Here is a 140886-nt window from a genome sequence, read left to right as displayed (position 1 = left end):
GGATCAAAGAAGAGGTATCTCCAGGCCTCAGAGAGATTCAGACTTGGGAAAGGAGGGGTGAGAGCATGGGGCAGAGGGAAGGAGGCTGAACTCTGTCTCTGGATGTGAGCCCTTCCTTCCGTCCTGGGGCATTTTTTTCTGCCTCTTGTATCAAGAGGCTGTCATTGTCAATCAGTCAAGGAGCCTTGCCAAGCACTTCAACAGGCAGAGCCGTGGTGGTGATGTCACCCTGTCTGCCCCCAAATCTGTCTACTCCAAGAGCCGGAAAGGGCAGGGTTCACATCCTGCTAAGCAAATGGATGAAAACAGAGAAATCCTGAAAACCTTTTGGATAGTACAAATACTAATTGTGGGCATCTCATCCACCCACACAGGCTCACTGTCTTGGTTTCATTTAGACACAGAGGAAGGGTCTCCAGACTTGGAGAGTCCCTGGGACCCAGACAGGAGCTTCCCTGACATCTCACCTTAAGCAGGGCCCATCCTATGGTGCCAGGCACTGGGTGGAACTCCTGGGGTCGAAAGTTGGGGAATGAGCTGGAGTCAGACCCCAGGGAGGTCATTGAGGTCAGGTCAGGCAGATGGAGCCCCAGAGACACCCCACATCCTAATCTGCTTCTACCCCAGATCTCTGGCCCTCCTGGTGACCTCCAGGTAGGGAACAGTTTTCCATATTGGGAAAGGCCCAGTTCTGATTCCCAAACTCCCAGAGAGGCAAATTTGGGACCAAACAACTCTTCACAAGCCTGACTGTGCCCTTCTGTTGTGGTTCCCCCCACCCTGGGTGGCGAACTCTTTCTGCACAGGAAGAGAGAGTAAATACTGGAGGCCTTTCGGGCCACGGTCTCTACCGCGACCATTCAGCTCTGTGACTGGGGCCCAAACGCACCCACAGACAGGACATGAATGAGTGGGGTGACTGCAGGCCAACTTCATGTACAAGGACATTTTGGGGGGCCAGATTAGGTATATATATATATTTTTGTTGACGTTTGGTTTAAATCAAGAACAGAGCAGCCTCCCATTCACATTGGTTGACCCCAATCCATCTGGACCCGGAAGTTGTTGGCCCTGGGTCCCTGTCTCTGCTCTCCTTTCTGGGTGCCCCCTTCCTGTCCACTCTCTGTTCTGGGTGCTGCAGGGCCAGGTTATTCACTGGGTCTGGTTCACTTCTGCAGAGCAGGACGAGGCAGCAGAAGAGGAGGCTGAAGATGGGACTGGGGCTGAGGATGAGACCAAGGCTGAAGGTACGAGCCCGGGGCACTGTGTGTGTGAAAAAACCCTGACCCCAGAAGCCAGCAGGCTGGGCTGAGCCAGGACCTGCTTGTGAGGAAGGCTCTTGGGGGCAGTCTGAGCTTGGAACTGGACCTTCATTAACCCTCATGTTTTGTTTAGAAGATGGACTAGAAGAGGAAGCCAGAGAGGCTGAAGGTGAGGCTGTGGACATCGAGAGAGGTTTGGGGGACACACCAGGACTCCTCACAGTAGCTTGGGAGAGACTGTCCACAGCTTCCTTCCAGGGAGTTGGGGCAGGAGAAAGGAAGATAGAGTTTTGGACAAATAACTCTTAACCCCTGACCCTCCTCATCTCAGAGAAGCTGCTTTGGGGGTGCCCAGTAGGAGAGGGGAAGAGTATCCAGGCCCCTGATCTGGGCAGACAAGGGGACGCAGAAGTCACAGGCACTCAGGCAGCTCCTGGCACAGAGGCTGAATAGTAGTTGGGTGCAGTGTTTGTAAGATGAACTCCCAAGGCTCAGGTGGCCGTGTGGTGGGCCATCGACGTGGCCACTGTCACATCACAGCCTTTACCAGGCTGCCAGGTGGTTGCAGTCACACCTCCTCAGCAAAGACAGCGGCTGAGGCTTGGAATCCTGCCCACTAGTTTTCTGGCCCAGATCTCTGGCCCTCCTAGTGGCCTCCAGGAAGTCCAAGGGGCAACCAAGATGGCTGACTTGGGAGAGGATTCTGGGGCCAGAGCCCCCAGGGACCTTTCCACAGGCCCCTCCTCACAGTGAAGCAGAGAAGCAAACCTGCCTTGTGTGGAACTGCTGAACAAGAGAAGGCTTTTTAGTCCCGCGCCGAGTGTGTGTGCCCGACCCCGTTGTCCCCTGACACCCCCCACCCCCCAGCTGCTGTGGGACAGGAATTTGGGGGTTTACAACCCCAGCTGCCTTCAGGCTTTTGGTGCTCCTGGAATTGGGACTCCCTGTTCAGAGGGGGAAACGGAGGCCCCCAGGCCCCCAGCCCACAGGGGTGGAGTTGTGACCAGGCCTGGGCCTCCTGACCCTGGGGCTGTGTGTTTCTCTCTCCTCCAGATGGCCCAGTGGAGGAGTCCAAACCCAAGCCCAGGTGAGTGGGAGGCACCTGTGGTAAGGCCCTGGGAGGGAGGGCGGTGAGGACAAGATGGGAGTGCAGCGTGGCACAGTGGGCATGAGCTGGGGGTGTAATAGGCACAGACTACCACATATGGTTGTACAGGTTGTATATTGCACAAGGCTCTTTGCCTGAGGGAGTGAATGGGGCTGAATTCTACCCCACATTCCGCTACCTCATGCACCCTGACATGGATGGGGCTAGAGAAAGGGGATGGACTAATCAGGGCCTTGGGCAGACAGACACACCCACCTTTATCCCAGGATGACCAGAACACCTTCCTCCAGGGCTGAGGTGGGATCTGGGGAAAAAGGGAGGAGAATTTGGGAAACCAAGCAACATACCGTGCCAGCCCAGGTGTGGTGGCTTCAGAGAGCCCCAAACACAGGGCAGCTTGGCTGCATACGATACCACCCCTGGAGGCTCTGGATGGTGGTTGGAGGCAGGGAGCATTTCCCTCTTGGTGACGTTTGTCCTGCCAGCAGATGGTGCGGGTCCACTCATGGGCCTGGCCCCACTTCTGTGGGTTCATCGGAAACCAGCTCCCTCCCAAGCCAGGCCGAGCCCCATTCCCACATCCAGCCCCCTCCCCTTTGCTGGCCACTGTATGTACCCTGCATAATCTCATTTCAGCATCAGACAGACCTGAGGGCAGATGGAGAAACCAAGGACCAGAGACCCCACCCTGGCCTGGTGTCACATACTCCAAATGTGTGTTGGGATCAACACCAAATTGTGGGAATCCCTGGGCTCCTGGACAGAGTCTCAGGGTCAACCACAGGGATGTGGACTCAGCCCCATACGCCATCTTGTCTCAGCCTCTCAATCTTAAGGGAGAGGGACGCTGCTGCCTTCTCTCTGGGCATATTGTGAGGATAAGAACACAATGGCTTGTGTGAGAGGGCTCTGTGTATTCCCAGGTGCTGAGCAAGCGTGGGGACTACTAGGGTTGACATTAGTGTGACAGCACTGTGCGTTGGCTGGGGCCGTGGTGGAAGTCCCTGCAGGAAGGAGAAGGCCCTGCCTGCCCTTTGCAGTCCCTCAGGTTCTGAGCGGGGTTACTCCTCTGACTTCTTACTCCCCTCCCAACAGGCTGTTCATGCCCAACTTGGTGCCACCCAAGATCCCTGATGGAGAGAGAGTGGATTTTGATGTGAGTGGTGGCTGTGGGTAGAGTAGGTCTGGGCTGGGAGTGGTCACGAGAGCTCCAAGGAGATTGGAGACCCTGTGGCTTTGTGGGCTGGGGGGCAGATGGGTAGAATGGTGTTTAGCAGAGGCCAGGCTGGGTGCCAACCCTTGAGTGCTGGCTTGGATTCAGAGCCTTTTGCCCTGGGCAGGGGTTATCTGGTCCACCCGTCCACTGGACTAAGGGGTTGTCTGGTTCACCCGTCCACTGGACTAAGGTGGCAGCCTCTAAGCCCCAGGGCTCCACCCACAGGACATCCACCGGAAGCGCATGGAGAAGGACCTGAATGAGCTGCAGACGCTGATCGAGGCTCACTTTGAGAACAGGAAGAAGGAGGAGGAGGAACTGGTTTCTCTCAAAGACAGGATCGTAGGTGTCCAGCCTCCAGCCCACCTCCCTCAGCATCCCTGTCCCTCCCCGCATGAGGCCGGCCTCCTCCAGCAGCCTGCCTGGGCTCCAGGTCCTGCAGAGTGTGGCCCTTCCTCAGGATCCCTGCTGCAGTGAGCTGCTCTTGCATCCCTGCATGGTGGCTCCTTGGGTTCCCTTCTCTCCCTGCCAGCCTGGGTGCTCCTTATTGGCAGAAGCTGGACCTTGGCAGTACCTAGCCCAGGCCCTGGCTGTGCAATGACTACTCAAACGCCCGAGGTCTCTCCGTCCCTGCCTTTTCCCCACCAAGCCCAGCCACCCAGCTAATGCAGGGACCATGGGAGTGACCTGCAGGCTGCTAGCTCAGTGCACTGGGGACAGAGTTATTCTGATTCCTTTCTTCCTCTCCGCCTAACTTGCCCGTCTGTAGCTCCTCTCAGCAACCCGTGACTTGGCTGTCTATCTTTGAACCCAGAGGCCAGGGCTGGGGAAGCAGCAGCATAACCCTTGTGGGAGACCGCAAAAGCCACATAGTGGAGACGGTCTCCGACATGCAATGCTGGGTGTGGGTCCCCTGTCATGTCCTCTGTGGCCATCCTGACACAGTCAGCACACTCTTCTGTGGGGCCCACCTGGTAAGGGGTGGACTCCGTCTGCATCTGTGGAGCTGGCTGAGAGCACTTGGAGCCAGGGCATCCCTGGTGGGTCCCTGTCCCTTGGTGACATCACCTCTCAGATGCACACTGGGGCCTCTGCCTCTCTCCTTAGGAGAAGCGCCGAGCTGAGCGGGCTGAGCAGCAGCGCATCCGTAATGAGCGGGAGAAGGAACGGCAGACCCGCCTGGCTGTGAGTGTCCCTGACAGCTCCCAGCTCTCTATTCATAGATGCCATTCAAGTCAGCAGGGGCCATGGTCTTGGCTCTGACATCACACCAGTGAACGAGACGGACATGCTGGGGCCTCCCGATCTTGATGTTTTAAGACTCCCTAGGCCTTATCCCTTCCCTAGTGCAGGCTAAGAACCAAGGGCCCCGTTGTCCTCTCTTGTGCAGCTGCTGAGGTCCCTTCCAGAGCCCTAGGCCAGCCCAGGGCCTCCTTCATGCTTGCCCAGGACTGGGGCACCCTCTGCAGCTCCTTGCCCAGTGGGGAGAGAGCTCATTCCACCCATGCAGACCCCTGGCTTCAGCCCAGAGCCAGGCTTTCCCCCTCTCACCCTTAATTTGCCCTCTTCCTCCTCTCTGAAAACCAGGAGGAGAGGGCCCGGCGAGAGGAGGAGGAGAACAGGAGGAAGGCCGAGGACGAGGCCCGGAAGAAGAAGGCTTTGTCTAACATGATGCATTTTGGAGGCTACATCCAGAAGGTAGGCGGGGGGCAGCTGGGGTAGCCAGGAGGTCCCGGAGTACCCTTGAGAAGTGAGGAGTCAGCTGTAGTTGGCAGCTTTATATTGAATTCCAGGAACAATTTCCCCTTTGCAGAGTAGGAGTCTGAGGGCTCCTCAGGCCCAGCCCGGGGGACTCTCAGCCCAACTGTGGCTTTGCTATGAGGGGCCTGCTGTGGGTACAGGCTAACACACCTCTAGCTCCCTGGGGGCCCAGGTACCTCCAAGATGGTTGGGTGCAGCTTGAAGAGCCCTGGGCTTGGAGTCAGAGCCTGGTTGACCCAGCTGTGCCGCACACACCTGTGTGGACCCAGTCTGTTTCCTCATATGGGACTGATATTGCCTGCCCTGCTCTTTTGAGAAGGTCCCATGAGTTAACATGGAAAGTGTCTGTTATACTTTCCATGAGGCAGTTTGTTCCTAGGAACTCACTTTGTTCCTCTGCCCCACTGGAGGAGGAGGTATTGATTTTCTTTATGCAACTGGAAAGATCAGAACTTTTTCTTAGATTTCCAAAGTCCCCAACTCTGCCACCATGCCTCTGCCCTATGGTGACCCTATCAGCCAAGAGCTATCAAAGTAGCCCCTGCCCAAAGCCCTAGCTTCCTCCCTGTCCACCAGAAGGCCTGTGCTGAGCGTCTGAATCACTTTTTCCTCCCTGTCTCTCTGCCTGTCTTCTGCCTCTCTCTCTATGTCTCTGTCACGGTCTCGATCTTTCTCTCTGGGTCTTTCTCTCATGGTTTCCTGGCTTAGCAAGCCCAGGTGGGTACCAAAACCTCACATTCTCTTTTTCCCCTTAGTTGTAAGGAGATCCCTGGGAGGGGAGGTGCCTTGCTGGGGAGGGGAGTGCAGAGTTCTGGCTGGGTGGGGAGGAGGAAGCCCAGAGAGGTGGAGGACACCATCTAGGCATGGGAGGAAGGGGTGGAGATGATCCTCACTGCCCTTGCTTCAGTTTCTCAGGGGAATTCAGGCAGAGGATGGTGTGGGGTGTTGCAGGAGCATCCTACTCCCAGGGGCAGTTTGGGAGGGTAAGGGGACAGGGAGGGGTGGTCTCTAGCTATGTCCCCCTGCTTACCACACCCCATTCAGACCGAGCGGAAGACTGGGAAGAGGCAGACTGAACGTGAGAAAAAGAAAAAGATTCTGGCCGAGAGGAGGAAGGTGCTGGCCATCGACCACCTGAATGAAGATCAACTGAGGTGGGGCCAGGCCCATGATACCTTGGGCACTGAGGTCTCAGTAAGGGGTTGGAGGTTGGGTGGAGGGCACTTCTCACTGGGAACCACCAGAGGGCGCCCCACCCTCACATTTCCTAAACTGGGTTTGCTGGGAATTCAGGCTGGGGCAGGTCAGACCCAACCCACCTGAGCTTTGTGGATAGGTAGAGAGAACTGAGCAGGCCCTTTAACTGTCTGCACTTGGCACTTAAACTTGCTCACCTGCTCACTGGAGGCAGGAGGGGGATTGAGCTAAATGATCTCTGTGCCAGGAGGGCTTCTCCTGCTTCCTCCCAGTTCTCAGAACTCTGCTCTGGAAGCCCCTGGTGTTGTTTCCTACACACTCTGCAGTGCCATTGGGGCCCCAGGGGCTGGGTCAGGACCAGGGTGAAGGGCAGTGAGGGCTGTTCTTATTGACCCTTGCTCCATTCCCACTGTGGCGCATGCAGGGAGAAAGCCAAGGAACTGTGGCAGAGCATCTATAACCTGGAGGCAGAGAAGTTCGACCTGCAGGAGAAGTTCAAGCAGCAGAAATATGAAGTGAGCCCCACGCTACACACCCCCTCCCACGCCATGCTTCTCCTGGTTTGACTGGGTCCACACCACTGCTGTCCCTCAGGACCTCTTCCATGTCCCCAGTCACTCCATTCAGCTCATGCACCTCGACCCCACATCCTGTCTCCAACGGCGTCCGTGCCCTCTCGCCTTCCCCTAGGCTGCACTGAGCTCCCACCTCCCTCATCCCAGGCCTCCTGGGACCTGAGCTGAATTGTTCTTTGTCTTCTCCACTTTTCTTACAGATCAATGTCCTTCGAAACAGGATCAATGACAACCAGAAAGTGTAAGTGTCTGAGGTCCTTCTTTCAGTCCCTATCTCCTGCCCGCTCTGTCCCCCTCTTCCAGCCATCCTGCTCCTTGGAGAGCTCTGGACTCCCACCCCTTCCTCCTCTTCTTCAGCTTGTAGACTTCCCTTTGTGGCTCCTCCAACAATTCTCCCTTCTCTCCCTCTTGGCGGTTCCTTGACAGTAGGGGATGGTGTGTAGGACCAGAGGTCTCACTCCAGCTTGCGGCTGCTGCCCTGTTCTGCCCCTGGAGGTAGCTCCAGGCTGCTCCTCTTAACCCTCAGCATCTCTCAATTTTATCCCTTCCCCCTGGAGACCTGCTACTGTGCCTCCATGTAATGGTCCTGCTTTCCCCTGCAGCTCCAAGACCCGCGGGAAGGCCAAGGTCACTGGGCGCTGGAAGTAGAGCCCACGTCTTCTTCACCAAAGCTCTCCTTGCCTGTATTCCTGCCTCGCACACCTCAGCTCCTGGGATCCTCCTGGGACCCTCCTGGGAACCCCAGGAGGGTCCTGTCTGGAGACCAGGAGATGGCCTAGCTGGAAGCCAGCACTCCTGCCTGCTCCCTGCCCACACCATGCCAGGAATAAAAAGCCATCGCACACTGCACACACAGAATGGCATTTCTGTCACCTCCCCTGAGATGAGATCCTAGTCTCAGGAAGTCAGGGTGGCCATCAGAGCCCTGGTATCTGGCTAAGCTCGGAGGCGCGTCTGGTCCCTTCCATCTGCCTCCAGATGGGAGAGGCCATGGCAGGGAATGCTCACGTCTTCTCAGAGCCCAGAAGGGAATCACCAACAGTGGAAGGGGCTTGTGACTTTAGCCACTGTGAGTCATGGGGAGCAGCACCTTGGGGAGGGCACTGTCGTGTGTGTGGGGTGCCCACTGTTTGACTCACTCCCTGAGAACAATGCAGTCCTCTTTGGATAGCTGCTGTTTCTTTCTCCTCCTGGCCAGGGCACTCAGAGCCAAGCGTCTATGGGGCAGAGAGCCCTTGAGGGAGGAAAGGAGGCTGGTTTCCTGGGAAGCTGTTGAGGCTGGAGCTTCTGAGAGGCCTGGCCCAGTCTGGGTGACTTGGTTTTCCCCTTCCGATGACCTGTATATCCTCTACGGCTTAAAGCCACTTCTTGGGGACCACAGTGTCCCTGAGCTAAAGCACATAGCATGGCAGTATGGATTTCAGTTAACAGGATATGCAAACCCCACAGGATGGGAGAGAAGCTGTTTCAAAGGCCTCCAGGCTGCATCCTTGAAAGGGGCTTGTCCTCCTGCACTGCCAAACCTTCGCTCCGGCCACTCTGTCTCCTGGAATGCCTCTGCCCATTACCTATTTGCCATCCATCCACAGGAGCCCAGGGGCCCTGTCTCTTAGAAGGCGTCCACAGCTCTCAGGCATAGGAAACCCACCTCTTCTCACTCTGAGCACGTGGGCCTTGCTGCGACCACTAGCTCAGTGCCACCCAGGACTGCGTCACCCCTTATACCCTTGGGATATAGTATAGGCCTGTTGATGCTGTGTGCCAAGCACTGTGACAGACACCAGTGATCGACACCACAAGAACACGGTCCTGGGGTGAGTGGGAGGGGCTCCGCCTTAGCTCTGTTCCTTGTTCGTTCGGTCCATCCTGTGGACAGCCACCTCCTGAGCTGACTGCTGGGCCTGGCCCTGGACAGGCGTGCTGGGATCTGAGCTGGCATGGCCCACAGGACACAGCAAGTCGCAGGCTCCAGCTTAGCATGGCAGCAAGGAGGGCATAGGGGCTGGGGAGCATAGATGGGGTCCCCCTGGCCTTGGCAGGCAGAGGGCTTTCTGGAGGAAAGTATGTCTACCCTGAGTCTCAGAGGGAGAGGGGGAGAATGTCATGGGGGACGAGGTCTGTGTGTGGGTTTTGAGGGCCTCGTATAATGTCCTAGAAGCAGGAGTTAGCATGGTGTGTTTGAAGATCCACAGCTATTAGCAGAAGCCAAGCATTTTCCAATGGGGGAGACAAGGAGACCTCATGTAAGTGTCCCCCAAACAGGCAGGAGGCAAGAGCCTGGGACTCAGGCCTAAGAAGAAGATCCTGGGCACAACCCCAGTTCTACTCACCCTAGTCTACAGGGTAGGACAGATGTGACAGCACCCCATCCCCTGGAGACAGTGGCATCAGTTCCAAAACAAGAATGACAGAATTTTCCAACCACATCAAGTACCTGTGGGGTTCCACCTCCTATGCCTCAGGGGTCACCCTCAGAGCAATAAGGGGATGGCAGCAGCCTTGGTCCTGCCTCTGGCTCCTCCCTTCCCATCGGATCCTTAGGATCACTCTTCTGTGCCCATTGAGGTGGGTGCTCCCCAAAACTACATCCTGAGGCAGAGCCAGGAGGCAGCCTTTGCTCTCCTCTGCATCTCCCCTGAGGTCAGTCCCATGTTATATCTTTTCTCTTTAAAGTCACCTGGGGTCCAGGAAAGACCTTTAACCCCTCCCCCTCAATATTCCCCATTTATTGGCGATGAAAGTATTCAAGGGCTGTTTTGGCTATATTAGGTTTTCTGGGGTTTCAATCATCCATAGTCATCAGAAGAAGGGGGGACACAGTAGTACAGTAAGATATTTAGGGGGGGGAGAGGTTTTCATATAACTCTTATTGTAGTTCATTGTTACAATATTTTTATTTTATTTGCCTAGTTTATAAATCAAACTTCATCACAGGTGAATATGTGTAGGAAAAATAGCTACATGTAGTTAATTCATTATGTCCACTGCTTCTTTGATTGCCATGGTGTTGAATCAAACACTGAAGATACAGGATGGCCCTGAGCTGGTCTGGGCCTCCTGACCGCTCAGGAGTGGGAAGGGGCTGTAGTGGGGCCACTGTCCTGTGACTAGCCACTGCGACTAGCCACTCTCAGGGGCTCCGGGGCTGGGAAGCCAGGCTCACCAGTGCTCAGTCAGGTTGGGCCCTCCTTGCAGAGCGATTTACAGAGAGTCTCAGGGGACCTCTCTTTCCATCTGGGAGCCAGGGCCATGCCAACTCCCTGACCAGACCCCTGGGAGTTGGTTGCGGGGAGCTGGGGGATGAGAGCCACTGCCATGGGCTGTCTCTCCTGGTACTTGGCCAGGACTGTGCCACTGCCCAGATGAAGGTGGTGGAGCTTGCTTCTGTGCAGCCTCCACCCCTAACTCTGCAGCCTGGTTTCTGGAAAAGGTGGGGCCGGTCCTGTACTTTCGTGGGTCCGCCCAGGTAGTGGGGAGGGCTGGGCTCAGGGCGGACCCCAGGGCCAGGCTCTCTGAATGGCCTCAGTTAGGGGTGGGGTAGGTTGGTGGTACAGTGGGGACCAGGCTGAACTCTAGGTCCCCACAGCATAGCATGGGCACTTACCTGTCTGGGTACAGATCCCCTCTGAAGGTTTAGCCTGCGCTGTTATTGCGTAGAGAGGAAGACCCAGTATAAGTTGGGGAAAATACAGAGGATCCAGGTCAACTAACTTCTTTTCTGCACAACATGTGTCTCGTGGGTTCTCACTTTGCCCCTGCACCAGGCACTTAGAACTGTTGTCTCTGAACAAGCACCTGTGGCCCACAGGTCACTCCCACATGGCAGACGAGGAAACCAAGGTTCAGACAGTTTAAGCAATGTGCCATCCAGTTAGCAACTGGCAAAGAGGGGTTTGAACCTAGGTCTCTGGGACTCCTGACTTGTGGACCTTGTAGATTGAGAAGAACCCAATCTCTACAAGCTCCAGTGCCTGGGTCAGTGTTGGAGCCTCTGTGAGCAGGGTGGGGGTGGCCCAGAGTGTGAGTGCTGGGGATCAGCTCCCCTGCCCACCCAGGGCTAGAGAGGAGATGTGTTGTGTCCAACACCAGGAGGCCAGCCTGGAGGCGGCGTTGATGGGCCTTTGCCCAGGACGCAAGAGTGATCAGGCAGCCTCCTCTTTCTTGGGGGAGGCCATTCCAGCCACAGGGAGCTAGCTATTGTTTCTGCAGGGCTCTCTGCTGCCTCTGTGATACCTTTCCTGCCCCTGGAATATCCTTCCTTCCCTCTCTGCCTGTCCAGCTTCTCCCCACCCCTCTGGTCCTTGCTGAAGCCCCTGTTTCTGCTGTTATCTTGAGAACCCCTACACTGAAGGCCTGTTCTCTCTGAGCTGTGACTCCCAGATGCCAGATCTGAGTGTCCAGCCCAGCCCTCCATCCATGGCGCTGTTACAAGAGCTCTGGCCTCACGCACCTGCCCACCCCAGGCTCTCAGCCCCCACCCCAACAGCTGCAGGAATTTAAGTTGCTCTCAAACTGAAGACTCAGGAGGAAAAGATTTCCACATTTGTGCAAAGCACCCAGGCCCTGGGGCAGGAGAGAGGTCACCCCATCCCACACCACTCCACCCCTCTCCACCCTACCCTGTGGCTCTGCCATGTGCACTGGCCATCGTCATAGAACCACACCTTCAGTGAACCTCAATCCCAAAGCAGTTTCCCCAGAAAAGTCAGGCCCGGGCAGTGCAAATCCAAAAAAGATGGGCAGGGCTGGGATGGCTCTTGAGGAAAGTGGTAGGCAGGGCGGGGCGGGGCGGGGCGGGCAGGAGGACGGTTCCCAGGCTGAGATCTGCTGAGATTGCGCTGGGCTTGCAGAGCAGAGCGGCAGGTCAGGGAGACCTGTTTAGGATGAGCTGTGTCACCTCATCCTCTCCCCACCCACACTTACCCTGCAGGTTCCCAGGAGACGCCAGTCACTGGGATACAGGTCGATGAGGATGAAGGGAGAAGGTAATGGACAAAAAGTTTCCCCTCTGAACCTGTCCCAGAGACCCCTCGGATCCCCCATCTTTCACCTACTCAGGTGCAGGGCAGGTAACGAGCAGTGAATTCTGTCGTGACACATTGGGACACTATAGGCTATGGGTAATGCTATTAAATGACATTAGCTTCCATATATTAAGCACCAATTGTGTGCCAAGCACTGTGCAATGTAATTTCTAATTATAGTAACATGTGAAGTTAGGTTCTACATCAACAACCCCATCTTTTATACAAGGAAACTGAGGTTCAGAAAAATAAGGCAACTCATCCTAGGTCAGAGGATGACCTAGGATCTGGATACCTTTTATCATGATTTTAAAATTATTTGCATGGTATATTTTATCAGATGAAGTCATATTTTTTAATAGAAAGCAAAAAGCATATATTAAAGAAATTGTATTTTAGCCAATAAACATTTAAGTAATTTCTGACTATGCAAGTATGTATGTGCCAATCCCTATCATAGGACAGCTCATATGAAATAATGTTAAAATCTATCTACTGCAAAATTTTGATCACTTCCTGGGAAGTCATGGATTATGACTTCCTTGCTCAGAGAAAATGACTTGTGAAATAGCATAGCCCTCATCGCGTTCATTTGTGACTTTTGATTTCCTCATCTTTCCCCCCACCTGGACTGGGAACTTCTTGGGCCCTGGGGTCCTGGCTTGCAATTCATCTATAGATCCTAGTCCCCCGCCAAGCTTGTTGACTGACTTGAGTGGGAAAATCATCCCTAAATTAGGTATCTTTGTAGGATTTGATCCTTTAAATATTCCCAGTGGGAACGAACATATGGAAAAAATAGTCAGATTAGAGTTTTATTATTGTCTTTTGCAGTTGTTAATGTACTAACAAATCCAAACAATGGTCTCTTTAGAAAAAACAATAATTTTAATCTTGAAAGGGTCATGTTTACCTGACATCATATCAAACAAGGATTGAATTTGCTTGATTGCCCATGTTTCTTTTAAAGGGCCTATAGAATCATTGATTTAGTCATTCTGTAAAGTTTTGAGCACATGCCAGGTGCTCGCTGGTTATCAGAGTCACTGCTGGAGATAGGCCTGGTCTGCTCCCTACCTTCATAGAGCAGGGGAGGGTGATGTTAACTAGAAGTCAAACCAATGAACAGACACACAGACGCACACACACCATATAGCACATGGAATCCTAGATATGTAAATATATAGATATATTCATGTGCCTATTTCACAGTGTGAAAGGAAATGCAGAGGAAAAGAACGGCATGCCAAGGGAGGGTCCCTGGGGCGAACATGGTTTAGTCTGAGGGCTGAATTTGGGGAGCTTCCTGTAGAAACCTTCTCTGAGTTGAATCCTCAGGATCTCTAGGCCTCAGCCCGAGGAAGAGTGAGAAGAAGATGCCGACAGGAGGGAATGGCAGATGCAGAGAGCTTGGCATGGTCAGGGGATGGAAAGGAGGCCAGGGCAGCCAAGGTGAGAGAGTTGGGAGGTGCAGAGGGTGGGGTCATGCCAGGCCTCAGGGGCTGTGGGTAAGGAGTTGGATTCTACCTCCAGAGTGGTGGGAAGTCATTGAGTTTTATTCAAGAGGAGGATACTCTGATTTACGATTATTTTTATTGGTGCATATTAATTATCCAGAACAGTGGGTTTCATTCTGGTATCTTGGTACATGTATAGAACGTGATTTGAGCATTTCCACTGATTAATATTTTTAAAGATCACTTGGTTGGAGAAGGGTCAGAGGGGAAACAGGAAGTTTGGACTGGATGCTGATACTGTAGGGCAAGGCGGAGACGGGGACTAGTGTGGAGAGAAAGGGGCCAGGGAGAGACCTGAGGCAAGTCCAGCAGAGTTAGGGGCACAGGGAGTGTCTTTAGTGTGTATTTGAGCCCCTCCCTTGCCCAGATCTGACCCACTGCCGCTCCCTCCAGTAGTACCCTTAGATCCTGGCTGATGGGGCTCTGTCCTTGGGCCCTGCACTTTCAAAGGCCTCAATCTCACTCTCCTCTGGCTGTACCTCCTGATGGAACAAGGAGCCTGTCTGCAAGTCCAAGGGCTGTGCCATCGCATCTCAGCCCATTCTATATCAGAACAGTCAGAAACAGCACAGTGAGAAAGGGAGTTTGCACTAGAATATAAGTTTTGCAACCTGGAAAACAAACTAACGGATTAACTAAATTGGAAATCAGTGGACTTGACAATCCACATGCTGGCACCAGAATCTTGTATATCATGGAGGAAAACGAAGATTTCACACTAATGCTGCACCTGAGGTTCTTGGGACCCAGATTCCCTGCCAGATGGCTCTCATGTTGTAAGCCAGGGCCTGTGCAGGCAGACCACGCCACCTGTGTGTGCAGGCCTAGCCCCAAGGGGGATGAATTGTGACTGCATGTGGGTTGTGGGGATGGGTCTGGGATGGGGCTCCCGGTCCCTTGCAGCACCAGAGGGAGTTAGGGGTGCGAGGAAATGGGGAGGGATGGCTACCAGTTAGGGGAGTGTGGATCTTCCTGGGGCTCTGTAGCCAAAGCTCCTCTGCCATCCTCCTGACTTGCTGAGGCCATGCTGGGCTGCAGGGTGCTGTGGGGGATCTGGCTGAGATTTCTCCCTACCCCTGGAGGGGACAGAATAGTGCGGTGTTAACTGTGGACTCCAGAAGGCTCAAATATATGCTCCCTCCCAGGGCAAGAGAAGGAAGTTTTTGTGGGCTTTGACTGTGGACCTCTGAGTGTGACATGGGGGTTCATCATAGGAGTGGGATGGAGCTGGGGTCTGGAGAGTTGGTGGGAGACTACTAGTGCCAGAAGCTTCTGTTTGGGACCCTTCTCAAAAGTCCCCCCAGGAAGCTTCATGGGGCCCTCTCTGTCCCCTCTGAATCTGTGACAGTGAGCCAGAGGAGCCAGGAGGACTATAAGACAGCCATGGACTGAGTAAGGACTCAGTCCTTCCTGCCTCCATCAGGAAAGGGGACACCTGGGAAATGGGTGCCTGGAAGGCAGGGCCCAGCCTCCTCCCTGTTGGCCCCAATTGAAAGTGCGCTGGGCATGAGAGGGAGGGAGGCAGGGGTGCTGAATTGAGTAGAGATCGGGGCTTGAAGTAGTTAAGGGTGGTCTTAAACACTAAAACATGGCACCTGTAACAATCAAGTAACTTCTCAGCTTTGGGACCTTTAATTGCTCCCACTGTCCAGCAGGGAGGGGCCCCCAGAGCTATTGGTAGACATTACTGAGAAACAATGGAAACTTTACGGACAGATCTCATCTCACCCTCCACAGGGAGGCCGTCCCCGGGCACAGAAGCTGGCAGGGTAGCCTGTCCCTTCCCCTCCTTCCTTCCCTCTCCAGAGCTTTTTCCATCACTCATGTTGCTTTTGATCTCTTCACATGACTGCGAGCTCCCACAGACCAGGCATTTGCCTGTTCCACTCATTGGGCACATGGTGGCACTCTGCGATCAGTTGCTGAATGGATGGATGAATGGATGACTTTATCCCTAGGGAGTTGAGGCTTCTTGTTGAACAGATTATACATATACAATGTTCTAGAAAGAAGAGAGCCAATTTTCCTGCTTAGAAAGGGGTCCCAGGACAGGGACAGTTGGATATGAGATAATCATTAGAGTCCAGCTAGGGGAGAGAGGGGCCTGGGCTGCTGCACCCTGGGGGAATGATTGGGACAGACTATTTGCAAAGGTGGTTTTCCTGAGGAAGAGATTGGACTTCCTGGCAGCGCCTGATGGGGGCGCTCTTGTCCTGGCCCATTCTGCATCCTGCTAGGACACAGGGAATGGAAGGAAGTCACGTGTATCCAGAGTCTGCTCCTTCTGGAGAGTGTGGAAGGGCACAAACTCTGAGGCCAGCCTCCCTGAGTTCAATTCCAGCTCTATCATGTACTTGCAAAGTGAGCTCAGCAGGTTACTGTGTCTGTGTTTTTTCATCTATGAAAAGGGGATTATTAATAATGACCTTATTAGTTGTCAAGAGGATTAAGTGAGTTTATGTAATACCAGTGCTCGGGGCAGTGCCTGGCACGAGGATGCCTGTGAGCATCATTCGCTTTTGTCTTTGGGATTCTGTAGGTTGGAAAGTACCCCCTGCCCTGCCTGCCGTAGATCTCCCTGCACCGTGCTGCTCACCTCCCCTTCCCACCTCTTTTGCAAGCCTTGTGAGGCATAGGCTGGCCCTGGCTGGCTCCTTCCTTCCCACCCTTTCCTTCTCGGAGCAGGCCTGGGACCCACCCAGCCAGACCCATCTTCCCATGACTTGCAGGTCCCTGCCCCATGTGCCTCACCTGCCTGCTCCGTGCAGCCAAACAGCAACAGGAGGCCAGGGTGTGGGGCACTGATGTCACCCCACCTCCAGCCCTCATCTGCGCCTCCTGCCCCTTCCTAGCTTTCAAATCCAGGGCCCAAGTAGGTGCACCTGTTTCCCCGTCCCTCCAAAGCCATCTCTTTCACACTCTCTGCCACCTTCAGATGATTCTGTAGCCTCCGCTGTGCTTTCTTCTCTCTTTTTCCTCCAAATAACCCCTCTCTGACATGACTTACCCTTCCCAGAGGCCTTCCCAGGTTGGCTGGGAGCAGCAGTCTTGCTACTCAAAGTCCACAAACTGGCAGCAAGAACACCACTTGGGAGCCTGTGGAAATGACATGCACATTACCACTTGAGGACATTGAGCAGGTTCCCCCTGTTGTTCCAATGACCTTCCAATTGAAAAGACAGACTCTGGGAACCAGCATCAGCTGGTACCAGAATAACTGGAGGCAGAGGAGAAAGCATTTCAAATTCCATCATAACGAAATGGGCCTCGCTCCCATCTAGCAACCTGAATCCTGTGTTCGCACCAGCCTGCCTCCCGCCTGTCCAGCCAGCTGAGCGCTGGACAAGGCAGAATCCCCCTGCAGGGCCCTACTGATTAGTTATACTTGGTCAGCAGGAAAAGATCTCTCCTGGTCATAGCCATTTGTCTTGCCATTTATCATGTTCCAGAAGGTACTTTGCCTGGGATTCCTCTTCAAAAGTAAGCTTAAACAATCTAAGTGTTGCAGCACGGACTGGGTCTCTGAAGCACTGGTGTCTATGGAAATGTTCTGCTGTGAAATAAGTGTAGGAAGGATTTTCCACCATCTCTGTTTCTCTTTTTCTTTCCCCTTCTCTGCTGTGATATACAATAGCACATCAAATCTTCCTAGTAAAGAAAATTTAATGTTTGGCCTTTTTTTTGGACCAGAGTTTCCAAAAACTTAGACCTCCATTGCCACTTAGCCCTTATGAATATCTTGTGGAAATGATTTGGGATATGCTAATATGATTCCCTTACACATACCCCAACTGCTAAGACTTTTTGGCAGTACTGAGGATTGAACAAGTCCTGGGAATTGCATTTGAGCCACATCCCTAGCCCTTTTTATTTTGAGACACTAAATTGCTGAGGCTGGCCTTGAACTTGAGTTTCTCCTGCCTCAGTTTCCAGAGTCACTGGAATTACATATGTGTCTCACCACACCTGGCTCCAATTGCTAAGACTTTTACATGGGACCATTTGGTCACTGAAAGACCCCTTACCTCCATTTTCCAAGTAAGGAGCTGAGTCTGATAAAGCCAGGCAGGGGCTGGGCTGGTACAGGAAAGTGCTACTGCATCCAGGGCCTACGAGGTTGATGTCCTCAACAACCTCCATCTCTCCTGTGTGCCTGGTGGCTCAGCTATTATTGTGAGTCTCAAATGCTTTCAAATGCTCCAGCCTTATCCTGGAGCTGGAGTCCCTGCTGGAAGGGAAAAGACTGTTCCTGTGGGCCTGATGGCCCTGGCAAAAGAAGGTGTCATCCCCACCTGAGGGATGGAGGGAGGACTTGTCTAACTCTAGTACTTGAGCTGATGTATGCAGGAAAACTCTGCTTTCCTTGTCCATCTGCGGAGAGTGTGGTGACGAGATTTCTAGCCAAGGGCTTTTGCTGACATTGTGGTTAGATGGAAGATGGAACTGGCAGGGCCAGTTCTGATGGCCTGACTCACTAGCTTCTTCAGCTCTTGCCTCCCGCTGGTGCAGTGTGGTTGAGGAGGCCGAGCAGGGGAGGGTGTGGGAATCAGTGCAGGAATGCCAAACTGTGGGTTCCCAGCCCTGGCCAGGGAGCTAGGCAGGCTGGGGCCAAGGTTTGGGGTTTGTAGAGATCCCAGGGACTCTGATGGACATGGGAAGAGAAGACTGAGAGTCCTGCTGCCCTGAGGTCATAAGGTGTCAGCATGGTGGGGCAGCACTAGAAGATACAAAGAACGGAAACAAAACAGGGGAGGAGGTTTTCTAAGGCCATCTACTGACTGTGGAAGAACTAGGACCTCCTGACGGTTACATTGAGACATCACATTTTGTAGCATCTGGGCTGCTTTCCCACTAGGAACAGCTATATTCAGAATGACTTGAGAGTAAGCTCACCCAAGCTGGATCCATCTGCTCTGGGGAATCCTGTTTCCACATACTAACGTATACCACACCCATTTTTCTCTCCTTATTAAACCAGCTCCCAGAGGAGGCTGCCAACACAGGCTGAAAGAGCTTGATTGATTGTCTGGGGCCCTGTGCATCAAAAGAAACCTTCTCATGAATTTCCAAGGAAAACAAGCCCAGAGACCTTGGTGTTTTCCAGATCTGGAGGGCAGAATAGACTAGAAACGAGAGTTTCCAGCAACTCTGTTCCTGGTGCACCTCAGTCCAAATTTAATGTTTCTTTCCCTATTCAGAGCTCCAGTTCCTTAGAAGGACAGTGACAACCTGAGATATGTTCAAAGAAGAGTGACTTAAGACTGAGAAGGACACAAATCCATGCCCTAAAGAAATGGTTGAAGAAACCAAGAGATGGCTGAGTGGCACAAGATGGCTATGTTCAGATATTTGAAATGATTATCATGGGAAAGGGAAATTGAAGCTACTCTCCACAGCCCCAGTAGCTATATGAGGCCTGAGAGTGGAAGTCGTTTGAGCCCAGAAGCTGGAGACATGCTGACAATTAGGGCACTTTGAATTTTCTTCCCCTGGAGAGCTCAGAGGTGCTGCTTGGCCAATCTGGAAGGCTGTTATGACTTCCAAGGCCAGATATGGGGGGGGGGGGCTGGAAGAGTTCTAAGGTTAATTTCATGTGAGATTCTATCAATCTATATCAAGAGTCATCATTGACTCAAGGTATGATGAACACTTGCTCTGTGCTAGACACTGTTGGTGTTGAGAAGAGCCACAAATATTTTCGAAGAGAAATTAGAATTTTGCTTAAAGATATGAAGGAAAATATACTTGTAATGAATGAGTAAGAAACATTGTCAAAGAAGTAGAAATTATTAAATAGAACCAGGTAGAAATTCTAAAGCTGAAAATATAATATGTAAAATAAAAATTCACTTGGTGGGCTCAACAGTACATTTAAAATGACACAAGAATTAGTGAACCTGAGCACAGAGCCATAGAGATAAACCCACAAGAAGAGCAGAGAACAAAAATAAACAGACACTCAGTGATCTGAAGAATAATATCCAAAGGTCTAGCATTGTAATTGTAATTGTAATTGAAGTCCCAGAATGGGAAAAAAAAGAAAGGGAGACACAAAAAATAATTGAAGACATAATGGCCAAAATTTTCCCAGCATGGAAATTTAAATATAGAGATCCAAGAAACTCAGCAAGCCCTAGCAAAAAAAATCACACTTGGGCACATTACTACTGAACTGTTATAAACCAATAATGAAAGTAACATTTTAAAAAACAGAGAAAAGTAATAACTCTATATACATAGAAACAATAATACAAATGACAGCTAAATTCTTACCAAAAATGATAGAGGGCAGAAGACAATGGAATAGCATCTTTGAAGGAATTGAAAAAAAAAGACCCCATTAATCAGAATTTTATATCTAGGTAAATTGTCCTTGAAGTAAAAGATAGATGTTTAAAGATAATGTAGGGCTGGGTGTGGATTTCAGGGGTAGAGCGTTTGCCTGGCATGTGCAATGTCCTGTGTTCAATCCCCAGTACTGAAGAAAAAGTTATCCATTTAAAGAGTTAAAAAATAAATGCAAACAAAGAATTCATTGCTATTCGACCAGCACAAGAAGAAATGATAAAATAAATTCTTCAGACTGAAGGGGAACAATACTCAATGGAAATTTGAATCTTCAGAAAGAAATGCAAAACACGAGAAATGGTTGATATTAAAGGCTATTTTTCTCTTAATTTCTTTCAAGTGCATGTGACATTTTAAAGCAAAATTACAATATTTAATTATTTTTTAAACAAATTTAAATTCTAATTTGTTATATTTTAATTCTAATTTGTTATCGACAGCAGAATGCATTACAATTCATATAGACATATAGAGCACAATTTTTCATATCTCTGGTTGTACACAAAGCAGAGTCACACTGTTCATGTCTTCATACGTGTTCTTAGGACAACAGTTAATTTTTAACACATGTCAGTATAATACATAGGACAACTCCAGTAGAAATGAGGGGGCCGGAAAATGGACCTGGCTGGTTTCAAGAGCATTTTTCACTCTTATTTTAGTGAAATACAAGAAGACAACCAATTTCCAATTTCTGTTTAGCCCCACTCATTAGAAATAGGTCTTATTCACATTCTTCAACTAGAATTATAATAATACTGTATTATAACCAGTATTATAATAATACTGCCTATTGCTGTAAAGTATAAAATATTGAAGTGTTTCTCCCTGTTATCTGCCAAAGAAATTGATCTGACAATTCAGATCCATGCTGTCGTCTCCAAGAATCTTCCATTTTATTTAAAATGGCACAAGATCAACTGTTAGGTAGGCTATGAAAATTTTGAAGATGTATATTGTAATCTGTAGAGCAATCAGAAAAAAAATTTAAAAAGATATTTTGGTGAATATAAATGGAACTTTAAAATTATTTAACCCCAAATAAGGAGGTAAGGAAAGAAAAACAGAGGAACGAAAGTAGATTTGAAAATAGGAAAACAAATAGTAAAATGGAAAATTTAAATTTAACCATATCAATAATTACACCAAATATAAACTAATTAAACACTCCATTTAAAATGCAGAGATTAAATGGCTCAGTGGTAGAATGCTTGCCTAGTACGTGCAACGCGCTAGGTTCGATCCTCAGTGCCACATAAAAATAAACAAATAAAATAAAGGTATTATGTCCAACTACAAATATGTGTGTATATATATAAAATAAAATGCAGAGATTATCATAATGGGTAAAATGAGTGAGTCTTATTTATTTGCTATGTAGAAAAGATGCATACTTAACATACAGACACAATTTGAAAGTAAAAAATGGAAAATATATATAAGATAAAAATTGTAACCATAAGAAAACCGGAGATTAATACCAGACACAATAGATTTCAAAACAGAGTTTCATGAGAAACGGAGAAGGACATTTTATGATGACATTCATTGGGAAATCATAGCAACAAATACATGTGTAACTTGACAATTGTAGAATACACACGTTTTTCAACTCTACATGATTCATTCACAGAGAAAATATGCTGGGCCATGAAAAAAAAAATCTCATAATCTCCATAAACGTAAAAGGACTGAAATGATACAGAATATTTTCTTTGAGGATAATGGAATAAAATTAGAGATTAATAAAAGGAAAGTATCTAGAAACTTCCAACTGTGTGAAATTAAAGAACACTTCTACATAACCAATGAAATTAAAAAAAATAAGGAATCACAAGGGAATTCAGAAAACAGTTTCATCTAAAAAGATGATGAAAGAACAATTTGTCTAGACTTATGTGATACAGCTGAAGTAGTGATTAGAGAGAAAGCTACTTATTTGAAAGGTCTAAAATCAATTGTCTAAATTTTTACTTTAAGAATCTAGGGCCAAAAAGGAAAAAATAACCCAAAGCAAGTAGAAGAAAGAAAACCATGAAAAGCAGAAACCAATGAAATAGGAAACCCGCCCCCCCCCCACACACACACTACAAATGAAATTAAAGCTCAAAGTTGGTTTTTTGAAAAGATAAACCCCCAGCTGGACTATTCGAGAAAAGAAAGACCAGGGCTGGGCTGGGGAAGAGAAATGACCAACATCTGAAATGAAAAAGGACATACATCATAGATCCTGTAGATATAGATATTTTTAATGAGGCCAAATTACTCTATCATGGAAAAAAAAAAAAAAAACAGTGGTCACCTCTTAGAGGAGAGGTACCACAGGCAGGAAACGTGCATGAAGGCACTTTCTGTGGTGGTGACAACATTCTGTGTTCTGAGAGCGCTCTGGGTTCAAGGTGCACGCATTTGTCAAAATGTACTTAATGGTCTGCTTAAGATTCGTGCATACTACTGTATCTAAGTTTTACCTGAAAGAGGGGAGGAAAAGGAGGAGGAGGAGGAAGAGGAGAAGGAGGAGGAGTTAAGAGAGCCATAAATCCAGTGGCCAGGGCTTGTCAGCGTCATTTCCATCTGCTCCCCCTGTGCTTGGCTTGGGGTGCCACACTCCCCCAGCTTCCCTCCGCCCCCCGGCAGTTCCTTCTCATTTCTCTTGCTGGGTCTTCCCGGTTTTTGAACTCTTCTCTTTCCTGTCCGAATGCCCTCCCTTAGTCATCTCACCCAGCCTCGTGGTTTAGGAGTGCTCAGATTTTTGCTCAAAGATGTCTGATCCCAACTATTCTAAACCCTCTTTAGAAAGGAGGGCTACTTGGCGCCAATTTATCCCCTGCTGCATCCTGGTCACCAATGCTAGGGCTATCAGAAGAGTCCTGCTCCTCCTACCAATCCTCCCCAAGCCTCTGCTTTGTGTCCCATGGTGTCCGGTGCTGTCCCAGATCCTGGCAGCCACATGGCTGTGTGTATAGGTTCTATCTTTGTGTGTGTGTGTGTGTGTGTGTGTGTGTGTGTGTGTAGGTGCGAGTGCCCCCTAACTTGAGAGTCTCATTTTTGTGAAACCTTGGCAATGGGTTAAAATGGTGTTCCAGATAAGAAAATGTCCCTCTTGTTCTATTTGCCACTCTTCTTCCTTCCTCTGCTCCTGTGCTGGGCACTGCTTGGATTCTTGCCCTCAAGGAACTCATGGTCCAGAATGGAAAGAGGGCAACAGGCTGTGCCACCCCCCAGGGCCATGGGAGAGAGGTTAGGGCTCCGGCCCACACTGTTGGGAGCACCAGGTGAGGAGGGGGGCCCTGGCAAAAAGGAGCCAAGGGAAGAGACCAGAGCTCCAGACATGGCCCTGCTACTAGTACTACTGGTGACCCTTGAGTGTGTCACTTTCCCTCTCTGGGCCTTAGTTTCTTTACCTGCAAAAGGAGGGAGTTGGACTAGACCAGAGATTTCCCACAAGCTCCTTGAGTCCAGGTTCTAAGGGTTGGGAAGAAGGGGGCTGGTAAGGGGGTAAGCTCCTGCCCAAAGCCCCTCCCATCTGGCTGCTTCTCTTACCTGTGCAACGTCTCAGCTTTCCATGTTAGATCCTTTCACCCAAAGGATTCTGGGGCAGAGCTGTGTGACCAATACCTGCCAAGGAGAGCTCTGAGGACCCTCCTGACTCTGCCTGTGACCCCTCCCATGGGCAGCTCCAGGGAGAGGATCCCAGAATTTGGACGGTCCCCTCCCACCCACCTGCCCTCCTGCCCTGGCCCCTGCAGCCAACCTCTATATCCTGCCAGTTGTCCAGCCAACAGAAAGCTCTGGTCTGTTGGGGCCAAGAATAAAGGCTGTGCTCCCAGGATGTCTCAAAGCCAAGAAGACATGAGACCCGGAAGGAGCAGGTCTGAGCTGGTGTGAAACAGGGAGAGGATGGGCAAGGAGCAGCCCCTTTCCAAGTCAGGAGTGGCCGTGGAAGGAGTCATCTGGAGGACAGCTGTTCTCAGCTCTGCGGAGTTGGAGTCAGTGGCAGTGTCAGAAGCTGTTTTTGCTTTGAAAGTTTTTTTTGGAGGAAGACAAGAACCTTTCTCCCCAGATGTATCTTGAATTAAAAGGGAAAGTTTGGAGTAAATGATTGGGGCACAGGTGCTTGTCCTGGTCTTAAATTTAGGTTACAGAAGGGCACTATGGTCTGAGGATGGCGTCATTAGAGGGCATATTAGGAGTCAGCCAAAGTGTTGTTGGCAACTGCCATCTAAATGACAGCCAGAGTGAAGCAGTAAGAGCACAAGCCATGTCCTCAGAACTGGCTTCAATTCCAAGTCCATCACTTACTAGCTGTGTGAGCTTGAATGGGTTCCTGGGCTCCTCGGAACCACAGATTGCCTTCTCTGCAAAATGGGAATGATTGTACCTACTTTGTGGCATCATGTGAAAATCGAAGGTAACTAATGAATGTGGGTGTCCAGCATTGCTAATGCTTTTGGACTAGATGGTCACCTTCTCCAGGTTTATACCACAGCCCAGCAGTCCTCCAGAAAAACATAGACCCCAGAATGTAGGAGTGTGAATCTCAGCATCCATGAGCTCAGTGTGGCCTTCAGTTGGCTGGTTTCCTTTCTGAGAGAGACAGAGAGAGCAGAACTGTCACGGCCTTGTGTGGAAAGGTGGTATTGACCGCCCAGAGATTCAGAAAGCTTCATACTTGGCACTTGTTTATTTACTAACTCATCGGTCATGAAACTTCCTAATGGTTGACTGAAGGGGTTGGAACATTGGAAGTAGGAAGTCCTTCAGAGTGCCCATGTCTCTGCTGATCCTCCATCCATGGGGCTTCTCCCCTTTGATACGCTCCTCAGAGCAGGCCAAGTGTCTCTGGTGACAGATGCACCCTCTGAGCCAGCAGCAGGTGTCTGCAGGATGATGGGTAGGGTGGGTGTGTTAGTCAGCTCTTCATCACTGTGACCAAAATACATGACACTTCAAGGAGGAGTTTATTTTGGGCTCATAGTTTCATAGTTTTCAGTCCATGGCTGGCTGATTCCATTGTTCTGGGCTTCTGAGGTGCGGCAGAAAATCATGCGAAAAAACATGGCAGAGAAAAGCCGCTCAGCTCATGGAAGCTGGGAGAGAGTAGAAGGATTCAGGGGGACAAGATATGATCTCCAAGAATGCCCCCCCGCCCCCCGCCCCGTGAACCACCTCCTCTAGCCATGCCCCACCTGCCTATAGTTCCCATTCAGTTAGCCCATTCAAACTAGGGTGGACTGATTAGATCACAGCTCTGAGTATTCCTGCATTAACACAGGGGCTTGTGGGGGGCACCTCATATACAAACCATGATAGTGGGGGACACCAGCTCGGGTCTTTGAGGCATTTTTTCTTTTTACTCTGAGGCCTCATTAACCCCGTATTCTAACCAACCAAACCAGCCAGGCCCAGACTCGCTGGTGCGTACAGTAGTATCTGGCATCTGAGATTCTGTGAATTGGAGTTTTCATTTATCAGCATGTCTGCACAGCAACCTCACGAAATGCAATCTTCAGATGCCCCAAGGTACGGCAAGCCTCTGATTCACTAGAGATTTGATTATGCATGGTATCGCCGCCACAGCAAGCCTTTCTATCAGGTTCTAATGCTTCTAGAGAGTACTTGGGCTGGGACACAAGAGGTCTGTGCCCCAGGCTTGATGCTGCTATTAACTCACTATGTGACTCTGGGCAAATCATTTTGTCTCTTTGGGTCTTAGTTTTCTCGTCTATAAATTGGAATTTAATTCTCTGTGCTCCTGCCTGTCTTACGAGAATGAAATACCCACCCAGACAGAAAATGAGCACCCTAAGGCTTTGAAAGCAAAAGGGGTTATTCTGTGGCCCCTCAAAGGAAAAGACAACTGCTGCTATTAACCACTTCTGTTCACTATTTTCTCCAACAGGGTTGGGCTACAGAATGAACTGCATTCCAGAAAATGAAGCTCTCTCTCCCATGGGGTCAGTTGGGCTCCAGCCCATGTTAGTTGCAAAGGAAACAGGAAGAAATGACATCCAGGCTCAGGGTGGATAGACTTGTGGGCATACTGGACACGGAGATTGGGGAGCCTCAGTCTCCTGTGGTCTGTGAAGCCTTTTCTTTGCAACTGTGCCTCTCAGTTTGCTTTGCCCATGTGCTCCTTGACCCGAGGCCCTCTGTGCTCATTAGCCAGTGCCCCAAAGAGCTGGAAAGGCTTACCACCTTCTTGGACAGGGATGGCTGAATTAAGACCTCCGTAGCTCTTTGATAATCCTACACATTAAATACACCCACATCCCACATAAAATCCAATTTCCTTAACATTAGCTATAACTTCCTGATCATCACATCACCTGTGAGAATTTTGGGGCTGTGAGACACTGAATCCACAAATTGTTTTCAGTTGTTTGTTAAGTACTAGATTGTAACCATGGATTGCCACATGGCAGCGAACGTGACATGCAGTAGAAGATGCATCTTAGGAAGCTAAAGAAGCCAGACACAAAGAAGGACTTACTACTGGCTCCCTTATGTGAAATTTGAGAACAGGCAAAACTGACATATGGTGTCAGAAGCCAGGAGAGTGGCTATGTTACCCCTGGGGAGGGGACAAAAACAGGAAGGGGCATGGGTGCTGGTGATGCCCTGCTTCTGGGCCTGGTGCTGTGTAGTTTGAGGAGGGTCCTAGAGCTACAGACATTTTAGTCTGTGTACTTTCAAGTCTGTGTGCTGTATTTCAATGAAAATGTGACTATGTGTTGATGTTTAATTGGTAATTTCATCTCATATTTTGCAGCCAATACATGTTTCTCAGATATTGAAACATTTCCAGAGGCCCCAGCCTCGTGCATCTAACACTCTGGACCATAGATGGACACTGTCCTCTCCTGGGCTGTGGTGCAGCTGCTCCTTCTTCCTGGCTATTGCCAAACTGTATGGTGTTCCAGGAAGCCAGGGACAGCCTCTATTGCAGCTCAGTCCCTAGCCTCCTGGAACATCCTCCCAAGCCAAGAAAAGCTTCCCTAAACCTCCCTACCTTCTCCACCCAGGTGGCCCTGGCTCTCCCAGATGGCCCACAGCATGGGATTAGAGTTGTGTGCTAGCTTGCCTGGTAGCACATATGAACACCTTGGGGCTGGGGTCCTCCATATCATTTGTGTCTATGACCCTCCAGCACCTGATACAGAGCCCTAGAAGAGCAGGTGCCCAGGAAACATGAGCTTCTTGGACTTGACTCTTAAAGTTGTCTTTCCTACAGGATCCCACCTAGTTGGGGTTGCGCTTGTGATGGTTTCCCATTTATAAGCTGGGTGACATTGGGCTGATTTGTCCCATCCTAAGTCTCAGTTTAGTTATTTGTAAAAATCAGGATAACAAACCTAGCATCACGGAGTCATGGTGAGGCTCACATGGGCTAAGGGACAGCAGGTGTCTATGAGGGCGTCATCCCTCTGCCCTCAGGTGGCATTCTCAATCCTTGCCGAGTATGGGATCGGTCAGAGGAGATTTTGGAAGGAAGTGAGTAGCCCTGTCATTTCTCAACAGCACCCCCAAATAATCCACAGCTTAAAAAAATCCAAAGAAACACTAGTAATTTATTGATTTCCTATATTTCAAAACAAAACAACCAAAAATAAAGCAAATACATGGCATATCATACAAGGGAACTGGGCCCGGCCAGCACAAAGTTCTTATACAAACATAAAGCAAGGGGAGGGTGGTCTAGAAGGAGGCGCCAGATGCCCTATAGTAATTAGGGGCTTCCCTCCCCTGCCCATCAGGGAGCCCCAGCTAGTCTCTCAGCCAGGGGCTGAGGGGGGACAACAAAGGTCACCTCTGCCTCTTGGGGCCTTGGCATAGTGTGGGGTCTGGGCAACTAGTCTGGCCCACACTAAAGATGGGGTTGGTGGCCAATGACTGCATTCGTCTTAAGCGCAGGAGATTCTGGAGTTAAGATGGGCATGGGTCTGTGTCCTTTCTCATTTTGTCCCAAATTAGAACTTCTTGTTTTGGGTGGTAGCCAGAGGCCAGTGTGGATTTAACATCCTAAGATAGGCCTCTGATATGACATATAAGGCCCAGCAAACCCCTTTATCTAGGAAATATATCCTCAAGTCCCTCTTCATGTTGCTCTTCCCAAATGATAGGCATGGATCAGAGGCCCATATGACAAGGCCCCCACTGGCCAGGGCACAAGAAGCAACCAAAATCAGGCCTGAACTAATTGTCCTTGTTGGGCCACTGAGGTTCAAGCAGCTGCCTTCTTCCCAGAGCAGAATACTGGGCCCATCTGGCTCTTCACCTGGGAGGGGTTGAGGTGGGCTGCAGGAAGTGAGGACCGTGCTAAGGGGCTGGCATCACCCTGGGCGTGTAGGAGATTCACTCTAGTGGTTTATTACCCTCTTGTCCTGACCTCACAGTCCTCTCCGACGGGGGGATCCCTAAAGCCAAGTACCTGGTGCAGTGTCCCCCGACCCCTCCCAGCAGAACACAAGCGAGGTGAAGATAAAGGTGTGGGCTGCTTGTTCACTAATGTATCCTAAGTGCTTAGAACACTGCCTGGCACAGAGGGGTGCTCCAGAAACATTTTTTTTTAAAGAAATGGATTCCTCTGGGTGCTAATGATGGGCAGAGGAGACTTCCTGAAACCCACACCCAGGACAGTCTGGTGGGACCAGGCTCACTCGTGGCTCCCTGGGAGGCACAGGGGAGCCCAAATGGGGGAGGGTGTGATAGACTCACAACAGCAGAGCGCATCTGGTTAGGTGTCCTGGGACACCTCCACACGTCTGGCCTCCCCCAACCTCAGTGGCTGCATCTCTTAATTAGCCATCCTGAGTCCAGAAAGGAGTCTTAGTCCTGATGAGGACAATGAAGAGAAGGGGCACCTGTGTTCCTCTAGAGAAGGGCACAGCCCAGGCTGTTAATGTCTCCCAAACACCTACCACGCCAGCCCGGCTAAAAAGAGAAAGCCTGGGTGTGCTCACTCTGCTTCATTTGGTGGTCTGTACTAAGGGCTACTGCCATAGACAGGACTTCTCATGAGGTCTCCGGGGGCCCTTTTGCTACTGCTCATCGAAATGCACAGTCTGGGGTGTAGGGGGTGCCTGGTGCCCCTGGCAGGCTTCTTATCACATCCCCCATGGGTTTCACAAAGATAGACAGGAGACAGGACGGCCGGGGTTCAGGGGGAGGAAGGCAGGGCCCCTGACAGGGGTGTAGACTTGCTGATAGGATTCCCCTTTTGTGGTCTATATAAACGCCCTCCCTTTGGTCTTCTGGGAACCCAAACACTCCCTCACCTGACTTGGCAGGCTTGGTGGGAGGCAGTTTCCTGGTCAGTTTCCAACTCCTTCCTCCCCTGTTCCCCTGACTAGGCAGATGTCCAGCCCCAGCCTATTCCTTTCTCCGCTGGGAAAATGAGACCAAATAGCCATCCTCTGAACAGCTCTTTGGCTTCGAGCACCATGTTTTGCCTTCTTTATCCTATAGCACAGGCTCCCTGGAAGCTGGGGCTTTGCAGGTCAAGGCTGCTCTGCAGCAGCACAGCCCAAGAGAACAGCAAGTCCCATCTCTCTGGCTGCTACTCCCAAGGCGACCTCTCACAGCTAAGCAAGCAAGATTGTCTTGGTGCCTTCCAGAGCCCCACACTCGGCCCAACCCCATGCCTTGTGGCATTGTGAGAATGGAGCATTGTCAGATGCACCAGATTTTCCCATGAGATACACCAAGCCCTGACACCCCAGCCAACCTCCCTGACTGCAAAGCAGTCTTTTAAGGAGGTTAACTCCAGCCCGGCTCCTCTTCCTCCCACCCTGCCCTTGGAGATGGCCACAGAAAGGCTGTAGGGTACCTCTGTGGCCTGACTCTGGTGAGGGCCCCTGCCCTGGCATAATATATTTCTAGAACTACGGGCAGCTAACCTAAAAGCACATGTCATCCTTGCCTAGGAGGGAGAGACATGGAGACATCTTTGCCCTATCTTATGAGTTGCAACGATACAGCTTTTGCAGTCGGTAGTTATGCTGTTAGGCACTCACACACGCACATGCACACGCACACGCACATGCACACTTACATTATACACACATATATATATACCATTTCTCAGAGAAGGAAGTATTGACATCAGATGTAAGCCCATTTAACTCAAGAAAGTCCCCCCCAACCTCCCCACCCCCCACTGCCTGCCAATTCCCCAAGGAAAAAAAAAAGAATCTAAAAATATCTCCATCATCCACAGTTTTCAGGTTTGTTCTCAGTTGCTCTCGAACTTTTCCAAATACTGCACAGGATGGACAGAATAACCCATCCAGCAAGGCCTGAGGTCTTCTCATATAGGTCGTATCTTTCTGGAAAAAGAGAAAGCCTCAAGTTAGCATGTAGCAAAGTGTTTCCATGTGAGTAAGTCTGGCTCATCCTGCCACCGTCTTCTTGCTCACATCGGGCCTAACGCGGGCTCTGGCCTGAGATTGGATACCTTCATCTACAGCTCTGTTGGTTCAGAAGCAGATCAGCTTTATCCTGTCACCTTTACCATCCCCTGCACCCTCAGTTCATTGCTAAGCAGTCATATCACACTCATGAATATTCTCCTACCCTGCCGGGTGTGGTGGCACACACATGTGATCTCAGTTACTCATGAGGCTGAGGCAGGAGGATCGAAAGTTTGAGGTCAGCTTGGGCAACATAGCAAGACCCTTAGAATTAAAAAAAAAAATTTAAAAGGACTGGGGGATGTAGCTCAGTGGTAGAGCATGTCTGGGTTTAATCCCTAGTACCCCAGTACACACACACACACACACACACACACACACACATACACACACACGTCTGCTATCTCTAATCTTCTCCCCTTTCCTGTTCTCAAGTTGCTGAAGCTTATCTATGAGAGGTATCTGTAGTCTTATTTAATATTCCTGTGGACCACCAGGACCCTCCTTGGGCTTTGGGGTTGGGGTGGATTTGCTAGCAGAGGGCCGGGACTGAGAAATGCAGTCCAGGAGGCTCTGTCTTTGTCCCTGGCTATGGTACAGATGGCTCTGTACCGGAGCTGCCACTGGTGAGCCTGTCTAGGTTTGCTGATGCCTGTTTTGAGCATCCTGTGGTGTTTGGATTCCCTGAAGAAGAAGCACTTTGGATACTCATTTTAAAAGGCATTTCCTTGGACTCCACTCCAAGAGTCAGAATTTCTGGCACTGGGAGCAACTGTGTACATTTCAGCAAGCTTCCCAGGTGATTCAGATGAATGCTAAAGCTCGCACACCTTTGATATAGTATTAGATCTGAGTTTCTGGTCCCTAGAAACATCAGCTGGAATAAGCTTGCCCACACTAGGTATGTGAAGAGACTGGAAGGTAGATTATAAGAAGGACAACAAAGTGAGATTTGGATGATCAAACCAAGCACGACATATTGTGTAACTCCACTATCCATATCAGAACCCACTGTAGTCCACGTAACTGGCACTGACTGGGTTTTACAGTGGGCAACCTATATAGGTGTACCCAGAAGTCCTGCCCAGACCCTCTGGCCCTTCTGATTCTATCAGGACATTTTACATCTCTACTCTGTGGTGGGACGGCCCAGGCCCTCAGTCAGGAGTCTACATAGCTGTGCTTATAGTCCTTGTATTGATCTGAGCCAGGATGCTTGTGTGTCTCTGGCATGCATAGGCCTAGTCCTTCTCTGAGATTGGCCAAGGTTTCAGGGTGGCCCTGGAGGGATCTGGGCAGGGGGTGGGCTGGTTCTTACCTGCAAGCTGCACTTGCTTGGACAGTCTCTTCTTAGAATCGGGAGGTGAAGTTCCTGAAGCTATTGGGCCCGGCTAGGGCTCCCAGCATGTTCCTATCGAAGCCTTGCTGCAGGAGAGGAACACGAGCTGTTTGATTTATCCTAGGACAAAATAGCGTGGGGGTCCCCGCAGGGCCAGCCTCAGCCTTCCCGTAGCATCCTTGGGCTCATGCAGCCTCTGGACGTGGTATGCTGTGACCACGGTGCACATGTGTCACGGCTAAACAGACTAATTCAATGTGCAATCAGACCCAATACCATGCCTATCCAGGAGTTAGTGCAATGTGTTTTGGTTTCTACCAGCGCATTGGAGTTCCCTACTTGAATTTGCAGAAACCTGAGTCAGGGCCTGAACACAGTCCTCTACACAACCCCCCAAATCAGATTAAGACATTGCCAATGGTTCTTCTCTCTGACTGCCCCGGCCTGTCTTATTTTAAATTCTGGCAAGAGCTCTGGGGCAGGGAGGCCAGGCCCAGAGTTTCTCAAACTCAGGGGCAGGGGCTGGTGCTGGAGTGAGAGGCCACTGTGCTATGAGGTTCTGTTTACTTATCTGTTCTCTCGCTGGCAGCTCACCAGCCTCTGAGCTCCTGCTGGGTGGAGACAGGGTCTCATTCCTTTTATTTCTTCTAGCATAGAGCAAGTGCTTAATATATGTGTCAGAGTGAATGAGGATAGCAGTCATCCTCCAGGGGTGGGGACAGGGGTGACTTGAGAAGAGGGCCCTGGTTCAGCCCTGAGCTCTGAGGGCCAGGTCAGCTTATGGCTGATCTATGAGAACAGGAAGGGAGATGACACAGGGGATCCCAAACAGCAAAGTCCCAGGCCTACTGAGTTTGGGTGTGGATGACATGATCTTGTTTTTCCCCCTGCAGATTTGCTTGCTTGCTCCTGTTGAGCTTGGCTGAATTTGGTGGAAAGAACGCAGGAGTGAAGAGTTCTGGATCCCAGCCTCGCTCCTGCCCTGACTCGCTGAATCAAGACAAACTCTTTAGAATTCTGATTCCGAAGTCAGCAAAAAAGACAAAAGCCACGTGACCTGCCTCACCTGTGCTGTGACAACCTAATTAATGATGGATCTGAAGGTGCTTTGGGAACAGAAACCTTGACCTAGATGCTGCCAAGGCTACTGTCAAGTACAACTGGAGAAAAAGGTGGAGACTGAATGGGGACACTGGTTCCCAAAGGATAGCACAGAGGGGAATTCACACAGAGAACCTGAGAAGTGGATTCCTTATGTGTCTTTAGGCCAGGAGCGGGCTCTGTATTTTTGGATGAGTTGAACCCTTTGGATCATCTTCAAACAGCTCAAGGAAGTATCACCCTGTCCTCCTTACCTGTCTCCCCATACTCACCCCTGTGTCTATCGGGTAGCCGCCACTCAGCCATGCCCACCCTCATGGTGGTATTGCTCGAAAAGAGGGTTGATTGGCAAATGGAGAACAAAGGCCATTGTCCACCTTCATATTTCCCACCCATCTTGGACCATGGAGGCTTCCTAGGCCTCCTACTGTCTCCGTGCTCTGATAAAGGAGAACTGTCCCTTTCTATTTCCCAGGTTGGTCTCCTGTCCTCCTTGTCCCCCATCCCCTCCATTCTCCCCTTCTTTGCCCACTCCCTCTCCTCTAATGACAGACACACTGGGGCCCCCTCTGTCTTTCACAGTACTCTTTCAATCTCCCCTCTGTCTTCTTTCTTCTTGGACCAAAGTACAGTGAGGGGCGCCTCCTATCTGTGCCCCTTCTCTCCTGTCCCCATCACTGCCTCACCACGGCCACAAGCCCCGAGATGCTCCCCTTGCTTTGCCAGCAGTACTCTTTGAGGTCCCCAGGGACTTCTGAATTAGCAGCTAGCCCCAGGGCCTTTCCCAGTTCTCTCCTCCCTGTCCCCTCCACAGCACTGGGCACTACTCTTCTGGCCCTTTCCGGAAACTTGTGCAGATCATCCTGCTTCCCTGGCCTTCTTCCTTCTTGGCCCCCAAGTGAGGGTCTTCATGGCTCTCTGCCCCTGTCCCGTAAGACTTTTCCACAGGCAAGGGCCCCAGGAGGGGCTTGCCTGTTCTAATGGTGTCACTAATCTGTACTGCAGCTCCAGCCTCTGCCAGGGTCCCACTCCACCTCCCGCAAGCCATCCAGATCCAACTTCCTACTCCCACCCCAAGAGCCTCCTCCAGCTCTTGCCAGCTGATCTGTGTCTGTTGACGCAGCTGCAGTGTCTCCAAGCCTCAAGTGCCATCAGCACGGTGCTGCTGCTTCTGCCTTCTCTCCTTTATTCCCACCTCCCCACGGCCTACACCTCAGCCCAAAGAATGGCTGTGCAGGAATGGGCTAGAGGGTCATTGTGAGATGTCTCAGAACACAGCCTGATGGGGGACTCGGGGCCTGCTGACGCTGGGGAGTTTTGAGGACAGAGAGGGGCAGGTCACACTGGACAAGCAGAGCAGCCTCCAGGGTCCTTTTGACCTCACTCATTGGTATGGAATTAGTTTTTCCAGGGCTGCTTCCATCATGAGACCCTCTACGCAAAACCTCGAGTGGTTCCCCAGTGCCAAGTCCAAACTCTGCCTGAAATTGAAGGGCCTTTGTAATCAAGCCCAAACCTACCTCGCCAGCAGAGCACCCGTCATGCCCCCAAGTGACTCATGTGCATTTCACTTTTCTCCTAAACAATCCCACCCCACAGAGGAGACTGTGCACATCTCCTCTGCTCTCCACCCGCTTGCCTCCCCTGGTTGATCCTGGGTCCAGAGGTTTGGACAGAGCATTGATCAGGTTCATTGCGGGGCAGGATCTCTTGCTCTGACTCTGGGGCAAGCCTCACCTGGGTGAGTGGGCAGGCCAATCCACCTCCCGCTTCTTGATCCACTGGGACTTTGGTACAGGGTAAATGTGGGAAGAGCCTCATCAGAAGGGGCTACTGGTGTGGGTGCTTACCTGTCTGAGGACACCCTGCAGCTCCTTGCTGGACCACATGTCAGAGAGGAGGAGCCGGGCAGCCTCTGAAGCCTTGGGTGAGGCACTGGGAAGGTGGGAAGTGCATGTGTGAGATGAGATTCCAGGAGACACAAGAACACCCTCCACCCTCAACCCTCCCTTCCAGGTCTTTTTTTTTGGGGGTGGGGGCTGGGGATTGAACCCAGGGCCTTGTACATTTAAGGCAAGCACTCTACCAACTGAGCTATATCCCCAGACCCCTTCCAGGTCTCAGAAACAGATGCGGGGAGGTCCCAGGGTGCACAAGACTGTTGGGCCTTGGTCACTACACAGTGGGTACAACCCCAGACCCCTGCCCACCTAGAGGCACCCCCAAGGCCACAAGCTGGTAGCGGACTCCTGTCCTTTAGACTTTTGTTCTGGGAAGATAGCCCATGGAGCAGAATAAAGTCCCCACAGAGTTGGGTCTAGTGCTCCATGCTTCCTGCCAACCCTCTAAGGATCCATTGTCCCCACATGTCACCCAGTCAAGAAGCATCTGCCTCTGTCCCCTCTCCTGAGGTCTGGAAGCTGGACCTGTACCCCATAAAGCTCAGCTTCGGGACCTTCTTTCCCTGGAGCTCCCCACCCCCGCCTCCCCCATCCTAGGTGCTTTCCTGCTCCATGTTTGTTTCTACTGTTCAGAGCCAGGGGGGGACTGTGATGTGGGGCCAGGTGGGCATGGGCACCCATATCCACCCCGCCCACCTGCTGCGGCACAGGTTGATGATGTTGTTGAGCATGCTGCTGGAGAAGTACTGCTTGGCCATCTGTGGCTGTGAGGTCATCAGGTTCCTCACGGTGTAGCAGGCTGAGGTCAAGATGTCTTCGGAATTGCTGGTGTTGCCAGTATGGCTGGTGAGGAGCCTGGTCACCTCTGGGAACACTTGGTTCCCTGGGAGAGGAAGGGATGGGGTATGGGGTCAGGACTGCTAAGAAGAAGAGGGGCTGAAGGGTTCTCTCTGGTCCACAGTCCTGGGCTGCCCTTAGCCAAGTTCTGAGCAAGGTGACCCCTCGGGCCTTGGAGCCAACTCCAATCCAGATGGGAATCTCTGTAGACCTGCACCCCTCTCTGCCTCCTCCCAGCTCCACCCCTCTCCTGGGCCAGCTTCCCCTCTGAATGCTTGCTCTGGGGAATGGCTCAAGGGTGACCTTCCAGTGGGCTCCTGTGTGTCCTCTCTGGAGGGGAAGGTGTGGGTGCTCTTACCCATCACTCTGTGCAGCATGGGATGGCGGGACATGTTGCTCAGGAGGGAGGCCCCGGAGCGAACCACATCTGAGTTGCCAGATTGCAGGAGGCGGGCGATTTGTGGCAAGCCCTTTTCCTTCAGCCCAATCAACTGGCTCATGCCACTGGACATCTACAAGAGAGGGTCCCAGGGAGGGGCTGATTTGTGGCTTCCCTTGCACACAGTGGGGAGGGGGGCAGCCTGTCCAAACAGATCCAGAACCTTTCTCCTTCACAGTGAAAGCAAGGGCAGAGACTCACAAATTGCTTCCATATGGGTGACTACAGACCTGTCCTCCCTTTCTGTCTCTGCTCCCTGCTCTCAGGGAGAAAAGCATACAGCCAGGTGGCTGGGAAGAAGAAGTCTCATTTCCCTCACTCGGGGGGATCCAGAGTCAATTTCTAACTAACAACAGTGTCACCCACCCCACCATCTCAGCTCTGCCTTCCTAAAGAATCTGCTCACACAGAATTGCATGTTCAAGAGCATTTGTCACTTAAAAAATGGCTGTCATCTTCTTCCAACTTCCCTACCTCTGCAGGATTCAATCCATATTTGCTGAGGGCTTGCCGGATGGGGTTCCCTGGAGGGAGGTCAGCTCACCGAAGCCTCAAAGCAACAAATGCATCCAGATGTGGGGGTCCTCAGAAGCCCCAGCTCCTCCCCTCATGGTCAGGGAAACTTCCTTTACCTTCAGTTGGCTGTCCACTTCCCTCTCACCCTAAGTAAAACTGAGGAACAGCTGTCCCCCGTCTCCTTCTAAGCTCTTCTGGATTGCAAACAGGCCTCCTCTAATCCCACTCCATCTCGTCCCTCAAAATCTATCTGATTTCAAACCTATACTATATGATTCTGTCACGTATTCCTCTGGATCTGTCTGTCCATGTCCCAAACTCCCTCTTTTTCTACCTCTATTAATTCACCAAATGGAGATTCCTCCTATTAGACACATGTTGCAACTCTGTCCCTGACACCAAGCAGAGCCCAGGAGGCCAGGAACTGCAAGGAAAAGGGGACCATGTGGGTACCAATAGAATCCAACAGGCTGGGCCTGCCCACTGAGACCCATCCCAGAGTTCCCAGAAAGCGAGGCATCTTGGCCCTTGTCATTCCCCATGTCCAGCCCAGGGCTTGGCACACACTAGACTCATGTCTGCAGCATGAAGCTCACGGCCGTTTGTGTTTGATAGACTTGGCCAGGAACACACCGGTGGGAAAGAGCAGAGCACCCCTGGAGAGCGGGTTGGAGGATTGGGGAGGAGCGGAAGGGAGGGGGCTCTCCTCACCAGCCCCTTGCTGGCCGTCAGGTTCTGCAGAGCACCCGCGCAGGCCTCCAGGGTGGCATCTTTCTTGCTTTTGCCCATGAGGTTCAGGTAGGTGCGAATGGCATCCGAGTGGTAGAGCCAGCTGCTGCCCTTGGGGTTGGTTTCTTCTTCAGGAAGGGGACAGTCATAGTTGTTGTTCTGAGGACAAAGAGTGGGTCAGCGTGGAGCCTGGTGAGGGGACACAACCTGAGACTCCTGCCTGTCCCCCAACCTTGTGGAGCCTGGCGGGAGGCTGCGGCATGCCTGCTGAGGCAGGGAGCCTGGACACCACCCCCTCACCGCTTTCCTCTGTGCATCCGAGCTTGCCAGGGAATTGGGGAACTGGCCAGGGACGGTCCCCTGGGGGTGGAGAGCATTCCTGATGTCCGGGAAGTGCTCTGGGCAGCCGGGCTCAGACCTTCCTGCTGTGTGAGGCTGCTCTGGGGTCTCACAGCAGGATGCTTCCTCCCTCCCAGAGTCCTAATGTGGGCCTGACCTACCCTGGGCCCACAAGGCTAGTTCAAGACCTGGCTTCTGCAGCCATGCCCAGTGGAGGAGGCCTGACCACCCCTCCACAGCACCCTTTTTTCAGGAGGCTCAGGAGGTGGTGGAAACCAGCACCAGAGAGGGGTCAGAGTTCTTGGCTGTCCCCGATCCTCAGGGGCTAAGGAGAAGTCAGGGGAGACAGAGGCCTGCCGGGGGGAGCTTTTGCCCTCAGGGGTGATCTGGGCTCCTACAGATGCCCTTTGCACGCAAGACTGAGCTCCCAGAGCACAGCACAGTCCCAAGGCCATGGCTTTGGCAGGGACCTGTTCCCTAGGGATGCTTTCAGGGCCCCAGAGGGCCGAGAGGAAAGGTGGGATGGGGCAGCGGACCTGGTGGAGTGCTTGGTGGGTGGGCCCTGACTTGATCCTCACCATCATCTTGTCGCTCTTGTTGCTGAAGCAGCCGGTGGAGGACTTCTCCGTGTAGGCATTGCGGGTGTTGTACTCCAGCTGGCGGTAGCGGGTGGGCACCTCGGCATCCAGGCGGTAGGAGAGGTTGTGCAGGATGCACATGCAGTTCTCCACGGACTGGGGAGCAAGCAGAAGCAGGTGCCTGAGCCATTGCTCAGCCCCCCGTGGGCTCCTGGGCTACCTGACTAATCAGACAGTGGCATCAAGGGATAGGAGCACCATGGCCCACCATAGCCTCAGTCTGGAAAGGGCTCCCTGGGACATGCCTGGGACTTGGACTTGAATCCTACTTCTCTCATTTCCTGGCTGTTTAAACTTGAGTGACTTACCTCACCTTATGGGTCTCAGTATCCTCAACTGTGAAATGGGACTAAAATGACTTCACTGGGCTATTGAGAAGATAGTTGGCCCTTCAATATCCTTGGGCTTGGCCTCCATGGATTCAACCAATCATGGCTGAAATTATGTAAAAAAAAATATTGCATCTCCACTGAACATGAACAGATTTATTTCTCATCATTATTCCCTAAACAATACTGTATGACAACTGTTTATGTAGCATTTACATTATATTAGGTGTTCTAAGTAATCTATAGATTATTTAAAGGATATGGGAAGAAAACCAGGCACATGCCTGTAAATCCAGTCACATGGGAGGCTGAGGTAGGAGGATTGCAAGTTTGAGGCCAGCCTGGGAAACTTAGAACCTGTCTCAATTTTTTTTTTTTAAAAAGGGGGATAGGGCTGGGGGTGTAGTTCAGTGGTGGAGTTTCTGTGGGTTTAATTCCCAATATATCTATCTATCTATATATATTATATGCAAATACTACACCATTTTATAAAAGGGATTTGAGCATCTGTGAATTTTTTATCTTTGGGGGTCCTAGGAAGATCCCCTAGGGTGTTACTGTCCATGGAGAATATCTACCATGGGGTCTTACACACCGTAGGACACAACAGACCAGAGTGTTTTATTGCTATGGACAAAGTGTTGATGGGCACACTGGGTGTTGAGGAATATGGCTGCCCTTCTGGAACAATCTCCTTCTCGAGCAGCCCCAATTCCTTTAGGTTCCAAAGCCCCACTACTTTCTCCTGCTCCCTTCCCATGAGCACACCTCAGCCTCTGTACCACAGGTGCTAGAGCACACCAATAGTAAGGCCTGGGATCTGGGACTTCACAGTAGCAGCTGGCCCCCATCTTTGTCATTTGCCTTTGGTGTACCTCTGGGCTAGGACTCAGTGGCCACAGACTTGACCCCTTAATGAGGCTTGGGTCCTGTTGGAACCTGAGGGAATCTGGCTTCTGGGGTTTGGGGGTCATGTGGGTCTAAGGGATCTTGCATGCACAGAAGAAAAGCACCTTGTCTGCAGGAACCAGGCCAGGCAACCAAGTGACAAGGCTCTCTCCTGAGACCTTGTTGTCCCCTCCAGTGGAGGGAGCAGGAGATAAAATCCCTCCTCCTGGGACCGCTGTGATGCCCAGCCCGTCCCCTGTGGATGTGGGGAACACTGCAGCCTACTGTCTCCCTGACTCCTGAACCACTGTCCTTCCTCAGTGGCAATGAACCAGACTTTGGTTTATCTTCCCTCATGATGTATCCTTTCTGTTTGTGCTGTTATGTCCCAAAGTCCAGACAGGGTAGGAAGATGGCCTGCTGATGGCCTTTTTGAAGGCAGTGGAAGGGCAGCAGGGGCAGGAGTCTCATTTCAGGAAAAATTTTGAGACCCTGGGAGCATGAGTGTGTGTTCCCAGGGCTGCCAATGGGGCTCAGCATCACTTGTGACAGTGTGGCCCCCAGAGCCTGCCCTTGTGTGTTGTGCCCTTGCTCCAGATGTCCTCTCTGCTGCCCCAGACCCCAAGCTACTGTTCTGTCAGTGAGCCAGGCCTCAGAGGCACCCAGAAAGTGCAACCCTGACTCCTTAGATCTGGGAGACAGAAAAGTCATGACCAGGAGGCCAAGAGCTGGCCTCACTGATTCCAGCTGTGGTCCCGGGTTTTACGCTCTGGACAGAGAACGGGGGCTGGGTCTAGAGGTCAAGGTGTCACCAGGGCTGCACTCTCACCTTGTCATCACAGCGGCTAGCTGCCACACAATTCTGGACGTAGGCCATGAGGGAGTCAATGAGCCCCGAGTAGTTTCGCATGGTCTGGCGGCCTGCGTCCGCAGAGCTCAGGTTCCTGAAGAAGAGAACGGGGAGGGCGGGAGGATGTGGGCAAGGTGGGTAAGAGGACAGGGAGGGAGGTGAGGACAGTGTGGAAGAGACCCACAGTGGGGGACAGAGGGACAGGCACACAGGATAGGGTGGAGGTTGGGGGTTGGAGGTAGGAGGAGGAAGGAAGGACAAAAAAAAAGAGAAAAAGAGTGAAGGGGTAAAGAAAACCTGCTTGGATCTCTGTGAGGAGTTGGATGGGGACTGGAGCTCAGGAGGGCTGGCTGGGGACACTGTCCATCAAGCCGCACTCCACCCCCAGCTGTAGCTCATTCCCAAGCACTTTGGGCCCTTCTGCCTGGTGTGTGTGTGTGTGTGTGTGTGTGTGTGTCTGTCTGTCTGTCTGTCTGTCTGCTGTTGCTCCCAGTAGCCCTGCAGCCCTCTAGTCCTTAATTACATTGGCTTTTCATCTCCCTAGTCCCTCTGCTCCTGGAGGCTTGGAGAAGCACAAGCCAGCTGCACCCTCCACTCTGGGGGTTTCTCAGCAACTGGGGAAGACACACCCCACTAGACCAAGGTGGGACCCTCCAGGGAATGTTGCTCCTCTGTTCCACACTCTGCAGCAGCCCCCACCCCTGGCTTGCAAACCTCTGCTCTGAGAACAACCACCCCAGCCTCCTTCTCTAGCAGCCCCCAGGGACTATGCCACACCCTGGTATGGAACTCCGGAAAGGTTGGGCAAAGCAGTGCCGTCCTCGTGCCAATGAACATGGCAAGTGGTTTTAGCATCACAGCTGGGAAAGTGACTCATAAGCAGCCAATCAGTAGACTTTTGTCTAAAAGAACACTCTTCAAGATCGCACAAGAACTGCATTTTTCCAAGGCGGAGGAGGATGAAATGGTGGAATCAGTTTAAATACTCTGATCCAGGTGTTTCTACCCTTAGAGTTCTAACTAAGGTCCTCTGTGTCTCCTCGGAGGAGATAGTAGGACCCTGGGCCTGATCCACAGTCAGGGAAGGTAGCAATGCCGGGTCCTGTGTCTTGGAGCCAGGCCTTGAGAGGCAGTGCTGGGCCAGATACTAGGTTCTCTGAATGCTGGCCAAGATGGCGCTGCCTCCAGAACGGTCAGAGGCCAGGGCAAAAAGACCCAAGGACCTTCTTCTCTTACCTCAAGCAGCCCGTGGCATTGAAGAAGACCTCGGGATCCACCATGTCTCGGGACATGTTGCTGTTGCCATCACACCAGCCCGAGAAAGGGATGATGACCCGGTCGGCCAGAACAGGCAGAGCATCGGCCACCAGCTCCTCCTTCAGCTCATCAGTGGAAGACAGGTTCCAGAGCAGCCCTGGGGGTCAGAGATGGTCGACTCAACACCTGTGGGCTCCGAAAAACTTGGAAACCATGGTGTCACTCCAGCCTGGGCTCTTCTAGCAAATGGGCCCTTCCAGTAGGCTTGGTCTATCCAACCAGTTGTCCGACTCTTTCATGAGCCGATTCTCAGGGTCCTTGCTAGTCTGAAAGTACTTTGAGGGACAGGAACATCCAAGTTCTCTTTCTAGGTCAAAATTATGCCCATGGAAGGTGACCATAATATAGTTGATTGATTGGCAGTTTTTCATGTAAATTTTAGCACTCAGAATCTTCTTTTTTTTTAATATTTATTTCTTTGTTTTAGGTGGACACAATATCTTTATTTTCTTTTATGTGGTGCTATTTTCTATGTCTGAAAGTCATTCCAGAAAAACTTATCAGTTATTATTCTACATGGTCTTATCTTCCCAGTCCAAGTTAAGTTCTTCACGGTGACCTCTCTTACACCCCACCTTGAGTCTAGGGATCAAGCCTTCCTCCCCTTGCCCTCCAGCTGTGGACCATGACCTCCTGTGGAGGTGCACACCATTTGGGGTCACCACTGGATACTACTAATATGGCGCGGGCCTGTGCCACTTTTCCCAGACAAATCTGCAAATGTGCCTTGGCCTGGCCTGGAAGGACTGGCCTTCACCCCAGCCGAAGGCCACAGCCCACAGTCTTGCATGGTCCCCTACCAGTCAGTTGTTTCTGGATCTCAGTGCTCCCGGTCTTCCTCAGGAGGTTGACGGCTTCACGGATTCCATTCTGCCTCCGGGTCTCCAGCTTGTTGGTGGTGCTCCGGAACACCAGGTTGCGCAGGGCCCCCGCAGCAGCCTGCTGGACATTCTGGTTGGGGCTGCGGAGAAGGTCCACCAGCTTGCAGATGCCTCCCAACTGATAGACCTGCCGGAAGAGGTGCCATGTTGTCCGGTCAAGGGAGGGAGGCTGAGCCACTCACTCTCTGCTTAAAGCAGATTCCACCCCCCCCCCAAAAAAAAAGTCTACTTTCACTTCAGAAATATACAAATCAACCAAAATAAATTGGCGGCAAAAGGTAATGGCAACAGACCCAGACTCAGGTCCCAGCTCCCCGACATCCTGACTGGAAGACCTTCAGCAAGTTGCTCCTCTTTCCTGGGCCCTGTTTTTCCCCTCTAGAGGATGGTGGTGAGGGTTAGATGAGATAAAATGTCTATATGCCCCCCTCAAAATCGTAGGCAGAACACAGATATAGGAGATCCTCCCATGGACCCAAGGAAACACTTTCTTCTATGGCAGAAATTTTGATGAAAGTAACCCTGGTCTCTAGGAAACTCAATATCCTTGGGCTAAACTGCAGAGTATATGTGTCTCCCATAAACTGCAGAGTATATGTGTCCCCTTTTCAATGAGAGAGAGAGAGAGAGAGAGAGAGAGAGAGAGAGAGAGAGAGAGAAGGAAACACTTTGGGGGTAGGGAGCAGTCATGTTCTTCAGTGAAATTTGAGAAAGGGGATTTCTGTTAAACCCATGGCTGTCAGTAAAGGGTCTCCTCTGTGACCAATGTACTTGCCTAGTGTCCACTCAACAGAGAGCATTGCTCTGCAGGTTAAGATGCCAGCTCTGACCTTGGGCAATGCCAGGCATACTCCTTATTCCTGGAAGCTGGGCAAGGTGAGAAGAAGCCAACTGTACATACCCCCCCCGCCCCTGTCTCTGAATGCAGGGTCAAGGTGATACACCTAGGCTCAGCTCCCACCTACCAGGGTGGAAAGCCTGCAGCCCATTACCTGTTGCTTGGCAGATTCATCCTGGAAGCAGGTGTGCTGGATGTAGTAGGCCCCGATGGCCTGGTACTTCTCATCCTGGGAGCTCAGGTACTGCACGGCCTTGGGGATGGTCAGCCCACTGCACTCGATGTCCTCACTGCAGATCCTGCGAGGAACATACAGTGGGGGTGTGTTACGGGGTGAGCTGGGAGCCCTGATGAACGGGCCCAGAATTCTCCCTTGCACAACAAGCAGCCACAACCTCATCTGCCTTCCAGAGGGCCAGGGCGAGGCCCTCAGGCCCTCTTGGAGAATACTTGCTATGGAACAGCTCCCCCAGACAAGGGGCAGGCTCACCCACTGTATTTCCCCCTGTGGGAACACTGGCTCTGGTGAGGCCCTGGTCTTGGGTTAAGGTCCAAGCAGGACAATTGACTCTCCCATGAGCAAAACTCCTATTTCCTGAGGGTAATCTCTCCACCTATCATGCCTTCTGTCATGTTTGCACCTGGTATTGGGAAAATGGAAGAGAATGGCTGTGAGTTTATTCATCCCTTCTTCCATCCATCCATCCATCCATCCATCCATCCATCCATCCCCAAGTGTAACTGGCTCTTCTTACACAAAAAGAAACTCACACCTCCTTCCCATCCTTATGGCCACAGTTTCCTCCTGATCAGGATCATCCTCAGGGGATGGTCACCAGAGACCCCCCTAGTTGGATCCCTTTTCCAAACTCCTCCAACCAGCACATTACAGCCCTTAACAAGAGAAGTAGTCCTAAAACCCTGTCCCCTGTATTGTTTCCTAGTTCAGAGACCATCAGAAGCTTCTCCACACTGCAGGTTCAAGTTCAAACTGCTTAGGCGGACATCCCAGGGCATGCATTAGTTTGAGCCATAGGAGATGGCTGATAGTCCACCTTCTTTGAACTGCAAACCAGAAATTGTATGTTTTAACCTCCTCATCTGGAGGATGATGTGATCTTTTGCACACCATGGCAGACCTGCTACACTCCCCCTTCTGCAAAGCCTTCCAAAGAAGGATCCCTTTCTCCTAAGAACCCCTCTTGCTCCTAGGGCCAGAGTCACAGGCAGCCTTTCCTGTGTCCTGCTTCCCAAGAGACAGGTTTGCTGAGGACAGGGGCAAACCTTCTGTGATACCCAGCTCTACCCCGTGGGTATCCTTCATCATTTATAGAAGGAATCCTCTAGTCCTCATACTAGATTCTGGTGTTGCCTAAGTGCTCAATAAACAGGCATGGTTTTAACTAGGGCAACCCAGCTTGATTTCTGGAAAAATCACCCAAAGGGCAGAGCTCTCTGATGCTGGGTTAGTAGCACCCCTGACCTGTATTGAAAGAATGTCACCCAGCATCCCTCAGTCAAACATCTAAATAGCTTGTCACTCAACCCCTCCATATCCTATCTAGGCCCTCCATTCTGGGCCTCTAATTGGGGACACATGTTGCTCTGATCAGAGTCTTCAAGAGAGAGAGATTTCTTATTCATTTTCCAAATTATCATAAATATATGTTATGTTCCTCAAGTGGAATTCTACTTTAGAATGGGGTTCTGCTTATTTTCAGCACAGTGTGGAGAGAACATAGGATATAGAAATAGCTGTGTGGTCTTGAGGGCGCTGCTTAACATCTCTGTGTCTTGTTTCCTCCTTTCCTTACTGTGGAATGCTAGCTCCTTCCTGGAAGGGGTTGTGATGGTTAAAGATAAAGAACACAACACTCCTGGGGATGTGAGAAGAGGTGGACTGTGTAGTTCCAGAACCGCTCTAGGCTATCCTGTCAGGGCCACGTCCCTTGCACTTGCCACAGAGCTGAGCATGTGATATTTGCTCAGCAAATATTTGCCAAATAAATGAACAACAATCACTAGGTGATAAAGAATATTTTTAAGGTTCATTGAGCTCTGATGCCTGAAAGACAAGGTCAATGTCACTCACCTGTGCCTGTGGCACATATTTTTTCAGGAATGGGGATGGAACCCGGAGCCTCGCTCAGGCTAGTCAAGCACTCTGAGGCACATCCCTGGTCCAGCCTGTGGCTCTTCATGGGCCACCCCATTGGTTTCCCTTCATTCCCCCTGGGCAGTGGCCTTTCTTGTGGACGGGAGCTGTGCTCTGTCCCTGAGCCCTAGATCATGTCCCTCGGGTATCTGTCTGTCCTAACTGTCCTTTGGACTTACTTGTTTTATAACATAACCCACAACCTGTCTATTCCCATCATTCACACAGGGCCTATTTCTTTGCTTCCAGAACATAGACGGAGATTGATGGGTCTAAGTCCAGAGGCTCAGACTCTAGCGTGACTCCCAGGCACCTGTGGGGCTGATTAAGACATGCATTGCTTAGGCCCCTCTGGTGTTTCTGAGTCAGTGGGACTGGGGGGCGCTGGAATGAGCATTTCTATTGCATTCCTGGGTGACACTGACATTGAGGGTTGGAGGAGTTCACTGGGAGAAGCACGGGCCTCCTTGATCATCTCTAGTTAGCTAACCCTCTGCTCATAACCTCCCTGTGACCTTTAAATCTATATACTCAATATCTGGCTTCGGTCTCCCTTTCATGCTGAACTCCCTGGGTCATGGCCCCTCTGGCCAGGGACTCTTCAAGGCGCTGACACCAAAGCCAGGACAGAGGCTGTGCCTCTCCCCACTTCCTGGGAGCCCCGCGCAGAGGGAGCTGAGCTAGCAGCTTACCCCTTACTTGGCCCTGCCCGGCCCCCACCCCAGCCTAGCAGCACTCACTTGGAGCTGGCCCGTGAGTGGCCAAAGGACAGGTCCTTGTTGCAGGAGATAGGTGGCACATAGACTGGGTCCTGCTTGGACGTGCAAGAGGGTGGGCGCCCGGGGCACTTCTTGATGGCCTTTTGACCGCTGCAGGTGCTGTAAAAGCTGTAGCGGTTCTGGGTGGTCTTGTGGCCCTTGCTGCCCAGCGTGCCCTTGCGCAGGGTGCCCCTGGGATCACAGTAGAGGTCGGGCTCGCTGCGGCTCGCCTTGATTTTCTGCATGAAGCAGATGTCACTGCCTGCACCGGTGGTGTTACAGCTTCCACGGGGGTAGTGCCGGTTCCAGTTCTCCATCTGACTGTAGGAGCTGAAGCGCCTGTTGTCCTGCTCCCGCTTGAGGGTCCCATTGTAGATCTGGTCAGGGAAAGGGGGAAAAGCTCAGTCAAGCTTCTTGACAGGGCATCCTGGATCCTGCTGGCCACAGGACACGGCCTCCCCTCAATATTCAGAAAGTCCCAGAGTGGGGGCCGGGTTATGGCTCAGTGGTAGAGCGCTCACCTAGCACGTGTGAGGTCCTGGGTTCGATCCTCAGCACCACATAAATAAAATAAAGATATTGTGTCTGACTACAACTAAAAAATAAATATTAAAAAAAGAAAGTTCCAGAATGTTTGGAGAGAAAGGACCTGTAGCCATAATCTACTATATATATATATATATTTGTTGTTGTTCTTGTGGTGCTGGGGATCGAACCTGGGGTTCATGCAAGACAAATACTCTACCAACTGAGCTATAGCCCCAGCCCCTGCTATATTTTTGAACAGTGAATTTTGACCCATTATGGATTTATGTCACTAAGGAGATTGTGCTCAGCATTATTGAAAATACAGAATTGAGCAATATATATGGGAATAGAAAATACCAGAGTGCAATGTGCATAATACTGACACAGATTGTTTGTGAACAGTGAGTGGCTGCTGGATTGTAATGTGAAATGTACTTCTTACTGTGGGATGCAGTCCAGAAAGTCTAGCAGCCACCTATCTGGCCACACAGTTCAGGTGGGAAATTGCAGACCCAGAGAGAAGAAGGTCTTCCAACAGTCACTCAATAAGTCAAGGACAAAACCAAGACTTGACCTTGAATCTCAAGCCCTGGCCTCATCCCCTTGGGCCATTCCCAGACCCCAGAAGCTTCTGACACTGCCATTCTCTTTGGTTACTTGTACCTGCTCCCTGGGCCCTTTGTTATAAGGAACTGCTTGCTAGGGGCCACTTGCAACCAGGAGCTGGGCCCCAGGGACTGCAGGGTAGGTTACAGGCTGGGCCTCTGGGCTTTGCTGTCAGGCTACCAGGAGGGAGAAACTTGGCAGAGGCTCAATCCAAAAGGACAACAGACCAGGGACAATGAGGCGCCCAGGCTCTGTGTGAGTCCCTCTGAAGGTTAGCCTCCACAGGAGGTGCCTGCAGAGACTTGGTGGGAATTAACTCTGGGACAAAACTGTCCAAGGAGAACTTTCCCAGGAGCTCACAAGCTGGTGGGTCTGGCCTGCTGGGACTTGCTCTCAGACTAGAGGATCAACACTGAGCCTGATAAAATGTCTCTGTACAGGTGCTGACTTGGGACTCACCTTAGCTGGGATGAGCCAGGGCCAAGTTCAGCCCAGATGCTCCCTGCCCCACCCCAAGAGAAGGGCAGAGAGAGAAAGAGAGGGGTGGGGGAGAATGAAAGGGAGACAGCATGGGGCGGGGGAGAGAAAATGAGAGGGAAGGAGAGAGAATGAGTGAGTGTGTGTGTGTGTGTGTGTGTGTGTGTGTATGGAAGGTCCTTTGGGAACTGGGCAATTCTCCGGAATGCAGGATCTGGCCACACAGAACTAGAGAGGAGCTGTCCTTCAGCTTGGTCCTCATTCAGCTCTGCAGGGGAGCGTAGAGAACAGGGAGTTCTCATGGTTTGAGCTCCCAGGAGGACTGGGAGTCAAGCCACCCATTGGAAATGGCATTCAACATGAAGAAGCCACAGGCTGTTAACCTTGGCAGAGGCAAGCTCATCCCCTTCACCCACACACCCAGCTGTGCGCTCAGGCAGGTGCACTTTTCTTCCCCAAACTGGGTCAAACCAACCTATCCACAAAGGGAACTGGCATGTGGGGGTTGGAAAGGCAGAAGCAGATAGTAACCAGGCATCGGCCAGGGGAGTGGGCAGCATCCTGAGCACAGGACATGGAATGGGCACCTTGCAGATCACATGCAAAACATGCAATGAGGTTACACTTTGCGTCTTCTCAGGGGAAGGAGGGGGGCAGATGGCATCTTGGAAGGAAAGCTGAGTGCTCCTAAGTGGCAGGCTGAGCCCTAAGAGGAAACGCTACAAGGAGCTCCCTTGTTCTCAGCAAATGACACACCTGGACGTCATCACAGACACGATGAGGAGTCCAGACACTCTCCTGGCCCAAACCCAGCAAAGATGCCATCACGCTGATTAAGCCTGACAGAGGCCTTGGGCTCTTGTGTCCCTGTGCTGGGAAAAGGAGCAGCAGGCAGCCCTGGCAAGTCTCAGCGAGGGTGGGCTGCCCGAAGGAACTGGTGCCGGCTGTACCTGCAGGGGAGCAGGCAGGGTGCCCAAGGAAGGGATGCCCAGCCTGGGGACTGATTTCCCAGCCCCCCTCCATGGGCCACACCCCAGTGGTATCACCCATTCCTAGAAACCGCCCCCACCCCCAGCTTTTGGAGCCATGGTGTTGGTGGGCTCTGTTAGATGGTGACTAAGGATGACTATAAATGGCTTCCTCCCATCACGGTGGTCCTTGGCTATCACTTTGACAAGCAGGAGACAAACCTAGCCAGAGCCTTCCATGGGAAGGCCTAGGTCCCCTCCACTGCTCACATGAGGCGGGCCTCCTCTATCCCTCCCTGCATAGACGCCTGTGATCAACTTTGGCCTGTAGCCTCTAAGTACTCCTCAAACCCAATGGGCTGGGACTTACACAGCGGAAGACCCAGTGATCAAGAACACAATGCGGGGGCCAGACTGCCCTGGCTATACCATTTGCCTGAGGAGTGTAGCCTTGGGTCAGTGACGTAAGCCCAATGTGCCTTTATTTCTCCATCTGTATTACTGGGATTATAATTGTACCCAACATACAGGGTCACTGGGAGAAGTCAACAGACTAATGTTTGTAATGCATTTAAGACAGTACGTGACACAATTGTTTTTTCAATGGAGACAACTGTATCCCTCTGACTCAGGACAGGCTGGCTGCCTTTAGGATCTGGCTGAGGGTTTTACATCATCCACACCAAACCTGAAAAAGCTACCAGGTTGACACAGAAGGGATGAACCCAGGAAGCCAGCGGAGCCCAGGAAGGAAATGCATCCCAGATTCAGAGCGCCATACTGTTCTTACTCCAGGGCCCATAACAGGTCAAAATATGTTCAGAAAATGGGGAAACCTGGTCCCCCCAGATGGCACACCTACAGTGAAGCCAGGCTGTGTGTTGGAAAGGTGCTGACGAGGGTGCTATGGGTGCTGTGGGCATCCGGGCAGAACAACTCTTCATTGTTCAGGATGCCCCAGGCATCAAAGGCTGTTTGGTGGCCCTGGCCTGCAGGCCCTAAATGCTAACAATACCTTGCAGTCATTGTGACTAGAAAAATGTCCCTCCCACATTTCCAAACACTATCTTCCATGTCCCGAGTGAACAGCTGCAGCCAGGGGAAATGTGCGGGCAGCAGCGGGCAGACTGTGCCCACAGCAGGTGGGAGACTTTTGTTGCTAATGCCAGTCTCCAGCCACACCCCCACGATAGATAGTGATCTGCTGGCAGCCTCCTCTTCTTTGAATACAAAGGACAGTCTCTGTCTCTGTCTCTCTCTCTTTCTCTCTCTCTCTCTCTCTCTCTCTCTCACACACACACACACACACACACACACACCATGTTTGGGTTATCTCATGCTTCCTTGGGAAACTCCAGCCTCAGGTGGGATAGCCCATGGATCAGAACATTCTAGACTAGCTACTCACCTTCCTGGGAGAAGAGCTGACCATTCAACCAGACAAAAGAGTGAGTTGGACAGCCAGGTTGAAGTCAAGGTTGCCCCCAGAGAGACTTGTTTCTCCACTTGGGCGATCACAGGGCTCTTGAGGGTCCACCCTGGAATTCATAGCCCAAGGCTGTTTCGGTGGGAGTCCCCTCCAGTTCTCCAGACTCCAGGGCTCTGATATCACTCCACCTTCCTCAGTCCCTGCTCTGCTCAAGGCTCTGCCAATGACCTGGGTCCTGTGACTCGACTGCCTTTCTTCCTTCCTCCTCTTCCTTCTTGGAGAAGTGTGGTGTTTAACTCTCTTCCTGTTCCTCCTTAAGTTGGGAAGCTCTCTGAGGCCCACCCCTCACTTTGCAAGCAAGTCCAAGAGGGTGACTGGACCTAAGCAAAGCAATCCCAGCCCAAGACCCAGGGCTTCAAAGACCAGAATATAGGTAGCTTTCCCTGGAGTGAGAACTGTGCAGTCTGAAGAGTCTTCCAAACCAGAAGAGCTCCTGTGCGCCCAAGGTCATAGGACAGGATAGTTAACTAGCCATTCAGGAAAAGGTGGTATCTTTCTGTCCTGATACCTGAGAATCCTTCCCTCCTCCCTTTGCCACCCCTAGTTCCCAGACTGTGGTGGTGGCTCTCCTCAGGTGACTCCTGGGGACCTCCAGTGCTCTGATATCACTCCACCTTCCTCAGGCAAAGCTTCCATTAGCCTGGGCCTTGCTGGAGAGCCTAAGGTGTCTCTGCTGCTTCCAAGGCAAGCTATCATCCTGGGCCCAGCCCGCATGTCCAGCCATCTCTTCTCATCCCCACACATTCCCTTTGCTGTTCTGCGGCAGTAGCCGTGCCTGGGTCCCCTGCTTCGTCTCTATCCTGCATGGCTTCCCTTCCCCACCTGCTGTCAAACCTTACTTACTCCCAGGCTTCTTCTCAAACCTGTCATCTCCACAAAGCCTGCTTTGACTCCGCCCACCCGACTCCCAGATATCAGGAGTGCTCAGAGTTGAAAATCTAACCCCCGCCCCCGGCACACGTGTCTGTGGCCTTGGATTCTCTCTAGTTGCTAACGTAGGTTTCTGTCATTCCTCCAAACTCTCTGGGGGCAAAGATGCCCTTTGTTGTGCCTAGAACAGGGGTGAACTCATAGCAAATGTGCATAAAAAAGGATCCCATGACGGGCCAGGAGAATTCATATTGGGGATGGGGATTCTGGTTGCTGATGGGCACTGGGGTTCCCATAGCCTCCAGGGTACAGAGGAGCCTCCACAAGCAAAGTGAGCTGCTAGGGAGGCAGGAGGGGTCCACCCGGGGCGAGCCCGCCTGGGGTGCAGCACAGTCTGTGATTAGCCCACGATGGACCAGGATTCTTCCCTTTACCCCCTGACTTGGATGACTGGTGCCTTCTGGCTGAGCCCAGAGGGTTCTATTCTAGCCCTGGCTGACCAAATAGAAGCTGCCTGGCTCTCTGGGAGTTGGTATGTGCTGAGCAGGCCAAGATGAAAAGAGTGTCTGTGTCCCTAGCTATTAGCCCATTTTGAAACCAAGCTTCTGCCAGCAAGGTGGGGCTGGCCAAACCGGCTCTCCCACGGGACACACCCTGCTCTGCCCTGGGAGTCACACACCCGCCGAGGGCCCAACAGGGCCATCTTCAGAAAGGCGATCTCCCCAGGCCCTCTTCATGAAAGTGAGCACACACACGACTTCCTAGGGCCTTCCTGCCTCTTGGGCCTGGGGAGGGCTCTCTTGAGGAAGGACTTTGATTAAAATCCCTCTGAGGACAGGTTTCATGTGTCATTTTTCTAGCCCCTGCCACTGCCACTCATTGCCCACTGAGGGGCTGTCCTGCAGGAGGCACACAGCAGCCGTCTTTCATCTTATTGGGGCTTCAGTCAGGCTTCGGGGACTGGACAGAGCTAGCCTAGTCCTTGGCAGCAAGGTGCACATCACACAGGGCTGGGCGGCTCTCCTCTAAGCTTCTCTAGGGACTGGCTGAGTTCAAGTCCTCTCCCAGCATGGTGCCCTGGAGAAGCACAGGAACCAGGGAGTGGAGACTTTTCCCAGAGGGGCAGGGTGGCTGATTACACAGCAGTCTGAGTCAGCATGAGAGCCACCAGGGCTTGAATCACCAAAGATGGGACTTTAGCAGGAGAGTGTCACTCCCTGACTCCTCTGGGCATGAATCCTTCTCGAAAAGCAGGGGTTCCACCCTGGGCTGAGCCTTTTTTTTTTTTTTTAACCTTCTTTACTTGGCACACAGCTTTGGAGAGGGCAGCCACACTGTTCAGAAACACTAAGATCTGGACAGAGAGCAATCCCGTTTGGCCTTGGAGGAGGCCATGGTGAGTGGACCTCACTGTGGAATCCTCCAAGGCAGAGAGGAGCTGTGCCCACTATTCCATCACCAGGACCCTGAGACCAACACCAGAAGCCACCCGATGGGCATCTGCCTACTGAAGGGCAGTGGCTGATGGGCAATCATGTGTGTCTACCCAGAAGAGGCATGAAAGCAACGTGACACAGCCCGATGCTGGGGTGGGCAAGTTTTGTTACCTGAACTTTTAAAACGTAAAAAACACAAGTGTTGAAGCCCATCTTGAGAGTGTAGACTTTACTAGAAATCTGGTTACTAATGGTCAGCGTCACTTATAATCTCCAAAGGGTACAAACCGTGAGTGTGCATCCATCAGCAAATGCTAACAAACATTTGTGGATAACAGAGGACATGCTTCCTAAAGTTTTGAGATAACTGAAGTTCAGACAGAAGAGACCTATAAAGCTTCAAGCTGCAGCCTGGGGGTGTTCATTGAGATCAGGAATCTGGGGTAAAGGAGGTCTTTTGGCCTCTCGGGCTCCAGGGGGTTCAGAACCGCAGCAGTTCCTGGCATCCAGTGGGAGGTGCCCAGCTGAAAGCTGATGCTCAGAAACATCTGCTGTCCAAACCAATAACTGCGCCAACCACAGCACCCACCTCTGTCTCTAAACCCAGCGCCTTGCCTGGTCTCTAAGCAGATCCTCTGAAGTGCCCCTCTACTGCTTCCCTCTACATGGGAGCAATAGGTTTTCTCAGCGCCTGACACTCCTAAGACGGATGTGGCAATAAGAATCTCAGGTTTCCTACACAGGTATCTGTTTCCTTCTGGAAGGGGACTCCCAGGCAGGTGTCTGTCACTTCAGATGCAGCTGACAAATCCCTGGTCATTGGCCATCTCGTCCATGAACTCAGACAAGTTGGAGACCCAGCTGTCCAGCCTTCTAGGAACCCCGTGTTCTGAGGTCTTGGCTTCTGGCTTTTGAGCCTAGAGGCCAGCTCAACTGTCCAGTGATGGGTCATCCCAGGGAGGGAAAGGCAAGGGGGCATTCTAGTGTGAAAGAACTCCTGAAGTCTTGGATAATGGGCCATCTCCCCTGGAGAGTACATTTGAAGGTCAGGAAGAGCCCCTGGGCCAGCTCCCCAACCCCATTCTGGCAAGCACATCAAGGGGAGGCCAGCTGTGCATGGAGCCTGCAGGTGTTTCCCAGCCTCAAAAAGAGGACGGCCAAAAGCTATGTGGTGGAAACATCCTGAAGGGCAGATTCTTACCTGGCCCCAAAGAGCTACCTGGAGACCTAGTGGTGTAAAGAATCCACCTGATTAGATAGTCAAGAATCTCACACGTGAAGGGAGGGACACTTGACCAGACTCTTTGGTGCTTGGGTAAAAGATCTTCCCTGTTACCCAATGGTGAGCAGGTGTGCGCGTGCCTACATACACCTGCACGCACACTCACATACTGCTGTGCACACTGCCCACCTACTCACACGCGACACACACTTTTCCAGGACAGGTAGGGAGGATTTTGGAAGTACCTTGAGCATTTCCTAGAACACCCTAGCTGGGGTGGTGCTTTACAGTTTGCAGAGGCATTCCTCCTGAACCATCTTGTTGGAGCCTCGCAGCACCACCCACTCTCCCATCTGACCAATGAGGTGTCAAGGCAAAGAGCTGTGAACCTATTAAGCTTGGAGAACTTGAGGCTTGTCCAAAGCTAGGTGGCTAAGATGCAGCAGACCCTGACCCAGAACTCAGGTCTCTGACCTCAATCCTAGGCCCTGACATGAGAACCTGGGGACTGGAACAAGGTGAAAAGTTTTCTCTTTAGGAACTTTACCAGTGTCTCTGGCCAGTGGCTGTCCCAACTTCTAGAAGACCCACTCTTCAGGCATGCCAGGCCTCAGAGATGCCTGCTCCTCCTCTGCTGGCTGATATTGAAGTCCTTGGACATGTTCAAGAACAGGGTAGGGCTGGGCGTGGCTCAGTGGTAGAGTACTTGCCTAGCATGCATGAGCCCTGGGTTCCATCCTCAGTGAAGGAGGAGGAGGAGAAGGAGGGGTAGGAGGAGGAGGAGGAGGGGTATGAGGAGGAGGGGTAGGAGGAGGGGTAGGAGGAGGGGGAAAAGGAGGAGGGGTATGAAGAGGGGTATGAGGAGGGGTATGAGGAGGGGGAGGAGCAGGGGAAGGAGGAGGGGGAGGAGGAGGGAACAAAAGACTTACTCAGCTGTGTGACACAATTCTCCTAGTAGCCCAACCATAAAGACCTTTTGGCCAAAGGGGTACATGTGGCAAGGAGATCCTGTGATCTTAATAACTAGTTTGTCCTGACTAAAGCCACAAGAGCAATGGTGGGGTCAGTGGCTGGTTCGTGTCCCTCCAACCACACCCTACTACAGATGCACCACTGCACGGACCCCGGCTGGGCTGCACCGGCCCTGAGCAACCCCGCTCTGCCCCCAGCACTCCCGAGAGGAGCTTAGGGCCATAAGCAAATGTGGAAGAAACTAGGAGCTTTCCCAAGGACCCTCTCCAGGTGGGCTCCAAAGGACAGTCATCCCACAGAGCTCAGTGCTCAGCAAGCCCTGATGGTATGGAGACCGACAGAGGTCAGTCAGAAACATCATCTGGACCTGCTCCATTGAAAAAAGTATTTAGCCTAGTGGGCAGGTGGCCTGGGTGAGAGGTCTCAGTGGGTGCTTTCCTCCTTGGGCCTCTGCCTGATCTGCAGGACCACTGTGGGAAAACCACCTTGAACCATTAGCTAATGCCCCCAAGTCTCCCCCACGCGCTGTCATGCACCATTGGTGGCTGCCTGGTGACTTTAGGGGATTTAAGAACATGGCAATAACTAACACTGAAGCTCTTTGCCTTTCCATTTTGAAAACCACAAAGAGAAAGCGTGGTTGGGAGCCAGTATGTTTCCTTAGTACTTGCCAACCTCCCTTTCTGAGCAAAACAAACCAAAATTTTCTCTCAGGCAAACCTACCTTGCTAGAATTAAATAATGTTCTGTTTCTTCCTATTAATTATTATTATTTGTTGTTAAGTTCATGGTTAGCCTTCCTTTATGGCAAAGGATTCTAGTTTTCTCTTTTAAAATTTTTTTTTCCTTTGAGTTAATGATCTAGTTTCCTTTCAAAATAAATGCAATGAAATTTAAAAATAATTCCTTGAAAAACAGGTAAATAACAGTTGGTATGATGGTTTGAGGGAAATTGTGACATCGGAGTTCAAATACCCTCTGTTCAAGGAAACACGATGGCTCACAGTGGCAAAGGAAGTGTGGGTAGGAGTTGGGTTAAAGAGCTGAGGAACTGGGTTCTAGTCTAGCTGTGCAGCCTTGGGCAATCAGCTTACCTCTCTGAGCCTCCATCTCCCCAACTACAGACTGCCCTACTGTAAAGCTACTGGCATCAGCAATCTATAACCAACCCTTGCTGAAGTCACAGCCTCTAGTTGGCCTATCTTAGCCCTGTCTTTGTGTCCTTCCAGGCCCCGCCCTGGTGTGTAGGGTGGGGGTGGGAGGGGAGGAGCCCCTGCTGCATCTCTCCCCACACCCCGCCTCCTGATATGATTTTGTTTTTCAGCTGAGTTTGCGCTCCTGGGGCAGGCAGGCCTCGCAGAGACTTGCCAGGGCCCTGGGGGAGAAAGCGGAGCCTCACCCTAGCAAAGGGTGGGGATGGCCCTCCCACCCACTTGGGAAATGCTGCTGCATTTGTCTCACTGGGGCCCAGTCACAAAAGAAAAATTCCCAAAGCAGCAAAGAACCATCAGAAGATTCCCCCAACACCTCCCCACCATGCCCCCACTTTGTTTCAATGACCCTTCTTGCTGTCCCCTGCTTTTTTGGCATTGAACTTTCCCAGCAAGGCAGAGACCCCACTCCCCTTTCTCCCCAACCCCTGTCTTCCTGGCTCCCTCTCCCCTCAGGCGTCACACCGACCTCAAGTCCACAGGGACTCAGTTCTGCCAAATCTACCTGTGAGCACAAGGCGAGCCCCTGCTCTGTTCCAAAGCTTAATTTCCTGGCAAATCACACTGGGAAAAGGACAGCTGGTTCCCTACTGATCTCACACAGACAGAAGGATCAGGTGGGGACATGAGGGTATGAGTACTCTGTGTAGATTCAGAATGCTCCACTAGCTCAAGGGATCATCCCAAGGACATGAGAGCTAACTGGGAGAATGCAGTGGGACCCAGGTTGCGTCACAGCCCGTACCTTTTACAACCCAGACCACAGGGCCCCTGTCCCCAAATCTCCAAGATTCCTGGCACTGCACTTGGGGGAGAGAGGTTGAGGACACCTGGGCCGACCCCTTCATTTACAGAGGAAAGAGGCCTGCAGCCTGTGCCGCAGGAGTTAGCTGTTAATCATATCCTCTCATGTGCTGTTCATCTGTTCGGTGTTATTAACTATATTATAAGGACTCTAAAGACTTGTTAGTTGTGTCATTTTTTGCCCTCTGTAAAAGGGACCCCCAAACAAGACTCCACTAATTTCTTGTGGAGTGAAATAAAGAAACTTACAATTATCCTTGATTCTTCAAATCTTCCCTCTAAAGTTTCAGAGCCTACACTTGAAATAAGTGACAGTGGTGGGGTAAGGGTGGCAATGGGATTGGGGGGAAGAGAGCACTGGTCAAGTTTTCCAGAAACTTTCTTTTGCAGGAGACAACACTATCCCATATTCTCTGTAGCCAGAGAATTAATCTGTCTCCCAGAACCTGGTCAGAACGGAAGCGACTGAGCCCCAGGTGTTTCAATCTAAGTATGAGTTTGTCCTGCCTGGCCGGAAGGTCAGAGCTCTACCCAAGTGGACAAGTTTCTGTCACCTCAGTGGAGAGTGCCATTCCTTCCTGCGATCCTTCTGAGAATGCCTGTGACGGTGTCCTGGGCTGTCTATGCCGGATACTTCCCACAAGCCATGCCGCTATCATACTGAATCCATTGGCAGTGACATCTCTCCCTGAACAATCTGCCAAATTGCCTGGCCTTCCTCCCCCTCCCCCACAAGGGACAACACACCCAGGACAGGGATCCTGGGTTCTGGCTCCTCCTCAGGGCAAGAACAGGGGGGAGAGCAGCCCACTTGCTCAGCTCTGGGGCACATCCTGCATTCTGGGGCCTTTGGGATTGGCCACCGGAGACCAGGGAGGCTGGAAACACCTCTAGAGGTGGCTCTTTGTTAGCAGCTACCCTCCTCTGGATGATGCCCATTCTTGTGAACAGTCAGAAAGGTACCCCGGGCCCAGGAGCGCTCCTCCTCCACCCTCCATCCCTTGGTCGGCTAGCTCCCTTCTCCTTTACTTTCACTTCCAGTTCAAAGTTCAGTTGTCTCAGGAGCCTGTCCCAGTTTCCTCCATCTGGAGGAGCCCCTCCAGGGAGAGCACCATTTGCACATGATCACCAGAACACATACTCCTCTTTGTAGGCCCCCAGTGCTGAGGCCGAGTGGGGGCATCCCCCTTCTCTCCCTTAAGGAAGGACAGAGTATGATGTCAGAGCTGCATGTGACGATACACCTGAGGCCCAGGAGGAAGAGGGTCCCATCAGACACCCAGGGGTAGTGATGGGGTATGGGCCCCTGGACCAGGTTTTCCTTCTCTCTACTCAACAGGCTTCCCTGGCTTACCCAGTCTTCAGTCAGGAGAAGAGGCCTCAAGTCACACTTGCTTTTCCCATGGAGGGCAAAGCAGGCACAGAAAGGACGCTCCCCAGTTTGTCCCCAATCCTAAGAATGTCAGAAACTTCTCAGGGTTTATAAAGCCTGTGGCCTATAAAGGACAGCCCATGTCCACGGGACCCTCCAGACGTAGATCTTTGCTACACAGCTTAAATCTAGGGAGTTGTCCCCATAGCAGTGATTTGTCTGTGAAAACATACCACACGCTCGGCCACCGCCTTCCACAGGGAGGGGCGCCCCGGGAGCCTCCCTGTCAACTCTCTCACTTACCTCCATTCTCTCTCTGAGGCACATTCTGTCCCTTGGCAAGTAGGATCATTGCCTTTTCTTGTTGGGTGAGAGCCTAGGGCCCTTGTGAGACCCTCCTATCTCCTAGGGCTGGGTGGGAGTGAGTCACGAGCTGGCAACAGGGACACTGAGTTGGCAAACACATCAATCACTCCCTCGTGGAGCAGGATCCATGCCTGCATGGGAGCAGGAGGCTGTGGTCTAGCCTCTCTTCCTCTCACCTGGACTTTTCAAGAAAAGACAGAGGCCCAGCAAGTACTGTCAAAGGAGGCCAGCTCACACACCTGGAAAGTGGTGCTCAGAGTTAGGAAGGGGCGGGGTAAGGGAGCAGAGGAGAGGGTTGAGTCTCAGTTTTAATTCAGGGTAGTTACTCAGCAGAGCTATTTGCTGTGCCTCAGTTTCCCTCTCTGTAAAGCTAAAGTAAATGCAGTCCTACTCTCTCTCCCCTTGTAAGGGCTAATTAACTGGTGCCTGGAGATGCTCACATGAAAGCAGAGAGGAACTGCAAAGCCTTCATCCATCTGGAGGCCTGAAGCAGAAAGCTGGGCTGGAGGAGTTGACACTGCTTCTGACCCTGGAGAGACCACGGGCTTGGCTTTGAGGCCCTGCAGCTACTGAGTCAGCTCTCAAGCCACACTAAACCCTTAATGAGTCTTTAGCTCAGATCTACTCCAACTGTCTTGCTCCATTGTTGAGAAAACCAAAGCCTAGAGGGGCGAAGGCTCAGTTTGTCTGAGACTGGAATCCAGGTCTCCCACTGACGATCCGATGTCATGTCTATGACTCTCTTACTTCCCTTTGAGATAGGAACTTTCAGCCATTTCACAGGTGGGCAGGCTGAGGCTCAGCCAGATTAGGAACTTGACTAGAGTCACACAGCTTGTTAAGGGGAAGAACCAGGACTAGAATCTAAAATTCTTGGCCAAAGTCCAGAGCTCATTGAGCACAGACTCCTCCGTTAGCTTTGGATTGGTAAGAATACTCTCGTTCTGTTGCTTCTAGGACAAGGGTCCTGCCATGTTTCCTTCTGGAAGTCCCTCTGCAGTACTTGACCCATGACTCTGAATGTGGACAATCAATCAACATGGCTAACTCTGACCAAGGGTAGGCCACCAACCTGGAGAGCACTGTGTTTGATTTTTTATACCCTACTGAAGCCTCACAGAACCATAGTTCCCTCATCTGTAATAAGACTCAAGAAGGTTGCTTTGAGTCTAGGGTGGATAAGATCAGATCTCCTCATGGTAAGAGTCTCTAGCATGTTGTATAAGACCCTGTCATAATGGAACCATCAAATAGGAACATCAATTAGGCAAAGGTCTGGGGAAAAAGATCTAGTACAAACAATTCTCTCTTGATAATATTCCTGGAGTTTCTCACTCTTAAGCACATCGGGCTGGATTGAACCGAGCATGACTGAGTGATTTAATATGGCGGTCACCATGGTATGCCATGTTCTAGACCTCCTGGCTTCTTTCCTCTAAGGTTTAGATCATAGGAAGGATGGTTCAGTCCAATCCACAACCAAAGAATATTTTACTTGATAGGACTCCCAGAAGAACTGAATGCTCAAGATGAGCCTCTTAGTTTGAAAAAAGAAAAACCCTTTAGTACGAGAGTTGGTAGAAAGGGGGATTGCTATCTTAATCTCACATGCATGCCCTGGGAATCAAGATAATCCAATTGACTCAGCCTCATTAGGGACCAATCCATGTGATAGAAACCTATTTTTCAGTTTTGGAATAGAAGGCTGTGCCTTCCACTGGAGATTCTCATTCTTAAGCATGCCAGGCTGGATTGAACTGAGTATGGTTGAGTGATTTAACATGGTGCTCGCCATAATATGTTGCACCGTGGCTATAGCTCTCTATTCCCCTCATCCCGATCTTAGCTGACTCAGAGGAAGGTATTCAAATGACCCATTATAAGGACAACTAAGATGGACCAAAGCCTCCATTTTCTCAACAGAAACGGATGTGACCTAAAGTAATTATGCTTGGGTCCCTAGCATAGGACAAAAGTACTTAAAGCAGCCTTGCTTTTATCCTCTAGGGTTACCAGACTCAGCTCTCTCTAGCAGCACAAGATGTAGAATTATATTTGAATTTTGAATAAACAACAAATAACTTTTCAGTATAATTATATCCCAAATATTGTACTTTGGTATACTTTACCTGGAAATCTTACTTTGGCTTATAGCCAAGGGAACCCAGCTTGAATCTAGGAGGGAAAAATCATGACCATGCCCTGCTGCTCGTGTTGGACCTAGGGTGTCCTCCAAGGACAGTAGAGTGGTTGGAAAGCAGGGAGGGGAGGAATGAAGGAATTTGAATTCTGGGTCTCTTGCAAGTCCCTAGAACGTGGGTGTAGTGTTAAAGTGTGGAGATTGTGAAAACCCATAAAATGGTCATCACAGAGATTGCAAATGTTTGGGGTAACATAACCAAACTCCATCAGGTTGGGAGTTAGAGGTCAGGGATCCTGGCTGTACCATTAGGCAGATGTGTGACCTTTGGGAGTAGTTTGTCCTCTCTGGGTCTGAGTTTCCTCACTGCAAAATGTAAACCCTGTAGGGACTCTAATATCCGTGAGTCCTGTTCTGAGAACCAGAGCCTTGGAGCTGATTCTGTCCATCTGAGAAACCAGGCAGTGGGGCTACCAATGGCCCCATCTTTTGCCCCAACTGGCCAGCTCCCTCCAATCCCTGAGGACTGCAGGATTCTGGGGCTCCAACACTGTTCTCCAGCAGATCCTGGTCTCTGAAGGAGGAGGCTGGAGTGGCCAGAAGTCAAGGATGGTCTGTGCCGATTAATTTCTCTGGACTAGTCTTTTCCTTAATCCTCTTCATGCTTTTTGTATGTCAGACTTTGTTTTAAGCCTTACAAGACTCTCTATAGTCAATTGCTAAATCTATGGTATAGGTGATTGATCATAGTTTATAAACAGTATGATTTTTTTTTAATTAAAAGGCTATTGCTGACAGAATATAAAGCAAAACTCTAAGGTAATACTTCATATATTTAAATAAAATATCTGCTCACTGGTGACAAAAATTTGTTATTTGAGGATGGTTTCCATATTTGGAACTGGAGCCAAATTTGAGGAATGAAGTCCTTAAAGTGGGTAATATTTTCTGGTCAAACACAGGTCATGACAATAAAGAAATGAAACTGGTTCTTGTATGGCTCTTCAAATATGTACACTACAGACAGCTCTATTTTAAAATGTTTAAGCCAGGAATGGTGTTTTGAGCTTGTAAAACCCAACTACTTGGGGTGTGGGGATGGGAGAGGCTGAGGCAGGAGAATTGCTTGAGTCCAGGAACCAGGAGGCCAGCCTGGGAAACACTGTGAGATCCCATCTCAAAAAAAGAAAAAGAAAAGAATAAAAAGTAAAACTGTTTGGAGGTTCTAGAAACATCTTGAGATTTTGAGCAGGGACAGTATTAGTGGAATATTCGAGTTCAGCAACGAATACCTGCATTCTCTTTGTTGACCTCTGTGCTTATCCCAACGTGAGGAGAAGTTCAGTGGGGACAAAGCCAGAGTCTTTTCAATTGTCTCTGCAGTGCGCTTCAGTTCCTGCCATGCCTCAGCCATTGCTCAATAGCATTTGGCTGACTGAGTGAATATAAAGTGTCTGCAGGAAATGGTCCCTCTTCAGCTCTCAGAAGACATGCTGACGACGCTGTGCAGGGGAACCACACCCTCCTCCCCACGCTCCCTGCCTTCACCTGCCATATTGGTTTCACTAGAGGGTGGGAAATAAAATATTCCATGCCAGGTGTACCTTCCATGGGAAAATCCCACAGGCATGGGATTATCTCACGCCACAGATCTCTATGACCATTTTTCCCCACTCTTCTTCTCCCTAAATCTGGACCCCCCCCCATTTGGTTTTGCCCAGTGCTCAACTGATTATATGTCTGGCTCCAATATCAATTATTCCACTTCCTCTGCTTGGCCCCCTCCCTCTGCCAAATCCTCGTGTGTGCTCAGCTCTTCCCTGTTCCCATAGCCTCTCCTGAACTGAGAGGAGACGGGACGTGCCTCAGCAGCTACCCTGTCATGAGTCATGTCTGCCATCCTGCCAGCAAACGAGTGAGGAGGGTGGGGCCTGAGGGTGCTGGGAAGGAAAGAGATTTTCACTGGTTGTCAGAAAATGGGCACAGGGAGGGGTGGGAGCATTAAAGTCAGCAAGACAGCTGAGGATTGAGTTAATTAACCAGAAGCAAAGCACTCAACATAAGCCACATGAGGATGGATTTCAGAAACACCTCCTCCCAAAGAGTTCTTCTACAGATTTCCATGGTTACACTGTCCATTGGATAACACAGTTATTGTAGTATGATATCAACCTGCAAGGAAAGCAGACACTTCTACTTTAGGGATGAGAAAACTAATGCCCAGAGTGGTCCCAAGAGTGAGAGAACCAGGGTAGAATGTGACGCTTCTAAGCTCTGACCTGGTGACATCCTGTATGTAAGGACACATAACATCTTTAGTGTCAGCATGATTACTCACTTGGATTGCGGGTCCAGCAACCTGTCTTCTTTGGGTTTCACCTAATCCCTTTACCTATATTACTAAGACAATTTCTCAGGGTCTTTCTGGCCATCACCCTTTGTGTCAAAGCCCTTTCACATCTGTGCTTGATCTGCCAGCTTCCTGGGTTCAGTCATCCCTATTGTATTCATGTTGTCTTAAGAGTGTTGGCTGACATCAAGAATCATGGATAGCACTTGTGTGTGTTTTTGTTTAACTTTGGACAAAGACTTGTAGGCAAGCGAAAAAAGTAAATCCTCTTTTGCAACCCAGAGCTCATTGTTCAGTATGAGTTTTGATACATGTAAGCAGGAATACTGTACCTAAGAGAGAGCTTAAAGTGATGGGATATTGATAAATGAAAAGGTTGGTTCTAAGTCTAAGAAGTTAATAAAAAGCACAGGTCATAAGAATCTCAGCTTTGTTGATTAAATGTTCCAATTTTCATATTGTGATACAGGAGGAAGGATTTTAAAAAGAAATCATGGAAAAACTGCAGCAAATTTAATTCTCTTATTTTTTAGTGCCCAACAAATACGTGAAAAATACACAGTCACTAAATATTAGTCCCAAAAGAACTGAATCAACAGGGCTGGGGTTGTGGCTCAGTGGTAGAGTGTTCACCTAGCACCTGCGGGGCCTTGGGTTCGATCCTCAGCACCACATAAAAAACAAATAAAATAAAGGTATTGTGTCCAACTACAACTAAAAAATTAAAAAAAGAATTGAATCAAACCAATGACAAAAGAACACCACATTCATAAACCACCCACCTCCTTCCTAGCCCCTGACCCAGGATCTTTGACAATCAGGAGTGGCATCTTCGAGCAACAGGATTGGAAGAAAATGCTACTGATCCAGAGCCCCAAGAAGACAGAGCCCCGGAAGTGACTTTCACCGCTATCTCCACAATGTGTCACAAAATAATCCCCAAGAACAAGGCACACTAAAATTCAGATCAGTGAAAATAAATGAAACTCATAGAATTTGGGGACTGGGAGAATTTCAGAGTGCCTGGTACCCCTGATTTTAGAGTAAAAGAAAACTGTATTGGTTTGTACAATTATATCAAAAGCGCCTACTATAGTGCTTGGCACAGAGTTCCCCTCAGTAAATATATATTCAGTAAATGGTCAGATGGGTAAAGTGGGTTGAAATCATATAGGAAGAGAGAGACTGAATCAGAATTAAAGGATCTAGAATAATCTCTAGCCATATGAATTTTTAAAGAATTGTTGTAATCTGTTTTCTTTTTAATGCACACTAGTTCATTTAATCCTGACAATACTCCCAAGTAGAATTTGTAATGTCTGCTTTACCTGAACTCGAGGCCAGAGGATGAAGTAACTTACTCAAAGTCACAAGCTTAGTGAGTGACAGCTCAAATGTGAGCCCAAGTTTGTCTGACTTAAAACTCAAGCAAGGATTCACTCCAGCACCTACCCCTTTTTGCAGGAGTCGCTGCAGTGGACATGCTCTCTTGACCTCAGAGAACCTTCTAGAGTCCCTCCTTGGCCATCAGAACATACTAAAGAAGGAACACTTTTCAGGATTTTCCTAGAAACAGCTAAACAGGTCTATAAATTAGCCTTAAGAATTCAAACTTCTCTCAAATACATGATTGAATCAAACATATAGGAAAATTGATTTTTAAATGCTCTCTTCTTTATGTTTTGTCTAAAATGTTCATTCAGATATAACCTACCAGCCAAAGGTGAGACTACATGCTGAGCCAGCTACCAAAGAACTGCAGAACTGATAACCCCTGACCCACTAGCCAAGACCTATATCACTATTTCTTAGCAAGCAGTGCAGGCCTTCTCCACCTGGAACCCCAAATAATCCCCCCAAACATTCCAGGTCCTTTTGAATGGAAGCAGTCCCTTACCGGATAGCCCCATGAGCCATTTCCTGCCTGGAACTTGGAGTAGTAGCTGCTCCGGCTGGTGGTCCCATAGTTGTTATAGTTGTCAGTCAAGCCATCGTACATGGAACCTGGAGAGCAAAAGAAGGGGGTTACCACAGGGATGGCAATAATGTTCCCCCATCCTCCTAGGGCATCCCCAGCATCCAGGTCTCCCACTCCCATGGAGGAGATTGATCTGAATTCCTGAAGGAGGAGGGTGGGCAATCTCCATCTCCCTCCACAGCCAGGGCCAAGGGAAAGGCCACCATAGACTGTTGCAGGGACAATGCAACAGAGAGTTTCAGTTGACCTATTTTGGAGAGTCTAATAGCTTCCCTGTGGCTTGAGGCTGGTTGACACATACAAGTCAGGAGGTGGCCCAGAGGGTCTTGAAGCACTGCCATTCCAGTCCAGGGAATCATGACTCTGTATTCCGCAAAGATCAACTTCTCACTTGGGGAAGGCAGGCAGGATCTCGACATTACAGGTCCAGAGCCCCAAGGTCAAAGCCACAGAGCGGCGAAGGCTGATGAGAGTCTGGATTCAAACCTAAGCCCAGCCCCAACAGATGACCAGGTTACCTTCCGCCTCTTCCTTCATTTCCGAGGCTCTCCAACTGAAGAGGGAGAAGCGATCAACCTCAAAGGACCGGTGAGGATTAATTAATGTTTTCACAGTGTTTGGAGACCCACAAATGACAGGCTCCAAGGGAAGACAGAGTGTCATTAGGGTTATTAGGGGTAAAGTGGCTTTGAATCACAGAAAGCAGAACTAGATTTTGGGTTCCTGGTGGGACCCCCCCCCTTCCCCCTTTCACCAGATTGGCATGGGGGCTCTGAGGGACATCCCCAACTCTGCAGGACTCTCTTGCTAACTCCATTTCCCTTGCTAACTCTGCCTTCCCTCCTGGGTTACAACCATTGACTCTCATGGGTCTCAAGACTCACCTCCTCTGGGAAGCTCATTCTGATTAGCCTCTGAACACATACTGTCCTGACTTCTGTATCCATCACTGCCCGTTCCCTCAGATACCCTGGGAGTTCCATGAGGGTCAAGCCATGGACCCAAGGCCCAGACTTCTAGAGCAGGTTTTGCTGTACACTCTTGTTAAATGTGGCCTCTGGGAATGAAGGTAAGAGGGATCCAACAAGAGCCTCCTGGCAGGAATGTGCACAATTTTTTTTTCCTAAAGCCATTGTCACACTCCCTATTTGAAACCCTGTCTAGGGGGAAGAGGGCTTGGTTGGTGGTGTCCCCTGGCCTATCAGCCCCTCCTCTTCTGCCATACCCACTGAGACTTCAAGAGTTTTCCCAGCAACTGGATGGTCTGAGCTGAGGTCAATGGGAATATCAGAGGCGCAGCATTGGAAAGAGGCCAGCATCTCTTCTTGGGGATACCTCCTCTGTCCAGTGCCATATGCCCATACATAGGTCACAAAAGAGGGCACTTCCCTTAACTCCCATTCCCTATCATAGAAGACCGATGAACATTAAGGCTATTGGGCTGTGGCAGTCACAACTTGCCCTGGACTAGAGACAAGACTTATGGAAATCAATCCCGTCTGGCACTTAGGCAAGTGACATGCTTTCTCTGGATCTTAGCTTCCTCTTCTGTAAAAAGAGGGTGTTGGCTTCTCTGCACCCCAAAGGCCCCATAGAGCTCCAGTATTGCATGGTTGTATTATTATAGTGACACAAGGTCAATGGCATTCAGAAGGGCTGGACTTCTCCTGAGACAAAGCTCAGCTTTCAAGGAAGAAGAACAAACATCTAAAGCTAACCATCGCCTCCTTTGCCACCTGCCTCAAGGTTCTTCCAGAGAACCCTATGCCTGAAATCCTTGACGGCTCAGGTCCAGGCCCCACTACTGAGGACCTTCCCATTTGAGCAAGCCCTGGGACTCTGCCATGGCCCACTGGGCCCTGACTTACTCCAAACCGCTGATAATGCAGCCAGCTAGCTTCTCACCCTCTCTGCAGCTGCTTCTCTGGGAAGACTGGAGGAGTCTTGTGGGATCAGTCACCCAGAACTAGTTAGTTCACAGAGAAGAGGGTGCAGCCAGGCACACACAGTCAGGGCTCTAGGGAGGACCTGATAGCCAGGTCCCTGCCTCCCCTCTGTCCAGCCCACTATTACCCCTGCTAAGGCTTGGCAGGCCAGAGTCTGCCTGGTTCTCACCTTATGAGAGGCATTTCTCTCCAAAGGGCAGGCGTGGGTCAGCCAGCTGCTTCCAGATGGAAAATCTGGGGTGGTGACAGATGGGTTCTATGGAGCCCCAGGGGGGACTCCGACTTGGAGAGGCATCCCCCAAAGGTTCCCACTGGGGCCTCCGCCCTTGATCAGCTCGACGGGACTTTCCCTCCAGGTCTTCAGATGAAGCGCCTCCTCCTCCCACACACACCTGCCCTGCTGCCCTCTCACATGTTCTTCTCTGTACAAAGGTGGGGGGCTCAGATGCTATGGAGGGAGGGGGTGGACACATGTATGTAGAAGCAGGGGTGGGATGCTCTATAGTGCCCCAAACCAGTGACCATGTCCCAGCCATAACTCTGTTCTGGTGACAAGAAGTGTGGGCTGTAACTTTTACTTGGTTGGGCCAAGGCCTCTGGGACCTTCCAGAAAGTTGCTAAAGTTATCTTTCAAGACTTGTCTGCAACCGGGGACTGCTTGGCTCCCTGTGAGAGCAAGGCTACCATCACACCAGCCAGTCCTACCTCTCTGGCATAAGGCAGCTGCACTTACAGCAATGGCGTCAAGGGATGGGGGAGTCCAGAGATGCCACACACCTGGAGTCACACCAGCAGTGTACTAGATAACTGAGTGGTCAGGTGGCAGGTGAGCTCTGTCTATAAGAGACCTACTCATGCAGAAAAGCTGTTTCCCCTGCTCCTGACCCCTGGGTTATGGCTGGTAAGCAATGTCCTCTAAAAGCCAAGTTTAACAGCAAGAACATGGGACTTCTCAATGAGGTCAATGTTGTTAATCCCTTCTCCACCCAGTTTCCCCACTTCTACAGACTCACTCTGGGAAGCCTTTCCTGACTAATGATACCTCCATCTCTGTCTCCTGCCTATACCAGTCTCTACCACCAGGTACTTTGGGCACTTTCCAAAGCAAGAATCATATTTCTACTTTCCTGAGGATCTGGGGTACAGGGCACTGCTCCAGCAGGGACTGGATCTAACTGGTGCAAGCTGGAAGTTTCTGTTGACCAATTCTTCTCCCCTGCCCAGTCCTGTGGTGAAGGTCTCCGATACCTGGTGCCTAGATGCTCAGCGTCTCCATTTAATGCCAAATGGGATCAGGGTCTCTGAATTCTACTCAACCAGGGCTTCCTCCACCCAGGAGGTTTCCAATGGGTGGCATAAAATGGGACAAGACAGGAGCTGTGTGCAGTTTCAGGCAACCAAAGCCACTCCCTAGAGTAGGATTCTTGGTTCTAGGAGAGGTAAAGAGAGATGGTCCTTGCTCCCAGGTCACTCCACAGAATCACCACCATCCTCTCAGCCAATCACATGCCTTCCTACTCTTCTCTCCAAACAGGTGCATTGACCATGAGCAAAAAGATGGTGGCTTCACAGTGAAGCTGGCAGCCAGCCCAACTTCCATGTCATCCCCAGAAGGCATTTGCCCACCCATAGAACCCCAAGGTCAACATACAAATACCTCTGAGCATCTATTGCTTTCCTTAACATACAAGCAATTGGGGTTGGTCTGTCCAGAGAACTTGTCTTGTTTTATGCCAATATGAAGTTTCAATGTGCAAAACTGAGTCAGAAAATCTACCACTTGGAAGATCAATTTCTGCATGCAACTTCCCCTGGGTGCCTTGGACAAGGTCCGGCTGATTATCTCTTATGCCCATAGAGGTAACCCAAACTTTCTCACCTACAAAAACCTTTGAAAATGGAGGCAGCTCCCTGTTAGGATACATGGAATTGTCTCACCCATGGGGACAGGCAAACCATTGCAGGGTGACTCATCCTCTTCTACCTCCAGGCTTTCAAATAGGTCACACCCACTGCACCTGAAACATTCTTTCTCTCCTTCTTAGCCAATAACTCTCCTTGTATTCAAAACCTTGAACAAAATTCAGCTAAGAAAGGTGACCCCACCCAGCCCCGAGCACTCCAAGCCCTCTAGTATAACCACTGCTTACTCTGTGGGTCCCTTGGGGTGTTGTGCTGTATACCCTCTGTGTGTGTGTGTGTGTACTCATGTGTGTGTCCTATGTAGCCTTCCTCCAGAAAGCAGGGTCTGGGTGTCCCCCATTCAAACTAGGATCTTCTACATCAACTAGATCCACCTTTCTCCATCCCAGGACCAGGGCTCTCAGAACACTGGCCTGCCTGACCAACAGGCAGTCCCCAGGGGAAGAAGGCACCTAGAAGCCCCTCTGCTCTTCCCTTCTCCCAAATCTATCCCCTTTGCTGGGCAAGGGACATGTCACAGGTCAGCTTCTCCAGAGGTTTATCTCTGCTGCTTCTGTCTCCTATGTAAGGCTGAGGTCTCTTTTGGCTCCTTCTGCATTGGAATCAAGCCCAGTTATCCCTCAGCATGAAGAGCTTGAGAAAGAAGCCCATCATCTTTCAGCATTGAAAACGGCTTTAGTTCATTTTCTAAAATCTCCTCCACCCATTCTGTCCAGGGCGAGGCCCATAGCAAGGGGACTTTAAATGAGGAAACAAGAATTGTCAGGAAGACACTTCTGAGACAACATCCCTCAGAGATGTTCAGGAGTGGGTAGGACAATCAGGCCACATGTCTCAACAGGAAGAGTGGCTGGCCATCTCCTGGCCCTCTACCTGGCTCCTGGGAGCACTGAGGACTGCTCTTCCCACTCTGGAGCTTCCAGGAGCCTGAGGAGGCGAGGAGTTCAGTACAACCTCACCAGGCACTCTGGTGTGGTTCTCGGCCTTTACCTGGGCACATGCACAGAATAGAAATGCTGAAACAAATTGGGTGCTCTCTCCTCTCCCTCACCAGCACATGTGACTCCCCAGGATTCTGCTGGGACGTGTCAAGCCCAGCTCTGTCGGAATCCGGGGCTCTTTCTGATAATCCAAGCATGGCCACCACCAAACCCAAGGACTAGGTGGAGCGTGGGAGCATCCTGTGGGGACGGGCCTGCCACAGGGGGCAGGGCAGTAGGTTAGAGTGGGCAAGGAATGGGATGTGGCTTCCTAGTGGAGGTCCAGAGCAAAAACCCATCACCAGCAACTACTACATTAGATGTGGGCGCGCACACGCATGCGTGAGAGAGAGAGAGAGAGAGAGAGAGAGAGAGAAAGGTGTTATGTTAGGGTACAGGGGCAATCCCTTGTGGTGGGCCCAAGTGTGACTGAAGGATGGGGACTACAACACTGGTTCCTGACATTTGCCACATAACAGAATCACCTGGGAGTTTAAAGTGCTGCCTCCCACTCTGTCTTCCATATTGACTAAGTCAGAACTTTTGAGAGCCAGACCCAGGCATTTGCATTTTTAAATTCCCAGTTAATTCCAATGTGTAGCCAAGTTTGAGAATAGTGGATTAGAACTTTATTTCTGGATATTAGGATGTTTGCAAGAGAAACCCAAAGAGCACTGTGCCTTCAGGAAAGGAACTTTTCTGCAGGCAGCTTGGGCAAAGGGTTTGCAGAGGTAGGAAGTTTTGAAATCTCCTTCCAAAGAGATTTGCCATCACAAAGCTCTTCTGACATGATCTAAGCCACCCTCTGACAGTTGCAGAGACCCAGAGAGAGGCAGTGATTTGTCTAGCACCATACACCAGCCAGCAGCAGGGGCCAGGCTGGGCTCCTGGTACAACACACACTGCAAGGTGTGTGTACATGTGCAAGCATGTGTGTGTACTCATGTATATATGTTCTTAGCAAGGGTATGTGAACATGTGGGGGAGTGTGTTCAATATATATATATATATATATATATATATATATATATATATATAAAATATGTGCATGTGTGCTGTGATGTGTGTGGGAATACATGTGTATATGGCTATAGGTGTGTCTACATGTGTGGGTGTGTGTATTCGTACATGCTGAGTGTGTGTGCATACATGTGTGTATACAGTGATGTGTATGCATGCATGTGTGTTGTGTGCTTGTCTATACGTTTGTGTACATAACATACGTAATGTGCTATGTTATGTGTGGCATATGCCTATAAAGAACTTTGAATAGATATCTAATAATATTTGTCCATTTCATTTTGTTCAAACGTCATACACCTTTCCAGAAGTCCCACCTCGTCACAGAAGTACTTCTCAGATTTTTAAACCTCAAACAATGGGCATATTGATATACATAATTTGGTACGGGGGAAGGAATTTGGTTTTTTAAAAATTTTCTGCCAATGAGCCGAGCACAGGACGGGATCCATGGAAACAAACAACAATTGCCTCCAAACACTGGGGAATACTCGGCATTTTTGCATGTGTTGTAACAGGCCACCAGAAATTCTGACTAAAACCCCAACTTCAAGCCAAGGTACATGGTAAAGAAAAAAGAATTAGTTCATTTGAAGTTTAATTAGCATGTTTTGCCACTGAAACAAGCTAAAGCATAAATAGCCTTTATCATCTCTCATCTCAGCTTGGGTCCTGAGAAAACAACCCCAAAGTGACGCCCAGCCATGGCCTATGGTTAGGTGAGGGCAACTTTCAAGAAAGCAGAATGAGCAGAGCCTTCCTTGGGCAGAGGTTCATGCTGAGACACAACCCAACACAAACACAAAAAGCCACCAGAGGCGGAGGTTCCCAGGGCACTCCTTTACCACGCTGTCTATGGAGCTGGCCCAAGGCTGCCCCCTAGGAGCCTGGATGGATGCAAGAGGCATGGAGGGCAAGCTGGGCAGCTCCCCAATACACTTGCTCCAAGCAGATCTCTGAGCAAAGGGCAATAAAGACTCTACATTGCAGGTAGGAAATGGTACTTCTGAGAAGGGGAACTAAGGCCCAGGGCTGAAATGAACAATCCCGTATGTCAAAGAGGCAGCACAGAGCAGGCCAATAGCACTGGTGGTGCTGATTTCTCTGGAGGAAGTGGTATGGAAGGGAAGGTCCTGTGGAATTTGGTTGTGATGTGCATTCCTGGTGGTAGGGATATTTGGCTTTGGATCAAATAAAATTAGGGTGAAGCTTTAGGAAGACAGCCTAAAGAGAGCCTTGTAGACAAGCACACAATCTGGAAATAAAAGTACCTGATACCCTGACTCACACAGGGACACCCTGAAAGCACAGGAGAGTAACACTTGGGGGCCAGTTCTAGATGGGTAGGCAGGTCATAGCAACCTCCTTCTGCAGGGTCTTCTCACAGAGACCCCCTTATTCCTCCCAGGGACACTCTGTGACCAGGGTGAGATGTCTGCCTAGTTGGCGAGGTTTCAGGGAAGGTGTGGGTGGAGATGGGCATTTGTCACCAGACTCTTTCCACAGAGGTAGGTCCTTCTCCCAGGTCTCAGGGCACACACTCCTCTAAACACACTGACAAGACAGAAAAGAACTCTCGTGACAGGAGTCTGAGGAAAGGCTGGTTCTGTCACTAGGCCCACAGGTAGCCAGTTCCTGATTATCCCTCACCAGGGACAAGAAGCAGCGGCTGCGTTGTCAATTAACCTGTGGGGCGGGGCTGGTCTTCACTAAAGTGGACGTTCCTAACTAGGGCGACCCTGGATAGGATTCAGGGGGCCAGAGAAGATCAAAGACCCCAGAAAAACTGACTCTTTGCTTTTGTAGAAGACCGAAGGAGAATTTGAGCCTATCCAGGTGCCAATGTCCTTCCACAGCGGCGAGCTCGTCCCGGCAGGGAAAGCAGGCTCACAGCACAGAGACCAACACAAGCAAGATGAGCATTTGGGTTACCACGGAGCAAATGAGAAACGCTTGGGCGTTTCTGATGGAGAGGACAGAGAAATCTGATGAAAACAAAGCCAGACAAACCGGAAACACCAGCTCCAAGTGGCCCAACAGCCTTTTCCAGCTAGGATGACGATGGAGAAACTGGCCCCTGATGGGAACCTCCCCAGAGGCTGAGGGTAGAGGAGACCCATCCACAGGGTCAGTCCTTGGAGAGTTCCTGGATAGGTATGCATTAGCCATCGTGGTCATCAACTCGTTGGGTACTCAGAATTGAGACCCCATTAGATGGACATTGCCCACAAAGACTAAAGACCAAGGCTTTCCATGATGACAGCTGCACAGCTAATGTCACCACAGGTGGGGTGACAGGGCTGTTTGGGGTACCAGGAGCCAGGTTGAGATTTTTTTTGGAGCTTTGAGCCAGGAGCTGAGGCTGAATGGAATGGGGTGGAGATGGGACAGGAGGGACAGGCAAGTCTCTTGCAGAGAAGAATAGGTAGGCTTGAGCTGCACCCTGGGCTGTGGCCAGAAATGGCAGCATTTCCTCATTCTAAAACCTACTTTCAAAAGAGGCTAGTAAGGAGTTAGCAGGGCACTAAATAAAAGGGAAGTGGGGCAAGTGAGTGGAAATCTGGCAGAAGGACCAGGAATGAAACAAGAGCAAAGAGTACAGAAAAGACCTTGACCTACTACAGCCGTGTTTCTTGTCCTTATCTCTACCCTGGGGCCACTCAGAATGGGGAAACAAGAGGCCAGAAGCCAGAGGTAGGGCATTCGAGCTGGTGTGTGTGCCCAATGGGAGAATGGGCAGGTCTATATCTTTTGCCTCCTTCTGCCTCTCTTGCTTTCCTGGGGCTGGACTTAATAAATAAGTCCGGACTGCCCTGGGCTTATCTGCACACTCCTGTGTGCAGTCTTTACTAGCATTTTAATAAAGTTAGCTAAATAAATTTTAAAAAGCAATAAACAAATTAAGAATTCTAACATGTGGACTTCTTACTGGGAATTATTCGTATTAAAGTATTTGATCTCAAAATCTTCTACCATCAACCCCTCAGTTAGGTATTGCTCCTTTCTTCTTCAGATTCAGGGGTCCTATCCTTTTCTCCTTGCTTCCCCTAGTGGGGGACCTTGTCACTCACAGAGGCTGGGAACCAAACTTGGAGAATTATCAATGCTGGTTCTACTGAGGTCTTTCTGGGGCTAGGAGGATTCCCAATCCTGCCCCTCTCATTCCCTACTCTTCCCATAAGACACTTGTTTCTACATAAGCTGGGTGGGGTAGGGCAAATTCAGTGCGAAAGGGGGTTTCTGCCTTAACGATTGCAGAAAACAGGAGTATCCAAGCCCTGACCCATGGCATGGGTCTGTAATCCCAGTGGCTGTGGAAGCTGAGACAGGAAGATCACAAGTTCAAAGCTAGCCTCAGCAACTTAGCAAGACTCTGTCTCAAAATTTAAAAAAAATTTAAAAAAAATTTTAAAAAATACAGGCTGTAACCGAGGCTCCACAGTTAAGCCCTGCTGGATTCTATCCCTGATTCGAAGAAAAGGGTTGCGGGGGTGGGGGGGGGGAAGAAAGAAGAAAAAGAGAAGAGAAAAGAAAAGACCACTTTCCTAGCTTACTTCAACCAGATTTGCCTCTTCCTGGGGTGAACTCCCATTAGAATGCCAGGGAGTTCCAAAGACTTGTCCTGATTCCCATGTACTTCCCGGTACTGAAGCAACTCTTCTAAGCCTTAACTGGGGTCTCAGTGATTCTCTCAGCCCACCACGCCGACCACGCACCAGCCCCACCAAGATCAGGATCCCACTGAATCTGAACGCTGGGCGCTGACCACAGACTGAAGGCGCAGAGGGTCGCAAAGCCGAGACGGATGGATGTGGGGAAGTGACCACAACCCTCCGGTGAGCGCTGGGGCGGTGAACCGCACTGGGGGTGGGGGGTGGGGGGGCAATACAGAATAGTGGGCTGGTCCCCGGAGCAAAACCAGAAAGAGAAGACCATCCAGATCCAGGGACATGGACAACAGCTCCCTGGAGATTCTCGGGCTCCCGGAGTGCTGGAGGGATGTTCCCTGCTATTCACCCCAGGGAGCTACCCAAACTTGCCCACTAGCTCTTAGACCCGGCTAGCCAGTGGCCGGCCGTGGCTCCACCCTGCCAGGAGCTTTGCTCCCACTTGGCGGAGACCCTGCCTGGAGCTGGCAGCCTCTCGGTTCCCGCCGCCTGTTCGAGGCGCCAGGGAGGTGTGCACGGGTCGTGCGGGCACCAGGCCTTTACCTCGGTTGGAGTGGCTCAGGGTGGACGACTGGGAAGACTTGGATTTCTGCCGCTTGACGGTCATCATCACCTGCTCCTGCACGCGCTGCCTGCCTGAGGTGCCCGTCTTCATCTTCTGGTCCGACGGCAAAGCCAGCGTGGAGTTGTCCTGGTCCTGGAAGCATTCGTATGCCAGGGCTGTCTTGAGCGGGGAGTGGTTCATGGTGGCAGAAGGTGCGCGGGCCGGGACCTGGAGAGCAGAGGCGAGGGCGAGGTGCGGTGCAGCGGGCTGGCGGGAGCGTGCTCTTGTCGCTCTCAGCGACTCCCTATGGCCATAGAGTGAGTGGTCCGCGTGAAGGCTCCCGGCAGCTGCTCCTGGCGCCTCCACCCTGGCTCGTCCGTCTCCAGGCACTGGCAGGGCCCGCCCTCGGTCAGACAGGATATACCACCCCTGCCCTGCACCACCCACTCCACTGGGCTGAGCGCCGCCGCCAGGGCTCAGACGCCCAGCTGCAGGGCACTGCTGCTGCTGCGGAGCGAGCGCTCTTGGGGGCAGGGCTGCTCTCCTGTGTGGGATGCTCTTAAGTTCCTGCTGGCTCCTCCTTTCTCTCCCCTAGGAGGTGAGGCTCTAGGGAGACGCCCCTCTGTTCTACTCCTGCTGGCTCATGAAGAAAGTATGTGCTCAGCCCAGGAGTGGAAGGAGACCTCTCTCTAGGAAAAAGGAGTCTTTCTGCCCAGGCCCCCTACCCTGAGAGTCAGGTGCCAATCTCCCTTTGCACTGAAGTCATGGCAGAGACCAACCCCGTCCTTGGGGGCTCCTAGGCTTATGGCAGAGGAAGCACAGTTCCTGCCCAAGGGGATTGCTCAGTCTTATGGGGACCCCTCATTCTGCTCTAAGGCAGAATGTTTGAAGGGAAGTGAGGGCAGGAAAGCCACACCAAGGACCAGAGGTCAAATACAACACTGCAAAGTAGCACATCTGTCGCTTGTGGATACACTCCTATACAACACCATGTGAAGAGTGGATTCTCTGAAACTCCATAATAGCCCCTAAAACAATATCATATTTTAGGCACTGGATAAAAAAATATTTGAATGGATGAATGCTAGCTAGTTTAAGGTGAATGAATCCTAACTTGAATCTTACCCAGATCCTTACTGAAAGAACTGAAGCCATCTCATCTCTAAAACTATCCTACTATGGACTTGGTATTTTAGGACTGCAGTGTGCTTTCTCCTATACACACTCATACCCCCGGGGACACACACAGATACTTCATTTATGTAGCATCCTCTCCAGGCATGGAGGGGGCCACACCAGTGAATTTGGTGTGTAACAGCAGCTGAGTGTTTTTCAAAGTACTTTGATGGGAATCTTTCTAAAAGGCATCGCATGCGATCTTGCCTTCTAAAGAAAGCCACGTTGAGCACCTTGAACATTCTTCTTGATGACTTGGTCCTTTCGTTCTGGACATCCATCACTGAACTGTGTAGCAGTGCAGTCTGGTCAGCTTAATTTTGGGGTCTCCGATATCTATGGGATGCTGTCACCGTGGTCATTTGTAACTGCTTCTCACAGCTCATACATATCACTTTTATTTTGCCCTTCTGATTCTGCAGAGAAAGGACTCAGCAAGAAATAAATCAGACATGTGACCAAAAACATGTCATAATTAGATGCAAAAGTTCAACACCTATAACCCTTTATCATCACTTGATATTTTCAGATTCTGCTTCCAGTCACTGACTACCAGGGCTGGACAGAGCCTTGGAATCACCCAACCCAGCTCCCCACTGCACTAGTAAGGAGAGGAGGCAGCTTGCCTGTGGTGTCCCAGTTAATATGTGGCAATATCTCTATTCAAACCAGGCCTCCTGACTCTCAGTTCAGTGCTCGTTCTACCACACTATCCAGCTGCCTTATAAAAGTCCTATAAAATGGGCATTAAAGTAGGGTGCACACCGAATATATAAGGACCCAAGTATATTATAAAGTGCACATGACAGCATATAAAAATGCAACTCCATTGTATCCCACATTTGGCCTATCTAAAACCTAATATGCTGGCCATAATTAACCTTAATTATGTCTTAAAATAATGATAATTTTGCTACCTACTAGGATATAGAAGGGCCCTGAAGGAGGTGACTAGAGTAGCCCATATCCCTATAAAAATCAAGTTCACAGACACTAAAACTGATTATCTTTACAACTGTTTCCAAGTATAAAGTTCAGTTTCTCTAGCTGCTGATCTATTATTTTGGTATTGACATTATTTTGATATGTTGACGGCAATAGCCATCATTTACTACGCTCCTACAAGCACCCCATGTTTACAAGTCAAACATGATTCTAAGCCAGTTGTATGGACCCTGTCATCCTTATAATGCTTTGAATCCTTAGCATGACCTGTGAGGCAGGTATCAGCACCACCATATTTCTTCTTTAGATGAAGAACCTGACACTCAGGGAGATCAACCAGCTGGTAATTGGTACAGATTAGGCCAAGCACACACAGCCTGGACTGAGAGCCTAGACCCTCAATGACAGTGCCAGGCTGCCTTCTTGTAATTTCTTTGTGACAAACAGTGGGTTCAAAACCCTTCCATGGATCTATCTTCCCATAACATCTATTTCCGTCACCTGGAAGGGAAGTCAGGCCATCTGGGTTCCCCTTCCAGTTGTCACTAATTTGCTTCATGGTGTCTCCTGATGTTCCATGATGGCTCTTTTCCCCTGCACCAAATCTGTAAAGTGAGGAGATATAGTCAATGGGTTCTAATATCTAATACTGTGGTCCTAACACTATATAATTCTGATGCCACTTGTGGGTTTGGAGAACAGGAGAATCTTGAATCAAATCCTCTGGACTAACTCTTTGGTCTCCCTTGCCGCCAATATCAAAGTGAATGGGGATCTGCAAGAGGCCGAGGGGGCCCTGACACCCACCAAGCCATTGCTGTGCATCAACAAGCAGGTCTACATTGAGCTCATTCTTCCTCTGGTCCTCCCCATAAGCACTCCAAGAAGTATAGTTTTGCAGTTGAGAAAACACAGATTAAGTCAATGGTAAAGATTAGATTTGAGCCAACATCAGCCTTCTGGACTAGGAGAAGGAGGACAGGAAGGGGCAGTTGAGTCCCATGATCAAGGCCAGCAGAGAGAGGTATATGTGAGCTTGAAGGTGTCAGTTTGGGGCTCAAGTGCATGCTTTTGAGCCAGTGAGTTGAAGTTCTCCTATTGACCCTCTCTCCCACCTGCCTGAGCCTCACCCCATGTGGGGCCCTATCTTGGAAATCAACCAGAAAAGAGGGTAGCATTGCTAAAATGAAGAACAGGTGTCAAGGGCATTGTCACACAAACTGATCTTTGAAGTGGCATGCTTTCAGAACATATATTTAGATGGTGGAAAAATTTGAGTGAATTTTTTTGGAAAATGAGCAGGTGATCTGGGGAAAGCTTCCCAAAAGAAGTTAATTATGACTTGACTATGAAACAAGATGCGTAAATTTTCATCCTCAAGAGCTTAGGAACAAATGATGAGGAATGGGCTTCTAATTTTCTGTTGTCTGCCTGTCACATCAAGTATGACCCTGATTTCACTCTCAACAACCAAGGCTCCCGGTCTTCAAGAGCGTAAAACAACCTGTGGACTCAATGTTCACCGAAAAGTGGCACCCGGCTCTATTTATTCAACAAGTATTTAATGAGCACCTGCTATGGGACAGGCCCTGTCCTAGGCACTAAGGACACAATGGTAAAGGAGACAAACTTCCTGGCTGGTTACCTTCTAGAGATAGGGAGGTAGGGGAAGCCCGGGCCAGGCAGAGGTCAGACCCAGTCAAGGCTGAGGTCTCTGGAATTCCTAATGCTTCTAAGAGTAACCCGGCTTCAGGTTCTTTCTGCCTAACTTCTAACCCCCGAGGTAAGGGGATCCACCTCCCCTTGTGTACCAAACTGATGCAGACCCCCTTTGGGGCTGGGAGATGAAGCAACCTTCCTTTCTGGACCTGTATGCTTGCCAGGATGGCCTCACCTTATTCAACCCAGTCTCTTTGCTCCAGGCACCTGGAATTTTCTGCACAACAGCCACTGGGCCAGCTCTCTGTTGTCAGGCCTTTTCTATGTGAGGCCCTTTGGCCAGACAGCAGAGTCCTCCATGGCTGCCTAATTCAGGCCTCATGACCTCCCCAATGAACAATGCTGCCCCCTCTTGAATCTCTAAATAGCCCCCAGGTGTTCCTTATCACTCTGTTTCTCTGCTAACCCTCAACCACTCACTCCATGCTGATGCCTGCCCCAGTGTATTTCCCTATGTGTAGATCCCATTCATCAGCCACTTAAATATGTATCAAGCTCTAAGTGGACGAGACTCACCACACCAGCCCCTGGGGATACCAAAAACAGCATCTTGCTCTCATGGGGCTTACATCCTAAAGTGGTGTCGAAGGGTAAACTTGCAACTGATTACGGATTATTAAGTGCTCTGGAGAAACAGATTCGAGGCTGGTGGAGAATACAGGGAGTGGGGGGAGACCGAGTCCTGACACACGAAACACAGCTGCCCATCATGGGAGGGAGGGAAGGGGCTCCAAGCAGAGGGAATGGTGGGTTTAAAAAGCCCATGAGCCCGGGATGTCCTTGGGACCCACAGACCAGCAGCAGGGAGATGGTAGAGTAGGCCCAAGATGGGCAGCAGACAGTGCTGTCCCGAACAACTTTTTGTGATGGTGGAAGTGCTCTGTCTGTGGTGGCTGTTCTATGGCTTGAGATGACATGAAATAAAAAGAAAATTTCAGTTCCTTGAACAAACCAGCACATTTCAAGAGTGGGATGGCCACATGTTTCTAGTGGTCACTGTGTTGGACAGAGCAGGATCGTGCTGGACATTCTAAACTTCTGTCTAGGTTTTGAATTTTATTGTAAGTATAACGAGAAGCCATTGAAAGGCCTTAATCAAGGGGCTCCTGCCTTCCTGTCACTTTCAATCCTCTTGTCCTTGCAGGAGACACCCCCCAGCCACAGTGTGGCAGCCCATGACCCACTTGTCAGATTCATGTCTCTGAGCAGCCTGCGGGGAAGCTTTGCTTCCTCCCTGTCCACATTACTGGTACACAGCAGGTGCTCATCACTGTCGATTTGGCTGAACTGAACCTGTCATCTGCTCCAGAGCAGGGCCTTGTGCAGACCTTACCCAGGTCTCTTGAGTCAGTTGGGCTCCATGCAACTTGGCCAAGCCTTGCTTCCAAAGGCCAACTCCTCCTAGGATCTCACCTCCTGCAGGCAGGCATAACCTCAGCCCCAGCCCACTTCTCTGCGCGTCCATGTGAGGGTAGGGAATCTGCCTTTTTCATCTCCCAAGGGAAATTCATATCAGGAAGCCAGAATTTGTTCAAGCCCTGCCCTGTCCTGGACAACCCAGGAAAACCCAATCTAGGAACCAGATAAACAATGCCTCTTAGAAACCTTGTGGTATCTCCTTTCACAATCCTGGACCCTGGCTGCCCTCAGGGGACCAGGCAAGGAATAGACCAACTCAACCTTCTCTCCTGGTGTGACCACCCTAGGTGCCAGGCTGCAGGGCCATTGGCCTGGAAGGTCCGGGAGGTGCACAGTGGCCCTTAGCCATGGACAGGGAAACCGGATATTTGGGAAGGATGGGAACAGCAGAGGCCACTCCCCTTTGGCCAGGCACCCTAATTGGAAGATCAGAGCATGTGACCTCAGATCCCTGATCCATGAGGGCCAGGACTAGGGAACTGGCCTGGGTCCCATGAATGGACACCCCACTGGCATCTGTCCTGGAAGGAGCTGGGCAGGGCTGGCGGAGGGAGGAGACAGCAGCACAGGAGTGGGGCAGGAGGCCCAGAAAGGAGGGCCTGGATGAGTCTCAGGCGTGCTCAGGGGCGAGGCAGGGTGTCACCTGTGGCTCCTCTGCTGCCAGAGCTCTCTCAGAGCCGTCCTTCTGGTCTCTCTGGGTGGGGTGGGTGGGTGGGGCAGCAGCCAGCAGGGAGGGTAGGTGATGACTGGTGGCAGGGACCCAGCCCGTGCTGGCGGCTGCCGTCAGCATTGAACTTGCACTGGTGTGCCCTGCCCCTCTGCCAACCTCGATTTTAGTTCTGTCCTCACGGAGTCCTGCCTTTCCTTTTGCCCTCCCCGGCCCCGGCCAGCCGTGCTGTTCTGCAGCCCATGGTAGGCTGAGGGGCCTGAGCTACAACCTCAGCGTCCTGTCAGTCCACAGTCATCTCTATGACCCAACAAGTGGCCCAGACCCCAGGGCTGCCCAGGGAGGACCTTGGAGAACAAGAACAGGGGCTTTGGAGTCAACACATCAAGGTGTGCACCCCACATTTGTCACTGCTCATGTGACCTTGAACAAGTCACTTGACCTCTGTGTGCCTCAATTTCCTTGTTTGTAGCATTAGGTGAGGAACACGTGCCTCATAGTGTTCTTGTGACCATAAATGGGTGTTACATATGAAATGTCCAGAACAGTGCCCGGTATACTGCAGGTGCTTTATTAAAAAAAATAGCATTTCTCCTTCCTCCAGCAGCACCCCTACGTCCCACCTAACTGCCCATACTCTCCATATTATTCAGGGTCACTTTCCCAGCTCCTGCACTTCCTCCTTCCTCCTGGAACCTTCCAGTATCCCTCTCTGTTCCTGGGGGTAGTGCGGCACCTGCTTTCAGGTCCCACTCACAGCCTCCCTGGATGCCTCTGCCTCTCCTCCCCTCTCCACCTATTTTTGTCTGATCTGTGGCTGTCAATGCCACCATTGGCTGTTTCAGAGGCAGAGGGGACCTCAGAATCCTGTCTAGTCCCTTGATGCATCAGAATTGGCAACTGAATGCAAAGAGGCCTAGTGACAAGGTCTCAGGTGTCTGTCTGGGTCCTGCCTCCCCCAGCATGGGGGCACTTGACCCCTTCTCCCTCCTTGGTAGGTGCTGGGTGACAAGCTTGAGGCTTCAGAGGGCAGCCAAGGCAGGGAGGAATCTAAGGGGCAGTTCCTCACTGTCCTGGGCTGGAGAATCGCTGGTAATTGGGAGGTGGAGCCACAGAGGCCCAGGGAAAGGCCAGGTCGTGGGAGCTGCACAGCTGGCGGGAGCTTGGGGTGTGTGCTGAAGGGCTGAGCAGCCCCCGTGCTCTTTCTCTCTGTCCCACAGTCACCTGCCCATCCCAACCCCAGCCCTGCACAGCCTCGATGGTGATTCGATGAGTCACCCGCCCTTGCCTCCAGACAGGGCAGCCACACCCAGGGCAGCTGGCTCCCTGGTCTGTTTCTGCTCTGAGCTCCTGGGCAGGCAGCCTGCCAGGCCATGGATGGGCACTGGTGGGAGCCAAGATGCTCCAGGGCCAGGCTAAGAACCTGTCTGTGTTGCCCCGGTCAGGGCCTCCTGCCGAAAGCCCCAGCAAGGTGTCTCCTTCATAAGATGACCAGGAATAAGCAATGGCATCTCCCCAGCTGCAGTCAGTAGGGCCTGGGCTTGGGGATGCTCTCAAAGGTGTGGAGTTTCTCATCCACTGAACCTGATTGGGGGGTCCATGACTGGTCACTTGGGGCACTCTAAGAGACACAGCTGATACTGTGTCACTGCCCTTCATATCCCATCCCAGAACTGTCATTTGGAGCCCAACTCAAATCCTTCTCTGCACTTACACCCCCCATGTCCTCAAATGGAAGTAACTCCTCCCTCCCTAAACCCTTAGAGTAGATTGTACCTCGAGTGTGGCACTTAGCACACATGCTGTCCCTTACGCACTGCGAGCTCTTTGCATCACCAGCACAACTACGCCCACGATCTGAATATTGACATGGTTTGATGAACGTCTCTATGGCCAAGCTACATTCCATTCACATGTCCTGTATGACATCCCTGTGAGCAGATGCCCCCTCAGCTCCCCGTCTAGCTCCCTCTGTCCAGGCAGTATCATCCTGCTGGAGCACACCCACTGCGCCTTGACTTCAGACCCTCCAGAGTGGGGGCTGGGCATGGACCCATTTTGACAAAAGATCTTTAGAGGAATTGGCAGGGGCAGGGGTTGGGTGGAAGGGTTCTATGACACTTTGCTCTTCCAGTCATCTCTAGTCTTAGGGCTCTATTGTCACCACAGCTACCAAGGGGACAAGGTAGAGGAGCAGGGTGACCAAGGATGAGTCTAGGAGAGCTGGGGAAGGGCCCTCTCACACCTTTCCACCTGGACATGCTTCCAATCTGATAGTCCCAGCCCTTGGTCAGTCTGCTCTGGGAGCCTCTTCTGCCCTAAGAAAGATCCTGGGCAGTCTCTATCACAGAGGATTCTGTGCCCCCACCTTACTGTCCTATAAACTGGTCAGTCAATCAGGGATCAATGGGATTGGATTGGCCCAAAGGGTCAGCTTAGGACTCCCTACTGACCTCTGTGCTCCAGCTTAGGTCCAATATGGCAGCCCCCTGGCTCAACTCTGAAACTCAGGCTGAAGATGGGGAGGGTGAGCCATGTGACATTTGGGACAAGATTTGGAGAACTTTTCAGATCCAGGAAATACTGGAGACCACTGAAATTGGGAAGGTGGGTTTGCAGTCCAGAGCAGAGTTCTGTTTTTATTGCTGCACGGGGAAATCATTTGATGACTCGCAAGCAGAGCCAGCAATTTCTGGGTTGCTGGCTGGTGTGGATGAGTGTGCCTCTGCTTGCCACTCTTCGTACACAGAATCAGGACAATGTTTCACACCTATCTGGTGCTTTCTAGTTTACCAAGTGATTTCCAGTCCTTTATCTCAAAATCTGCCCTTCATTTCCTGGAGAATTGTTGGTGCTCCTATTATCACCCATTGTAAGGATGAGGGTAGACTGAGGCTCAGAGAGGGTATGTGACTTTCTCAAAGCCACTGCTGGTTGGTGGCAGATCTAAGCCTTAAAGATGCTTCCTGTGATCCTGAGCCAAGCAATTTCCCACCACACCACATCCATCCATGCCACAGTTATAGGGCAGAGACAGCTGCTGAAGCACAGTCTTTAGTGTACACTGTCGCGAACTGAATGGTGTCCTCCAAAAGATGTCCACATCCTAATCTCCAGAACCCGTGACCACGACCAGGTTGGGAATAGGGTCTTTGCAGATATAAATAAGTTGAGGATCTTGCTGGGCTCATTCTGGATTTAGGGCAGGTGTTACTCCAAGGGAAAGGCAGAATGGGATCTGAACAGAGCCGATACTTCGTGGGAACAGAGGCAGAGACAGGTGTCCTGCCACACACCAAGGAAGGTCTGGAGCCACCAAGAGTTGGAAGAAAGCATGGAACAGAGCCTCCGGAAGGAGCCAGTCAGGGCAACACCTTGATCTTGGACTTCCAGCTTCCAGAACTATGAGATAATAACTTTCTATTGTTTTAAGACACTAGTTTGTGGCTCTTCCTGCAGCAACCCCACAAATCAAATATGCACACTAACCCAGAAACCCTCCCCGTCGGGTGGCATGAGCTGTCGGCCTCTCTCCGCAAACCCACTCAGCATGCAGCTTGGTGGGGGTGTGAGACCCGTGACTGGCCGGGGGTGAGGGGAATGACACAGTCCCTCAGCAATGGCACCGTGCAAGGACCAGCTGGCTCTTTGCCAGCGCTGGACAGCCAGCCTCTCACCCTGTGACCCGCCCCCTCTGCCACCCGCCTTTGCCTTTGGTTTCACTAGACAACAAGAGAAGAATGGTGGCCCAACAGCTCTGGTAAAAGCGGCCAGGGGCGACGTCACCTCTCTGTTGGGAGGAATTTATGAAGCCAGCTACGCCTCTGCCAGGAAGTTGGAGGGGCCCGGCCTCTCGTAACCATGGGCCTCTCGGCCTGGCGGCCCGTCATTTTCATACTTTCCTGTTTAATAGGGTGTCTTAGGCCGCCAGAGGCAGCGCGCTCACCTGGAGGTGAGCAGGCATAATAGCTCTCTGTCTTTCTATGGGCCTTTCATTCTGAGTGCTTGGGTGGCTTTATGACCCTGGGGAGGCCTCCGGTTACTCCCTTCTTGGGTAAGCCAAGGTACTCTGCAGGAAGAGGTACTCTGCAGGTTTGGTTGTAATTGACCAGTGCTACCAGCCAAGAATTTGGTCCACAAGGTCTGTTTGGCTCCTCCAGTAATCAGGCCCTCCAGGTTTTCACAGGAAGCTTAGGGTCCAACCCCCCAAATTAGGTGTATCTTCTTAGAGATGCATCAGAGTGGGGCTAAGCCATCTTGCCCAGCTTGATGGGAAGTCGAGGGAGATGGGCAGGGGTGGTACTGAGGTAGAAAGGGTGCTGCACTCGCAGTCCCTGGCTCTTCCTTTGACCAGGTACAAAGAGCTCTGAGCCTGGCTCAGCTACCAACTTGCCATGTGACTTTGGAAAAGTCACGAACTTCTCTAGTTTTTGGTTTTCTTGTTTATAAAAGGAGAGGGTTGGAGTAGATGCGCTAGGTCAGTACTTCTCAAGGTGCCCTACAACAGATGACTGGATGAAGAAAATGTGGCATATATACACACATGGAATATTACTTAGATAAAGAAGAATGAAATTATGGCATTTGCTAGGAAATGGATAGAACTGGAGAATATCATGCTAAATGAAATAAGCCAGTCCCCCAAAACCAAAGGCAGAATGTTCTCTCTGATATGTGGATGCTAACCCACAATAAGGGAGAAAATTAGAAGTTCACTGGATTAGACAAAGGGGAATGAGGGGAAGGGCGGGGGATGGAAATAGAAAAGGCAGTAGAATGAATCAGACATATCTTTTGTATCCTTATATATGAATACATGACCCATGTAACCACACATCATATACAACCACAATAATGTGATCCTAATTAGAACAAGTATACTTATTCTATGTATGTTTAATATGTCAAAACACACTCTACTGTCATGTATATCTAGAAAGAACAAATAAATTTAAAAATTAAGGTACCTCGAATCACCAAGGAATCTTATTAGAATGCAAATTCTGCTGCAGCAGGCCCAGGGTGGGGCCTGAGGCTGTGCATTTCCAACCAGCTCTCAGGGGACGCGGATGCTGCTGGTCTCTGACCACACTGCGAACCAGACTCAGTCAAGTCACCTAATCATGAACCATAAAATGCCATCATCACATCGTCATCACCTTCCCCAGGGTGCTGTCTGAAGAGTAAATAGGCTAAGAGGTTTGATATTTCAAGACCAAGTTCTGGCACTCTGACCTGTTAAGGACCTTTTAGGCAAATGCTTCATTTCCCTGTGCCTGGGGAACAGGGATAATGTGCCTATATCACAGGCTTGTGGGGAGGATTAAATAAAGTCAGACCACCGAGAGCAGCAGCAGCACAGAGGACCTGGGGCATAGATGACAGTCACCTTCTACTGCTTAATCAATACCCCAGTTGCAGGATGGGAACTGACCTGCGGGAGGCCGAGGCTTCTACCCTCACCTGCTCTTTTATCTGAATTTACCTGCTGGGTGGTGGTATAATAGCCACTTGGTCCCGGAGGTCCCACGCTGTACCTCCAGGGCTCCAGCATTACTGTCTTAGAGGCTGGACCTCCAGCTGCCTCTGCCCAAGTCCCCTGACTGTGCTTGTGGCCTCCAGCTGCAGCTGATGGGGAGTCTGCACATCAGCCTCAGCAGGTGGAGGCCACTTAGATCAGGTCAGGGGTCTGCATTTCTTTTCCTCAGGACACTGCTGGTTACCTGGAGGTGCTTGGGGTTTTGGTGGGAGCAGTAGCCTGTCCCTGTCCCAGTGGTGGTGGAGTAGGCCTGTGGGGATGGGCAGGCAGCAAGAGGCACAGCCTCCCACACCCACTTCAGCATCCCATCCTCTCCCCCAGCCTGAGCAGGATACTTTGACAGCGGTACACAGCCCACTGCTGGCCGATGGCAGTGAAGTCTGATTATGTCTAAACAGAACAATTACTCTAATTGCCGTTTGTGCCAATTATACTATCATAGTCATTGTTGAGACAGTAGGATGCCATCATGCACCCACCTGGCCATGAAACAGCAGCCTCCTACAGGCCAGAGCCCAAGCCACTAGAGAGGGAGAGACAAATGCAGTGTCAGTCAAGTCCTGTCTCAGCCTCCACCTATCATATCCCACTCTCCAGGCCTCTGGGAGGCCCCGAACAACGTTAAGATATCTCTTAGTTTCCAGGTATGAAGGTTTCCTGATCTTGAACTCGATGAACGTGTCTGACCCCTTGAAGGTTTTCAGATGTGCAAAGTTTAATAATATACTTAAATGTGCAAAAGGTGAAGAAAGGAAGGAAGCCCAGAAGGTAATAAGTGACTTTATTGTCTATAGCCAATTCTATTGAACCTCAGCCCCTTTTGGCTGATTTGGGGGAATCAATAGTAGAAAACAAACCCGACTTGCCCATTTAAGGAGAGATGCTTATTTACAACATCTTCTTTGGGATTCCTTCAAAATTGAAACTCACTATTAGATTATTCCTACCCAGCTGAAGGGGGCTTCCATGCCCTACATCCTCTGGCTCCAAATGTATGCTCATGGGAGAGTGTGGGGGGCGGGGTCTGCCCTCTGCCTTGTTTCTAGAGTCTTCTGCCATGTCTGAAGTGGGGCACTCTCTTGGAGTGTGGCCAACTCCCCTGCTGGTCAGATCCCGCCCCCATCTCAGTGCTTGTTTGTGCAGAAGATGTCCCAAGTCTTGCTTGTAACCAAAACTCCATCCCAGCCTGGGTGTGACACCCTGAGGTCTTCTGGCTGCTTTGCTGGCTCCAACAGTGACTCCCTGGCAAATCTGCCAGTCAGCACTCTCAGCCTCTTTTGCGGCTCCCTCAGAGGCATGCAGAACCTTCTAGATGCCCTACATGCTTCATAAAGGCATAGGGAGCCAGGGGGAAAGACCTCAGCCCCTGCTTCCATGTCCCTTTTGGGATGTGGCCTCATGAAGGCCTTTTCTGGGAGACTTAGACATTTCTAGGTCTGTGTCCTAAGGCACAAGGAACAAGGCTCTTGTACAACAACAGTCTCCTGAGAAATCTCGCTGGATGATCCCACCCCAAAATGACACTTCCTCCTTTGGTCTTGAACTGGATGATGGGGGAAGGCAAGCTGCTCATGTCTGAACCCTTCATCCTCCTCCCCAGCCTTTCCTCTGCCCTCCTCCAGGCTGCAGAAGACTTTTCTCCTTCCTCTTCCTGTTAAGTGGAAGCTTCTGTCCATTATGTCTTCCTCTAGATCTTTCCCTGAGCAATAAGCCTCCCAGCTCAGCCTAATCACGGAAGAACTGCAGAAAAGGAAGGTAAAAGTCAGGGTTACATCAGGAAAGATTTGAAAATCATCAACTGAGTCACACAGAAGACTCAAGGCAACCCCGGGTAGAGGAACAAGATGGGACTTGGAGCCAGAAGGACTGTCCCAACACAGCGCCTTCCTAGCTCTGCCCTATTGAGGAAAAAAAGAGTAAGTGCAAAGGCAGAGATGTGGGGACAGTTTGGAATGATTCAGGACGGAGTTTGGAGAGCGCTCACGGGCCATGCAAAGAAATCTGAGAGCCATGAGAGTGCCATGGGACCTTTAGGGTTCCAGCTCACTCAGCTCTTTTTTGAGAAGGATTCCCCTCTAATTCACACAGAACAGCAGCCACAGGCTCCCAGGAAACTGTCCATGCAGCATCCTCTGCTCAGATCATGAGTGACAGGTCCAGCCTTACTGTCATGCTTTGAATCAGGACTGTGTGAGAGGGAACCTCCTTGGGTAGTGGGATCCCCTGGTCCACCATGTTGACAGGTACACAGAGGATCCCACCGCAGAGAGACAGAGAGAATATAAAGCAGGGCCACGGGGAAGAAAGTTAAGCCAGAGTCTCCATAGACTCCTGGCCCCTGTTCTGGAAAGGCCATTTAGCATCCTGGGTCTGGGATCCATGACAACGAACAGTGGATTGTCTGGAGCAAGAGAAGGGCCTGGTCTGTGGGGAATAAAAACAAGGATGACAACATCCCCATTTCCCAGGTGACTCCACACACCCGGCTCTCATCATGGTGCATGACCCTTCTAGCCACAAGCCAGTGTCTACCCTCTCCCCGGCGCCTCCTGTGGATGGAACCTCTGTGCACGCGAGTCATGCTGGGACCCCCAGTCCAAGGGAGTCTAACAGCGATGGAAGGGAAAGCCAGAAGGCCTGAGAGGCCCTTCCCACCGGAAGATCCTCTCACTCTAGGGGAAGAGCTCTGCACGGGGGCAGGTGGAGAAGAGTGGTCCATACCCACCTCTCTGGAGCCACCACCATTGGGGTAGTCATCTCAGGTTCCCAGAGAGGGCAGGCTGCCAAGGTGAGGGTCCAGGAACAGCTTGGTGGTAGAGCACTTGTTTAGCATGTGTAAGGCCTGGGCTCAATCCCCAGCACTAAATTAATTAATTAATTAAAAAGAAAAGGCACATCTTAGGAACCCACCCAGGTTTGGACTGAGATTCAGGAATATGAATTTTTAAGGGGTACTCCCATCTAATTTTTTGGTACATCTGTTATTGTGGTAGAATATACACATCACAAATTCACCACTTTAATCATTTCAAGGGGACAGTAAATGCACCCACATGGTTAGGCACACCCTGCAGCCATCTGAAGAGCTGTTCCACCATGCCGCACAGAGCTCCCGGTTCCCCTCCCCGGACCCTGCATCCGCGTTCAGCTTTCTTTGGGTAGGAATTTGACTACCCTCGGAACCTCTTCTGAGGCGGACACACAGTTTTTGTCCTTTTGCTTTTGGCTTATTTCACTCGACATAAAATGTCTGTATCGATTTCCTTACCTTTTAAGACTGAATAACATCCCATTGGATTTTGTTTATTTTTTCACATTTTGTTTATTTATTTGTCTGTTGGTGGATGATTGGGTTGTTTCCACCCTTTGGTTATTACGAATAATGCAACTCTGGACACGAGTGTGCAGATAACTCTTCGAATCCCTGCTTTGGATTCTTTCGGGTATGTACCCAGATTCTTTACTTGCTTCTAATTACCATCCCATTCAACCACAATGCCTTCTTGATCTCTAACTTCCAAGTCCCCAAACATGCTAAATTCCAAGAGTTTTCCTGCTATTATACGAAGTTTTCCTGCTGTTATACTAATTTTACAGCAGCAAAAGCCTTGGTGCTCTCTCAGGGAGGGGAGGGTTTTGCTTGGCTCTTCTTCTCTGGGTGCAGAGCTTTGCGAAGTCCTATGCCTCACTCTCCCCCGTCAAGAGAAACCTAGAATAATCCTAATCACCATTTATGAAAGACCTACTCTGTCAGAGGCTTTTTACTTCTTTTCCCACTACGCAGCAAGTTGTGTTTTCTAAGTAATTTCAGTTTTTCTTGCTGTAATTTAAACACATTTTATCTTGTGTTGTCCTCAAAAAGCTCCCAGAAGTGCTGTTCGGAGTCCTTTATAATTACATTTTTTTTTAAATCCAGGAACTTGGGAAATTAATATAACCCCAACCTCCAATCATTATAGTCAAACCTTAGACATCCAATCCCATGTGCTCTACCCAGCGGTGCACCAGGGAAAATCACCAAGGTTCGAGAAGAATGAAGCACAGCCCTTGTTTCTGAGGAGTCTGCAGGCATAAGGGCAAGATTTATGGGCATGAGGCAATCCAGGGAACAATACAGGACAGATGTGATTCATCTGCTTTATATCAAAGCAAATAGAGGGTGTGGACAGAGCTGCTCATGTTAGCATAAGCAATATGAAAAGAAGTAGCACAGCAGCTATGAAAATACATGACGGAGGCAGGGGACGGGAAGGAAGGAAGCAAGACAGTGTGAAAAAGATAGGTGAGGAGTCCAGTCTGGAAGAAAACCGAAGCTAAAAACAGAAACAAATTCCTCCCTAGTGTTTCATGCTTTAAAGTATGTTAATATGATATGGACTCAAAGACTAGATAAATTTAAAACCTAATGAGATGGCAGAGATTACAGGGTTAGAAAAACAATTTAAGAACTAAATACAATGACATATCTCATAAGTGATTTAGAAACAACATACAAGGGCAAAATAGAATGGTATCTTGGAAAGGGCTCGAAGTCATCATACTCAATGCACAGAAAAATGGACAGAGATTAAAGCAACTAGGTTTGGGAGACAAAATAAAAAAAAGATCAGCGAATAAAAGAAAAACTAATATCTTAAAGGAGAGAATTGTGCAAATGATAAATTTATTCAGAGCTATAATACAGAAAAATTTTCCCTTAAATAAAGGACTGGATTTGCAGACAGAAGGGGCAATGACATATGAGGAAAAGAGAGAGACAGAGAGAGAGGGAGAGAGAGAGAGAGAGAATGATCAAGAATGAGGCATAGCCTAAGTTATTGAACTTCAATACATAAAGAACTTTTCAGGTGTCCCAGGCAGAAAAAGACAAGTTGTTACAAGAGGGAAAACAGACTCATCCCAGAATTCTCCACGCTCAGTGCCAGAAGACAATAAAGCAATGTCCCTGAAAACCAGATGGAAAGGAAGCTGGACCCAGTGAGGCTGCGCTAGGGAAGCTGTGATCAGTCCTAAAGGCAACAGAGAACTCAGTGTGAGAAACCCTTCTTGAAAAGTACAGAGCTCTCCGACTGTGCAGCCATGAACCCCACTATTATGTATAACTACAATGCTCCAATAAAAAATGAAGCACAATCTGATAATGAAAACTGTGAACCTAAATGATTCGAGCTGAAGACGTGGGAACAGAAGCCTGGGAAGAAAGGGTGGAGGTGAGTGCTGTGTCCATCTAGGCACAGAATGGCTGCAGAGAAGATGAAAAACATGCAAAAGTCCCCACACAATGAAAATTACCCAGGTGACAAAACTCAGGAGGTGGGGAGGGTGCAGGTGGGATAACATGGAAGGGACTAATCTTTTCTTCTCTTGCAGCAAGTAGTCAGCCAGATAATCTAAAGTGAAAGCACATTTAAAAAAAAAATCAATGACTATAAGCATAAGTTGTTTAAAAAATTGATTTTTATAACCTCTCAAAATAATCTTGAAACCATTTTTCTTATTCATAGAGAGACCTTAGAGGTACAAATTTCTCTTGTGGTGAAAGAACATTTAACAAAGATTAAATAATTCTTTCAGCTTTATTTTTACTTTTTCCTCTTGCATGTAATTACAAATAAAAATATTTTCATATTTTCAAGTTATGTAACTACAAAAAAATTACAAAATAACTTATCTCTCTTCTACTGACTATGCTATCTGTATGTATATTCAGAGATACGCCAGGACTGATCTTTAGCAAATAAGTTGTTTTTTGGGATGGTAGGATTTGGGATGATTTAGAACTTTCTTCTGTGAAGATTTCTGGGTTTCTTGAAATTTTATGGCAAGCATGTACCACTCTGATGCAAATTGTCAAAACCATCACTCAGAATCACTAAAGAAAAGATTAAAATGAACGGGGCCAAAAATCAGCCCTATGGCAGAGGGATGTGGACTACAGGCTCTGGAGAAATGAGCGCTCTGTCCTCCTTCTGGAGCCCTGTTGACCTTCTGATGACAGGGATGTGGGGATCCAGGAAAGCTTCTTGGAGGATGGGAGCTGGAGAATGGGCAGGGGTTTTAGAGAGCACCTCCTTTGCCAGGTATTTCATGGGTCATCTCCCTTAACCTTCAAGGTCTGTGGAGTGGGCAATCTGGGTTCCATTTTATATATGAGGAAACTAAAGCCAGAGAAAGAAATCTGTACCGAAGTACAAAGCATAGGCCCTTCTATAGGGTAGATCGGAGACTCTAGGGCAGCAGGGAAACCAACTGGTAGTGCGCAGGTCTGGCCGCTGGGGGCAGAGTTGAGCAGAACTCGGAGGAAGGCACATCCCAGCTGGAGGGAGGCAGGTCCCCAGCAAAGTCTCCGAGGTAGGACCTTGTAACTGTGTGTGTGTATGAGAGAGAGCACTGGGGAGTGCCTTCAGAACTAGCCCATAATAGCAATGAGAGCAGTCAGTCAGAGAAGGGAGCAATGCTTGGTGCCAACCTTCAGACGTGGTTCCTATCATGCCACAGAGAGCCCTGGGGACCAGCTCCCAGCAGCAGTGAGCAAAGCCTGGTTTGGGTTCTCCACGGAGATCCCCATGGCTGAGAGAGGGGGCCTAGGAAGACTGAAGCCATCATCACAGGCAAAGGTCACAGTGGTGACTACATCCACCCTGAACTTCAGGGCACCAGACTCAACTCTCAAATTGGGGTCATGCTCTCAGAGATCATAAATGGCTCTCCTGCTCCTTTTGTCTCCCAAAAGGTCATTAAGTCATTAATTACATAGCAAGTGGCAATAAAAAGGTCTCGGTCTTTCTCATCTTCCCCAGAGCCCAGGGCTTTGGGACCCGCAGCCCAAGGGTTCTGCTTTGAGCCAGCTGCCTTTCCATAGTTGGGCTTCAACATTACAGTTGAAACTGGTCACCTCCTGGATAGCAGAACTGTCCCGGCCTCTAAGTCCAACCCTACTGCCTACCCACTGGGCAAACTTAGCAAGACCATTCAGTCCTTCCCACCATACAGGGCAGGGGATGATTGTAGGCCCAGACACACAGAGGGACCCAGAATGTCTTCAGAGAACATTTCCCTGCCATTCTCACTTTGGTCCATGAAACTCATTTCTTCCCTCTCCACAGCCAGAATTCCCCAATCCCACGCCCACCTTCAAAACTCTGAAACCACCTTCCAGGACAAGCTAGAGGTGAAGAGTCTGGGCCTTGAAGCCCTATAAACTTGATTTGAATCAGGGCTCTGTCCCTCACTGGCCATGTGACCCAGGTGAGCTGGTCAACCTCTCTGAGCCTTTGTTTCCTCAACCATAAAATGGAGGTAAGATTGTCTGCCTCATGGGCCTGTCACATGATTTAAATATCACAGCCCATAAAGATCCCCCAGATGGCCTTTCTGTGGCTCAAAGCCTTAGTGTCATGGCTATTGTTTCCTTCTCACTCCTGACCCTATTCAGATGGGAGGCCGCTGGTGGCCTTGGACAATGAGGGTGTCTCTCTGGGCACAGTTCTTCACCAGCTCTGACAGGCTGCATGCAAGTTCAGCATGATTTCTTGGCCTCTGACCACCTGACTTTTCTTTCAGGCCTGTGCCTCAGACCACGTATTTCTGCCAGTCCAGGAGCGTGAGGCTGGGCTGCATGCTGGACATAGCCCCAGGAGTCCAGGGTGGGAGAGAACCTTATACGGAATTTTAATTTTTCTAGTAACTGCACTAAAAAAATAAAAAGAAAGAACAGGTGGAATGCCATGGTGGCATACACCTATAATTTCAGGAGGCTGGGGCAAGAGGATCACAAGTTCAAAGCCAGCCTCAGCAACTTAGTAAGACCCTGTCTCAAAATAAAATATTAAGTTAATATTAAGTGCCCCTAGGTTAAATCCCCTGTTTCCCCACTCCCCTCCAAAAAGAAAGAAAGAAAGGAAACAGCTGAACTTAATTTTAATAACATATTTCATTGAAGTCAGTATGCCTGAGTGATATTTTGTTATCATTTCAGTAGGTAATCCATATAAAAATTATGGTGATAGTTTACATTCTTTTTCTTCTATAAAGTATGTGAAATCCATGCTTTACAGCCAACGGTGGTATTGGACAGCACAGGTTTTCAACACAGAGGAACAAAGAATATCATGCTGAGGAAACTGGCGTGGTCCAAGGAAACACAATAAAACATTCGCTCACTCCTCCTGCTCTCCTCCTCCGGCTCCACACCAGAAGCCCCTTGCCCTGTGACTCTCCGGGCCTCCCCCACCTCCCTCACCCCCAGCTATCAGCCATTTCCTCTCCCTCCTCCATACTCCCAGCTCTTCTGTCTCTGCTTGCCCCTCATCCGGGGCAGCTCTAGGCTAAAGAGCGAGGCAGCAAGCCCCTTCCTGCCAGCTCTGCTCTCAGAGTGAGAGAGAGAATTTTTTTTAATGTTTACTTTTTAGTTTTCGGCGGACACAACATCTTTGTATGTGGTGCTGAGGATTGAACCCGGGCCGCACGCATGCCAGGCGAGCGCGCTACCGCTTGAACCACATCCCCAGCCCCAGCTCTGCTCTCAGAAAGTCCCTATGTGGGGAAGGGAAGGGAAGAAGAGGGCTAGAGACAAGGCCTCTCTGGGTCTCTTCTCAGGGTGATTTGAGGACACAGGATTTAGCCCCAATACCCTTCCTACAACTTCATGCGACACATATGTGCAATGGCAGCCCCGTGACAGGCCCTGGGCAGGATAAGCCCTGCCCTCACAGAGCTTCTGTTTCCGAGGAAGCTGACTTCCCCTATGCTCACAAAGGCTTCGTCTGAATGCAGAAGAGCCTGAGATCTGGAGACCCCCAGAGAGCCTGAAGAGCTTCTCACCTCCTGGCTTTTCCCAGAAACCCTAAAACATGGAGCAGAGAGAAGTCAAGCCCTCAGAATTGGGTCTGAGGGGTCCAGAACCCACCCACCAGGAGCACCCTTCTCTCTCTGCTCCTCATAGCTCTAGGTGCCCCAGGGAGATCCTTGAGTTCCACTCAGGAACCCAGTCCCACTTGCTACTCATGATGACATCAGGCCTTTACCAGACCCCCTCCCATGCCCCCTGCCATCCTGATGAGGCCCCGGAAAACTGATCTCACTGGCCACAGACTTCCTGAAGCAAGGGGAGTTGCCATGTCCAGCTGTCTTGAGGTTGGGGAAGCACAACAGTTGAGCTCCTGGTGACCACAGTTAATGAGCAGACTGCCCCCTTCCTGCCTTAACCCAGACTCCCGACTCCATACCTTGCATGCTTGCTGAGTGACTGTCGGATGATGTAAATCTCTCAACGCGATAGGGACGCCCATCTGGACCGGGACTCTCCCACCCTCTGGACTCCTCACCATGACCAGACATTCCCGGGGGAGTGGGGTTTCTGCCACTAACAATTGTGTAATCCTGGGCAATTTCCTCTCTACTATCTGAGCAGCCTTCCTCGTCTGTGAAATGGGATGGTAACATCTGCTTTGTGGATGGTCATGAGAATTACAAGATCATGGGTATAAACAGGGCACATAGTACTGGGCACAATGGCACATGCCAGGGATTCCAGCAACTCTGGAGGCTGAAGCAGGAGGAACACAAGTTCAAAGCCAGCCCCAGCAACTCAGCAAGGCCCTAAGCAACTTAGTGAGACCCCTTTCTCTAAATAAACAATTAAAGCAGGGGCCGGGGTTGGCACGGGGGATGTGACTCAGTGGTTAAGTGTTCCTGGGTTCAATCCCTGATCTAAACTGCCACAAGGGAGAGCCCACCAGCCATTGCCTCCCTGATCACATTGTGTATCATGGAACCCAAGGATCTCACTGGGGCCAACTAAAGCTACTGGAGGCAGAGGGAGAAGGGAATTCCTGGGGGTTGGGATTCTGGACTCCTCATGCCCAATGCTACCTGAGTGACTCCATCTTCTCTGCTCAATGTATTAGGGTTCCAGAAATCATTGCTTGAAAAGAAAATTTTGGAGGGGCTGGGGTTGTGGCTCCGCGGTAGAGAGCTTGCCTTGCACGTGCAAGACCCTGGGTTCAATCCTCAGCACCACATAAAAATAAAATAAGTGAAACAAAGGTATTGTGTCCAACTACAACTAAAAAAAATAAATATTTAATTAAAAAAAAGAAAATTTTGGTGCCCTGAAAATCTGGAGTCATTCTTCCTAACCTTCTCATTTTATGATTGGAGAAATGGGGGCCTTGCCCAGGCAGGTTTCAATGAAGCCAAAGTGGACTAACGGCAGTCCAGGAGTCGGGGCGGCAGTGTGGGGGACACTGCTCACATACAGGGTCAGCACCCCTGGCTTCCCCAGGCAGCCCTCAGACTCAAGCCTGAGCTGTCAACCCCCTGGCACAGGCAGACGTTCGGCTCCCGGCTCCCTGCTTCCTGATGCCCTGGGAGGCATCGCAGCCAGGACTGAGGAGAAGCATGAACAGGATGGTGCTCAGAGGCCAGAAGCACCGAGATGTGGTGAGTGGATCCAGCTGCACCCCATGAGCTTGGTGGGGTGGCCCCAAGCTTGGGCACCCAGAGACAACCTCTGATAGGGAGAGCGTGGAGGAGGCACCTGTGTCTGAGGAAGGCAGCTTGGTCAAGGAAGGCCTTTCTGTGTACAAACTGCTACCTGGTACCAAGTGTTGGAGGGACACAAAGGTGGTCACAACACAGGCCTTGACCCAGGGCTACTGTTCACAGGGAGGAGCGTGGTTGGAATGTGCTGTGTCTTGGGTTTTATATATTGATTGGAAGCCGTCCACATGGACAGTTAAGGACTGGGCATTTTACCGTATGTAGAAGGCCTCTCAGTGGCTTTAGAAAAAGTTATCTGAAGGAGACAAACTCAGAAGGAGGGAAATCATGAATTGGGGCCACCAGACAGGTACGTGCCTTCTTTACAAAGGCCGAGGAGAGAGGATGGCATTGAGAGATGGGTGTGGCTCCCTGGCCCAGCTGGGAGCCCTGGGAGTGATGAGATGGGTTTTCTGTCCAGAAACCAAGGCCGGCACACCCATCTGCGTGTGCGCGTTTTACCAGAATCTGTCCTCAGCACAGGCCTCCTTAGTCGAGAGGCCACACCAAGACCTGCGCTCCAGCTTGGCAGGCTGGCTCACCGATGTCCCTTCCCATCCTCTGCCACACCCTCAGGGAGGCTGGGAGAATTCCCGGAGCTACAGGGGCAGGATCTGTCTGATGACAGCTTCGGTTCCCTCTGGTGTCCTGGTGATCCGTAGACTGACTCCCTCCTGAAGGGGGTCAGGGCCCAGGGCCACTCTCTGCTGGGAAAGTTGGGGCAGCCATGGGCCACTCTCAGAGAGGGGCCCTGGGGAGTGCTGCAGGAGCTGCGGCAGCCCCACAGGACAGGGTGTGAGCCTCCTCCGCGGCTTGGGGAGGCAGGCTGGGAGCTGTGTCTCATCGCTTGGGAAGCTGGGTGCAAGCGCCGACAGCTCCCCTGACGCAGGCCAGTGGGGTGGGCAGGTGCTGCTGCCAGGGGAGCTGCAGATCTCACCCGGGGAGCCTCCCCAGGCCAGGGGAGGGAAGTCCCGCAGTGTGTGTCCCATGTACCCAGTGCACTTTCCCTGGGGGTCCAGGCCCTGGTGGCCCCTGGGCCTGGCTTCCTGCTGGGGAAGGGGCAGCCCTTCCTGCCTCTGGAGTAGAAGGTTCCTGGGTGACACCTCCCTGGGCGAGGCCTGGCCTGGGGGAGGGGTGGGTTCACTAGTGAAGCCCCCGGGAAATAGCCAAGCCACACCTGTCTTACCTGGAACAGGTGAGGGCTCCCCCACTCTGTCCTCCCTGAGCCAAATCCATCCTCTGCCCTCCCTAACCTCTCCTAACTGCTGAGATATAGCACGGCTGGCCCCTGCCAGCTGCCCCCTGCTGAGCTGTCCTGGCCGTAGGAGACCAGCCTCCTGCAACTCTGGAAGGGAATGGAGTGGCCCAAGGTGGGGGGTCCCCAGAGGACTCAGGGAGCTGGCAGTGCCTGTGATGCCACAGGATGAGCCACACGGACCAGCTCCCTGATGGCTAAAAAACCAAACACACAACTTTGAGGAAGAAATCTGAAAATGGTCATCTCACCAAAACCAGGGAGCTGTCCTTCCCCCAAGTCTCAAGAAGCAGCAAGGCAAAAAAAAGGTGGGGTGGAGGGGTGGGGAGGGACACAACTGGTCCTCCAGGGGCCATCTCAGTGTGTGCAGCCCTCCCCACCTGTGGCAGCCCCGCCTCTGTCCAGCCCTGATCCTACATCTCACATAATGCCCATGGCTCCCAGGTCAATATATACATTATTACAGCTTTGAGATTGTGAGTGGGCTGGACTGGCCAAGGTTGGCACCAGAGATGAGACAGGACACTCAGTGCCAGTCAGAGTGTCCTGAAGGCCATCACCCTGTGGATGGAGAACTACACCTTAGTGAGGACACAGTTGGCCCCCTGAGCAGGGACCCAGCCCAAGGTGGGAAGAGCCTGTGCCTTGGCTTTGTCTCTTTAGCCCAGCATAAACCATGGCGGACTGGAGGACTGGCCCCTGGGTACGTGACCGTTCCTGGAGCTGGGAAGAGGCGGTGAGGGGAAAGGGATAGAGCTGATTTTTGCAGATGAGGGGGATCCGTGCAGGGAGGAGAGTGCCACAGAGAACTGCTCAGCCCTGTCGGGAGGGGTCTGGGACACTGCTGGCCAGGGAAAGGGGAGGTTGGGGATGGTCAGCAGCACTCAGGGACTGAGGAGCCACCCCGAGCTGGAGGCAGTCCTCACAACAGCTATGCGCCGGCAGCTTCCAGTCCAGCCGTTCTGTGGCCGTGACTACACCGACTGCTAGGAGAAGCTTCTGCCCCCTCCCTTGGGGCCCCACCCTCGCCAAGCCTGTGCCCCACATCTCAGGCACCTCACCCAGGACACCACGTCCTAACAGTGCGAAAGAGCTGTCAGCAGCCATGGCCACACCCCTCCTGGACAGCACTCCCAGCTCCCCACCACCCTGGGCTGAGATGGGCAAGGAGGGAAAGGGCCTGGTGCCATCTTCCAGGGACAATAAAAACCCCTGGTTAGGCCTGGCCTCAGTCCCCTGTCTCCAGCCTTATCCACAGCCACTCTGTCCCTTTTGGGGGGACAGAAGCCCTGTCCAGGTCATCTGAATGGAGGGCCTGAGGAACTCTGCCTTTCTCCACAGTGTCCATCAGGGGTAGAGGAGGAGGTCTGGCATCCCACCAGAGATCCAGGAGGGGAAGGAAGAAGCAGGCAGGTGCTGCTGAGGAGAGGCAAGAGGGCCAGACAGGCCCCAGAGCAGCAGGAACAGGAAGATGGCACCCGGCTGCGACTTGCTCAGGGCCCTGAGCTCATGCACGTGCCTTTCAGGACACCTGGATCACCTGCCCAACCAAACTGCTGCCCTCCACTCTGAAGCCCACCTCTGTAACACCCAGAGCCTAAGCCCCAACCTCCAGAAGACCCCAGGCTGAGAGTCTTCTCCGAGGCCTCTGGGAGGCAGCAAGGGGAGAAGCTGTGGAAAGAGACACCTCTCACTCGGAGCCAGAATCAGGGTTCCTGGGGCCAGCAGGCAGTTCTCTCCAGAGCCCACAGAAAGAGAGGAAGGGACAACCTGCTAGTACTGTAGCTTCAGCCATCCTCCTCACCTGGTCGCTTGCTCCCGGGCTGTCCTCCTTTCGCCTTCTACTACCTGGGGCACCAGGCAGGGTCTTCTCTAGGTCTGCTGCAAAGCCTATGGCGCCACCTGGTGGCGTGTCTTGGCTTGCAGGCTGGTAGACACCAGGAACTTGGAGGAAGGGACCCAGCTCTTCCTGCAGGTTCCAGCTCTGCCCACCTCCTCCACCTCTGTGCCCTTTCTAGGGCTCCTGGACTCAGCTGGTTCCAGGCTCTAGTCACCTGCCACATGCTGCTCCTCAGTGATGTTAGAGAGCCCAGCCATACTGGTCTCCACCTGGGGAGACTTAGAAATAACATCAGTGTCATGATATGGAGCAATTGAATTCCCATAACACTCCGGGGGCTTCAGAGTGAAAGGCGGTTGCGGGTCCCTGGGAGGCCCACTATTTTTATGTCCATTTTATAAAGGAGTAACTGGGCCCAGGGATATTCCTAACTTGCTTGAGGCTATCCAACCAGTAAATGACAGCACCAGGATTGCCCCATGCATTCACAGCTCCCTTCAAAACCCTTCTTGGACTCCCTATGAGTCTCCAGCTTCTTTCTGATGACCAGAAGGTCCCTCCTGTCCTTGGAGTCTGCATGGACTCTTCTGCCCTGGAACACTCTCCCTGCCCTCCTGGCCTTGGCCCAGACTGCTGGGCCCCTCGTCTATGCAGCCCCACAGCACCCAGGACCTCAGGTGGATCATGGAGTTGTCTGCCTGTGAAGTCAGTCACTGGGCCTTGCTAGGTGGAGAGCCCCTCTGTACCTGCACCCCCAGGGTCGGGTACTGCCCAGGGCATGCAACAGATTCGAAATTCTTAAGAACATCTGCAAATGCCCTAATGTGATCATCACCACCTAGTCCTGTTTCCTGCACGTTGAGGCCCTTGACCCATTCTTGCTTCCACCCACTCTCCTGCTCCCTGTACCTCCTCCTGTCATCTACAGAAGGAGTTGTGCCTCCTTGCCTCACAAAGGTTGTGGGGAAGCTGCCGCAGTGGGGACTTCAAACTGGACTCCAACCTGCCTTGGTGGCCACCAGAATTCCATGGTCACCATGCAGCACCCAGCCTGTGCTGCCCTCTCCTCCCCAGGGCAGGAGGGCCCCTTGTTAAATTCTGCGGGGAGGAGGCCCATTCCCAGCCCAACCAGAGAGGAAGCAAAGAACAAGCAAGGGGGCCTCTCATGCACAGAGAAGTAAATCGAGGTACAGACGGTGGGCCTGGGGTGTTGCCAAAGTCTCTCAGAGCAGAGGTCAGGGGCCAGGTGTCCTGGCCTGGGGTTTTTACACTGTCCGTGGTTCTGGTGCAGGAGGGGTCTCCATGGAAATGAGCCCCATGTCCATTTCCTGACGGGGTTGAGTTCTCTAAGATCTGAGGGTGCTGGCTGGGGGAGGCAGGGGTAGGGCAAAAGGGCAAATTGGGAGGATTGACATTCTCTTCCCCTTGGATTCCATTCTTGGAGGCCAACCTCCTGCTCCCCTGGGGGATTTAGAACTCCAGCAACTTGGTGGTGAAGCCTCTTGTTGCTACTAATAGGAACAGCCTGATACTAATAGTCTCCAGTGTTCTAACAGCAACAAGTGCATTTGCTCATGGAGCCCCCAGAACCCTAAGGCACAGACCAGCCCTAAACCCTCTCCCTGCCTGGTTTCTACACCCTCCCAGGCCAACTCTCCTATCTGAGCCCAGAGGCCGCAGAGGCTGCTGGAAGAGGTCTCCAGGTGGCGGCCTGCGCTCCGCTCCAGGAGGCCCTGTGGGGTGTGCTGCGCCTGCTGCTCCTTGGCCAGCTCCTGGGCCTGCAGCTGCCACAGCAGAGGCCCGGGGCCAGAGGGGCATCAGCACAGGGTTCTGCGGCTGGGCTCGCCAACGGTCACTTCTTCATCCATCTTAGGTGGGATGTCAGTCTGGACAGTGGGGACCCCTGGTTGGGAGTCTGGACCCCCCTGTGCCTTTTCTGGCACTACTTGTCCCTCTTTCCCAGTCTGCCTGTGGTCACCACACTCATTCCCAAAGATACCAAACCCTTCCCACTGGGATGCCCCATGTGGACGTGTAGTCTACCTGGTGGGAATCAGGGGAGCCCAGAAAATTCTTCACTCTGCTCTCTAGAAACATCGCTTAAAGGAGGAGTTGGCACCTGAGTAGATCCTTAGAGGACAGATTAGAGTGGATCCCCCTAAGCTGAGTGAGGAGCCCCACGGATGCTTTTCCCTCAGGGTGGGGAGGAGGGGGATGGGAGACTACACTCTGCCTGGTGCATTCTCCCGTGGTCACTGTGAACGGGGCTCAAGGCTCCTGTCCTTGCACCCATACCAGCTCCTCAGTCTCTCCAAGGGCCCAGCAGGAGGGGCATCTGCATGGGTCTGATACATGTGGACACAGATTTGGAGAATGGGGGTAACCTGCCCAGGGCTATACAACGAGTGAGCAAATTGGAACAAGAACCTGGCCACTTCCAGGTCTAAACCTTGGGCAGGCTGCCCATTGACCAGAGGACACGTGCCCACTCTTTCAGGTGCACTCCAGGATCTCCCTCACCACTGTCCCTATGAACCCTACCCTGCGGCTACCCCGGCCCTGCCTCCAGAGCCCCAGATGCTGTGTGGTGCCCCCCACACCCAGGCCCCAGCTCTTCCTTCTCTGCCCATGAACAACTTGCTCTGTTTTGCAGGCCCCCACCCCCCTGCACACTTGCTGCTGATCTCCCCAACTTCTCTGGCTGCTTCTGAATCCACTCTCTCCTTGGGGTCCACCCTAGCCCACCCTCTTCTCAGTCTACTCCTTTCTCCAGGGCGATCTCACCACCTCCCTATTCTCCTAGCAGGGACATGGATGCATTCCAAATGTGCATCTCCAGCCTTACACCTGAGCCTTGCCACTGAGATGTTCCAGCGTTCAACAGATTGTGCCTAAAATGGCCTCATCTCCATCCTCCAGAGGGGAGGACCCTACTGCCCCTCTCAGCTGGCATCCAATCATAAAGACTCATCTGCTTTACCTCCCCGCCTCCCAAAATACCAGTTCCCACTGGCACCTGTATCTGGATCTTCTGCCTTGCAACTCTAATCTATCCTCTAAGTGCCACCTCTTCCAGGAAGCCTTCCTTGATCCCCCTAAGCTGAGTTAGGAGCCCCACTGATGCTTTCCCCGGGCTACCTGCTTTCATCTAAGCTCTGACCCAGCACTGACCCAGCTGTAATGGACCTGCCTGGCCATGGCAGGAGCCCCTAGGACACAAATCATGCTGTGTTCTTAGCACCCAGATAGTAAGTGCTCCATAACTACAGGTGAGGGAACTGATAGATTAATGAGGATAGCACTTGGGAAACACCCACAAGGATAAAAGCAAGCCAGACCATGATGTCTCCATCGATGCTCCCCGGCTCCTCCCAGGGTCCACTGCCATGGGCGGCCATCAGTAGGACGATGCAGGAGACCCAGAGGGGAGGCAGTCATAACATTACCAGGCCTCACTATTGCTCCGAGTGTGTTCATCTGCATTGCCCAGTGAAGCAGGCGGGACAGGAATGTCACCCCACTTAAGGAAGGTCCAAAACCAAGGATGATTAAGTGAGGTGCCCAAGATCCCCCAGCAGGGTTGATCCGACCTCAGTGCAGTCTGTTTGACCCTTGCTCTCACCAGATGTTGTCCAGCTGCTGCACCTTGGGGCCACCTCTCATCAGCTCTGTCACACTGTCCACCTTTCCCAGATCCCACTGGTTCCTGTCCAGCAGTCACCATGGAGCCTGAAACCTGACCTGGCCAGCCTGTGTCTTCTCCACCCCTCCAGTACACTGAGTGGCAAGCCCAGCCTTTGTTCCAGGCATTCTCCTGGCCTCACATACTCCTCTCTCCAGGGCCTGGAGCATCCCCTGGGTCTCCTGGTGGCTGGTGGTCAGGGAGCCTGAGGCTTGGGTTCCGTATGCCCTTGGATGAGCAGAGCACCCAGGTCAGTCTCTCCCAGGCAGCTTTGATCAGCACCTTCTTGGCCAACCCTGTGAATTCTCCAAGCTTCAGCCCCTTCAGTGACCCCCTTCAGCTAGGCCTGCATCATCAGAAGCTCAGCCAGCTCCTGATCCAGGACCTCCCAGCCATGACTCCGAACTCATCAAAGCAGGGGGTCACTTTTCTATATAAGAAATGTCCCTTGTCATCACTGCCACCTTAATCATTAATGGTTAAAACCCACATAACATTTTCCTACCAGCACCTAGGGAGTCACTGTTATGCACTTTTAATTCCCCCAACTCTGAAAAAGAGCACTGTTTCATGCCAATTTTACTAACAAGGAAGTCAAGTCTCTAAAGGAAAGGGCCTTGCCTAACTTCACACAGCTGCTGAATGTATTGAGACACCAGCCTGATTCTAATGCCTGTAGTTTAATTACTACTCCATTTGTTACTTACTAAATTTTGGAGATTTGAGAATCCGTTGTTTGTTTTTTTTCAAAGCATCAATATATTTCATTTTACTTTTTCATCCTATGTTTGCCCTGGGAATAGAACAATCAACAAAAAAGACACACACACAAAAAATGTCCTTGCGGAACTTGGATTTCTATTGGATAAAACAAATACAGGGTGAAGTACAAAATAAATATGTCAGATAGTGATCGATGCTTTGGAGAAAGATAAGCCAAAGAAAATGGACAGAGATTTTGCAGCAAGGAAGGAGCTGCCATTTTAGATCAGGTGGCCAGACAGGCACTGGAAGTTTGCTGGGGCCCCNGCTGGTGGCTCTCAACATTTCCCCTCTCTGTTTAAACAACAAGCATGTGGCTTAGGGACCGTGCCTGCCTTAGGTTGTCCAATAGTACATATGGTCCTTACCCGTTAGGTAAGGTCCATTGAAATTGGATCTTACCCGTCACTGACTACCGGTCCAGTATACAGCCACACCTGTGGAGAGGTCTTTGTACCAGCAGGGGGGCGGGGGGGGGTGAGGTTCTTTGCCTCACCTCTGTTGGCCCCCAAATTTTAGCTGAATGATCATGACAAGCAGAAGGGAGGAAGATACACCAAGCCAATTGACGGCTCCTTTTGGAAAAATTGTACCACCGATGACATCATCAGCAAAAATACCCCAACACTATCACAAGTCGCTGCACCAACAGATAGTTCACAATGCACACAGGTGAGTTCACAATGTGTCCAGGCAAGTTCTGCAAGCAGTTCAGTGATGGCTATTGTAGAAGCTGTAGATTGGTTTTATCTTTGTCTTCACCGGCACTGGGATGGAAAGGCCTGATGTACTGTTTGAGCTCTGATCTGAAGAGGTGTGGGAGTGAGTCATGCAGGTGTCCAGAGGAAGACTACTACAGGCAGGGCACAACAAGGAGACCAGTGTGACTGGAAGAAAGGGAGCCAAGACCAGTAGCTGCTCTTGTTTTTCAGTTTTAAAAAGTCATTTGCTGGGCTGGGATTGTGGCTTAGCAGTAGAGCGCTCCCCTAGTATGGGGTGGGACTCGGATTCCATCCTCAGCACCACATAGAAATAAAGGCATTGTTTTGAAAAAAAAAAAAAAAGTCATTTGCTATATTATTCAGAATAGTTTAACTGCTTAGCCACCTCCAAATCTCAGGAGGGTAATACAATTCAGGTTTATTTCTCATATCATTTTTTCAGAGTATGTTAGCATAGAGGAACTTTCGAGTTTCTTTTAGCAATTATTTCCACCATACTCTGAATTACAAAGGATTCTTTGTAGATTGTTGATGAAGGAGGGAGGAGAGAGAGAAAGATAGTGGATGTTTGCACAGGAAGTTTGAGTGTCTGACCCGGAAGTTATTCATATTACTTCTCATTCCTTTAGCCAGAACTGAGTCACATGATCATACCTGAGTGTGGGAGACTGGAAAACTGTCTCCAACACAGACCTTAGCTCATCAATACCGCACTTTTGCTTTTCTTTTTCAGAGTAAGCATATAAAACTATAAACCTACATTTGGTTTTTGCTGGATTCTAAATTTTTTTTCATAGTTTTTAAAATTATCATTCAGCTCTAAATATTTTCTTCTTTTCCATTGGGGTTCCTTCTTTGACTAATTGCTCAAAGCTGTGTTTCAAAGTTTCCAGACATATGTACTTTTTTCAATATAGCTTTCATTATTGATTCCCAATCCAGTTGCATTGTGGCTAGACAGTGTGATCTACATGACACTAATCATTTGAAAAATTTCAGGCTACCTTTATGAACTAGTATCTGGCAATTTTCATAAATGTTTCATGTGTGCTTCAAAAAGCCTCCAATTATTGGCACAGTGGTCTAGGTGAATCCATTAGCTCAAGTTCACTAATTTTGTAGGTCACAACTTCTTATATCCTTAGTACTTTTTTTGCCTACTTGATAAATTAGTTACTGAGAAGAGTATGGTACAATACCATGGAGTTTATTTTTTACTTTCTTTTACCCAGAAATTTGACTTACACTCATTGTGATTACTGATGTATTTCTATTTATTCATACTTGTTCTCGGTATTTCTGCTCCTCCTCCTCCTCCCTTTCCTTCTTGCCCTCTCTGGAGATACTGAAGTTATTCCTTAGCTATTTATTATTACTCTGACAAATAATGATATACCACCATTATGGGAGAAAATGCAAATTTTAGTAAAGGACATTTTGAAACACTTGAGACAACAATTAGAAAGAAAATCAGTAAGGACCTGAAAACTGAATAACACTATTAACCAACTTGACCTAATTGGTCAGAAAACTCCCCCCAACAGCAGCATACACATTATTTTCAAGTGCACAGAGAACACTGAATAAGGAGGACCATGTTTGGGGCCATGAAACACGTTTCCTCTTTTGAAGGATTAAAATCATAAAAGTATTTTCTCTAACCATAACAGAATCAAGCTAGAAATCAATAATAAATACTAGGAAATCCCACCTACTTTGAAGTTTAGCAACATACCTTTACATAATTTATGGGTAAAAGAAGAAATAATAAGACAAATTGGAAAATGTCTTGAACCGAATGGAAATTAAGGCCCAACGTGCAAAAATATGGGATGAAGTTAAAACAGCACTTAAAGGAAAAATCCTTGAATTAGAAGGGAAGTAAAAATCTATAATTTAATGATCTAAGATTTGACCTTAGCAAACTAGGAAGGGGAAAGAGCAAATTAAACCCCAAAGTTAGCAGAAGGAAGAAAATGGTAAAACCAAGAGTAGAAACCAATGAAATTGAAAACAGAAAAATAATAGAGAAAATGGATGAAATCAAAAGGTGGTCCTTGTAAAAGATTGATAAAATTGATAAATCAATTGACTAAGCATAAAAGAGAGAAGACATAAGTTTTACCAATCTGAAGGATGAAAGAGGCAATATCTCGGAGAGCCTATAGAACAGTAAATGGATTGATTATAAGGGAATGTTATAACAACTTTATGCCAATAAATTCAACAGTTTAGGTGAAATGGACAAATTCTTTGAAAGTCATAGATTATCAAATGTCATTCAAAAAGATGCTAATAACTTGGACAGCCTTATATAGCTATTGAAAAAATTGACTTACACTTGGTGGCCAAATCCCTCCCACAAAGAAAACTCCAAGCCCTCTGGTTTTATTTGGTAATTTCTACCATATATTTAAGGAAGATAGAACATCAATTGTATACAACCTTTTCCAGAAAATAGAAGAGGAATAAGGAATAAAATGTTTAAAAATACACCCATAAATACATACATGGTCTCCGGGATTTTCAACAAACCTTGTAAGGTTTTTCAAAGCAAAAAAGAAAGGTCTGGTGCTGTCCTCACCCCCTGTCCTGTGATTTTTGTTCCTTTCTTCCTGAATCTGCCACAGAACTGGGGGAGGGGGTGCAAAGGGAGACTGTGGAAAGCAGAGACCAGGATCCAAAAAGAGGGAGTGAAGAGCAGATTGTGTTCCTGCTCTCTAGGATTCTCGCCAGCCCAGACTGTTTCTGTCTCTGGGGAGGGACAGGCATTTGACAGTCCTAGGCAACCAGTTCTGTGGTCCCCTTACATATACCCCCCAAGGCAGGGCTCTAGCCCTGCTGCTTGGAGGATGCTTGAGGGTGGAAGCATGCGGGAGGCATGGGCCGGGAGGAAGGGAGGCCTCTGCTACACAGAGCCTCTAACCTTTCTGGGCTTTTCTGCCCTTGCTATTAACTGCGTAGGCCTACGCAGTTAGGCAGGAGAGCCTAACTCTGACCTTGTTCTTCCCTTGAACCAGAGCCCACCCCGTCTCCCAGCAGGAGCCTGGTATACATAAACCTTTGCTTTGGAATCTTTCCTACAACACACAAAACCCAAGTTGATTTGCAAAAATTTCTTAGATGTTTTAATGAAGGAAAGTACAGAAGGTGTCTCCCGTGCCCCAACACACACCCTTGATGCCCTTATTCTCACCCAGGACCTCTGACTTCTCTTCCTCTTTCCTTCCTGATGTCACAGAGGCTCAGCTTCTCCCACCCTCCCTCTAAGGGGCCCAGACTAGGCAAACAAGGAGCACCCTGCAGGTGGGCTCTTTCCAGGTCTACTGAAGTGGAGAAGAAAGAAATCCATGTGGGCAGATCTGGGAGGTTTGCTGTCATCCTTTTCAGTGACTATTCTGGGACTACCACTTGTACCCTTCTTTTTCTTCCCCAAGGACTCTCTGTCTTGCTGGGCAAGTATCCCCAGAAGCCCTCTTACTCCTGAGTCTCAAGGCATGGACTCCATCCTTCGGGATCATCTCCCCAGGCCGGCGTGTGTGTCAGAAGTGAAGCTTCAGAGTTCTGTCATCCATCCCGTGGCTGGGGGGCCGGGCAGGGCCATCCCAGAGTAGGGCGAGGCTAGGAGCTGGTTTCTGCAAGACACAGGATATTCCAGCTGGTCTACAAGGGGCAGCTGCCCCTCCCACACCTATCCATGGTGAAGGCAATACAGCTTAGCTCTGCGGGCTCTGCCACAGTGGGCCCAGGTTCAAATCCATGGCCACCACATGCTCTCAGAGCTTGGGTAAAGTCCTTCTCTAGCCCTCTGGGCAACTCTAACACCATCAAATACCCACTTCTTTCTGGAACTATGAGTATCTTCAAGCTGGGGCATTTGAGGGTAGCACCTAAGTGGCTCTGAACAGATGCCCTGAGAGATGCTCTGACCGGTGCTGAAGGGTCATTTTTGCACAAAGGTCAATTCTGAATAACTAAAAATGTTTAGGATTTATTATTTATTTTTTTTTTCTATTCAAAATACAATATATTTTCAGTACCACTGGGGGGAAATGTTTTCTTATCAATAAATACTATTTGCTTTTCTGGAGATTACAGTGAGAGAGTCAATATGGCCCTGTAGGCACTAAATGTCCCTATCTGGACATATTTATGAGTGGTCACAGAGAAGAAGCCTCTCATCTCTCATCTAGAAGCATGTGGAAGGCCACCATGGGATGCTCAGGTGGGCAGCATGTAGCCACTGAAGTTAAGAGTTGCTCATCTCACCCAGCTGTGCAAGTTTAGGCCACGGAGGGCCCATGGTGGCAAGTTAAATGATAGTTCACACAGAGCCAGGTAGAGAAGCCTGTCTCCTGACCCCCAGCCAAGACACTCTAGAAGGGACAGCTCCCTGAAGGCAGGCAGGTGGCTGTTCCTCTGGCTCTCTTCCTGCTCCCTTGCCAGTGTGGCCCATTGCCAGGACAGCCACCCTTACCTGTGACGATGAGGGTGGCAGTGCTGACAGCCTGGCCCAGCGGGTTCTCAGCCACAGCCTTGTACTTGCCACTGTCCTTAGGGGAGACACTGGGGATGACGAGGGAGCACACGCCCAGCATATCAGTGCTGTATGCTGTGGGGTGTCCTTCCAGACTCTGATCATTCTTGAACCAGGTGACATGAGGCCGGGGTGATCCCTGCACCGCACAGGTCATGCGACACTCGCATCCTGGAGGCAGCAGGTGGGTCCGCAGGCCCACCAGGAACCGGGGCTTCTGGCTCAGGTCTGGTTCCCGGTAGCTGGGAGCCCTCACTGTGAATCTGCCTGCATGGAAACCAGGGCGACAGGGAGGAGGGTCAGAAAGCGAGAAGACCTGTCTGGGCCAAGTCTATAGAAAGTTCACGGTGCTGACGCCCATTGCCTAACACACATTCACTGCGGACAGATTAGAACTCAGAATCCAAAGGATAAGAGTAAGAACCAATCATGATCTCTCTACCCACATATGTATATATAAATGACTGAAGCTAATATTTTGGTGTAGAAACTTCTAGATCTTTTTGCATTTTATTAGAAATTAAATCACCCATCTGATTTTATAATCTGCTTTTTCTAGTGACCTCTTTTAAGTTCCACATCTATTTGATTGTAACATACACTTTTTTTTCAGAAACATGATAACTTCTAAATTTATGGCTAAATTTATAGCCCTCATCTCTCATCTAGAAGCATGCAGGAGGCCATTCTGGGATGCTCAGGTGGGTAGCATGTAGCCACTGAAGTCAAGAGTTGTTCATCTCGCCCAAATGGGCAAGTCAAGTCCAAGGAGGGCCCGTGTTGGCAAGTTAAATGACAGTTCACACAGAACCAGGTAGAGAAGTCTGTTTCCTGATCCCTAGCCAAGACACTCTAGAGGGGACAGCTCTGGTGGGCTCCCTGAAGACTCAGCAGGGCTTCTGCTGTGGTCCCCCCAATATACAATCCACCCAAACACCCACAGGCCAACTTGTTCTCCCTGCAGGGAGGACCCACCCTGAGTCAGAACACAAGGAACATCAGTAGAGGAGGGGTCAGGCAGGAGCTGGGAAGACCAAGCCATGGCTCTGGTTCTGGATGGACCCATGGTCCAGTTCATTGGACAGGCTCCCCGCCATCTCTGCCATAGCTGCCACTCTGCCCCATCCTGCACACTCCACCGCCCTAGAATAGGTGGCCTAAGTACAGAGCATAGTCAGCTAAGTTCTCCCCATCCAGGGGACCCTCACCTCTCTGCCTGGGGAGGCACCAGGGTTCACTGGTGTCTGAGGGTCTGCTGGTCCCCAGCTCATTCTTGGCCACTACTCGGAAGTGGTACTCAATGCCAGGAAGGACGCCCAGGAGGGTGAAGTGGTTGGTGTGGATGCGGTCAGCCACCTCGTGCCAGGAGCCGTGTGACGAGGAGCACATCAGCACCGTGTAGTGCAGAGGGGGACCCTGGACCTCGTCTGGAGAGGGCTCCCACTGGACTGTCACTGTCCTGGGCACATTCTCCTGCAGGCGGATGGGCCCAGGAGCCTGTGGGCATGCTGCAGGAGATAGGGTAGAGGGAGCATGCACTGCAGGGGACCCAGCAGGGCTTCTGGTATGGTCCCTTCCAGAGCCCCTGAGTCTTCTGGGGGTTGCAATCTTGGAAGGCAGGTAACTGGAGGGCACTTGGTCAGGGGTGCACAGTTATCTGTAGAGGGTAGAAAACCTTTCCCAAAAGAATACGTTTTAATTCACCCGAGTTTTTAGGGAAAATGACATAGGACATGGACAGAGGTTTTCACAAAATCAAGGTAGACTCCCTCCATTCCTCTGTTTCATCTTGTCTGAATATCCAGAGACTTCTCCAGGATAAGGGCTGCCTGGGAGTTACTTCAGGGGAGGGCAACCTTTATCCTGTACAAGGGACCCAGACACTTCTTTCCATGGGGTCTTTCCAGTGCTGTAATGGTGGTGACCACCGTTGCTCATGGGCTCCAAACCAAGACTAACTGGGGTCTAGGGAGGGGATGTGGCTGAATTGTCCCTAAGGTCCTGAGTCAGAAGAATAATTAAAGCCCATAAGGGACCCTCCCCCTGCCCTTCTTCCTGTCTTCAAGCACGGAGGAAAAGAAGACAGTGTGCCACCTTGCACACACAGGCCAGTAGAATGGCTGAGACCTGTGCCCAGGCAGGGGAAACCTCCATGCCTCGGTGAGTGGCCCAGCCAGTGCTTGGAGCCCAGAGCCATGCCGCCTCACCTGCCACCCTGATGAGGAAGTCGTAGGCAGCCTCCTTCCCCTGAAGGTTCCTCAGCACCACAGTGTAGCGACCACTGTCTGAGAGGCCAGCTGTAGGAATCAGAAGCTGGGTTAGGCCATCCTTGGTGGTGGTCACACTTCTCTTGGACAAAGTCAAGCCATCCTTCAGCCAGGTCACCTCAGGCATGGGGCCAGCCTGGAGGAAAATGAGAGGAAGGAAGGGTTGAGAAGTGGGAGCTTTGGTGGTGGTGTGGAAGTGGCCTAGAGTAGAGGTGGTGAGAAGAGCATTCTGGGAGGGGAAACGTCTGCGCAAACTCAGAGGTGGGCAAGTGCCTGTTCAGAAGCAGGCCAGTAGAGAGGCGGTGATGTAGTGTGGGGCTGGCAGGTGGGGGTGGTGGAATAGGAAAGGAAGCTGGCCAGGTAGGCCAGGCAATACCCTAGCACCCCGCCCATGCAGACATCCAGGTCTTATTCTCTAAGCACTGAGCTGCTGCTCTAAGACGTTGAGCAAGAAAACATCACTGAATCTGGATTCACCTGGTGCTGGATGGGAGTGAGAAGGACCAGGCAGGGGGTGACTTGGTAATCCCTGTGATAGGGAGAGAATGCAGGAGGGCGATTATAGTGGTCTGGTCTAGAACTAAGGTGACCCTGACTGACTGGGAGACCAGTCCAGCTGCTTGATGACCATACTGCCAACCGCCTGTGGGAACCTCAGTGGCAGGCACACTGGGGAAGCTAACAGTAACTGATTGTTAGCACCTGGACTAACAATCCAAGGACTCAAGGAGTTACCAATACTTGGAACGCACAGAGAGCAGGGCTGAGAATGTAGAGAACACTCAGTACATGTTTAACATGTCATCGCTGCCATTGTCCTCCAGTGTCTAATAGCTAAAAACATGTCATTTAGATTAAGGCAGAGATGCATTATGGTTCTGCCATTGCTGAGCCTCCCACACAGGTGATAATGATTTTGATAACAATAAATATGATAATAATAAAAGTAACACATATTGAATGCTGGCCATACACCAGGCTGTTCATGTGCTTTCAGGGGATTGATTCCTTCTGAAAACAACCCTTTCAGTTAGGTTATATTTATCTCCATTGAAAGAGGAGGAAGTTTAAACAGAGAGGTTAAGGTATTTGTCCAAAGTCAGTGATGACATTGGAATTTGAACCCAGGCAATCTATGCTTTTAATCACTATACTAGTGCTATGGTGTCCCTAGAGCCGGGAGGTGTTAGCATCGGTGGAGGATCATCCTGAGACCCTCTGAATTCGCAGACGAAAGTGGTGAGGAAAAGTGAGAGCCCTAATTTGGAGGTGCAGTACCAGAAGGTACCATTAGAGGGTTGTGTATACTGTACAGGGAGCAGAAAGGCCACCCAGCCACCAGGGATGTGCTATGCCACTAAAGAGGACCCTCCTCCCGCCTTCCTCATCTGTGGCCTGACTTCACTGACTACAGACCCCCACCCCCCAAAACAACAACAACAACAACAACAACGAAGGCAAGAGAACCACAGAGCTCTCTGTCTCCCTCGGCCACTCTGGATTCCCTTCCCCACACCTTCGAGACCCACTCACTTCAAAGGAGACAGGCACACGAATGGTGTCCCCAACTCTGACCATCACTGAGTCCTTTGCATTGGAGTCCATGAGGAATTTGGGACAGCCTGGAACACATAAAATGGCTCGTCACCTCCCTCCACGGTTGGACCCCAGCCCCCGGTCACCAACGCAGCAGAGCAGAAGGGGAGGCCAGGCCAGTCTAATTGCTGCTAAAATCCCATCCAGCTGAAGAACCTCAAAGGAGAGGCACTGGGCAGAAGAAAGTGGGGAGGGGAGCCCCAGGAGTGGTGGGGACATGCTGGAGGAGAGGGACAGGAGTTGGGGTAGGGAAGGCAGAGGGTTAGGGTTAGCCTGGAAGAAGGAAGTGACAAACAGTCCATCTTTTTGGTTCTGCAGGTGACATAACCACCAATCTAAGACAGGAGATGACTTGCCCGGGGTCACACTGAGTTAGGAACAGAGCCAGGACAAGATTCTGAGATTTTGGACTCAGGTGCTGTGTGCTTTTCTCCTTATTTTCACATGATGACTAGGGTCAGCTGGGCTGGCCCAGTGTCAACTTGGGTCAAAGACAGGTCAGCTGGTTCTAGTAACTAAGACCCAAAGGGAAAGACAGTCTGCCTTTTGGTAACGGGGTCTGGGGCATGCTCCACCCTGACCAGGAACTGCCTGAGCTGAGCGGCCCTTGTGCCTTGGAGTCACCTGTTTCAAATCCTGGCTCTGCCTCACACCAAGGGTGAGACATTGGGAAAAGGACCTGGGATCTCAGTTTCCTTCTCTGTATATTGGGCATAAAAATAATATCAACTTTGTAATGAGCTGCAATGAGAAACCATTTCCAACTAGGCCTGCCCGGCCCAGCACCTTGCACATGGGAAGTGTCAACACATGTTACTTTGTTAGGCTGGGGAAGGGGATCCTGGCTCAGCACGTGCATGGTGGCTGCTCGGCAGCCCCCTCTCAGGAAGGGCCTGCAGGGCTCAGTGTGGGAAAGAGGTGGTACTCACCAGTAACAGGCACGGTGTGCACTATGGTGTCCAGGGCAGTGGGCTGGCCGTGGCCCCCGTCATTAACTGCTGTCACCCGCACAAAGTAGCTCTCTCGAGGCCGAAGCCCCTTGACTGTGAAGGAGGTCCCAGGCACAGTGCCCACGTGGCATGGGCTCCACTGGAGACTGTCTGAGCCACACAGCTCCACCACATATCCCTGAGCTTTGTCCCCATCCTGGGCATCTGGCCCCACCCAGCTCAGGGTGATGCTGGTGTGTGATGTGTCCGTGACTTGAAGATCCCGCACAGGCCCAGGGGGTCCTGGTCAAGCACAGTGGAAAAATCAGAAATGGCATCAGCCTCTCTTGGTGGAGGTCACTCAGGTGGACATTGATTAGCCTTCCCATGGGAGACAGTTTCTTTCTCTTGGGGTCCTTTCACTTCGTGGCCCCTGAAGCACCTACCTGAACCAAACTCTGCCTCTGTCCAGTACCTAACCACCCTCTCTAATTCTTGAAAATGGGGACTTTAGTGGATGACCTCTTAGGATCCTTTATCCCTGAAGACTAGAACTCTGTGTCTTTTTTTCTGAACTGTAAGCGCTGAGTTAGAACTGCCTCTGGGCACGCAGAGCAGACGCATCTGTTAAACAGAAATAATAACAGCACTCCCTACCCCAGGAGGGGGCTGTCTGCAACACAGGAAAGGCAGGGTACATGTAGAAGGGCTTTAGAGAGTGCTGAATGTTGGACCCACCCGGGAGCTTAAAAATATGGGCAGCCCCAGAGATTCTGATTTGGGTGCATCCTGAGCAACAGGGCAGGAAGAGCTCCCGGGTGTCTCTAAATAAATTCCCAGTGAAGTTTGGAAAGTGTTGGTCTAGGGCAGTGCTTTCTGTATACAAATCACCAGGGAATGTTGTTAAAAACACAGATCTGATTCAGTAGGTCGGAGGTGAGGCTGAGCGAACTCTAATAAGTTCCCTGGTGATGCTGCCCAGACTTTGCTCAGTAGCAAGAATCTAAGAAACATAGGGCGGGGGTGTAGCTCAGTGGTAGAGCACTGGTCCAGCATGTGTGAGGCCCTGGGTACAATCCCAGCAACCCCCCTCAAAAAAATCTAGGGAATGTAGTCACCCTTGTGACTACTACCCCAGCACTGCCTATCCTATTTGCTATCTCCATTTTCATCACTGATTATAGAGTAGTCAAGAGAGATTTTCCTTGACAAGAAAAGGTGCACAGCCAGTTCTCCTCCCTCATCCCTCCATTCCACACTTTGCCCTTCCTAGGACTGAAATTTAGATGCCCCTTTGAACAATTAAATTTATAAAATATTCTATTCCCAGTGTATTCATTCAAATAGATTGCCGCCTGGCCAACTTGGGGACTGACCTGCCCAGAAGCCAGAGAGCAAGTGACATGGTCAGGAAGGAGTCTTTTAATTCTGATTGATTTCAATAGAGGGCCCCTAAGATATGCCTCATCCCAGTGGCCTTTTAACCCGTATCTTCCAGCCCTCCTGGCCACTTTCTCCTACCTGTGACCTCCTGTCCTGTCCCACTGGGCTTCAGAACCATCCCATGCTCACCACCCATCCCACCACCACCCCTTGGGTTGACATCCTACTCACTCATGGGGTCTCGGGCAAAGACAGCATCAGATGGGGGCCCAGGCTCTCCAAGGCCTGAGGGGGCCACTGCTGTGACCCGGAACTCATACTGACAGCCCTGCTGCACATCTTCCACAGTGCACTTCCTCTCTGTGAAGACACACCCTACATTAATCCCACACTGGGGGACCAGGAGATGAACAGACATCTTGGTGCTTCCAAATTCAAAGAAGAACAAGGCTGGGCCCTAATACTTCCCTTCTCTGGCCATCCACGTGTGACTCAGTTCTCTCCAAGGCGAAAAGATGCTGGGGTCCCAAATCCCTATCTGGTTCTGCTACCAATTTGCTGAAGTGCCTTAATCTCTCCAGATTGTGCTACCTTACAGAGCTGTTCATTTAAATGAAGTTGAATCAGTAGTGGAGTTGGGAGGGTGGTGCCCTCCCTTCATCTCCGTCTTTCTGGAGGTGGAATTATAAGGCCCTGAGAGGGTTCTGCTCCTAAGTAGCTCAGCCACAACTAGAAGCCAGTCTCCTGACTATCTGCTCTGGTCCCTTCTTTCCTCCACAAACCTGGCTTCCACAGCATGCAAAACACAGAAATGCAAAGGGTCATGGGATACCTTAGCATCTGCCCAACGCTTTGGCTTTTTCAAGTTCTTTCTGATCTCAGAAAGCAGCTGGTTCTTAGGAATCTACTTAATGAGACAGAACCATGAGGATTGTTCTCTTCTCTCTATTTGTGGATGAGGAAATAGATCTAGAGAAGAAGAGGGCTACCCAAAGACAAGGTCAGAAGTAGAGGGCCCAGGACTCACACCTTCATCTCTGGCTCTAACCCAGGACTTCTGTAAACCAGGGTTATTCAACCTCAGCACTGTTGATGTTTCTTGCCAGATAATTCTTTGGTTTTGTTGGGAGTAGGGGAGCTCTTGTGTATTGTAGGATAGTCAGCAGAACCCTGGCTCCTTCATATCAGGTACCGGTATCATCTACTCCCCACCCAGTTGTGACAATCAAAAATGGCTCCACATATTGCCAATGTCCCCTTGACACAAAATCATCCCGCATGAGACCTATTCTATTAAACCAATTTGGACTGGCAACGCTCCTATGCCAAGAGGAAGTCTAAGCAACTTGGAGCCAGGGCAATGAGAAGCATCCCTCAGGCCTGCTCACCAGACATGGGCTGATCGTTCACTGCTGTCCAGGTGTTGCTCCCCTTCTTGCGCTTCTCAACCAGGTAACCCAGGATGTGGGCACTGCCAGGGCCCTGAGGTGCTGTCCATGTGAGAGTGATGCCCTGGCTGGAGGCCGATAGAATGGCCGGGGTGGAAGGGGGCCCTGGGATTGCTGGGAGCAAAGAAGGTGAAGGTCAGCCAGAGGCTAAGGCTCATGAGGAGATTCTGAGGTAGAAGGCACGGAACATCTGGCACCCTACTCTTTCCTGGGACTGTAAGAATTGGCTAGACTGCTCTGCGACACTGTTCAGATGCAGGCATGATAGGTTCAAAATCTTTCAGCCTTAAGTCCCCTGTTAGGATATCCCAAACTAGGAGGATATGATAGAGAAAGATGCTGGCCTCTACTCGGGCCCTGAGAGAGCAGGCTGTGTGCTGGTCCCTTCACTCCCATAGACACCATCAATCTTATTTCCTGTCCTGGTTGCCAGATCCCAAATCAAGCTGAGGCAAGGAGTCTCCATTGGGCTTTAGAAGGACTTCAAGGCCCCAGGCAGAAGCCAGTGTCCTTTAGCTGCAGGGGCAGACCTGCTTGCCCTCTGGCCCAATGTGGATCTAAGAGTGTTCCAACCACCAGCCCCAGCCCTTTCTCTCACCGTCAGGAGCCACCAACACCTCCTCAGACTCCAGGGCCTCCCCAGCCCCCTCCGAGGTCACAGCTCGCACACGGAAAGTGTACTTTCTGCCCCGCTCCACGCCGGCATCGGTGAAGGTAGTGCTGTCAGTGGGGGGTTCGCCCACCTTCAGCCAAGTGCTCCTGCCAGCCTGTCGCCTCTCCACCACGTAGTGCTCCACGGCCCGGCCCCCATCATCCTTCGGGGGCTGCCAGCGGAGGCAGACACCAGCCCTGTGGCCATCCTGCACCTCCAAGGGGCCCTGTGGGGGCTGAGGCTTGTCTGAGGATCCACAGAGAGGAGCAGGAGGAGAAAGGGGTCAGAGAAGTTGGAAAGAAGCCATGTTGGCCTTCCCTCAACAGTGGGCAAGCCTGCAATGGGGTGGACTACCCAGAGAGCCTTGGACATTACCCAGAGGTTCACAGGTTTCCTGAGACAGACAGATGTCCCTGGTCTCTACTTCCCTAACACACACACACACACACACACACACACACACACACAGATGTACCATGGAATGCTTTAACCCATACCAGCCCCATTGGGTGGGTGCATGGGACCAGCTCAGCCTCCTGGACACAGCAGTCCTATGTTGTTGGCACCACTGAAGCTGGGGGCCTCAATCTCACTCCAGCAACTTCCCTAGCACCCTGTGCATTGGGGCTCCTGGGAGAATAACCACATCTCCCAGCAGGAGCCTGGGCCTTGTTCATCCAAACTGCATCTTCCTGCTCAGTATAGGGAGCAGACAGAGGACAGACAGGGGTGGCTTTGGATGCAAAACAGCATGCAAAAGAGCCCGCAGAGACTGCACCCCAGACCTTCCCCTACTGTCAGGGAGGACCTGGAATCCCCGGGACCCTCAGGGCTCGGATGGGGCGAAGGCTGGGGTTGGCACCTATGACTTGCAGGGTGAGCTCAGCCTGCACAGAGCCTCCCTCGCTCCTTAGCATCACGTTGTACTGGCCACCGTCCTTCCTGCTCGCGCTGGGAAGGCACAGTCGTGTGTAGCCATCCCCCAAGGCCACCTGGGCCCCCCTGCGGCTGCTGCCCACCACCTCGGCCCCGTCCTTCCTCCAGGTGGCCTGAACAGGGAAGTGGCTCTGGAAGGGAATCTTCATTGTCACCGGCTTCCCAGCCTTGACCACCAGTGGCTCTCTCAGTTTCTCTGTCACATCTGGAGCAATTACGGGGGGATCTAGAGGAAAAACAGGACAAGGGAGTCAAAGAAGACAGGCACCAAGTCCCTGGGAACACTGAAAGAAGAATCCAGAGGGAGATTGGGCTAAGAGTAAGAAACCCCACACCCCACCTCATGAGGACATATAAGGGAAATGGACTTTAAAGCAGGAAGGACCAGGGTTAGACCTCACCAAGGACTTCCTAGCAAGGAAGGAGATAAGACACTGGAAGGGGAGGAGCTTGGGTTGGTTTTATAAGTCATCTTCTCAGTCTGAAAAGCTGAAGACTGGTTACAAAAAAATTAAGGGGTTTCTAAGTAAAGCTTATCTACTTTTGCAGAGACTGCCAGACAGGTAAGGACAGGGCTGGACCTCACCCTGGACGGTCAGGGTGGCCTCACTCTGCTGGTTGCCGGCCACAAAGGTGTACCTCCCAGCCTGGGTGCCCTGCACGCAGTCGATAAGGAGTCTGTGCACCAGGCCTTCTTGCTCAAAGACGACCCCATCCTGGGCTGTGAGCTGGAGACAAGGGCCAAAGCAAGAGACAGTCACTCCCAAGCGCACCTGGCACCTCCAGCGCCCTCTGCTGGTGCAGTTGCTATGGGATCTGATAGCTTTGTGCCTGCACAGGCACTCCTTGCTTCCTACCTCATTTAACTGTGACAACAACCTTATCAGATAGGTAGCAGGGCTCAGTGACGCATGCCTGTAATCCCAGCGACTTGGGAGGCTGAGGCAAGAGGATCACAAGTTTGAGTTGAGTCTTAGCAAGTTAGCAAGGCCCTAAGCAACTTAATTGCTAAATTGTCTCAAAAACTAAAAGGGCTGGGGATGTGGCTCAGTGGTAACATCCCTTTTGTGTTAAATCTCCAGTACAAAAAAAAAAAAAAGGTAGTATTGTTAGTTCCATTTTATAGGCAAGGAACTTGTCCAAAGTCACATAACTGGAGATCTGGAATCAGATCTCCCGGATGCCATGTGCTCTGAACCCCTATGCTATCTCCTCCTGACGTGAGAGCTATGAGGGAGCACAGAGGAGCTGCAAGACTGACGAAAGAGGCCCCTGGTTGGGATGGGAAGGTGCATTTGTATGATGCCTTGGAGGGTGGGTGGACCTTGGCAGGTGCAGGTGTAGAGAAGACATTGGGGGAGGTGGAAGAACAAGGGGTATGCCACAGGATTGGCTGGCACCACATTCATTTATGATTTTTTTTAAATTTTAAACACACCAAGTTTCTGGCTATTTAAGCTTCTCTCAAAGTGGGTACATAAGTAAAATTAAGAGTAATAAACAATTTTTTTAGCCAACCTTCTATCCTCTATCCCTCTGCTTTGTCCCTGCCCCCACCCCCACAGGCACCCACATTGGTTGGTAAAAAGAAAGTGTGAGGGGACAATACCTTGACTCCATCCTTAAACCAGGCACCAGGTCCCAGGTCCCTGGTGAGGGTACAGGAAAGCGTGGCGGCCTTCCCCTGCTGCACCTCTGTGTCAGCCAAGCCCTGAGAGAAGTAGCCCCTGGGGCCTGGAGATACACAAAGGAGTCCTCAAGGCCCAGCCTCCCAGGTCATAGCCTGCGCTGCACCCTGGGGATGGCCACCATGGTCCTGCCCACTGGGATCCCCCAGTGTCAGCACAGACAAGCCTCCACTTTTCTCAGCAGGACCTAGGCTGGTAGAGGGGCCCCTGAGTCACACAGATAAGAAGTCCCCAGGGTCTTCTGGGGGAAGGGGGATCTCTGGCCTGCTTCACAACTCTGGTATTTCTGTCATAGGATTTTAGGACCAGGTGCCCAGGGGGCCTCTGAGTCTCACACAGCCTGGAATCAGTCTACACAAAGAGGAAGTAGTTGTTTACTGAATTTGCAAGAGGCTCCTGAAAATGGGGGTGCTGGCACGGATGGGAATGGCCCAGGCAGCTCAGTGTTCAGGACACTTCTCCTTTGCTGCACCCCACCCCCAATAGCCCAGCCAGGAATACCTACCTCGGGCCGTCGGGGAGAAACTGCCAGTGCCGGGCTTGTATCCAGACCTGGAACTCTGCATGGCACTCTGCCCCTCATCAAGGATGTCCAACCTGCAGTCTTTGGCACTTTTCCTGCTGCCAAGATGTCTGGGGGTGCCCTGGCTCACATCTCCATTCTGAGTCTCCCCCAGGTGCTCTCCATTATCACTGCCAGGTAGCTGCCTCCGGCCTCTGGCCTCCTCTGTGCCCCCTCTCTTCACTGCCTCAACCCCAGACTGTGCCTGATACCTGCTCCAGCGGGGACCTGGCCTCCTGCCTGACCTGCCAGACTCTCCTGCCTCCCATTTTTCATACTCCTTTAGGGTCCTGGGACTTTGGGCTTTGTCATTCTCAGCCTCCAAAAACCCCTGCTCCCCAAGAGACCCCCTTCCTCCTCCCTGTCCTTGCCCTAATTGAGAGCCTGGGCCCTGGATCCTCCCTGATCTACCTCCAGAGCCTTTTCTGCCAAAGGAATCGTCTAAGCCATTCCTGGATCCCTGCAGTCTGGACTCCCCAGGTTTGGGGGCAAGACCATCCTCCCACTCTGTGGAATTCCCTGTGCCTAGGCCACCTGAGTCCTCTGTACCACCAGACCTGCCCCTTCTAGAGCTTGAACCTTTGCTTTCCGGGGACCATGGGCCTTGACGTCCACCAGCAGCCCCGTAACCTGGTACATGTTCCCTGCCTCTAGAGTCCCCTGGCCCCTCATGGGTTCCCCTGGAAGTGGAATCTTTCTCCTGCCGAGAACCATGGGCCACAGGGCCTGGGATGCAGTTCCCAGCATGTGTGCTGCTTTGGCCAAACTCCTGATCTTGCCAGGCTGGGCTACCAGAACCTGCTCCCATCCTTCTGCCTCCTGGTAGTGAGTCCCTCCCTCCCTGGGGTGCCTCTCCCCATGGGCCAGCCATTCTGCCCTTGTCCATGGTCCCTGACCCTGCTTTCCTTAAGTCCTGTTCATGTCCAGACTCCAGAGCAGCTGTCCCTGCCCAGGTCTCACCTTCTACTGCCTTCCTACCATCAAGAAACCTAAAAGCCCCCAAACCCCCTGCTTGGCCTGGAGACTCACCCTCCCCACTAGGAGCTCCTCTGTCCCTAGGAGACCCTGGAATTCCAGAACCATCTTGCCACTCTCCAACACTTGATTTTCCTTTGGAACAAACAGCCCCCGAGGCTGTAGGAATCCCTGAGGTTCCATAGCCCCCAAGACTGGTCTTGGAGCCCCTTCCATCTGAAAGAGTCTGTGGCACTTCCTGTGACCCCAGCATCCCTGGGCTCCTGAGGCTGTCCCTGTGTGCAGCATCATCTGCAGTCCCCAGCATTCCAGCTATCCCAGGACCTTCACCATGTGCATGCCCCATTCCTCTGCCCTTTTCTGGACCATCATAGGAGCCTGTGCCACCTTCTGATGCTACCCCGTATCCTACCCCCTCCCCCATGGCTTTGTGGTCTCTAGGTCCTGCATCGTGTCTCATTCCCATCAGTGAGCCTGGTGTTCCAGACTTCCCAGAACCTTCTCCATAGTGCATCTTGCCCTCAGGCCCCATTGCCCCAGATCCTCCTGAGCTTCCTCTAAAACCAACCTCATCCTCTGACCCCATTCTTCCAGCTCCCCTTACACCATCCCTAAAACCTGCCTCACTCCATGGCAAAGCATCCCCAGAATGTTCCAAATTGCCCCTACAACCTGCCTTGCTCCCTGCCCTCATGTCCCCAGGACCTCCAATACCACCTCTGTAACCTGCTTTACCCCCTGACCCCATGTCCTCAGGACCTCCAATACCACCCCTATAACCTGCCTCACTCCCTGACCCCATGTCCCCAGGACCTCCAATACCACCCCTATAACCTGCTTTACCCCCTGACCCCATGTCCCCAGGACCTCCAATACCACCCCTATAACCTGCCTCACCCTCTGACCCCTTATCTCCAGAACCTCTAATATCATCCCTATTACCTGCTTTATCGCCCAACCCCTTATACCCAGAACCTCTAATACCACTTCTATAACCTGCCTCACTCCCTGACCTCATATCTCCAGGATCTCCAATACCACCCCTATAACCTGCCTTTTCCTCTGATCCCATGTCCCCAATATCACCCCTATAACCTACCTCACCCCCTGACCCCATACCCCCAGAACCTCCAATACCACTCCTATAACCTGTCTCATCCCCTAACCCCTTAGCTCCAGAACCTCTAATACCATTCCTATAACCTGCCTCACCTCTTGATCCCATGTCCCCAGAACCTCCAATACCACCCCTATAACCTGCTTCACCCTCCAACCCCTTATCCTCAGAACCTCTAATACCACTGCTATAACCTGCCTCACCCCCTGACCCCATATCCCCAGCACCTCCAACACCACCCCTATATCCTGCCTTATCTGCTGCTGCCATTCCTCTGAGGCCTCCTAAGCCATCTCCAAAATCTGCCTCATCCCCTGGCCCTATTCTTCCAGGACCAAGATCCTTTGGCCCTACTCCATAAGCTGTTCTGCTCCCAATCCCCTGAGACTTGGGAATTTTAGACCCATCCCCATAACCCAGCACATCACCAGGCCCATGAGCCCATAGGCTCTTAGAACCCGCCCCAGCATGAGAAGCTAATGTCTCAGGATGCCTGGTATTGTCCCCAAACCCTGTTCCAGTTCCAGAGGCCCTGGCACCAAGGCACCTAGTCCTATCTCCATCACCCTCTTTTCCCCCTGCCCTCAGAGACCCTGGCTCCATGGCTCCTGGACCCCCTGTCCCATCTTCAAAACTCCCTTCTCCAAAGGTCCCCAGGGCCCCTGAGGCTCTGAAGCCCCCCAAATCTCTAGTCTGACCCCAAGGCCTTATTGTTCCAGACCCCCCTGGTTCTGCTTCTGCATATCCCTCCCCAATAGCATGCACTGTTCCAGGGGCCTTGGGGCCACCTCTACCCACAGGCCCCACTGTTCCAGGACTCCCTAAGCTACCATCAGGACAGTACCCTCCTGCAGAGCCTATTTGCCCCTGGCCCTCGGGTGTACCCCAATTCTGGTCTTCATCAATGAGCATTCCATCAGGGCCACCTGAGCCATTCCTAAGACCAACACTGCTCCCAGACCCATATCCTGTAGGACCACGATGATCTTTATTTCCAGTCCACATCCCCCCAGATTCCCCTGAGCCATGCCTGTAAGTACCCCCTTCCTCAGACTCTGTTCTCACAGGCGCTCCAGAGGTGACCCTAAAACCATCACCAGGAGCAGACCCCATTTCTCCTGGCACTTTTGAGCCATCTCTATAAGCAGCCCTATTTCCAGGATCTATTCCCTTAAAATACCCTGAGCCATCCCCATTCCTAGATTCCTCTCCCCTGCTACCTCCTGGGCCATACTTATAGCCCATCTCACCTCTGGCTCCTTTTTCTCCAGAGCTACCTGATCCACTCCAGAATTCGGATTCAGGCCCTATTGCTCTGGGATCTCTTAATCCTTCTGCATCTCCTTGTGTTCCCCCAGACTTCGACATACCCAGGCCTGGAGACCTAAGTAACCTGTGGCTTCTGCCGTCTATCCCCTGACCAGACTCCATTGGCCCAGCTCCCTGGGCACCAACCATACCCTTTTCCCCTCCACTGGACCCCCCTACTTTAGGTCCAAGGTGGGTCCCAGTCTTTCTGAGACTGGACCCTGTGTCATCCCAGAAACCTGTGCCCTCAGACTGTGTTCTGCTGGGGTCCCCTGCTTCCTTCTGCCCTTCTGTCCAGCTATGGGGAGACTGGGAGCTTCTGGAGCCATCCCCTGCCCTGCTCAAGACCCCATCTGTGAACTGGCCACCCCTTCCCTGAAGTTCATGTTGGCCACTTTTCCAGTCTCCAAGATCTCCTGGGCCTCCAGGGCCAGTTCGGTAGCTCCTTCCCACATCCCCAGTCCTCCCTGGCCTTAGATCACCTGCCTCCCGTAGTGAGCCCTCAGCTTTGGCCTCAGGACTCCTGCCCCCCAGAATAGATTTTCTGCCTCCAGGTAGTGAAGGTTCTTGGGGGTGCTTGCCTCCAAATATCTTTCCTGGATACTCCCCTGACTCCCAATAGCCCCCAGCTTCCTGATGGTCAGCATCTCCACTTCCCTGGGAGCCCCAAGATTCAGGGCCCATGCCTGCCTTGGAGCTAAAACTTCTTCCTCCAGGAAATTCTAGGGCACCAGGGCCTCCTGTCCCATTGTCTCCAGCATTCCCCAAGCCAGTTCTGCCAGCCCACGCTGCCCTGGCTGCTGCTGTCCCCCTTTCCCTACTCAAACCATCTCCTCCCTCCATCTCATCCAGGTGATCTCCAGCCAAAATTTTCTCCCTTCCTTCCCCTTTTAGCCAAGACCCCTCATGATCAGACTGGGGTCCCCACAGGGCCTTCTTTCCTGTTCCAGGTCCCTGATGAGTATCCCAGAGTTGTTCTTGGCCATATATGTCCAGCTGACTGCCATTGACCTCTCTGGGCTCCTTTCCTCCCCTGATGCTCCCCAGTCCTCCAGCCTGAAAGTGAGTGGACCCAGCCTCCCAGCCTCCTGCTGTTCTCCAGTTTCTGTCCCCATCACCATCTCTGCCATGACCTTCAAGTTGTCTTTCCATGAAGTCCAACCCTGATTCTGGGCCTTCTCCCTGTAGATGAGATCTCCCTGGAAAGCTTCCGCCCCAGTCTCCCTCTAAATGGGGCTGATTGTCCCTGAGAAGAGTGACTCTGCCTTCCTCTGATTCTAGAAAGCCCTTCCTGTCCTGTCCAGGGCCCCAGGCTGAGTCACCTGTCCCTTCATCCCCCATCAAGGAGTAGCCCTGCCTACCAAGGCCATCCCTGTCTGGGCCTGCTGTGAGCTGGAGCCCAGAAGCAGGCCCTGCCCCTTCTAGGAAGTCACCCTTGGTACCCAGTTCCCTGGGCTTCCCTCCCTGGCCACTGATGTCCCTGGAGTCTTCTGCATCTGAGGCTTGAGCTCCTGGTGTCTGCAGCTGGTGGTCAGCACTTGTGGTCTGCAGGCCTTTATCCTTCCCAGCTTCTGTGAGATATTATGCACATGGGAGGTCAATGGGCCCATAGAGAGACAAGAGGAAAGACCAAAACTTCTGTTAAATCAGACCAAAGCACCTGCCTGACCCAACTCTTTTGCCTGACTTTCAGTTTCCCCAGTAGAAAATAAGCTGCCCATCTAAGAAGGAAGCCAAGATGTTCCAGAGATTGGTGGCTAAATCCCATCTCCATTTCCCCCACCCTGTACCCACATTCCACTCCACATGCTTCATGAGGATTTTGACGTACATAAGCCAAAGTCATTTGCTTATCAAACTGCCAGAAGAAGTTGCATGATATTTAAAAGATTCCCTTGCCTATCTCCTGCCTTACAGCTGTCTGATTTATAATTTTGCAGATTCCAGTTCCAAGGGAGATATAAGAGTTCTTTCTGGCCTGGCCTGGAGTCTCCTTATCTACACTGAACCTGGCCCAATATTTCAAGCCCTATGCAGAGCCCTAGGGCCATTTTGGATCTCTGTTCCCAGAGTAGTTCCAAGAGAGCCAGTAGGACAGAGGCCGTGGAGAAGAACAGGAATGGCCATGAGAAGACTGTATTGCAGTGGAGCAAGAATGGATCTAAGGAGGGCTGGGGTGCGGGTGGCTCAGTGGCAGAGTGCTCACTAAGTGTGTAGGAGGCCATGGATTCCATCCCCAGCACCCCCCCCCCAAAAAAAAAGGTGAAGGAGGAGGAGGAAGAAGGAAAAGAAAAAATAAAGCAGTAGATTGTACCCCCCCCCCCAGTGTGGTGGCACATGCCTATAATTCCAGCAACTCAGGAGGCTGAGGCAGAAGGATTGCAAATTTGAAGACAGTCTTAGCAACATGGTAAGGCTCCAAGCAAACTTAGCAAGACACTGTCCCAAAATAAAAATGACTGGGGATGTATGTAGCTCAGTGGTAAAATGTGCCTGGGTTTGATTCCCAGTAGGGAAACATGCATGCATGCGCACACCCACACAGACACAGGATAGACTACATCTGGCATTAGTAGACATGGTGGGTGAGGGATGGACCTAAAACAGTTGCTTTAGGCAAATCAATTTTTAAAAAGAAGAGCTCTAAGGAGCTCCTTATTGTGAGTGAGGGAATGATTCGAAAGTAAATGACTGACCAAAGGAAACCCTGACCCTGTTGCCCTGACCCTGACCGTGAGTCCTTGCCTTGGTGGAGGCAGGGAAAGACAGAGGTATGACCACTCACCTTCAACCACCAGCCAGGCGCTAGAAGCATGGAGCCCGGTATCCAGCGAATAGAGGCCCCTGTCTGAGAACCGGGCCCCTCTCACCACCAGCCGGTGGGTCAGACCATCAGGGGACACAGATACTTCATATTTGTCACTGAGTCGGAGGGGCCGGTGCTTGAAATGCCAGGCAGCATTGGGACAGGGGTTGGAGAGAGTACATTCAAAGACTGCATCACCGTGTTCTTCACAGTGGGCCTTGGCCAGTGGGACCACCACTCTGGGGGGGATGGCTGCAGAGGAAACAGGAATTGGAGTGTCAGCTTGGCAGCATGACATGGTGTGACCTGATACAGAGAGGCTGGGAGTTCAGAACCCAGGTTCAGACCAGCTTGGCTACAAACTCCTGTGACACCTTGGATGGGTCACTTCCTTACCCAGGGAATCAGTCCTCCACACACATAAAATATGGGGATATAGTTAGATTGGGATCCTCTGAGGCTGTTTTCAGAAATGGTGCCTCACTTCCTTCTCTTTCCTTGGCCTTTGTTCAGCCATGTTCTTTATGGTCTATCTACCCAAAGCTTCCTTCCCCAGGCCTGTTTGTCCTTCCAAGAGCCCTCCAGAGCTGCTAGGTGCTATGCAGTGATAGGGACACGAGTCCTCGCAGGTATGGAACAAGGTTTAATGAGGAAGGTGGGGAAGCACCCAGATTGTGGGGGTGGGGGTATGGGAAGCAGGAAAAGAAGAGATCTATGTAGGACACAAGGGCACCTACCCCAGGTGGAGATTCTTGCTAGGGAATTGAGAGAGATGAGGACATGCATCCCACTGAAGTAAAGTTATGGCAAGAGGATGTGAAATCAGTTTGGGTGTGATCTGGAAATAATCAACTGTGGTAGAAGGTTTGTAGTTAGGGGCATGACATGTCTGTTCTGTGTCCATGACTGTAACTTGGTAGAGCCAGCTCGGCACCAATAGAGGACAGCATGGACCAAGGCTGAGCATCATCATTTAGGTACCTGACTCTGCATCCCTCTCCCCAATTGTCTTTGCATTAGGCCCTGTCACATCTATCCCCTCACCACACACCCTGAAATGAAGCCCATTCTTAAATGATGTCCCCTATTCAAATTTCTGCAGTGTAGACAACTCACCACTGGCCTCCAGTTCTGTTGAGAAGACCACGGCATCCTCCACCTTGACCTGGTAAAGGCCAGCGTCCTCAGGCCGCAGGTCCAGGATCTGGAATTGGTAGCGCTTCCCCAGCCGCCGCAGACAGTGCTTGGTCTGGTTGTCAAAGCCACAGGGGATCATCTCACCATCCTGCCACCAGAAAAGGAAGAGGGGTGGTTCAGGGACTGGGTAGGTCCCCAGAACCTCCTGCTCCACTTGGCTACAACTAGCAGTTTTCTCCTTCTGGCCCAGGCCACAGAAAACCTGGTCCTGAAGCTATAAAGGGCATGGTGGGCCTGGAGGGCATTAAACAAGCAGATGGGAATACCGGGCTAGGAATGTTACACTCCTTACCACAGAAGGGAGATTGACAAGAGGATGCAGAGGCACTAGACTGCTGACCCAGCTCAGGCTGGGAGGAGAGTTACTACCAAAACAGCCCCATGGTTAGCAGGGGAGGCATTCAGCAGACTTGGGGCCCCAGGGCAGGGAACGCCTCTATTCATCAAAGGGAACATTAAGGAACATCTTTAAGGCTCTATAAAACCCAGTAATTTACATACATACACCTCCTTTTACTAAGCCTTCCCTAGATTTGCTATTTGCTGAATATTAATAATAGCACTTAACAGATGCCCATTGTGTGCCAAGCACATAATGATGTTTGGGACACATCAATTAAAAAAAAGAAAAAAAGATTTCTGCCCTCAGGGTGCTAAAATCCTGAAGGATACAAATAATAAACAGTATAAATAAGTAATTATTTATGTTAGGAAAAATAAAACAGAACTAGGAAAAACAGAGGAAAATAAAAGATACTGGGTGGAACATTAGGGGGTACATGAGGTGGTTAGGGTCAAGAGAGGTGTCCCTACAGGGAAGGAAATTAGCCTATAGATGTTGGGGAAGAGCAGACCAGGCACAGGGAGCAGCTGGAGCAAAGGAATGAACTAGGCCAGAGAGCAGACTGGCACAGCAGCGGGGGAAGAGGGGCAGGAAGGGGGGGGAGAGATGGGGGAGGGGCATTTCATTGTGCACAAGACAGTCCTGTATCACCCTCATTTCACCAATTAGGAAACTGAGTCTCTAGGAAGATAAAATGTACCTTGTCTGAGTGATGTGATGGAGCAGGAATGAATTTGACTACAGAAGTAATGTTATGCCCCCCAAACCACACACTTCCGCCCCAACCTCTAGTGCGTTGATAGGTTATTTCTTCTGGAGCCCCGGTAGGGATGTGTCAAGTCTCTGGGGCAGGGGTCAGATGGAGAAGAGTGCCCTCTCTCAGATCTCTCTGCTTACCCCCTGCTGTGGAATTAGACACAGCTAGGAGTGTCTGTGGAGAGCCTGGCTGTAGGCTGTCAACACCAGGATTTGACCTAACCCTAACCAGGAACTCCAAGGGATGAGGGTTTTACCACTTGTGTGCTCTGGTGGTTCCCACAGGGGCCCTATGAGATCAATTGTTTCCCTTCCCAGGACCTGTGACATCTCTGCCAGTTTCCTCTGCCATGGGCCCTCCAGCCTCACCTTATACAAGTAAATCTTGCTCTCAAAGTCCTTGAGATCCAGCTCCAGGGCAAATGAAGCGACCCCATCCTTGGAGACCTTGATGTGTCTCAAGTTAGAGATGGCATTGATGTACTAAAGGGGAGACAAATCAATCAGGAGAATGTCTCGAACTCAATCTTCGGAGCACTTCCAACCCTTATAATCCCTGATTCCATCCCTGGCCCACAATGCCCCAGTTGAGAAAGCATTTGCTCATTTTTTAAGTGGGGAGACTTAAGTCCTCAAGGAAGGAAAATTTCCAAGAAATCAGGTCAGAAAGGCAAACAAGGTGCTCAGGTGCTCTAAAAACATTCTAGCGCTTTTCCAATTATCTGTTTTTCCAGCTAATCAACATCCATTGAGCATCTGCTGCATGAAAATCTCTGTGCTGAGTCCTGTGTAAAAGCAGATGGGAAAGCTTGGAGGAGAGAAAGCTGAAGTCCCAGGTGGGACGTTTAAGTGATAAAATACTATTTTCCAAGTGATGAAATACCATTTTCATGATAACTAAAATATGTGTTTTCCACTTACAAAAGAAAAATTAGACGTATACTACAGTTAAGTTAGATGCAGGAAAAAACTTTCTACAGAGTTTATAAGATGCTGGAATCAGAGTGCTAATGGCAACTGATAAATTCCCTTCCCTGGAAATCTTTTTTAAAAAGGCAGGTTCCCCATGTCTGGTGACGATGATGACAGCTGACACTAGGCCTTCACCATGCACCAGGCACTAGACTAATTGCTTTAAATTTTCATCCTTTCAATAACCCCATGAGGTAGGTGCATCATCCTTAAAGAAAAAGAGGACATCTTACCATGTCCCTGAAATGCCCCTGTAGTTCCCAGGAACCTGGTCAAGTCAAGGGAAGAAAGAGCAGGCCTGGGCCAGGAATGCTAGATAAACTAGGACACTGACTCTCTCTCATGTACGCTGGGAATTAGGGGAAGTTTGTGTTATCTGTAGAAAACTACCTCTTGCACGTACACCAGGACAGGTGCTCCTTATGATTCTGGTCACACAGGCAAAGTAAGCAAGTTCAAGCTGATAATGTCACTTTTTTTGCAGCCTAATATATAAACCCCGCCTCTCAGTGTGATTGGTACATTGTGGAAACAGTGTGTACACAATGTGTACAGTGTACACACTGTACCTGTGTCCTCAGTGGTGACTGAGGACATTGTGGAAAGAATGGGTGTCACTTGTCCAGCAGGCTGCCACTGGACAAAACATCATGAGGGGGAGGGGACACTGCTTGGAGAAGCACCCTGAAGGATGGCAGTGCTCTCTGTCAGCCTATACCACTGGACCTTCCCTCATAAGCATTTCTCAAGGAAGCCTTAAGCCCCCTGTACTGCCTCTGGGTGTTTTCTTTGGTCTCTCAGCAACCTATGCCACTGCCATGGCAGAACTGAGCTGTGCCCTTGACGGTAGTTATAACTATGATTCCCATGAGGACACCAAGTCACAGAGGGCCTCACTTTTTTAAAATTCCAGTTTAGCAAGTATCGGATTTTACAGCCTGGGTGTCAGCTTGGAACTCGGGTCCTTAGCAGGATACTTTATTGGGAACCAGATAGAGGCAAGCCCTTGATAATATTGGGTTTCCCAAGCCCAATTCCAGGCATGAGGCCCCTCCAGGCCCCTGTGCTGTAGCTGTGTAGAGTGGGGCAGGGTGAGGGTACCTGGGCCATCTTGTCCTCCCGCTCTTTCTTCATCTCCTGCAGTTTGCGCAGCATGCCCCGGAAGTCAACGATGCCATACTTCATGCAGATCTTCTCGTAGTCCTTCCGGTCTGCTGTCATCAGCAGCTGCCACACCTGCTCAGTCTCCATCTTTTTTTCTGGAGCTGGAGGAGGGGCCCTGGGGAGCAGAGCCAGCAGGTCAGAGGTTGGAGGAGCCGTGGGTGTTGACCACCTGGTCCTGGCACTCAGAGAGGTCCAGAGAAGCTTCCCTACATGCACTTGAGGAAACAGCAAAGGGATTCAAATCTCTGAGACTGATCGCTGTTTGGGCTAGAAGGACCCAGAAGGGCTGAGCCGCACTCGGTAGCTCTAGCTTTCAGGGAAACTCGGCTTCTAACTACTTGTATTGTTGATTTCAGAATAAGATGTCCTTGGGTGGGGTCAGGGTGGGGTAGAATCATTCTTTTGCTGTAAATATTTTAGAAAAGTATAGTTTTAGTAGGCCACCCCATTTTGCAAGTGAGGAGGCTAGGACCCAGCGAGGAGAGATGACTAACTCAAGGATGTAGACAAGGACCAAGCTATACCCAGAATTTCCAGTGCAGTGCTCTTTCTAGCCTCTCACCTGGTAGCAGCAGTCTAGCTGCCTGCTGAGGGTGAAGGCAGAGGCTGAGCCCAGCTTGTGATACAAGGGAGAAGGGGGTGGGTACCATGGGAGCTTCTGAATCCCCCCTGGGCAGGCCCAGACCCACCTCTTTTTCAGCATGTTCCGGAAATCCATCAGCTCCTTCCTTAGGTCTAGAAAAGTAGAAAGGATGAGACCCCACTCCCAGGTGAGAGGCCAAGGGGCTAGGCTTGTCTATGTGGTCCAGGGCTGACAACCAAGCTTTTGGAAGAGGCTCTCCTGGGGACTGGTGATAACCCACAGGTGTGCGTGAGGATTTGAGCAGATAGGGAACATGGGGCAAGGAGCAGCCTGTCCCCAAAACCTCCAAGAAGATTTCTACCAAATCCACCTACCCTCCTGTGGTTCCTTTTGCCTTTTCCGGTTCTTCCGAAAGCCAACTGGACCATCCAGGGAGAAATGGAGGGCGTCGGTGTAGACAGGCAGAGAAAGGCAAGAGACATTTATGGTCTTCCTAAGAAACTGCTCAGTCCCAGAGCCCTGACCACCCTGCTGTCCTCTAAAGCATAGAAACATCCCAGCTCGAGGCATGGAGCAGGTGGAGATCCAACTCGAGTGACCTTTGACACCCCAGAACCTTAGCCTGACCTGGGAAGGCCTGCCTGAGTACTTCCTCACAACGGGAAGGCTCGCTCACATGTCTACATGGTCAAGGAGGTGGCATAAATGAGTGAAGTGACCACTGACAACAACAGCAAACTAGGCATCTAAAGGGACAGCTGGTGTTTGTGTCTGAGAGTTGCCATTTCAAGGTATGGGCCCCATAGCCAAATGTCAGACACTGCTCCATAGTCATCCATCAGCCTCTTCACCAGCTTCCATTGGAGAGGCTGGAAAAGCTAAATACTTGCCTTCCCAGCTTTCTTTGCAACTAGCAGTGTGGCTACAGGACACCATTCTGGTCAATGAAATGGAAGCAAAAGACTCAGGAGTTCTTGAGAAACCTTTTGCTTCCTTGATAAGAGAGTCAGGTGTACCTGGGACCACCTCTTCCCCCTTCTTCCTGACTTGGACATGGATTAAGTGTGGACCTGCAGCAGCCATCTGTGACTACAAGGTGATAAACCAACCTGCTAGGGATGGAGAGCAGTGAGACAGAGGAATCCAGCTCTCCAGCTGCACTGTGCAGTGAGCCCTGGACTCCCATCTCAGGACTTCTAACTGTGTGAAGTAATGACCTTTATTTCTTGGGCTGTTCTTAATAAGAATTTCTGGTACTTGTAGGCCAACCAATGGTAAGCACGATTAATCAAGAGACTAGATCAGCTTTCTCAATTACCTTCCAGTTATTACAAATGAACAATTGATTTCAAAAAAATTCAAGCACCATGCACATCAAACAAAACCTGTCTGAGATAGGATTTGCTCGTTGGGTTGCCGGTCACCCCTGATGTAGGCCTGAACAAAACATCCTTTGTACAGTGGAGAAACTGAGACCCAGAGAGAAAAAGGAAGTGAACGAGCAGAAGACCCAGATTAGAAAACAAATTCCAGGTCGTGGCCTGGTTCCATTGGACCAAAAGGGAATCCTTCTGAGCAACCACAGCAGGCTGTCTACTGCCAAGAGTACAGATTTTACTTGCATGCAGATTTAGTGTGTGAGTGGCTTTGGGGACAAACCCACCTTCAATGACAGTGAGCCTTGCTGAGCACGTGGCCTCTCCATACATGTTCACTGCTATGCAGCAGTACAGGTCCGTGTCCTCGCCTGTCAGCTTGTTGATCTGCAGAGAACCAAGGGCAGGGGAACAGGACTATCACTTCCCTTCCTCCATGGCCTAGACGTGACAGTATGTTGGGTATAGAAAGATGGACAGGACACAGTCTTTGTCCTCATGGAGCTCAGTCTTTATCAGAAAATATAGACATCAAAACAAAAACCTGTTCAGCGGGTGGATGTCTTTGCCATCAGAAAAAAAAGTGAAATAGCAGAAAAACTCACTTCGGAGGTCAGATGGATCTGGAACTGAAAACCATCTCTATTCTATGTTACTAGCTGTGGAACCTTGGGCAAGTTACCTAATCTCTCTAAACTTCAGTTTCTTTACTTGTAAAATAGAGATCATAATACCTCAAAAAGTAGTGAATGGTCAGGATTAAATCATCTAATCAATATCATATGTTTAGCTCAGGGCCTGGCACATGGTAGGTGTGCCATGGTTAGTGTCTATAATAGTACTAATACTAACCAAGGTTGATTGAGCACAGATATTCTTTGACTTACCATAAAGTTACATCCCAATAAACATATTCTAAATTGAAAATATCACAAATTGAAAATGCATTCAGCCAGACCTGGTGGTGCATGCCTGTCATCCCAGCCACTTGGTAGGCTGAGGCAGAAGGATTGTGAGTTCAAAATCAGCCTCAGCAAAAGCAAGGCACTAAGCAACTCAGCGAGACCCTATCTCTAAATAAAATATAAAATAGAGCTGGGGATGTGGCTCAGTGGTTGAGTGCCCCTGAGTTTAATCCCCAGTACACATCCCCGCCCCCAAAGAAAGAAAATGCATTCAATACCCTTAACCTATGGAGCATCCTAGCTTAGCCTAGACCACCTTATATGTGCTCACCTAAAAGTACACTTAAGTTAGCCTATAGTCAGGCAAAATCATCTAACACTAGACTATTTTATTATACAGTGTTGGATATATCATGTAATTCATTGACTGCAATACAACATACATTATGAGCTATTTGTCCACCCCCAATGGGGGTCACATAGCTGTAGGGGAGGTGTGGTTCTGTGCCTCTGCCTAGGACGAGACTATAGTACTGCACATTGCTAGCCCAGGAAAAGATCAAAATGTAAAGGACAAATTTTGAAGTCTAGCCTCTACTTAATTGCACATCACTTTTGCACTTTATCATAATAAAGTAAAAGAATCTTAAGTCAAATCATAAGCCAAAGATTGTGTACTCACTTCAGGCAAGACTCTGGCTAGACCTTTATGTAAACCTTTCATCCTCATAACATCTCCCTAAAGTAGGTATTATTATTATCCCATTGCACGGATGACGAAACAGAGGTGGAAAGAGGTAACTTCCCAAAGCCAAGTTGGTAGGCCTGAGATTTTTTACCCAGGCAGTTTAGCCTAGGCTGTCAGCAGAGATATCTGTGGCTCAGGAAGCCTTGAACCATGGAATGAATTGAATGGACCCAGTTCGACTAGTAATTCATCTTTTACTTGTTTGGGGATTGCAGCCACATAGGGGACAGGAATATAGAGTAGACTCTTGTCAGAGGAGAACTGCGGTGCTTACCTGCAGCACGTGCTCCTTGCTGCCAGGGGTGGAGGAGATCTGGTACTTGCTAGAGTTGCTGAGGTCTCCTTTGGTGCTCTGCCAACGCACCTCGGGTTTGGGCTCTCCGCAGACCACAGCCCGAAAGATGGCATTTTTCCCTGTGGCAGGAAAAGGCCAGTAGGGAGACTGATAATTTGGGGTGGAATGACAGCAGAGTTTGTGGAGATTTTAATTTACATCATCCTCCCCACTCTACGTATTTCAACTGCCTGTTGCAAGAAAGGTGCCAGGCCTTGGTCCCCGTGACCCAGGACCCAGGATGTCAGGTGGAAAGCAGCAATTTCTGGGCACCCAGAGCAGTGCTGGCCTGTGCTTCATGAAGGAAAGAGGCAACTAGACTGTCCATGGTGAGAAGGGAAGGCGAGCAGGGCTGGGAGGAAATGGCTCCTGTTTGAGAGTGGATGTGTAAGGATCCCCCACAAGACTGGGAGGGAGATGAAATTCTGAGTGTTTCAGAAAAGAATTAGAAAGAAGTGGCTGTTTGTTTGGTGCCCAGAGGAGCCAGACCTAAGACACAGGACCCCAGCCTCAGAAAAGACCCAACCTCTATGGCAGGCAAAAGAGCCTGGGAAGCAAGAGAGCCTCAACCATCCCCTAGGCCTCCCCCCAGGAACATCTCGGGGGAAAAGCATTTTGACTGAAGCCCCCAGGGCCCTCCCCAGTTTCTCACGACCTTGTTTTGGATTTAGAAATATTAAGCATGGTACCATTGTTCCTTGGGCGGCTCTTGGTAAGAATTTCTGGCAAACCAATTGTAAGCATAACTAACGGAGGGACTAGATCAGCTTTTTCAACAAGCATCTAACTTGCAATTATTACAAGCTGGCAAGTAATTCCGAAAACTTCAAGTGCCGTGCCCACCAAATAAAACCTGTCCGAGATAGGATGTGCCCTTTGTGTTGTCTGTCTGTCATCCCTGACGTAGGCCTGTACAAAACATCCTTTGTGTAGTAGAAAGAATGTGGCCAAGAGAGGAAAAGGAAGCGAGAGAGCAGAAGACCCGCTCTCACGCCACAATCTCACGAACTAAAATCCATGGCAGGGAACTGTGCTGGGGACAGTGCCACTCCCAGCCCTTTCCACTACCTTCCTGGGCACTTTTCTCCTGTGGTCTTCTAGCATGGCTTTCCTGAGCCTAGCCTGAGAGCCAGTGGGCACATGGCTGTCAGGAGACAATTGTTGGATGGAAGGGTTTTGACACTGACTCTCTGCAGCAGTGACTTCAAGGCCGAAGGGGAAGAGGAAAAAGAGGCTGCAGCTTCTCCATCAGCACAGGATGGCCTCAATTTATTCCCTTCTCCCCAAGACTGTTTGTCCCTTCTAGGGAATCCAGGCAGGCAGACATCCCTCGAGTACAGGAGGGAGACATATGGCCTGGTGACAGACACAGGGACTGGGTGCTCAGGAAAGTGGGCACCCACGTCTTCTCCCCTGTGCATGATGAGAGGTGGAAGAGCAGGCATCGTGCCTCCCCTGGGCGCTGCCCTCGGGCCTCACCCTCCTGCAGAGCCAAGGTGATGGGCTTCCGCTCAAAGTCCGGTGTGCTGCAACCTTCAGGGATCTCCTCCACCAGCTGCCGGATGCTCACCCCGGGGATGGAGGACTTCTTCACCAGCTTCCCTGGAGAACGTAGGAGAGGGGGAGATGGGCCTGCCCTTTCCCGTTCTCAGGTGCCCTTCAGTAGACTGAAACGTCCAACCTCTCAGACAAGGAACAAGGCCCCTTCTCCCTTCCACCTTGGGCACAGATGTGTGGCCCACCTCCCTGTGACCAGTGCTTTTTAACTTTCTAGTGGAAATACAGTGGTGGCCCTCCAGCCCCTAGAATGTGGCACGGAGCACCCTAAGAAGGTCCCAAGCATGTCACTAGAGAAAAGCTGGGGAAGGGAGAATAGGAAGAGTTCCTTCTTAGGAAGCAAGGGCTCATGTGGGAGGCTCTGCACCCTTCACTCAGGAAAGCAAAGCCAAGCCAAAACTGAAAAAAGCAAAGAGACAGGAGACTTCCCCAAATCTCCTGCCTCTCTTCCTTCCCGACTCCGCCCTGAGGGGTGCCAACCAGGGGTTGGGGCTGGGAGGGGAGGTGGGGAGGTAAGTTCTCTCACCTGCCATAGCTCTGGCTCCTTTTAGGCTCTTCTGAGGGTAGAAATTGATATCTGAGGGTAGAAGATGAATTACTTATCAGAGGCCCAGGCCGTTCTCACCCCAGCCCATCTCACACCATCAGTACATCCACCCATATCTGGGGAGGAAGTTAGGAGAAGCTGCCACCCCCAAGAGTTAGTCTAACCCCAACTAGATGCCATTTGGTTTTCTTTTTCTTTTTTGGAACGTGAAGATTGAACCCAGGGCACTTTATCACTGAGCCACATCCCCAGGCCTTTTTATCTTTCATTTTGAGACAGGGTCTCTCTAAGTTGCTTAGGCCTCACAAGTTGCTGAGGCTGGCTTTGAACTTGTGGTCCTCCTGCCTCAGCCACCCAAATTGCTGGGATTGTAGGCATGTGCTACCATGCCCAGCTGCTGTTTGGTTTTGTCCAATTCTGTCTCTAGCAAACTAACTTCTGAGACACCAGGGAGGACAGATTGCTGCCCAATCAGTACCTTTCCCAGGTAAAGGAAAGCACAACACTGACCCTGCCTACCGTGGTGGGGTCTAGACCCATGACCTCTGAGAGGGTGAGACATACTTTCCCAAACCTGAGGAATCACACTTATCTGAGATTCTTCCATCTGTTTAATGGCAATGGCCTTACTCTCTTGACTTTGGAATGTGAATCCTCCAGGACATTCTCCAGCCTCCTGGCTCCTCCCCCAATTCTGAGATTTTCTAAGAGTCCAGCAGCCCTTTACCTCCCACCCTCAACCAATCTGGAATCCTTCAAGGTCTGCCGAGGAGTGTCCCTGACTTGGCGAGTCTTAAGCTTCTTCTATGCCCAGCCAGTGGGATCACCATAAATCCATCTGCTCCCCTCTGAGGCCAGTGAATTATAGTGTCAGGTGATCACGAGTGTTTCCCAGCCTCTCCCAACCTCCACCACCACAATTCCTCTGATTTCCTCTCCACTGAATCCATCTGTTAAGGCCAATGCCGTGTTCCACACAGGAGAAGGGGTGGGTTGGTTCTGGGATGGGATGGAGCCATGAGTGAGTTGGGGAAGTCTTCAAAGAATTCTCCAGCAAGCCCACCTCCTGTGTGGTTGGCTAACGGCCAAGCGGTTCCATTTTGGAGATTCCATTTCCTGCCCAAAGAGCCATCCATCTAGAATCGCCCATGACAGCAAATTCCTCATTTCCCTTTCACAAATGCCCACCCACTGGCACTTCTAGCCTCAGCTTCACCTCTGCAGTCCGGCCGCTGCCCCCCAGTGTGCTGGAATGCCATGGTGCGCCAAGTGCGTTCTGGAGCGGTCACAGGCACCACAGGCGCCGTCACGTCACAGCCGCTGCTCAGAAGGGAATCATGAGGGAGGGCGGGGAGAGAGCCGCCAATGAGGAGGACCCAGCAGGCCAGGCCTCACTGTGGGGTGCCTCGGCCTCTATACCACCCTTTCCCCAGGACAGTTGTCTTGTAGAGGTGCGAGCACTGGCACCTGCCCATGACCCCCACACTGGAGTAGTCTGAGTTCAACACAGCTATCTTAGTCACCATCTTCATCATCACCACCACCATCTATCAGCTGATTACTTGGCTATTTGTCACACATGAATTATCATGCAGGTGCTGGCCCCCCTCCCTTAGTCTCCTGCCTACAGGTTTAGTGGAAAATCAGAGAAGCAAGACCCTGGGGAGCTTAGGGGTCTGAGGGTAAACCACCCCACCTGCTAGATCACTGTCCTCTTCAGGAATAAGTTAGATCAGGTATAAGGTCAATGACACGTGGGTAAGACATCTGTGTGGTTGGAGATCAGGGGAATGTTGACTCAGTTGGAGGGAACAGAGAAGGAAAGGAATTCTTCCCTCCATGATTCAATCCCACTTTTGAGAAAAATCCTAATTCTCTTGAGCAAAAGCAGTGACTTGTGCCCTCACTTCAGAACAACAAGGCTCTCAGCCTGGTCCCCCAGGCTGTGTCTCCCTGGCCTGTCCCCAGGACCCACACTCTCCCACCCTCTGCCCCAGCTGCTATTCCGTTCTGCAGATCCAGGTTCCTGCCACCTCCAACTTCTCCACTTAGGAAGAGCCAGACAGTTTCTCTCAACTTCTTGACCATGTTATTAATTAAGATGTTACAAGTCCCAGCCCCAAGGTCCCCATTCTGGACTGCTAGTGAGATTTTAATCTGGCTGTCATTTCATACTCTAAACCAAGCAGTGCCCAGAAAATCAGAGCCAGGGCAGAATCACCCAGTCAGGACTCACTGAAATTCTTTCCTCCAAATATCCTGGGGTTGACTGAAGGCAATGTGTATGCACCCCAGTGTTTGATCCACAAGCCAGAGAATGTTGCTGGGGCTGATCTCATGCCCACTGTCTGACCCTTCCTAAGGAGAAAAGTTAGAGCACAGGCCACTGTCAGCACCTCTACTGTCCCTGGCCTGGGTGAACAGCCAGATGTGCAGGGCCCACTTACCTGGGTGCACCACTGGCCTTCCTCCTTCTGTCCACTCCCTCCTCCCTGTTTCCAGCTGCTGCTCCTCACCAGAGCCTCTGAACCTTCTGGTGCTGGACAGCCGGTGCTGGAGCAGATGTAGGTCACTGCAGGCGCCTGGGCTCCCTCGCCCCTCCCACTCACCCCGCCTCCCTCCTCCTCTGGCCAGGCTTGGCAGGGCCAGGCCCCCCCACTCCTGACCCTGGAGCTAACACCCTTGCCTGGGAGGAGGTCAGAGATGGAAGGGTCCTGTGACATGTGCCCATCCAGCTCCTGGTTTTGCAGCACTTTTAGCCCTTAACCAGATTGCCTGAGCATGTTT

General features: G+C 50.8%; 3 protein-coding genes and 1 non-coding gene across 30 annotated transcripts in view; 2 read left to right on the top strand and 2 right to left on the bottom strand.

Annotated features, from left to right (window-relative positions):
- The window catches only part of Tnnt2 (troponin T2, cardiac type), a 35113-nt gene extending 27145 nt beyond the window's left edge, over nucleotides 1-7968 (top strand). For 12 of the 27 annotated variants that reach the window (XM_015483816.2, XM_048809630.1, XM_048809636.1 and 9 more), the window contains 12 exons: nucleotides 1179-1247; nucleotides 1396-1431; nucleotides 2316-2349; nucleotides 3466-3526; nucleotides 3812-3928; nucleotides 4694-4771; nucleotides 5174-5284; nucleotides 6056-6064; nucleotides 6392-6501; nucleotides 6969-7059; nucleotides 7320-7360; nucleotides 7722-7968. In XM_015483816.2, coding sequence (XP_015339302.2) covers nucleotides 1179-1247; nucleotides 1396-1431; nucleotides 2316-2349; nucleotides 3466-3526; nucleotides 3812-3928; nucleotides 4694-4771; nucleotides 5174-5284; nucleotides 6056-6064; nucleotides 6392-6501; nucleotides 6969-7059; nucleotides 7320-7360; nucleotides 7722-7767 — 803 coding nt within the window. In that variant the 3' untranslated portion in view covers nucleotides 7768-7968. The remainder of the gene's footprint in view (nucleotides 1-1178; nucleotides 1248-1395; nucleotides 1432-2315; nucleotides 2350-3465; nucleotides 3527-3811; nucleotides 3929-4693; nucleotides 4772-5173; nucleotides 5285-6055; nucleotides 6065-6391; nucleotides 6502-6968; nucleotides 7060-7319; nucleotides 7361-7721) is intronic. The other 15 variants (XM_048809628.1, XM_048809637.1, XM_048809638.1 and 12 more) reach the window with 5 other exon arrangements.
- A 19591-nt stretch (nucleotides 7969-27559) lies between these two features.
- On the bottom strand, nucleotides 27560-75659 carry Pkp1 (plakophilin 1). Its single transcript, XM_015483815.2, has 14 exons — nucleotides 75145-75659; nucleotides 64984-65090; nucleotides 46258-46652; nucleotides 43517-43661; nucleotides 42444-42651; nucleotides 41563-41740; nucleotides 40306-40420; nucleotides 38200-38355; nucleotides 37265-37441; nucleotides 35957-36110; nucleotides 35458-35644; nucleotides 34711-34795; nucleotides 31739-31845; nucleotides 27560-30336 (listed from the first exon to the last, which is right to left on the bottom strand). The coding sequence occupies exons 1-13, from the start codon at nucleotides 75344-75346 to the stop codon at nucleotides 31771-31773; spliced, it is 2184 nt and encodes a 727-aa protein (XP_015339301.1). The 5' UTR covers nucleotides 75347-75659; the 3' UTR covers nucleotides 27560-30336; nucleotides 31739-31770.
- On the top strand, nucleotides 63288-63414 carry LOC125618598. Its single transcript, XR_007349935.1, has one exon. It is a non-coding gene; the product is annotated as a small nucleolar RNA SNORA40 (small nucleolar RNA).
- A 32140-nt stretch (nucleotides 75660-107799) lies between the features above and the next one.
- On the bottom strand, nucleotides 107800-140623 carry Igfn1 (immunoglobulin like and fibronectin type III domain containing 1). Its single transcript, XM_048809626.1, has 25 exons — nucleotides 140547-140623; nucleotides 138079-138129; nucleotides 137475-137597; nucleotides 135936-136075; nucleotides 134296-134395; nucleotides 133007-133051; nucleotides 132739-132784; nucleotides 131987-132164; nucleotides 130283-130396; nucleotides 128734-128902; nucleotides 127597-127869; nucleotides 126330-126379; nucleotides 121355-121472; nucleotides 120771-120895; nucleotides 119748-119889; nucleotides 119088-119387; nucleotides 118172-118471; nucleotides 117514-117687; nucleotides 116357-116485; nucleotides 114743-115045; nucleotides 113751-113839; nucleotides 112158-112353; nucleotides 111159-111458; nucleotides 109891-110217; nucleotides 107800-109048 (listed from the first exon to the last, which is right to left on the bottom strand). Exons 2-25 carry the CDS (start codon nucleotides 138083-138085, stop codon nucleotides 109035-109037), a joined length of 3762 nt encoding a protein of 1253 aa, XP_048665583.1. The 5' UTR covers nucleotides 138086-138129; nucleotides 140547-140623; the 3' UTR covers nucleotides 107800-109034.
- Between the last annotated feature and the right edge of the window lie 263 nt (nucleotides 140624-140886).

This window comes from Marmota marmota, unplaced genomic scaffold (assembly GCF_001458135.2).
Source record: "Marmota marmota marmota unplaced genomic scaffold, marMar, whole genome shotgun sequence".
Lineage (NCBI taxonomy): Eukaryota > Metazoa > Chordata > Mammalia > Rodentia > Sciuridae > Marmota > Marmota marmota.
Note: the sequence above shows the minus strand (reverse complement) of the source record. Positions and strands in the feature narration are given on the sequence as shown.

Bases quoted from the DNA above. Each gene is read 5' to 3' on its own strand.
- Pkp1 (XM_015483815.2), bottom strand. From the start codon at position 75,346: ATGAACCACTCCCCGCTCAAGACAGCCCTGGCATACGAATGCTTCCAG. The intron at 40,421-41,562 runs GTAAGAGAAGAA...TCTCTTCTTCAG, and splicing joins AATGCCACGGGCTGCTTGAG to GAACCTGAGCTCTGCGGACG. The intron at 37,442-38,199 runs GTGAGGATCAAG...CTTTGTCCTCAG, and splicing joins ACAAGAGCGACAAGATGATG to AACAACAACTATGACTGTCC.
- Igfn1 (XM_048809626.1), bottom strand. The intron at 136,076-137,474 runs GTGAGGCCCGAG...TTCCTGCCACAG, and splicing joins CACCTTGGCTCTGCAGGAGG to GGAAAAATGCCATCTTTCGG. The intron at 132,165-132,738 runs GTGGGTCTGGGC...TCTGCTCCCCAG, and splicing joins CGGAACATGCTGAAAAAGAG to GGCCCCTCCTCCAGCTCCAG.